The 133,534-nt window shown below is 41.2% G+C and overlaps 4 protein-coding genes and 1 long non-coding RNA gene across 7 annotated transcripts; 3 read left to right on the top strand and 2 right to left on the bottom strand.

Moving 5' to 3' along the window:
• The first annotated feature begins 15,341 nt into the window (after window positions 1–15,341).
• Window positions 15,342–38,475, top strand: TTC1 (tetratricopeptide repeat domain 1). Its single transcript, XM_020809286.3, has 8 exons — window positions 15,342–15,503; window positions 20,275–20,604; window positions 25,857–25,917; window positions 31,005–31,117; window positions 32,219–32,255; window positions 33,233–33,381; window positions 34,574–34,628; window positions 37,925–38,475. Exons 2-8 carry the CDS (start codon window positions 20,299–20,301, stop codon window positions 38,056–38,058), a joined length of 855 nt encoding a protein of 284 aa, XP_020664945.3. The 5' UTR covers window positions 15,342–15,503; window positions 20,275–20,298; the 3' UTR covers window positions 38,059–38,475.
• Window positions 38,476–39,729: 1,254 nt separating this feature from the next.
• PWWP2A (PWWP domain containing 2A) lies at window positions 39,730–68,744 on the bottom strand. 3 transcript variants are annotated; one of them, XM_020809296.3, is made up of 3 exons: window positions 67,904–68,744; window positions 52,909–54,615; window positions 39,730–42,205 (listed from the first exon to the last, which is right to left on the bottom strand). In XM_020809296.3, the coding sequence occupies exons 1-2, from the start codon at window positions 68,602–68,604 to the stop codon at window positions 52,923–52,925; spliced, it is 2,394 nt and encodes a 797-aa protein (XP_020664955.3). In that variant the 5' UTR covers window positions 68,605–68,744; the 3' UTR covers window positions 39,730–42,205; window positions 52,909–52,922. The 3 variants fall into 3 exon arrangements, with proteins under 3 accessions (XP_020664955.3, XP_020664956.3, XP_020664954.3); XM_020809297.3 differs by having other exon boundaries at window positions 53,651–54,615; XM_020809295.3 differs by lacking the exon at window positions 39,730–42,205 and having other exon boundaries at window positions 51,782–54,615.
• Window positions 68,745–71,557: 2,813 nt separating this feature from the next.
• On the top strand, window positions 71,558–78,426 carry LOC110087526 (uncharacterized). Its single transcript, XR_002301964.3, has 3 exons — window positions 71,558–71,662; window positions 71,795–73,136; window positions 77,677–78,426. It is a non-coding gene; the product is annotated as an uncharacterized LOC110087526 (long non-coding RNA).
• A 5,021-nt stretch (window positions 78,427–83,447) lies between these two features.
• On the top strand, window positions 83,448–98,980 carry FABP6 (fatty acid binding protein 6). The gene is made up of 3 exons (XM_078385841.1): window positions 83,448–95,050; window positions 97,010–97,099; window positions 98,782–98,980. The coding sequence occupies exons 1-3, from the start codon at window positions 94,853–94,855 to the stop codon at window positions 98,833–98,835; spliced, it is 342 nt and encodes a 113-aa protein (XP_078241967.1). The 5' UTR covers window positions 83,448–94,852; the 3' UTR covers window positions 98,836–98,980.
• Window positions 98,981–110,144: 11,164 nt separating this feature from the next.
• Window positions 110,145–126,160, bottom strand: CCNJL (cyclin J like). Its single transcript, XM_078385840.1, has 5 exons — window positions 125,883–126,160; window positions 116,308–116,518; window positions 114,525–114,824; window positions 113,135–113,294; window positions 110,145–111,006 (listed from the first exon to the last, which is right to left on the bottom strand). The coding sequence occupies exons 1-5, from the start codon at window positions 125,943–125,945 to the stop codon at window positions 110,553–110,555; spliced, it is 1,188 nt and encodes a 395-aa protein (XP_078241966.1). The 5' UTR covers window positions 125,946–126,160; the 3' UTR covers window positions 110,145–110,552.
• Window positions 126,161–133,534: the final 7,374 nt, after the last annotated feature.

Raw genomic sequence — 133,534 nt, 5'->3', positions numbered from 1 at the left:
AGTCAGACACAGGCCAGTCAGATACCTGAGTTGCTGGCTCGCTCTGATAGATGGGATTTTTTCTCAGTTTTCAGTGACTCTTTCAATGCTGGAACTAGGAAGCGGGTTAAAGAGCATGCCTAATTTCAGTGTGAACCGTGCTTGCTGTAAAACCTTTTGAATTCTAACAGGGAACGACGGAGCATGCAAGACTTCAGGGAATCCCTCATTTCCCCTCCTCAAGGGTCCTGTTCAGTCTCCCCCAACCTAGTACTCTCCCTACAGATGTTCTGGACTTCAGCTCAAATGATGCCTCATATCTGGCCATCTTAGCAAGGGGGGATGGAAGTTGTGGTCCAAGATAACTGGAATGTGCCAGTTTTAGGAAGGCTGCATGAGTCATCCCAGGCTTTACATAGATTGCAGAGTTCTGGTGGACACTCATTTATTCAGACCAAGCCCAGAGTGTCCAAGACACCCTGTTCAGCATATCTACAAACAGTACGTGAGCTAAGGTTTCAGTTGAGTTTGTGGTGCCTCTTTCAGGCACTCTCGCAAGAGCTTTAGGGCATAGGTACTGTTTCTCCTAATTACAGTAATTTTTAAATTGAGATCTATTGTGAATTTAGGGAATTTTACTTACACAGTGTAACAATTTTCGCATTGTATTTTATTTGAACAAATCCTGTCCCAAGATCTCTTGACAGGATCCATGCTTTTCTGCTCACAGGACTTTTCCTTGGAGGTCACGGGGCAAAAATCTTGTGAAACCATATCGCTGATGTAGATTTCCATGTACTGTGGCTTTATTTATTTATTTTATTTATTAGATTCTTATCCCACCCATCTAGACCAAGGGTCTACTCTGGGTGGTATGCAAATTTAAAAAAAAGTAAAAACCAAAAACCAAAAAGTCCAAGATGGTGAAGTTTTAAAATATGGCAGTTAAAATATGGCAGGAGGGAAAACCTGCCCAAATAGCCAGGTTTTCAGTTTATTCTTGAAGACACCCAGAGAGGGAGCCATGCGGATCTCCATTGGCAAGTTGTTCCAAAAGGAGATGCAGAGCTGAGTATCATCAGTGTACTGATGAAATGAAGCCCCACATCCCCTGATGATCCCACCCAGCGGCCTCATACAGATGTTAAACAGCATTGGAGAGATAATCGAGCCCTGTGGAACCCCACAGTTTAGGCTCCACGGGGCCGAAACACTCTCTCCAAGCTGCACTCTCTGGGCACGGTCCTCCAAGAAGGAACAGAGCCAGGCAAGATCCAGGCCACTGATTCCCAACTCGGAGAGCCTCCTGAAGAGAATACCGTGGTTGACGGTATCAAAGGTGGCTGAGATATCGAGGACGACCAGCAGAGACATTTTGCCCCTGTCGGCCTCCCTCAATAGGTCATCATACAGGGCGACCAATGCTGTTTCCATGCTGTGGCGCGGCCTGAAACCCTACTGGAATGGATCCAGGGCATTGGTTTCATCCAGGAGAGCCTGCAGCTGATCGGCCACCACCCTCTTCACTATCTTGCTGAGGAAAGAAACATTGGCAACGGGCCTATAATTACCAATATTGTCCTCTGCTAAGCTCAGTTTCTTCCTAATGGGCCTAACGAGTGTCCTCCTGGAGAGACCCATTAATTATTGCTGTGGCCCATTCCGTTGTTGTAGGCCTGGCTGCTTTGATTGGCCAGGCCGGGCAAGGGTCAAGGGAGGAAGAGGAGGCACGACAGTGGTCAAGCACTCTGTCCACCATATCTGACATCACAGGCTGAAAGAGATTGAGTCTCATCGGGCAAGATGGAGCGCTGGACGTCTCAGCTCAATCCACTGTTTTCAAATAGGGGGTAAGATCCTGGCAAATGGCCTCCACTTTTGATTTTTAAAAGGCTGCAAATTGGTCAGGTGAGATGCTAGTGGGAGGCCAGTCACCATGACCAACTCCGGATAGATCGTGAACTATACGGAAAAGTTCCACCTGCTGTTTGGAGGCTTCACTTATCTGGACAGTGAAGTAAGATAGACTAACCTCTACCAATCTAATTCACCTTAGATTGGTACAGGTTAGTCACGATCCTGACTGCTATTTGATTATTTTCCATCAGGTTCTGCCTCCATATGCGCTCTAGCCTTCTACTATTTCGTTTCATTGATCGCAGCTCTGGATTAAAACAGGGCGAAGGGCGATCTCTGCGCCAGAGAGGGCATTTAGGTGCGATTATGTCAATGGCCCTGGTGGCGGCGGCCAGCGAGCTATTAACCAGAGCCTCGACAGGAGTGCCAGTCAAATCAGCCGGAATCCTTCTCATGGTGTCCTGGAATCCTATAGGATCCAATAACCTTTGAGGGTGAACCATTAAAACAGTTTCTTGCTCCCCCACGGGGGAGGGGGGAAGAGCCACTGCAAGGTTGAATTTAATTAGGCAATGATCCAACCATGACAAGGGGACAGACAGTAGGTTAGTCACCATCGGTGCACACTCACTCTGCTCAGTGGAGAACACCAGATACAGTGTGTGGTCACCCACGTGGGTAGGGCTGTTGACGTGTTGGGGCATATCCAAGGAGGTCATGGTCTCCAAGAACTCAAGAGCTGTACCGGAAACCTCTGCCTATGCATGTTGGAATCACCCAAGACCAAAAGCCTTGGGGACCCCGACAGTGCTGCGGAGACGAAGTCTGCCAGCTCCAGTAAGGAAGTGGCTGGGTTGCAGGAAGCGCGGTAACACAGCAAGATCCCTATACCATCCCTGGCCCCAATTGAGACATGGAGACCTCTAGACCCAGTGTAACCAGAGCAGAGTGCGTAGCAACCTGAAGGGTGTTTTTGTAGACAATGGCTACTTCCCCTCCCCTCCAATCTACCCTGGTGTTGGACTGCTTAACTGGGAGGGCAGGCAAGAGTCAGGGGAATGCCCCCTTCCCTGCCCATCCATGTTTCGGTTATGCATGCCAGATCTGCATCCTCCTCCAGAATCAGATTTATGATCTTGGACTTATTTGATACAGATCTGGCATTCAACAACACCAGTTTTAGAATGGAGGGCTGGCTGAGCTGACTACCTCGAGTCTGGCAGGAGGTCACAGTGCCAGAACTGTGAGCAGATTTCAAGCATCTGTTCACCATTCTTCTGGAATGAATGGCAACAGCACCTGCACCATATCTCCCTCTGCTAGAAATCACTCTGATGTTAAAAAAAAAAATCCCCCTCTGGGGGGCAAGCCTTCCACTTCATGCCAACTAAGAAAAAAGAAAAAAGCAAGCAAGAGATTTAACAACTAATGAGTAGTAGATACTGATGAAACAACCAAACAGTTACATAATAAACACAATAAGATCAGACATCATTAACAATATACAAATTATATACAGATTAAACAAGTAATGCTATAACTCATATAGAATTATGCAAAGAAAATAATTTAAGGAAAACTAAACAAAATAAAAAATAAAAATAAAAAAGTTTATGATGGGAGCTTGTGTGATGCAATGAACAGAGTGACTGACTAGGAGTCAGGAGACCTGAATTCAAATCCCCACTTGGTTGTGGAAACTCACTGAGTGGTGGCAAGGGCACAAAGATGTGCTGCTTATATACTGCCCCATAGTGCTTAAAGCACTTGTTGGACAGTTTACAATTTGTTATACAGGGTACACATTGCACCCCCCCCCCCAGCAAGCTGGGTACTCAGCCACACTTTACATCTCTTACATACCTTGAAAATCCTACTTAGGATTTTGAAAATCCTATTTAGGGTTGCCAGATGTTGGATGTGATTTGATTGCACGTAATACACATACCTTTAGATCCTTCCCACATGATAGCAAGTGATCCTAAGCCAGCAGCTTCCTTTAGGAGCAGGAATAGGCACTGGGTGAACCCATTTGGGCTCCCCCTGGGCAGTGACTGTGCCTTATCAGCTGATCTTTCTGCTTTGGAAGTATCATTGGAATGGTTCTGACACCAACTAAGATCCATACCTTGTTAGTAACTATGGTCCTCCTTGCAGGCTTGTTGCAAAATAGAATAGAGATTGTAAGGGACTTAAGAAGTACAATATAAATTGCAAGAGAAACCTTTGGCCTTCTCGACATTTTGGATTACAACTGCCATCACCCCTTATCATATGCCATGCTGGAGGGCAAGCCGGAGGCCCAAAATCTGAGGAGTCAGTTCGTCGTCGTTTAGTCGTGTCCGACTCTTCGTGACCCCATGGACCAGAGCACGCCAGGCCCTCCTATCTTCTACTGCCTCCCGGAGTTGTGTCAAATTCATGTTGGTTGCTTCGCAGACACTGTCCAGCCATCTCGTCCTCTGTCATCCCCTTCTCCTCTTGCCATCACACTTTCCCAACATCAGGGGCTTTTCCAGGGAGTCTTTTCTTCTCATTAGATGGCCAAAGTACTGGAGCCTCAGCTTCAGGATCTGTCCTTCCAGTGAGCAATCAGGGTTGATTTTCTTTAGAATTGATAGGTTTGTTCTCCTTGCAGTCCAGGGGACTCTCAAGACCCTCCTCCAGCACCACAATTCAAAGGCATCAATTCTTCGGCAGTCTGCTTTCTTTATGGTCCAGCTCTCACTTCCATACATCACGACAGGAAAAACCATAGCTTTGACTATTCAGACTTTTGTCGGCAAGGTGATGCCTCTGCTTTTTAAGATGCTGTCAAGATTTGTCATCGCTTTCCTCCCAAGAAGCAGGCGTCTTTTAATTTCGTGGCTGCTATCTCCATCTGCAGTGGTCATGGAGCCCAGGAAAATAAAATCTGTCACTGCCTCCATATCTTCCCCTTCTATTTCCCAGGAGGTGATGGGACCAGTGGCCATGATCTTAGTTTTTTTGATGTTGAGCTTCAGACCGTTTTTTCCACTCTCCTCTTTCACCCTCATTACAAGGTTCTTTAATTCCTCCTCACTTTCTGCCATCAGAGTGGTGTCATCTGCATATCGGAGGTTGTTGATATTTCTTCCGGAAATCTTAATTCCTGCTTGGGATTCCTCCAGTCCAGCCTTCCGCATGATGTATTCTGCATATAAGTTGAATAAGCTGGGGGACAATATACAGCCTTGTCGTACTCCTTTCCCAATTTTGAACCAATGAGTTGTTCCATATCCAGTTCTAACTGTTGCTTCCTGTCCCACATATAGGTTTCTCAGTGGTAGATAAGGTGGTCAGGCACTCCCATTTCTTTAAGAAATGTCACTTACTTTCTCCTAAAATAAATAAACTGACACTGTCATACTTTGGACATAGCATAGGAAGACAAGCCTTGCTGGGGGGAAAAAAACAATCATGCTGTGAAAAAAGTGAAGGTATTAGGAAAAGAGGGACGTGGTGGCACTGTGGGTTAAACCGCAGAAGCCTCTGTGCTGCAGGGTCAGAAGACCAGCAGTCATAAGATTGAATCCACGCGACAGAGTGAGTGCGCGTCGCTTTGTCCCAGCTCCTCACCAACCTAGCAGTTCGAAAGCATTCAAATGCGAGTAGATAAATAGGGTCCACCTCGGGAAGGTAACAGTGTTCCATGCCTAAGTTGCACTGGCCACGTGACAACAGAAACTGTCTTCGGACAAGCGCTGGCTCTATGGTTTGGAAACGGGGCTGAGCACTGCCCCCTAGAGTGGGACACGACTGATTAAATTTCAAGAGGAACCTTTAACTTTTTAGGAAAAGAGGAAGACCTAATGTGAGACAAGTAGACTCAGTAAAGGAAGCCACATCCTGTAGTTTACAAGACCTGAGAGCAGGGCTGTTAGTGACAGGACCTTTTGGAGATCATTATTTCACAGAGTCATCGTAACTTGGAAGTGGCTTAACAACAGATCACAGCAAGATTTCTCTACCCTTGATATCAATAATTTTAAGCGCATTTAAAAATCATTAAATTCTACTGACTTGTTATATTAGAAGCTCACTTGTATTCAATATGGTGGTACTTAATGGACTGTCATTCAATCCACTTTCCTTCTTTACTTGCTAAAATGGAGTGAAGCCACTCCTCCTCCCCCCCCCCCCGGCTGCCATTTCAGCTTCAGCAGTGTGGCTGTGTTGATGCTCCAGCTGCCCTCGCCCTGCCTGAGGTGATGGCATCTTGCTGCTGATGGATCTGATTTGTGAAGAGTGTTTGTCTCTGGGCCCAGTGAAACAGCAGCAGCACTGCAACAACAACAAAGGACAGCCAGAGAGATGCAGGCAGAGTCTTCTGTCCTCTGGACCACATGCAAAACTTGTCCTCAGCCAAACCAAGGAGCCTTCTAAAAATAACTATTGCATTGAGGGCAATGGGTTTTCATTTCATTGTTGAACTGTACAGGATAGAGGGGTGGGGGTGGGGCAAGGGATTGCCTGTCTTTAGAAACTGTAGAAGCAAGGAACTCCTGTGAGATTAACCAATTTTGAGTTGGGTTTTTTTGGGATGTGTGTGTGCTCCAATTATATCTAACAGGATAAAAGGTGTTGCTTGGGAGGGAGGAAGTGTGGGGAAAGGGGTCTAGAGCCAGTCTATATTTATTTGTCTCTTCATTTCCCTAGTTCTGCTTACAGCCAAATGAAGCATTTTAGCATCAATGGATACTACTCAGCTAATTTGGAGTACTGGTGCATGTCCAGCTTTGTATATACTTGACTATAAGCCTAGTTTTGCATCAGAATTTTTTTTTGCTGAAAAAGCACCCCCCGGCTTATACTCGAGTCAGTGTCAACATTACATGTTCTCCTCTGCAGAACAGGTATTCTCCAGACTCCCCCGCTCATCTACGGGCACCTGCAGCTTCTGTGGGTAGTATGATGACCCGGGTTAAGTACACTGCATTTCAACTTCCAGGACACTCCCATCCTCTTCCTTCTGCATATTCTATGTACCGACCTTCCTCCTCCCACCTCCCACCTTCCTCCTCCATCTCCCTCCATCTTGTTACACAGGAGTAGAGCAGTAGATAAGCGCAGCATCCGGTATGAGCCCTCCCTCCGCAGGCAATGAAGTGTGTTTCGCAGCTCAGATGGGCAGTATCTTCAAAAACATTTAACCTACTGATGCCTCAATTAACATAATTTTATTGGTATCTATTTTTATTTTTGATATTTTCCAGTAGCTGCTGCATTTTCCATCCTCAGCTTATACTCGAATCAATAAGTTTTCCCAGTTTCTTGTGGTAAAATTGGGTGCCTTGACTTATATTTGGGTTGGCTTATACTTGAGAATATACGGTACCTAATTAGTGTCCTCTGTCACAATGTACACCTAAAGATCCACTCTAGACAGATAGTTAATGGTGCAATATGTTGGCTAGTTAGCAATCTTGATGTAAATTTAAAGATTTGGGAGGAAGGGCCTCCATCACTTAAAGCCTAATGTGTTTAAGTGGCACACATTAGGCTTTAAGTGAGTGAAGTACACAAAATCTTTCATACTTAAAGATCGCCTCCTGAGTCTTATTTCTTACTGTGCTAGGCTTTGGTGAGGTTGGGTACCAAGAACAATTGGGTAGAAGGGGAACTTCTACAGCTAATTCTAACCTTAAAGAGCTGGCCTTCTGCTGTGCATTTTACTGGAACTTAAGCAAGTTCCTAGAACTCTCAACACAATAAACCCACATGCAAGTTCCTGGTGTGTCTTCACTATTGCAGGGATGCTACCCTTTTCTCCACAAGTGACAGAATCCAGGCTGGTGCCAGTATGCCAAGAAGGTGAGAGGGACAACTGGGGTCAGAGAGTTCTCAAGTACAGTACTGTACTTGATTTATCTTGGGACACAGGATTTGCTCCATAATCCAACCAAAGGCATAATGAAACTTATTTACCTCAGATACACAATTGCCAAAGACGTAAGAGACATCCAACCATGCAGGGGAGCTGTCCACTGATACTTTGTTGGCAGGACATGCGGTGTTGACGTAAGCATGTAGACTCTGCAGGTGCCCACCCGAAGGACATCAGCCCTTCAAGGTCAAATACCTCATGTTTGTATATTCTGTATTCCGGCTGTGTATCTTAGAAGATCGATCCCGGGTGAGCCACTTTGCAGGACAATGTTTTGTCTCCCTCCTTTTCCCCTTCAAAGATCAAACCCTGTTTATCTTCCTTGTCATTTGACATTTTAATATGTTGGATGCACCTTCATAGTCTGAGAAAGCACTTTTTCTATATTTGGGATGTCAGGACAGAAAGTGTCTGATTAGACTCCACCCTGTCACATTGATTATGATGTTTACAATGCTTTAAGTAGCTGAACTGGCAGGGGAAGAAGCAAGCTTGTTAGCTGAGCTGCAGCCCATGCTAATCCTTAGGATGTGTCAGCTCTGTTGGCCTCTATTTCACCTCCCTTCTTTTATCACTGGCAGGGATCACTTCTGCAGGCGGAAAAATCCATCAGGTGAATGCCCTTCCAAGGGACCTGGAATCAAAAGTGCCCTACATTTTGGACATTCTGAAATGTCTTTCTTTGCCACTCTTTGATTGATTGATTGATTGATTGATTTGATTTGATTTCTATCTTGCCCATCTAGACCAAATGTCTACTCTGGGTAGTTAAAAAATTTAAAAACAATAAAACCAAAAACATGTATTATGGATCCAAGGTGGTGAAAGTATAAGAAATTAAGATATGGCAGGAGGGAAAGCCTGTCCAAACAGCCAGGTTTTAATTTTGTTCCTGAAGACACCCAGAGAGGGAGCCAGGCGGATCTCCACTGGCAAGTTGTTCCAAAGGCGGGGGGGGGGCACTGCCAAGAAGGCCCGGTTCCTTGTTCTTTCCTTCCGGACCTCCCTCAGCATTGGGCCCCTCAGCCGCCCGGCCTGGCTGGAATGAGTGACTCTGGCAGAACTGGGTAGAAGAATGAGCTCTGACAGATATCGAGGTCCTAAACTGTTTAGGGATTTATATGTAATCATATGAACTGAAACCAACGCGGAAGCAAATGGGCAGCCAATGCAAGGCAGCCAATGTGGGGAAAATATGTTGGTACCTTTTCATCCCAGTCAGAAATGTGCAGAACAGACCACTGATGACACCTGGGTCTCCATGGTGAGCGCCGGGTCCAGATGTATACCCAAACTGAGAACCTCACTCTTCGCGATGAGAGTCACTCCCCCAAAAGAAAAGGAGTTTCCCAGACCACTGATGTCTGGGACACCCACCCAAAGGACCTCCGTCTTGCCCGGATTCAGCCTCAGTCCATTGCTGAACAGCCCCCACGCAGCGCTCAAGGGACGAAACAGCATCCACTGTTGTTGGAAAAAAGGAGATGCAGAGCTGAGTATCATCAGCGTACGGATGACATGAAGCCCCACATCCCCTGATGACCCCTCCCAACGGCCTCATATAGATGTTAAACAGCATTGGAGAGATAATTGAGCCCAGTGGAACCCCACAGTTGAGGCTCCATGGGGCCAAGAAACTCTCCCCAAGCTGCACTCTCTGGGCACGGTCCTCCAAGAAGGAACAGAACCAGGCAAAAGCCAGGCCACTGCTTCCCAACTCGGAGAGCCTCCCCAGGAGAATACCGTGGTCGACAGAATACCCATTTCTCAAATCGAGAATGTATAAATAAAACCAGTCTTGCTGATTCTAATTTTAAAAGAAATCCTCTTAATGAGACCCTTATTAGAGAGTCAGATAATTGATCCACCTACCTCAGTATTTACATGGGCACTTCTAGAGCAAATCAGCTGGCAGAGTGCTCTTGTTGCACTTGGCCCTATCAATGGAGGACTTGAAAGAAGAATCTATCCCAGGGCACCACAGTGGCCTCTGTTTTGCTTTACATCCACACCAGGGGTCTCCAAACTTTTCAGCATGAGGGCCACATCATATATTTTCCACATTGTCAATGGCCGAAGGAACACACATGTGTACACTTCCCGCCCTGGGAGTTACTAGTTTACTTGCACTGACACATGAACACACAAGGACGCCCTCCTGCCAAACATTCACCAGGCCAGATAAAAAGGCAAGGTGGGTTGGATGTGGCCTGTGGGCAATAGACCCCTGATCAATGGACCGATAGTCAACCACCTCCCCAGGAGGTGGGCACCAGGAGTTTAATTTGTGCTGATGATGCTGCATTTGTTGTTTACCCAGGCATCTATCAGATGGTAGGATATCTTCCAACAGATGCATTAGAAGACTTTGCTGCATATTTTGATGGAAACCAACTTAAATCCAGTCCTACTAAGATTCAGGTTATCTGGAAGAGATCCAGTTAGATAATTGTTTTGCCCCCAGATACCTTGGTGTCACTTGGACAATGCTGACCTATAAGAAATGCTGCCAAAACACATAACAAAAGGACTGCATAAGGAGCAATATTCTTCAAAAACTATTGAGAATGAGTTGGGGCACACAACTGCAAGCAGTAAGAACTACAGCTTTGGCGCTATGCTGCTCTGCAAGCACATAACCCCAGAGAAGTAGCAGCTAAAAATGAAAGTCTGAAAGCATCTACATCAAATGTGCCTCTACTCCAACTCTTCCAGATTAAAATGAAGGAAAAGCTTTTTTTTTCAGAACATCTGTGAACATTGAAGAAATGGCAGAGAATGCCAGAATCACAATGAGGAAAGAAAGATGGCCACCTGTCAAAATATATGGCATACCAGGAAAATCTAGCTGTCAGTCACATAGAGCATTTGATTACCTGCAAGTCACTTAGTAAGCTGCAGAAAGGGTTTGATGGAACCAAAGTGAACCTAAGATGATGTTTGTTTTTGCACCAACACAGTTTTGTTAGACTAAAATTTCTCTCTTTATTCTTGTGTTTTCTATTTGGGGAGCTATTGCATTGATTAAAAAATCATTAAAAAAGCCACCATTAAAAATCTGGTTGCTTAGATAGGCATTTCTGTTAATGGAAACACGCTGAAACATTCAGCCATTGAATCAATCCTATTACTTTAAAAATATCTACTGTACTGACTCTAATGTTTAATTATTAATTATGTCATAGTTGAATTACTGCTTTTATTATGTTATATGTTGATATTATTTTACCTGTAGTATTGTCTTATTGTCTGATTATGTTGTGAACTGCCCAGATGGGCAGTTTACTTACTTACTTACTTACTTACTTACTTATTCAATCAATCAATCAATCAATCAATCAATCAATCAATCAATCAATCAATCAATCAATCAATCAATCAATCAATCAATCAATTAATTAATTAATTTGTATAGCACAGATCTTGGAGAAAAGGACAGGAAAATGGGAATCCTGTAATTGCAGACCTTTCCTTATTTCTGTATCTCTAAATATAGTGCGGTGTGTGTATGTTTGTGTGTGTGTGTGTGAGAGAGATCTTTATCAACTGAGAGATGATATGGAATCTATCTTAAAATATTTGAAGGGCTTCACATGAAAGAAGGAGTAAACTTATTTTCTGTAGGTTCGGAGGGTAGAATTGTGAACTAATGGACCTAAACATTTAGTTCATCAGAATTTCCTCCAAATATTGAGAATACAGAACCTCTTAACACTTCTGATATAAATTAATTCAGTTGACTCTGTACAAAGTTGAATACAATTAACATACTATCTCTTTTTGTGAAATACGTGTTAAAATTAATGAATATTGTTAAGAAAGGAGATGCCTTATAATATTTAAATCTTTAGGTATTAATAAAACTGTTTAAAAAGAATTTATTCTATGTATACATTGGGTCACTTATTTCGTAAAAGTTTATTTTAAATAAAAAATCAGAATACCAGTTATATCCTACTATAGCTTATGCACTAAATTTTCCTAGTTTCCCAAAATATCATTAAGCTTATGTAAAAGATAAACTGCTGTATGTTTTGTCCAATTTATTTTGTGCATTTCAGATTTTTAAAGCTTATCCATATATGCTGATATACTCCTAAACAGTTTTAAGTCATTTTGAAGAAATTCAGGAACAGATATAATTGTTCATCTTTAAGTATTCTGAGCCATCGAGGGGTGAGTAGTATCATATTCAGAGTAAGTTTTGTACACTGTAAAATAATAATAATTTGATGCAAACTTGATTTTTTGGGTAACTTTTAATTTGTACCCAAACCAAGAAATATATAATTACACCCACATTTCATTTTGCATATTTGTGACAGACAACATCAAGATAAGCGATACTGAATTGCAGAAAAATTACCCCTTCAGCATAAGATGGGCATACATGCTGTTGTCATCTCCTGATTTTTAGTAATTTATTTGATACTGATCTATATGGAAACTCTTGAAAACAACTTCACCACAGGAAAGGAGCATTTTGATTTTGGTTATTATATTTCTATTGGTAAGTATTTTCAACCAGATATAAGACAGCCAGAGGGCATCTTCCTGTCATTTGGTAAGTTGAAATATAAAATATTTAAGCAATTTTCTAAAAATCAATAGGGTGCAGGAAATTTTGTTTATCAAACCAAGAAATACCAACATGTTGCTTTAACAGCAGCAGAACATGTGAGACATTTAGATAAAAGTGTAGTTTTCTATATGGCTCTATGTGAAATGTTTGAGAAAGGTGTAAGACAATTTTAAAATAATTTTCAAAGCAGTAGTTGTGAAGCAGTGTAATCCAAATGCAATGATGTACCAACTAAAGTGAATCTGAATGGGCAGAATGTCAGGTCATGGATTCTGATACTTGAACATCTCCTTAAGAGTTCTACAGAACTTTACAGGCCTCTAGGGAAAAAAAATCAGAAGATTAACATTTCTCACAGCTGGCATTTATCCCAAAGAAGGGTTAAATCCAGAATGAAATCAGCCAACCATTTCCAATCATACTGAAATTAATCCGAGTATCAACCTTTTAACTGTTGCAATAATACCTAGCAACGCCAGATTTTCTAAAAGCTTTATGTCTAAAAGCTATAGTAAACTATTGTTCAAGCCTCGATTTTAAAAGAACTTTCATTTTCAGGGCAGTTATTGGCTTTTGGGGGTCTCCTCGGCCTTACCAGATGCAGTTATTACCACCTGGAATATAATCAGCTAGAGAAGAGCTGTTTTGAAGGTACAAAATTGGCATATATATCAGAATCTGGCTCCCCACTCAGCAGCATCAGTCCAATCGTTTATCTCTCTTCTCCTTCCCGACAACTACCCCTATTTATTTGTCTGTATTATTTATAGGCTGCTTTTCCCCTGATAAAAAAGAATAGAAGATAATAGAATGATAAATACGTTAAAAAAGAATTACTGTAAACTATATGCTAATAAAAATACAATTGAATAATAAAAACCAAGTAAACATTTAAAACGATCTTAACTTTAAAAACCTATTCCTATTTTATTGTTTTTATGCACTGGAAGCTGCCTAGAGTGGCCTTTTAGGCCAGATGGGTGGGGTAGAAATCAAATAAATAAATAAATAAATAAATAGATAAATAAATAAATAAATAAATATTCAGGGACTCAGTCATGACTTTCAAAAGCCTGCCTGAAAGTGTTGATCATAATAAAAGAGTCAAAAGTTTTTTCCTGCCTGAAAGGATGGCTCTTTAGCTGTTGGCAGAAAGATAAAAGGGAGAGGGTCAGCCTGATCTCTTGATGGAAGGCATTCCATAACTTGGGAGTGGCGACAGAAAAGGCCCTCTCTTGTTTCCCCATCAGCTAGCCTTGCACTGGCAATGGGACCAGGAGAAGAGCCTCATTTGACCATCTTAAACACCAAGAAGCCTCGTATAGGGAGATACGGCCCTTCAGGTTGTCTGGCTTTCTTATATTCCCTGCTTGGTGGGAACTTTCCTTGATGGTCTCCCCACTTCCTCTGCTTCCTTCCTATCCTGCTGAGTCTCTCCAGCCTTCTAGCTCCACTGGAGCATTCAGGTCTGGATAATGCCCAGAAGGGATCCACCCCATGCCTAGCACATAGTTTGGAAGGCCAGTGGGACATGGAGGTAGACTCTTTTTGAGTACCCCTGCTCACAGCCCTTAAGTCTTATTTCAGCATAACAAAAATAGGTAAAGATGGCGCTTTGGGGCTGCTTTAAGACCAACATATTTCTTTTGTTGTGCAAGAATCTCAGGAAATGGAGTGTAATCCAGAAAAGCTCATGCTAAAATAAATCTGTTCCTTTTAAAGGTACAGTAGGATCACCTGTTATCCTAAAAGAATATAAATGGATACAAAGTAACAAAGATGTCTTAACAGTCCAACCGTATACACGTCTATTCAGAAACAAATTCAACAGCACTTACTCTCAGGTAAGAGCATATACAGTAGTGTTGCAAAACAATTCTGTGAGTTATTCCTATTTATTCAGAAGTAAGCTAGCCAGAATTCAGTGGGACTTACTTCCAAGTAAATGGATACAGGAAAAAGTGCCACATGGAGACAAGCTTCCCAACATTGAGAGCGAAAAATTTGCATCTGGAAGAGCCAATGGGACTCCTACGATGTTAGGTGCCACTTTGAACTTGGGCAACCCTAATTAAGTACATCCAAAAGATCGGATCATTTACAGCCTTTGCAGATCTTGCAAATACAAACTAAACGCTGTGGTTCTTCTTTGCGTCTATCCAATTCATGTTAGGTTTCCCGTTTTCCCCGCTACCTTTTATTTTTTTTCCAGTCAGTCTTGTCTTCTCAGGCTACTACTGTATGTCTATAGTCATTTTCGTTTCTAGTCAAGAGATCAGTTTGGGTTCAGTCTAGGACCAACTTATTCGTCCTTCTGGTTGTCCCCGGTATTTTCCAGCCCCACATTTCGAAAGATTAAAGTTACAAGGCGGCACCCCGCAACTCCTGCCGCCATTATTTCAAAATATGAACTATCAGAAGGGGGAAGGAAAAGGTGGCAGCCTGAAGTTTTCGCCTTCTGGATTTCACTGAGCATCACCTAAACCAGTGGTTCTTAACCTTGGGTTACTCAGGTGTTTTTGGACTGCAACTCCCAGAAACCTTCACCACCAGCTGTGCTGGCTGGGGTTTCTGGGAGTTGCAGTTCAGAAACACCCGAGTAACCCAAGGTTAAGAACCACTGCCCTAAACTCACCACCAGAAACGAAGCAGTTACCACGCATATTTCCGGGGCTTCCCTCCCTCACTACTACAGCCATAACCAATCTTACTGTGGAACAAGTTCCATTAGACTGCGACATATTCTGGAATAAACAGACACAGGGGAGCCTTTATGGCATTGCGAGCAAGGTTTTTAATAATACAGCACGTCCGTCGTCCACCGCTCGTGAGTCACCACCCATTCTGCTCTACATAATCCTTTGCCCAGCCCTTGTCACAACAATTGGATCTTCCCGAAGACTGGTGTGCGACGTCACTGTGACTCGTCTGCAAAAACCCGGCCGAACCTAGGCTCCGATTTTCAACGTCATCCAAAGGTTGCGGCTGCTCATTGGTCAGCTGGGGGATCAGGAAGCAACGTATCAGCGGACGACACAGCGACCGGAAGTTGTTGGGGTAAAGTAGAGTAGGGGCGGAGAGTGAGTTGTGGTTTTTGGTGTGGGCCTGTTTGCCCGAGAAAGCGAGCGGTGGTCGGGAGGGAGCTGAGTTGAGGAATTGGACTCACGGACGCACTCGGTATGTTCCTTGCTAACGTATAGGAGGAGGGAGGTGTTGTGGAAAGGCGGGAGGATTGTCAAGGGAGAAGATTCTTTATAATCTCCTTTCTGTGAACAGTAATAATGGCCTCTAGTTTCGGTTCCAGGGGTATTTAGTGCATTTAAAAAGCAAGAGGTTTTGTGATACCTTAAAAAACAGGAACTTTTATTTTGTGCTAAGTTTCCATGTACAGCATCTGACTTCATCAGGTATAGTGCTGAAGTGCTCTGTAGTTCTTCTAGATCTGATCAACTGCCACTGTCCCTAAAAGCTAAAGCCAAATTAAACTTGTTATTGTTTAAGGCGTCACATTGTTTTTGCTGTAGTAGCCAGCTATGTATGTATGCATGCATGCCTCCCCTTCACAGATTGCTGCCTTGTCGTGGCGAAGGGGCTTGAGTAACTCAGAGAAGCTATGGGCTATGCCGTGCAGGGACACCCAAGACGGACAGGTCATAGTGGAGAATTCTGACTAAATGTGATCCACCTGGAGCAGGAACTGGCAAGCCACTCCAGTATCTGCCAGGAAAACCCCATGAACAGAAACAAAAGGCTAAAAGATATGATGCCAGAAGATGAGCCTCTCAGGTCGGAAGGCATCCAATATGCTACTGAGGAAGAGTGGAGAACAAGTAGAAGTAGCTCCAGAGCTAATGAAGTGGTTGGGCCAAAGACGAAAGGATGTTCATCTGTGGACGCGCCTGGAAGTGAAAGGCAAGTCCGATACTGCAAAGAAAAATACTGCATAGGAACCTGGAATGTAAGCTCTGTGAACCTTGGTAAGCTGGATGTGATCAAACAAGAGATGGCAAGAATAAACCTTGACATCCTGGGTGTCAGTGAACTAAAATGTACGGGAATGGGCAAATTCAATTCAGTCGATTATCATATCTACTATTGTGGCCAAGAATCCCGTAGAAGAAATGGAGTAGCCCTCATAGTCAATGAAAGAGTGGGAAAAACTGTACTGGGAGACAATCTCAAAAATGGTAGAATGATTTCAGTATGAATCCAAGGCAGACCTTTCAACATCACAGTAATCCAAGTTGATGCACCAACCACTGATGCTTAAGAGGCTGAAATGGACCAATTCTCTGAAGACTTACAACACCTTCTAGAACTGACACCAAAGAAAGATCTTCTTGTCATTATAGGGGACTGGAATGCTAAACTAGGGAGTCAAGAGATATAAGGAACAACAGGTAAGTTTGGCCTTGGAGTTCAAAATGAGGCAGGGCAAAGGTTAATAGAGTTTTGTCAAGAGAACAAGCTGGTCATCACAAACACTCTTTTCCAACAACACAAGAGGCAACTCTACGCATGGACATCACCAGATGGGCAATACCGAAATCAGATTGTTCATGTTCTCTGCAGCCAAAGATGGAGAAGCTCACAATCAGCAAAAACAAGACCTGGAGCTGATTGTGGCTCTGATCATCAGCTTCTTATAGCAAAATTCAAACTTAAACTGAAGAAAGTAGGAAAAAACACTGGGCTACTCAGGTATAATGTAAACCAAATCCCTTATAAATAGTCTATGGAAGTGAAGAACAGATTTAAGGAACTAGATTTGGTGGACAGAGTGCCTGACTTGAAGAACTATGGATGGAGGCTCGTAACATTGTACAGGAGGCAGCAACAAAAACCATCCCAAAGAAAAGGAAATTCAAGAAAGCAACGTGGCTGTCCAACGAGGCCTATAGAAATAGCAGAGAAGAGAAGGGAAACAAAATGCAAGGGAGATAGGAAGAGTTACAGAAAATGGAATGCAGACTTCTAAGAATAGCAAGGAGAGACAAAGGGCCTTCTTAAATGAACAGTGCAAAGAAATGGAGGAGAATAATATGAAGAGATCTGTTCAAGGAAATTGGAGATATTAAAGGAAACCTTTGTGCAAATATGGACATGATAAAGGACAAAAATGGTAGGTACCTCACAGAAGCAGAAGACATCAAGAGGAGGTGGCAGGAATACACAGAAGAATTATACCAGAAAGATCTGGATGTCCTGGACAACCCAGATACTGTGGCTGCTGACCTTAAGCCAGACATAGTGGAGAGTGAAGTCAAGTAGGTCTTAGAAAGCATGGCTAACAACAAGGCCGCTGGAGGTGATGGCATTCCAGTTGAACTATTTAAAATCTTAAAAGATGACGCTGTTAAAGTGCTACACTCCGTATACAAGTTTGGAAGACTCAGCAGTGGCCAGAGGATTCGAAAAGTCCCAATCCAAAAAAGGGCAGTGCCAAAGAATGCTCCAACTACTGTACAATTGCACTCATTTCACACGCTAGCAAGGTTATGCTCAAAATCCTACAAGGCAAGCTTCAGCACTATTTGGACCGAGAACACCCAGAAGTACAAGCTGGATTTCGAAGGGGCAGAGGAACTAGAGACCAAATTGCTAACATGCATTGGATTATGGAGAAAGCTAGATAGTTCCAGAAAAACATCTATTTCTGCATAATTGGCTACGCAAAAGCCTTTGTCTATGTGGACCACAACAAACTATGGCAAGATCTTAAAGAAATGGGAGTCCCTGACCACCTTATCTATCCCCCGAGAAATCTATATGTGGGACAGGAAGCAACAGTTAGAACTGGACATGGAACAACTGATTTTTTCAAAATTGGGAAAGGAGTATGACAAGGCTGTACTGTATATTGTCCCCCAGCTTATTTAACTTATATGCAGAATACATCATGCGAAAGGCTGGAATGGAGGAATCTCAAGCCAGAATTAAGATTGCTGGAAAAAATATCAACAACCTCAGATATGCAAACAATACCACTCTGATGGCAGAAAAGAAGGAGGAATTAAAGAACCTCTTAATGAGGGTGAAAGAGGAAAGCGCAAAAAAAAAAAAGTCTGAAGCTCAGCATCAAAAAAACTAAGATCATGGCCACTGGCCCCATCACCCCCTGGCAAATAGAAGGGGAAGGTCTGGAGGCAGTGACAGATTTGACTTTCTTGGGCTCCATGATCACTGCAGATGGGGACAGCTGCCATGGAATTAAAAGACGCCTGCTTCTTGGGAGGAAAGCGATGACAGACCTAGACAGCATCTTAAAAAGAAGAGACATCACCTTAACGACAAAGGTCCGCATAGTTAAACTATGGTTTTTCCAGTAGTGATGTATGGAATCGAGAGCTGGACCATAAAGAAAGCTGACCGCCAAAGAATTGATGCTTTTGAATTGTGGTGCTGGAGGAGACTCTTGAGAGTCCCCTGGACTTGAAAGAGAACAAACCTATCCATTCTGAAGGAAATCAACCCCGAGTGCTCACTGGAAGGAGAGATCCTGAAGCTGAGGCTCCAATACTTTGGCCATCTGATGAGAAGAGAAGACTCCCTGGAAAAGACCTTAATGTTGGGAAAGTGTGAAGGCAAGAAGAGAAGGGGACGACAGAGGACGAGATGGATTGGACAGTGTCACTGAAGCTACCAATATGAATTTGACCCAACTCTCGGAGGTAGTGGAGGACATGAGGGCCTGGCATGCTCTGGTCCATGGGGTCATGTAGAGTCAGACACGACTAAACAACAACAACATGCATGCCTAATGTAGGAATGAGCAACTTTGATGGTGTTAGGATTCACTTTTCTGCCCCTTGGATCTTCTGGGGCTGCACATACTTTTAAAAATGGGGGGGGGGAAACACCCCCACGAAAATATGAAAATACTAGTCAGTTGATATCAATTCTTGAAAACTGCAAGTAGACATATGGATCTCTGGAAGATTCCCGGAGCACCAATTCAAAGATTTTTTTGGGGATAACATTTTTTTTTTTGAGTGAGGGATTCTGGTAGGGCGGGGGAGGGGATAAAAAGAACCACGAGGAGCTCTGCGCTGCTCCATGGGCACACACTGGGCACTTTTAGTGGGCTTGTGTAGAGCGGCTGGTAAGGCAGTGTGCTTTGTGTTTTCTATTGATTTTGTTTTTATAGCTTTTGATTCTTGTGTCCTAGGAGATGGGTTTAGTTTATCTGGTGATTTAGTTAAAATATTTTTACTCCACCTTTCTCCTTATATGGCTTACAACAATTAAAAGGCAGTGTTTAAGTTAGTAACAAGAGGTATGCGATGTTAAAAGCATCAGTGAATACAATACCAAAAACATAAACAATACCAAAACGCATTCAGTGCAGTACTACGATCCAGTTAAAAAACCCCACTCAGGCAGCCATTCAGTCTGGAAAAGCTTGCCTGAAGAAAAAGGTTTTCATCTGCTTGTGGAAGCACATGCCATTTCTTCTACTTTCTAAGCTGGAAAGACTGTGCAACATAAAGCTGCCTTTTTTTAGTATACTGTCTTTATGGAAGAGAGCAATGATTTCCATTGTAAGGCATGCATACAATTTGAGTTAATATGAATTTGAACTGTAAGGGTGCAATAGGTATTAAGCTGGTTGGAGTTCTGTATCACTAGTTCTTCAGCTTAGCCATTTTGATCTGTGTTCATAGTGGTGGGCAAAACTGGTAACAACATAATCATGTTTCTCTTATTGTGGGGAAAGAAGCTTGTACCAAACATGATTTTATACTCCAACCTATTTCATAGAATACTGTTTGGAGAATAATGAAGTATTCCTTAAGTATTTCAAAGATGGGTCCAAGGAGAGGTGGCAGAGCAGAGGAAACATGATCAGACAGACGGATCAATCTGTAGGTGTTTAAGAATGTGAGCCTTTAACGTTCTTTTTATGGTATCTGTTGCTGTTTGTAATTTGTATTTCTTTGATTCATAGAGGCTGTCACTCTGTGGGCTCAATATGGAGTCTGAAGATAATGTTTTTCCTGAAAAATTGGTTGAAAATTTGAAACTCTCAGAACAGCAAAACACTTCCCAAATCAACTGCCATAATGCACATGTCCCCAAACTTGATGAAGAAGGAGTAAGTCCTGATACAGCAGCTAGAGAAGATGAAGACCTCTTCCATGACTGTAGTGACTCTTTTGCATCAGAGGCAGTAGAAGTTAATCACAGTGGAGAAGCTGATACTTCAGAGAATCAAACAGAGCCAGATGAAAAATATTTGCTAGAACTTGAGAAAGATATGTCAGAAGAAGAAAAGCAGGTATGCTTAATTAAAACTACAAATATATGTTTTGAACATGATATTAAATGCCTTTCTAGTCCAAATCACATTTTATTTAAGGTAAGGCCTATTGATTTAAGTGAAATGCATTTCAAGTGAACATGCTTTGTATATAGGGTTGTTAAAAAACTATTGTAGTTTGATCCTGCACATGTTCCCTTGGAAAGAAAGTCTTACAGATTTCAGAAGTAATTGTAGGATTGTAGCCTGTTCTGCATATTTTGAAATAAATCCCGCTAAGCCTATTAAGTCACATGCTAAAAGAGTTTATCTAGGAATAGTATTTGAGTGCCTATTGGAATATGTTAGTATTTAAAAATCTTTCTCTGTTTTATCGAAGAGATTTGGAGAAGATGTGGTTTGTGATATGGTTAAGGAAATCATTGTTATTTGCTTCAGGTCACTTCTGACTTGTGGTGATCCTGTGAATTAATGACCTCCAAAACAGCTTGCTCAGATCATCCAGACTAAAAGCCATTGGATCAAACCATTTCACTTTTCCTTGCATTGTTGTTTAGCTAGATGGCCTGAATCTGTTTAAGTTCTAACAAGAATACTCTATGGCCCCTGGACTGGAAATGTTCATATACATTTCCAGTCTATGGGTCATATACATTCCAAATCTAAATAGATTTGAAAAAATGCAATAATTCTAGGACCATGGAACTCTGAAGATGTTGTATAATAAGAGGCCATGGTGACAGCAAAGGTAGTCTTTACTGCCTAAAGAACACTCTGTTGCTTTTTATCAACCTACACTGAAAAAGTGTTCAATGATCCTGAACATTTCCTAGGTTTGATCATGGGTACAGAAGAGTGAAAAATCTTATAAGACAAAGGAACTGATGGTCAGTAGAAAGCCTAGTTTTGGATTTGCCTTTTCTTGGAAGAAGTTGTACTTACCTGAAGAATCAAGCCTGTTACCTGAGAGTCCTTCTTGATCCTGTGAAACTCCTAGATTCCCAGGGAGTTACAGTGGCAAAGAACATGTTTGCATAATTCATTTAGGAATTCCCCTGTGGTGAGACTTGGGAGTAGTCACACATCTTAGTCACTTTACATAGGAGTATGATGTAAGGTATAAAAAGGTCTAAAAGTGGCAGTTGCTGCAAAATGACAACAACAGTTCCAGTAACTAAAAGATCATCACATTAATTTTCTGTACACGGAAAGCAGTGCTCAGGATTGTACAACAAAGACTTTCACTGCATATGAAGCAAGAAATGCTTGATTTTATAAAGGAAGAGAAATTAGAGATCATAATGCAAGTATTTAGTAGATACTTGAATGTACCAGAGAAATTCAGAAGAAAACAAAATGCTTTACAAGTCATAGTAAAGGCTTCACTCTGTGAATGATGAAAGTTATGGATAATTCTAAAAGAAAATGAGTGTCCCATGATATTCAGTGGTCAAAATTATGTCAGCATAGTCAATTACAGTAGAGTAAGTCCATAGAATCAGTGGGGATTTGGTGAGTCAGCTCTTCTATAAGTTCCATTCATTCAAATAGGCCTACTTTAACTATAATTTACTATGCTAAATTAAGTCATTGTTAGAGTAAGTCAATTTGAATCAGTGGCACTTATGGAGGAATCCAGTCACCATTGATTCAGTAGGTCTCCTCTACTGTGATTTAATATGCTAAGCAACAGGATAGTGGCCACTGTCTTGATACGTAATTTATACCCAGGGCAAGAGATAAGTATTAGCAAGAATACGGAGAAACAGAATAGTTTCCAGTGGGCAAAGGCCTCAGAAAAAGGGTGTATTTTCTGTCATTAATTCATTCATCTTATTTGAAGACATGTATGAAAAGCTAGATTAGATTCAGATGGAAGAGTGAAAATTGGTAGAAGACACATTAATTTAAGATACCCAGATGACACTATATTAATGGCAGAAAAGAAGCAGTGGCTTGAAATGTCTTATGCTGAAAGTTAAAGAAATACAAAAATAGGATTGGAGATTAACAGCTGTAGAATAATTGCGTCATTTTAATATTGGCAATCAAGAAATAAAATTGCCAATTTTTGAAAGCTGTTGTGGTGTAGTAGACAGAGTTTTGGAGTATAACTCAGAAGATCTGGATTCAAATCTCTGCTTTAACCATGGAAACTTACTGGGCTGGCAGTAGTAATACAATCCTTGAACATCTTGCATATCTCAAACTCTCTTTTTGCTGTATAAAAAGCGAGTTGATAGCACTTGACAACAACAAAGATTTTTATATACCTTGTTTCAGTTAGCAAAATAGGGACTGCAATCAAGACACTGAGACTTGAAGGACTTTGAAAATATCCTTAACAGTTAGAATGTGTTTATGACTAATGCCAAGATAATCCATGTGGCATTCCTGATTACTGTGTACAGATGTGAAAGCTGAATGGTAAAGAAAGGTGATGGGGGAAAATCATTGAAATGTGGTGTTGGAAAAGAGCTTTACGGATTCCATGCACCACAAGGAAGACAAATAAATGGATCACATCCAGGTCATGCTATGGCTGAACTCTCAGTAGATGCTAAAATGACTAAACTGAGACTGTCATACTTTGTACATAAAGAAATATATAGGGTCATTATTTGTTCACATTTTAAGCATTAAGAGTAATCTATATTAGTAAAGCATTGTGTTTTTTCCTTACTGCTGTCTTGTTCTGCTTCAGGTTGCCATCTGATTTTTCCATTCCATTTGTTGATGCATCTCTAAATCAGAAATGGTCAGTGGACAAGGTCCAGACAGTTGCAAGCACCCTGTGCTTGTAATAAATTCACTGGACTCGTACAGTTTTAATCACTTACACATTGGCCCTTTTAATTTCAAAGCCTAATTTGAATAAAATTTAAATTTAAGACACATTCTGCAGTGGTTGCTGGGAAAATTCTTGCAATAGAATTATTCCAGAGTTTGATAATAATTTGTTAAATACTAATAAGCTGTGGCTTATTGCCATTTTCCCAAATTCGTCATTTTAGAATTATCTACGGTGTTAACCATTTGAATAATGATTAATTTTTCACATTTTTCTATTTGATTCCATTAATATTAGAAGTACTTGGGGTGGTTCTTTGGACATTTATGGATTTTTAAAATGTAATAATTAATGGGTTTTATTAACAATATAACAATTTAATTTTATATCCTTTCTAAATGGCTTAACCTTGCCCAATTCTCTTTAATAATTTAACATCAACACAATGGTGTTAATAATGCTAATGTTCCAAGCTGTGGCTTATTCCCAATGAAAGCAGTGCTCATATAGTTGCTTATAGTGGCCATCTGCTTTTTTGGCACAAGCTTTCTAGACTTTCTTTTTGGCCTTTGCAAGCAGCATTCAGTCAGGCCAAGATTATTCCTCTAAACTAAAATGAATATGAAATGCATTTTTAAAAGCTTCCCACATTGAACAAAAGTGACAGTATGTTGGTCAGGCAGGTTTAAATGGCCCTCTGTGAGTAGAAAAGAATTCTGAGGCTAGAATAACTGCTTGTGAAGATATCTTAAAATGCAGTGGGAACAATTGGAACTTCTGGGATTCTTACTTGCAGATGCAAATCAGATTGTGCATATTTAGCCATTCCTTTCTTCCTCCACATTCCTATGAGAGGAAGATGTGCAACAGTACGTAACACATCTTCCTCTCACATGTATAAGTGAAAGATGTTTTGCATTTAAGCTGAACTCTTGCCCCATAAATATTTAAATAAGCAAAGGAAAGTATATATTTGCTTTGTATAATCATGTGAAAATACACTACAGTACTTCTGATAGCATTTTCCTGTGATTAAAGTCTATGAAACCTCTTGCTAAAAGAGACCTTTGGGTAGAGTGGGCGGCATATAAATTAAATCAATCAATCAATAAATAAAATAAAAGGTCTTAAGGCTGAGATGAAGCTGATCCTACAGACGGCTTCTATCTGTAGTTTGGTAGCAAAGTTAATTTTGAGTTACTTTAGGTGTTGAGTTATCAGTGGTGCTAATGTTAAAACAGTGAACATGTAGACATGTAAAAAAGAATGTCTCTTTAATTGTTTATACGTATGTATTCATTGTTTAAGTTAAATGAGTATGTGTTGTCTTGCAAGCCTTCATGTTGTAGGTTAAGCCTTTATGATGTCATATGTTGGCCCTGAGCTAGGAGGCAGATTGGGGGCAGTATTGAAGAAGGTGGCAAGCTTGGCTGCAATGGATGTGAGACTAAAAGGACTCTCAAGGGGTCTGGGATATGCAAGGGAGTAGAGGGGATGCCAAACTAAGAAGAACTTGAGGCTGATGAAAAGAGGGTAGAGGAGCAGGAGGACAAGGGAAGCAGGGGTGGAGAATTTAGGCTTCAGAATAAAGTAATTGATTATGTTTGGGTATTTTCTTCTTAGCAGGCCATGCATCAGCACATTTGCTAAGTTACAACTTCATGGGGTAGCCCACGGTGGGAAATCTTAAACAAAACTTGAGGGTGTAAAAGTATTTGTGAAGCGATGTATTTCTGGAAAGCTTATTTTTCCACAGATGTTGCTTGTTATCTTATCCAAAGATCAAAGACTGTTGAAAAACATGTGGATGAATGTAAACACTATGACTTTAAAATTATGTTCTTACTTCCTTTAATGTTGAAGGTTTCTTATGCTGTCTCTGGTAAATGAATAATTCTTGTGGGCTTTGCCATGAGTTGCAAAACAAAGTTGAAATCACTTTTCATTGTTGATTAGAACAAATTGCTATATGATAGCCTACGTATATAGCCATATCTGTGAGATGCAAAGTGATTTGTCTCATGTTGCCAGCAAACCAGCTACACATTCATAAAGAATTTGGTATGACAGTATCTTAAGAATTTGATTCTTTTCTTTCTAAACTAAGGAAACTGAATGTGCTGTTGTGGTTTGTTTACATTGTTTACAGGTAACATTAAGGAAAGTCTCCAATACTTGATGTTTTTTTTTATTTTTGTGTGTGATTTTTTTTTTCTTGTGTGGTGGGAGGGGAGTGAGACTTCATCCAAATTTTGGAGCTTGGCTTCCTTTCAGAAATCAAAAACATTGAAGTATCTGCAAATCTGGGAGACAATATATTAAAAATATAAAAGCTTTTTAGTAGTTATCACAGTATTACAGATTAGAGTTAAATGTAATTTCCAACTTTGTTAATATTAAACTGTAACTATTCTACTTTGTTTACTCTTCTGCTTTTAGGTAAATATTGTTTCTTAACATGGTGTTATGTATATTGCAGAAGAGAAGAAATGAGAGTATAAAATTGAAAGAAGAGGGAAATGAACTGTTCAAGAAAGGAGGTAAGCAAACTGTTTTGTGCAATACACTCTTTGATCAGGTATGAGTGATGCATAGTCCTCATCTGCTTTACCATCTACCTAAAGACAAATTCAGTTTGTTACAGAGTTGTTGCCACTTTAAATCCACAAGAGCTGGTGGACTACAGCTCCCATCATTCTCAGTTAGCATGGTCACTCATTAGAGATTATTGAATCTAGCAACAGTGGTGGCCCATGTCCTCAGCAAGTACACAGTATGTTTGTAATTAGAGGATATAAATTCTCTTTCCTCCAAATCCAGTCCTCATTTTTAAAATCTCTCACAGCAGTTTTTCATGATTAAAATACTTTTCTGTTCACATCACTATTACCAATTTGAGTGCTCTCTGCAACAATGCAGGACTATTTGTCTTGTTGCCCAGTAAAATTTGTTTTTATGACCAGGATTGCTGAACATAAGTTTTTCTTCTACAAATCACATGGCTTTGAGATTTTTTTTTTCTGGCATGTAGCAGCTCCATGAAGGTTCTTTGCATCTTTTTTTCTTTAATTAGTTGTAGGAGGGAAATTAATGTGTAGGCTCAAGGGAATATATATTTTTCTCTAAAAGAAAAGGACTGGGCTAAGGATTGAAGTAGGAGTATGCTAAAGAAGCCTAGAGGAAGGCAAGTGCAAAAGATGGAACTGACACAGAAGGAGTTTTTAAAAATTCTCTGACTGCTTTTGTTCTGGTTAGCTGCCAGGCTGAAAGTGAGGGTAGGATTAGTGACACAGCGGTAGAGGGTAATCTGGTAGCCCAGAGTAGCAAAGTACAAATAAGGAAAAAACATGAAATCTTCAAGGAAACATAGCAGCATGGACTGCTCCTGTTCATGGCTCAAAATGTTCTGCTTTTGCCCTTTTCCAGGAGAGTTCATTTTCTTTCCACTTCTGATCATGTCAGCATCCCATGCTCACCGCGAATACTTACTCCTTGTTATATCCCCTCTATAGGATTTTCCCCCAAAAAAGATTCTTAATACTTATTCAAATCTTCAGATTTTCTTCAGCTTGCAAATATCCTTCTTATATGAGGATGGTGCTTTTTTGAGTACATAAAGGTTCCTTTTAGCAGAGTTCTGTACATTTTTGGCCAAACTTTGCATCTGGCCACACACACTCTATGCTTGCCATGACCATGTTCATCCCACAGTGGAAAGGGCAGTAACTTTGACATCACACCATGCTCAGGGCCCAGTATAACCGAGGAGGGGGTCCCTGCTGTCTTTCTCAGCTCTGAACTGCAATGGAGACTTGTGCCTGTTCTGCTGAAGCTGATAAACAGTCAGAAAATGGAGAGAAGTTCAGTTCGCTCCCCAAGGATCACCAAGGCACAGTAGAGAGAGCACTCATTTTTTTTCTCCAGGCTGTAGAGGAGAACGATCCCTAATCCTGTGAGTGCCAGTTTAAATGATATACTTACCAGTTGTAAGTGCATAAATGAATCCCTAGCTATATCTCAGTTTCTCTTGACCTAGATGTACAGTGGTGCCTCCTTTAACGGCGCTAATCCGTTCCAGGAAAATTGCTTTTAAGCGAAAACATTGTAAAGGGGGGGGGGAACCATTGAAACGCATTGAAACCCCTTCAATGCATTCCAATGGGGCCAAAACTCACCATCCAGCGAAGACCCTCTAGAGGCAGCCGTTTTCGCTGCCTGTCTTGTGAGGAATCCATCCCAGAAAACAGCAGGGAGCCATTTTGTTTACCTGGCAGCCATTTTGAAACCGCCGATCAGCTGTTTTAAAATTGTCGTTTTTTGCGAAGAATCGGTTCCCGAAGCAGGGAACTGATCATCACAAGGCGAAAAAACCCCATTTAGACCATCATTTTGCGATCACAATTGCGATCGCAAAAAGATCGTCATAATGCGGTTTCATCGTAATTGCGGGGCAATCGTAAAGCGAGGCACGACAGTAGATGTGCAAGCAGTTAAAAACAAACAGGCAGTAGCACGTACAGTGGTGCCTCGCTTAACGATGTTAATTGGTTCCAAAAAACCCATCGCTATGGGAAAACATCGTTAAGCGAAACACCATTTCCCATAGGAATGCATTGAAAACCGGTTAATCCGTTCCAATGGGAACGGATTACCGTCCTTAAGCGAAAATCGCCATAGGAAACATCGCTAAGTGAAACAATGTTTCCCCCAACGGAAAGCCATTCAAAAGCATTGCAGCCGCTGCAATGCTTTTGAATGGCTTTCCAATTTCCGTTTTCGCTCATTTTTAAGTGTCTTAAAAGGACACTTAAAAATGAGCGAAAACGGACATCGTTAAGTGAAAATCCCCCATAGAGAACATCGTTAAACGATGAGGAAAATTCCTCCAAGAAATACATCGTTAAGTGAATTCTTTGTTAAATGAAGCAATCGCTAAGCGAGGCACCACTGTAACAGCTTCTGTCTGCAGACCACGCACTGTTTTAGGACAGATTTCTTTGTTGCTATCAGGAGCATAATTGTGGAGTCCTTTGTTCTCCCCTATTCCTCTCTTTTTGAATGTCCTGGGATGCTCCTGTTGGATCACAGGCATTTCCTTACCAGTATTCCAAAACTGTGTCAACACTGCTAACACTTTCTGTCTAATTTAGAGGCACATTATATCATCCTTTAGCTAACACTGTTGCCTTAGAAAAGAAGCTAGGATGTGCTTTTGAACACCTGGTATTGCTGGCCAGGTTCCTATTACTAGAGTATGCCTCCATTAGATGTCATAAATAACAGTGGAAAATTGCCATTAGTTCAGAAGTTGGGGCTTATATTTCTTATTACATACCAGCCATAGGACTTGACATGCAACAAGAAATACAAATGTCAGTTTTTTAACTAGCAGCAATTTGCTGCTGCAGTTTGTCCCTTTGAATTATTCTAATGTATGTGAGTAATAGAGTTTTTGTTGCTAACAGTTCCAAATGGCGGCGGCTGCTAGAGTGGGAGTATCTTGAATTTTGGGAGAAAAGTGTTCCAGAACATTTTTCTTATTCTATGATGCCATCTGTTTTTATAACTATGTTTCAGGATGGTTTGAAACAACAGATTGTATAATTTTCCATTTTAAAAAGCAGATCATGCATGAAAGGCATTTTAAAAGGCAGAACATTTTGTAGCAAAGTGGAAGACAGTTGGCACTCCTTGAGCTTCCTGAGTTCACCAGAAGGAAAGGAGTGCAAGGTCCCAGCCCCTGCTCAGCTCTTTGATGCTTAGCTGCTGCAGGAGTGCTTGCTTGGGAGCATGGCTAAGATCCCTGAAGCTGGTGGTTAATTGACCGGTGAAACAAGTTGCCTTTGGGCCATTATAAGTACAGTAGCTTTGTATTTTAATAATTCTGCAGAGATCCAGAACCAGAAGAGTTTAGTATAGATGCATGATTCTGTATTTTTGCGTTTTATCCATAAGACTACAGTGTTTCAGATACCCTTTTTAAAAAATGGTTTCTCTTGAAAATACAAAGCTTCTACCAAGAAATGAGTGGAATACTATATACAGTTTGTTTGTTTGTTTGTTTGTTTGTTTGTTTGTTTGTTTGTTTGTTTACTATGCCGCCCACTCTACCCAGAGGTCTCTGGGTGTCTTACAATAAGTTAAGGCTTTGTGAAAGTTATTCATTAGAAATAGCTACAGCTATAATAGATGGAGCCGTTTATGGGCCTTTTGTAAACATTTAATTGTGATCTTTATTGGAAAATCTCCTTCTTACCTACATGGTGAGAGGCAAGCAGATAAGGTGGTAAAGTGTAGTCAACTTTAATTAAAACAACTGATTGTAGAGGAGAAGTGTGTATGAATGTTACACGTTTTTATAAGTTGTTTTGGAGTAAACCCAGTTGACCTTTTAGCTTACATATCAAAATTATGTATGTACTTGCAGAAAACAATAAACCCAAAGAATACTAAATAACAAATATCCTTGCATGAGAAATGTGCATATCTCATGTTGAGTAAATTGTATTCAAACAGTTCAAAAGTTGAAAGGCGCCTTTTCTCATAGTCCTAATTAATCCTATCATTAGAACATTCTGAACTTAGTGGCTACACGCCAAAGTTAGGCGTACTTAAACCCACTGAAATCAGTGGATTTAAGGCTTGAATTGTATTTAGGCCAATTCTCCCCCCCCCAAAAAAAGTACAATTTCCTCACTAAGAAACTTTACCCCTCCTGCAGGGACAGTAGTATTCCTGGTAGATATAGGGTTATCTCCTGTCTAACTTGAAATAATCCTGTTTATTTAGAGAGTAGGTTACTTGTTCCTTGGGTAGAAATTTCCGTTTCATAATTTTGTAAGCTTTGTCTCTCAAGCTTATGCTATCCCTTTCGTTGGACTCAGAATATTAAAGCCTGGAATATGTGTTTGATGTCTGTAGCGTTCACCATTTATTAGATCTATGGTTCATGTATATTATGTAATGGAATGGTTCATGCATATTAATGTTGCTTAGAGGCGAAGCTGGGAGAGATGCTATAAGAGGCGGAGCCTGAGTCAGTCAGGGAGAGTCAGTTAGAGAACCGTAAGAGTCAGTGTGTAGAGAGAAAGGGAGAGAGTAATAGAGTGTGTAGTTTGGGAAATTTAGGTGTGATTAGCTACTGAAGATATTTATGAATCTCTAATCAATAAACCAAAGTTTTATTTAAAAGAACTTGAAGTGTGGACCTGAATCTGAAGTAATGGTGATTTAGAGATCACCTGGTGGCAGCAAGTTTAAAAGAAGAGAGTGTTTGCCTTCCTGTGCTCGGAGGCTTGAAGGTCAAGCAAAGGGGCACGAGGGTGGACGCCACAGTGTCAAATAAAATACCTGATAAATCCAATTTCCTTTCCACAGCAAAAGTTAAGTGTTGTGTGTGTTTTCTGGATTAGTGTTTGATTGCATATAGAGAAATTGTAGAGTTTGCTACTTATAGAGTAGACAAAAGATAATTGAAACCATGTAGGTGTTTGTTTTCTTTCTGCATTGCTTTTTGTTTCAGTGCTGTATTTTCTGTGAACTTACAAATGGAGAAGAATGAATTGGTACTAAGAGTGTCTCTTTGTGTTGCCTCATCTCCTGCCATAATGTTTCATTCAAACTTTAGATTATAAAGAAGCTGAAGATTCATATGCCAAAGCCCTGCAGATTTGTCCAGCCTGTTATAAGATGGACAGATCCATTTTATATTCAAATAGAGCTGCAGCAAGAATGAAACAGGTAACAATCATTACAAAGAGTGAAGTGTTAAGAACTAATGTGATGAATGCCAAGATTATTCTTTCAGTTTTGAGCTTTATACAGTAGTTGAAACTGCAAATGCCTCCATGTTGTTGTAATGCAGTGTTTGCTCACTGTAGGAGAATGTGGAGGAAACGTTGAACTGAAAACATAAAAAGTTAGAATCTAGGCAACTAAGGAGGGTTGCCGGAAGAACAGAATGGCTCATGACTACTGTTTTTGGCTTGGTTGCAAAGGCGAGCTGAAATTGGAAGACCCCACATTAATAACCCAGCAACTGAGGTTAATGTTAGAGTTTTAGGCAACACCTGGATAGTACCATATTTATTTATTTATTTATTTATTTATTTATTTATTTATTTATTTATTTATTTATTTATTTATTTATTTATTTATTTATTTATTGCGTTTATACCCTGCCTATCTAGTTGAACGACCACTCTAGGCGGCTACCCACATATATAACAACAATATAAAATATAACAAAATTTGTATCTGGATAAATTCTCCATGGTTCCTCCACCATCGTTGCTTTCTTGTCATGGAAGGTGCTGGGTCCAAAGAAGAGTGTTTCTGCTCAAGTGGAGGCTCTACCTGAGCAAGAACCCTAATTTCTTGCTTGTGTAGAGAAGCTTCTATGTGAAGGCGAACCTCTATTTTTTAGATATGTTGCTTGCCATGTCTGGGAGACAACAGTGGTGGGATGAGCCCTCTTTGCCAGTGGAAGTTACCCAGATAATTAACACCCACATTAGGCCGTTGTCTTTGGCAATTCTGGCTACTTGGCATTAACTAAAGTTTTGTCTAGGTTAGCTTGCTTTGCATTTATTTTCCAGTAAATGGGAAATCAGTGTTTAGTTGAAGTTACTGTCCGTCAAAAAAAACCCCTTGTATCTTATTTTTCTGAGAGCTTGCCTGCAAATACTAATTGCACTTTGCTTACTTTTTGCAAGCTGTCTTTCCCTGTGGTTTTCAGTTATGACATCCAGAACTCGCTCTTTCTGTTTTTCTAAGCATAATTGAAAATGCAAAATCCTTTTCAGTGCTTGATGTTAAATGTTTGTGTAACCTCTTTTCCAGGATGAGAAAGAAACTGCTATAAGTGACTGCAGCAAAGGTAATTTTTATTTGTTCTGATGTTCTTTATGCTGAGTGCCTGTTCTGGTTGTCATCTTCATATATTACCTTGGGTACAGTACTCACAATACACAGGGTACTGTATTTTTTAGAGATACAGTGGGTGGATCTGGTCCTCTATAGCTGTGCTGTGAGAGGTGCAGCCTCATGGCAGAGTGGTTGAACTGCAGTAGTGCAGTCAGGATTCCTCTTACAACCTGAGCTTGATCTTGATGGGCTTGGATAGCCAGCTCAAGGTTGACTCAGCTTTCCCTCCTCCAAGGTTAGTAAATCAGGTACCCAGTTGGGTGGGGTGGGGTAATGTGTAGCTTGCATAATTAAAATTGTAAGCCTCCTAGGAGAGTGTTTTAAGTTCTATGGGGTGATATATAAGCAGCACATGTTGCTTTGCTATGAAGCTATTGTCCAACTGCCTACCTACTTAGATTTGTACAGCAATGGGTGAGATCAGTCTTGCATCAAGTGCCTAGATAGTGGGGGGTGTCATCACTGAGGATTCACATAATTTTTTTAAATCATGTTTTTGGTTGGTGCTTCAGTTATTTTCAAAAGAAATAGGCATACTGTTAGATCATACATTATGTTAATTGTAAGTAGTCATACTTTATATTGCTTCAGTCTTTTGTGTGTCTACTGTAAGTAAATAAAATTAAAGCTAGTGCTTACAAATTTTGCTACTAAGAGTGTATACCTCTTAGTAGCAAAATTTGACAGTAATATATTTTGGTTGCTTATACTTCTTTAATATATTTATTATTTAACTTTACAATGAAACCAAAATTAAAAACTCTGAAATATGATGTTACTTGAGTGCAAGGCCATTGGGTTTTGTTGCTGGTGCTGGTACTATTTCATGACATAAATGTATTTTGGAAAAGGCTAACTCAACAGGAACTGGTAGGAATGCTCAAGTTAAATGGTTCATAGTACTGTTTTTATTCTATTTTCTAATTCTAGCCCTGGAATTAAATCCAGACTATATCAAGGCACTACTGAGGAGAGCAGAACTGTATGAAAAAACAGAAAAGTTAGATGAAGCTTTAGAGGACTACAAAAATGTATTGGAAAAAGATCCATCAATTCGCCAAGCGAGAGAAGCTTGTATGGTAAGCTTTACAGAAAAAGAGTAAAAGACATCTATTGAAAATGTTGGGCTTTTCAAGAAATATGTTTTGTATGTCAGTGGCCAGGCTGATAGCTTTCCGTGCTTCTAAACAAAAGCAAAGTCAATGTCGCAGTTTTACTCCAGTTTTATCGAAGCCGATGGACTTGTAGCAGGTCCCAACAAACCTCTTTTGTTAGAATGAGTACTTCACTTATGGTCAAGTGTGGGAAGATTCTTGCAAGCAGGTCAAAAGAAAAGCATAGATTTCTGCAGTATGAACTTTGAAAGATTGTTGACTTCAAGAAACCTCAGAGTAGATGATCATGTTGTAACCTTTTGATAAAATCTTATTTCTTTTCACACAGCTACATTCACTTGTGATGTTAAACTTGTGAGAATTGTGAAAGATGAGTTTGTTAAAATGCTCTAAAAATTTTTTTCTAGTACAGTCGTAGGGTCCATCTTGTGGTAATTGGATTCCTGGAAGATGCACGGTCTGATTTGTTAATCAGAAGTTTGTAGTGGTCCTTTTCATAGCTTTCATTTTCATTTGAGAACCCAGAAACCCCAAAATTAAGGATTGCCTTTTATTTGTGTTTTTCCTGGAGTTTGGTCAAATTCATGTTGGTAGCTTTGGTGAGACTGTCCAACCATCTCATCCTCTGTCATCCCCTTCTCCTCTTGCTTCCACATTTTCCCAACATCAGGGTCTTTTCCAGGGAGTCTTCTCTTCTCATGAGATAGCCAAATTATTGGAGCCTCAGCTTCAGGATCTGTCCGGTGAAGGCTTAATCCAAAGAGAAATATGGGCATAATCTGTGGCTTCCTACAGGCCATTTCCACAGAGCTCCATGAAACGTATTGTTCTCTCCTGCTTGGCACATGTAGCGCTGAGTGCCTAACAGTGTACTTATGGTGTCTTGGGAATGGGAGATCTGCTAGTACTCTATTTCTCTAGATGAAGCAAAGCTACTGCTAGATCACTCTGAATGCCATGCATAGGACTCACATTTGAGATAACAAGGAGGTCCCTTGCGGTGATTGTGGCTCTGTCTGCACCTCTGGAAACGATGGTTTCTTCTGGATTTTTTCCTACCAAGCAGCACATTGAAATGTGCACAGTATATCATGAGTAAATAAACTCTGTTGCCAAAGGCATCTTTGCACAATTAATCCTCTGTTTGTCTTCTTAGCGACTGCCAAGAGAAATAGAAGAACGTAATGAAAAACTCAAGGCAGAGATGTTGGGTAAGCATCTTTTTTAAATCTAGCTTGCTTGTGGTAATTTCCATGTATCAGTATAAAATGCAAATACTTTCCTATGCAACCTTCACTGCAGAAGGAAAAATGATTCATTGTACTCTTTCCATTCTTGTTTAAATTGACCATTTTTCTGGATTTCTGGAATCCTAGCATTTCGGCATACGAGAGGTGTTATCTTCCAGGAAATGATGGCTTCATAAGTGTCACTACTTGTACAATATTACTCCCAAGTCGTTTACTGGTATATGGGAGCCATTTTGTCATAGAGTGCATTCAGAAGTCCCAAAACTGAATTGTTGAGAATTGTGGCTTCTCCTGAATGGGACAGTGTGCTCATTCAGGTTGCCTAATCACTGTCTCTGCAAGCAGGAACAGCTAAACATGCCATGAATTGATCCTTCATTGCTTTGTGTCACTGCTGTTCTTTGTCACCATGGCATCTGATTCTGGTAGTTCTGGCTTGCCTGTCCCCCAGCAATAAGTTCACCAACTTCACCAGGTTTAGATGCTATGCCATGATAAACAAAACAAAAGCTTGAAGGTTTGTTTGCCTATTCCTCTTATAGCAGGAGTTTATCAGGTACACCCCACCATCTTTGTTTCTTGGTTTAGCGAGTAAAACCAACTATAGTTTTTTGTGACTTGGATGTAACAATTGAAAGAGGTTAATGGGATCCATTTGTTTTGATCTTAACAGATTTGTATTATAAACCTTCTCTTTACCTCCCCAAACTTGGGAAAGGAGTAGGCACAGCTAGTTCTTACTTCAGCTTTGAAAGGAGTGATAATTGCTCTGTGAATGCTGCAGCAGACATGTTGCTTGTTGATGCACTCAGTCCCTGGTACATTAGGAAAAGTGCCTTGTGTGTGCAGACATAACTTGTGTGTGGTTCAGCATTTACTGGAGCTACTGTGTTCTTGCATTCTCATTTTAAAAAAACTTGGATGTTATTATGAGTGTGTGCTTGTGTGAATTACATTGTTAAATCAGTGTTCCCCAACCTTTTTGGGACCACAGACCGGCTGAGCCTCTGAGGAAGGCAGGGCACCCCCCCACACTCGTATGGGCACGCTCTTGGGCACATGCGCACTTGCTCTCAGGTGCATTCACGAAGCGGTGAGGGAGTGCTCATGCTCCTCCACCCCTTCGTGCATGTGCAGGAGGAGTGCCTGCCTCCCTGTCCGCCCGCCCGCCCACCCCTTTGCGCAGGTAGTCGGGCACATTCATGAAGGCGTGGGCGTGCGCATGCGTGCGCAAAGCAGCTGTAGGAAAGGGAGTGTGTGCAGGGGTGGGGTGGGAGGTCTGTCTCCATGGCCTGGTTTGTCTCAGGCCACGGGCTGGCAGCAGCTGCAGACCGGGGGTTGACGACCTCTGGTTTAGATCATCCAGAATGTGAAAAGACTCATAGTGCAGCAGTATACCTCTTGCATCTCTGTCCACTCTGGTTACTGAAAACAATAGACTGCCAGTGTGGAAGATCTACCGTATTTCCACGCATAATTTTGGTCTCTCACTTGATTTTGACTGCCTGCGTACTTCTGACAGTGTATTGTACAGCTGTCATAATCTGTTTTTAATGTAAAGCTGCGTCTCAGCCCCACAGTGCACATGAAATGCCACCTCCTGCAGTTCAAAAGAACCAGTTTATAAATCTAAAAAAATTGATCCGAAGCTTTAGGTACATAGGGGAAGTGACAGATGTGCTGATTTTTCCTGGCCACTGTACCTTTCATGGCTGTGCTCCCAATTTGTTGCTTTTTAAAGATTGTCTTCTGTAAGGCGAGCTAGAGCAGCTTCTTTTATCTGGGCTTAAGGAAGAAAACTATTCTATGGGCAGAGTGGAAGTCATAGGAAAAATTATCTGCCTGTAAAAAAAATTATGATTCAACACACACCCTTTCTGGCATGGTGTTCTGCATAGAAAAATTAAAATGGCACAATAACCAGCTTTCATACAGGCCAGGTTGGATAGGAGGAGTGCATGAAAGAAGGAGGTTTTGCTCTGGCCCTGGCCACTCCTGGCATGGGCCCCGTGACCTTTCATCCCCCTCCATATCTAGCCCTTTTGGACAAAAAGGTTGCTTCCTCTGGTTAAAAGGCAAAGTGAAGAGAAATGTCACCAGCCCTCTTCTATCACCTGTCAACTATAGAGGCCAGCTTTATCTATTTACTATTTAGAGGGCACAGCTCTTTAAAAGCAACTAGCTTGTCTGTGAACGTAATATTGACTCCAAAACGTCAGTGAATAGTTCTGAACAATATTGAACGGTGCAGTGCTAGGATGTGGAAATGGAGTCTTTACTGAAAATTGCTGCCACTGATAAAATGCCTTACCCCCCCCCCCCAATGGCTTCTCTATGACAAACAGGATTCCACAGGAACTGTGGGTTGGGAACAGTCCGGAAAGAAACCATATTTGGTAGTAAAGTGTTTTTAATTAGCTTCTATAAAAATGCCATATCCTTATGGGCAAGTAGGGGAGAGGCTGGCTTGTGGAGGGGTATTTCAAGAAGATGATGTAGCACAGTCTTGTGATAGCTGCTTTCTTGAACATCTGTGCCTGTGTTGCTTTAGTTGTAGCTATTCCTTCTAATTCTTAGAATCTTGTGATTCTTAATCTTTTGGTCCCAGGCATGGGTTGTTTCCAGTTCACACAAGTTTCAGTTGTTTGCTTTATGTGGAGTATGGTATGCTTATCCAGTGCACTTTGCCCTTTTATCTCCCGAGTGCTTAGTTTCATCATTGACTTCAGGCAGGATTTATTTGGCAATGTTAGGTTTTGATTCTTTACTTACTTCATAGTTGTTGGTGAAAAAAACAATCTTTGACTGGGATTGTTCCTTAACAATTTTTTAAAAAGTATTGCTCCTAAGTACAGTCATGCCCTGCTTAACGATTACCCCGTATAACGACGAATCCGCTTCATGACAATGTTTTTGTGAATACCAGTTCCTCTGGGAGGATAGGGTGCTGACATCTCCTGCTTGCAGATTGCCCATAGATACCTGGTTGCTAAATAAGCCTTTGAATTTACCTGGCATGCCTCTTTTTATAAACCTTTTTGTAAGTGCTCAGCTCCTGGTTGCTTATTTTCACAAGGTGGGTGTTGTGTCAAAATATAATTACTCTCGTGGTGGCAACTCTTTACCATCAGGGTACATTTCTTTATTGTTGAATGAATTTATTCTGATAGTATCCATGTGGGAAGGAAACATACTCTGTCACAGGGATCTTGTACTTTTATTGGGAGATAACCTCTTTTTAAAAAAATATATTGCAGGTAAACTGAAAGATCTTGGAAACTTGGTGCTCCGACCTTTTGGCCTCTCAACTGAGAACTTCCAGGTGAAACAGGATTCATCAACTGGCTCTTACTCCATCAACTTTGTTCAAAATCCAAATAACAACCGATAACATAAGCCTTCCTTGCAGTAACATGCTTGGCATGGGTGTTTTTACTGAATGCAACAGGATGAATAAACACCTTAAGGCATAAAATCTTTAACTAAATGTAAAGATTTGATCATAGTCCTATGCATTATTTTCTCCTGTGGGGTACTTTTGCAGGTGTGGACTGTTGGGGGAAGTAATCTAACCTGTACAGTAGAATTATATGCACTTTATCTGGGCACTCTGCACCCTCTTGTGGGGGACAGGAGTTCACCTAGCTAAAATAGAAGAGTCAAGTGCACCCATACCTGTAACCAAAATGCAACCATTTTGTGTTTTGTGGTGACTGCGAATTTCTGTGTGAATGAGACAAAAAGACTGAGCTCTCCATTTACAGAGGGAACCTTATCTGAAGTGAAATAAAACCTTGGTTCTCTGGGCTGCATGTTGTTGCTTTTTACTCCCCAAAGCAAACGTGCTGATGCTTTTCAAATTTATATGTTGTAGGAAATAACATGGTTAGTTTCAGTACTCCTGTCAAGCCTTGTGTTTTATGATGTGTTCTCAGCGCATGAATCAAGGTCTTACGGGTGAAGACTTAGGCGTTCTCTTTTCTGGAGGGGTTGAGTGCCTGATTATAAGAAGCTGAACTGCAATTTTTAACAAAAAAATCTGCTAAAATATTCTGATTACGCTTTTCTTGTTCCTGTTCTTTCATTTAAGCAATGATGCAGGAACAATTTGGAGAATTATGTATCCAGTGCCGTTTTCAGCTATTTAAATCTATACACTATTGCTACACAGCCTCAGTTTCAATAAGGCTTCTATGGGAGGTACTCCTGACAGAAGGAAAGCGCAATACAGTGGTGCCTCGCATAGCGATGTTAATCCATTCCAGGATTAACGTCGCTAATCGGATTCGTTGCTATGTGGGGGGGGGGAACCCATAGGGAGTGAAAACTCACTGCTATGCGAAGATTCCCCCATCCGGCCGCCATTTTCACTGCCCGGTAAGCGAGGGCAGGGTGCGAAAATGGAGCGGGCGGCCATTTTTTCTTCCGGCGGCCATTTTGGAACCGCCAATCAGCTGTTTTTAGAACATCACAATGCGAAGATCAGTAAGCAAAATGCTTACCGATCATCGCAATGTGATATTTAGCCATTCAAAATGTTGCAATGCGATCGCAAAAAACACGTCGCTATGCGGATTCGTCGTTAAACGGTGCACTCGTTAAGCGAGGCACCACTGTACTTTGCTCTCCACAAGGTAAAGAGCAGTTGCCCATTTCTTGATAGTACCTCCTTTAGTTGCTAATGAAACAGCAGACTTACAGGCTTATAAGGAACAATCTGATAACCATATTATGGTGGAACCAAAAGCTACTGTAGCTTAGTCAGAGAGCAGTATCCTGCAGTACAAAACAATGGCTGAAGTAAAAGGAAACCATTGTCACTTTAAGGGAAACTCAATAGGCAGCGGTGACTCCACAGAGTACACTTGTCATACTGAGTGCCACCACTGAAGGCCTTGCTCTTTGTGCCAGCAGCTGCTGAAGCACAACAGCAAGCTTACCTGTCAGTCAGTGCTGTAGCAAGTCTGTTTCCAAGTCCCCATTGTGTGAACGAGGTTTATTCCCAGGTAGCTACAGACATTTTACTAGAAAAGGACTAGATGAAGAGAAGTCAAAAAGACTATTTGGTATAATGTTGAAAAGTGCAGAAAAAAGGCTTTATTTGAATAGATGGTACACAACATTCTTGAACATTTAATTTCAAGCAAACTGTAAAAGTTGAATCATTTTTCCTTATTCAAGTCTACCAAACGAAGGAGGCATAGTGACATAGTATACAGACATAAAAGGTAGTATGGAGCAAAGCTTAAATATTAAGCAACTAAAGCAAAAAGGTGAAAAGCAATACATTACCTCTAGCACTACAGTTCCCTGACAATATCATTTCATAGTGAAAAACAAGGCAGTTGCATTTTCTCAGTTCTTCATGAGCAGGTAAAAACTAGTCATCTAATTTGTTCAGACTTGACTTCCCTCTTTTACTTACAAGGTAGAAACCTGCAGGTCCCTCACATCAGACTCGTGGATGTAAAACGGGGCAGTGTTGGTGCTCCTGAAAATAGAAGGAATAAAGAGCACCGGCTAATAGTTGGATGGTGTCTTTTGCAGGCAGTACTGGTTCTGTGCACCTTAATCCAGGTGTGAACCCTTGTTCATGTAGCGGCCCAACACCATTTTCCTGAGTAGAAACTATAATTTTGTGCCATGGTCTCCTTCCCAAGGTCTATGTACCTTTTCTTATAGAGAACCCCCCCCCAACTTTTTAAATAAAAAGGATAGTATAAAGCAGCATTCTGTCTCTAGAGGCAAACTGTACTGCAGTGATTTACTGTCTTCCCTACGTTTTTCCTAAACTTATTAAATGATAAAACTACTGTATGGGGAGAATCTATACTGTTTGTTTTGCTTTGACTGCAGTAGAAAGAGCAGTGCAAACCAAATATTTGTGACCCTTTAAAAATCACCTCTTGTTACTTATGAAAGGTGGCACAACCAAACCTACTGTTAATCTACATCATGAAGATAGGCATTTTTTAAAAAAGTAGGTGATGAAAACTGTTTATAAATATTTCTAATACTTTCATAGACAATTATGAAATTTTTAATATAGAATTGCATTGTAATATACTTATACATCTTTTCCGCTTTTAAAACATTATTTAAAAATAGAAATCTGGTGCCAAATAAAGCCAAAGGGAAAACTTATAGATTGCAATAACATGCATGGGAATTATGAAGCCCACAATTCAGACTATATTTGCTGGTTATGGGTAGCTTTGGAAACGATTTTTCTGTTAACCTGGCAACAGTTATCCTAATGCCATAGGAGACTGATAAATCTGTGTACAGAAGGCATCCTTGCATTTACATGGATAGTTCATCTTTATATCAGTCTTTGGATTGTGCATCATTTTGACATATCACCCTGTCAATGTACCTGTTGAATCTTGCTTGAATGTTGAGAAGATTAAATGCAAGTTACAAAAGTTTGCATACCTTGACAAGGAGCAGATAAAAAATACTGACCTTTTTTGATAGTTTTTTTTTGCAAAAACATAGGCATACCTTACTCCCATTGAAATGTAAAACCATACTGCAATTATATTGTGAAGTCTTGTTAAGAAAATATTTGAGACTTTATTGAGGAGGAGGGTATTGGGTAAATGTAAACCAATGTTAACCTTTGAAATGTTAAAAACCCACTTAACTAAAGCAGATTGTGAATAAGTCCCAATGGAACACATTAATCATGACGGAGTCAAGACTAACTAAATGTGCAATATATAACTGTGCTCAAAAGGAAACATCATGACTTCAGATACCTGTTACTATCCCTCTTTGCAGTACCTGCTCCTTTACAGTGGGATACTTGATAATCACAAGCAGATACCTAACTGTGCACTGTCAGTGATGTCAGTCTCTCTTGGCTACATTTTTAAAACGATCCTCTATTTTGGCCCTCCAAAAGAAACAAAAATCTGTAAGAATTACTGTGATCACTCAAGTTACATAGCATTCACTATTGCCACCATTTCTGTGGAAACCGTGGTCTCAAAACAGGTCTATCATTACTCATAGCTGAACTGGGACATGCTTCCAGTAAAGAATTAAGATCTGCTAACACCTGCACTAAAGACTAAAGTTTGTTAAGATGTAAAGTATAACACACACAAATGACAAAAGTAACTCTTCAGAAGTTTACAGCCAACTTTCCAGGTGTCGTGACTCCATCGCTGGGGCCTATTCACACTGTCATATTTGAAGAGCAGAGTACACTTTGTGATTCTTCATACTAGTAATTCAAGTGGTTCTTCGCATGTTCATTTTGAACAGGCTCCTTGGCTCATGCCATATTTATTGCAAAAAAGTTTATAAAATATTTTCTAACATCTCAAATTCCAAGGTAAATTTACAATAAACACAGGTGTTCTGGAAAAAGAGTGAGTTTCTTTTAAAAGTGTTTTTTACTCCCAGTGTACACCATGATCTAAATTTCAGAGGGAAATGATGTTTCAGACGTATCCCCCCTTGTTAGCTGGCCTTCTTCATGCCAATGTGGAGAGGTTCCAAAAATACAGCAGCTGACTAATGTCTCTGAGCTGGAAAAGAGGGGGAAAAAGATGAATGAACAGTCAAAGTGTTTACATTAAAAGGCTGTCAGTTAATATATTTTATTTGGTCTAGGCATCTTTTTCTGTTGCAGCAGCTGTGGAAGAACTTTTACTAAGCTCGCACAAATTGATCTGATAATTAACACAGTGGTGTTCTTAACAGCACATTTGTATTTTGAATTTTGTAATCCTTCCAACAACAAAGGTGGGATATGGAGTATGAGCTTCTAAGACCACATAGTCCAGCGGTCCCCAACCTTTTTGGGGTCATGGACAGCTGGGGGGAGCGAGCTCCATGCGTGGGTGGGGTGGGGGCACATCACAGTGCAATGGATGTGCCGCACTCACGTGACATGCTCCCCCGCACGAGCATGATATGCCCACCACGTGTGCATGCAGGGGGGCGGAGATCCGTATCCACGGCCCAGTTCCGGCAAGCCCACAGACTGGCACCAAGCCACGGACCGGAGGTTGATGACCCCTGACCTAGTCCATGGGTGATGTGAGGTCTCTGAATGACGGACTTCTGGTTCATGGCTTCAATTCCTAACTCTCACATGCCACTGCTCATTTCCTTAATGTCCAACTAATCCCAGGATTAAGTACTGTACCTATTAGATTGTAGCTCCTGACTTTGACAAGTTATTTAAATGGTTTTGTTTCCATATGGCTATGTGGATATTTTAGTCAAGCTATAAAATGTAATTTATATATAAACAGAAAGTTGCCAGTGAAGTTTAACAGTGTGACTGACTTCAAAAGAGAAACAAAACAAAATGAAACTTAATATTTCACCCTTCTGCCAAAATATATCAATCAGGGGAACAGGTAAAAAAAGAAGTTAAAAAGCCAAGCGGGTAAAACCTCTCCAGAACATTTGGTGATAACTGAAAAACACAATAACAGAAATTCAGCTAAAGAGGTCACCAGCTTTGTTAATGAGCAATATTTAAAAAGCTGTTGGGGACAAAAAAGAATTTCCTTAAGGAAATAGAAAAGGAAATGTCACCTGAGGAATAGCAAAAGATAACAAAAACCTCCACAAAAGTAATAATGGATTGAAAAAACATTTGTGGGGGGGAAATAACTTATACTATTAACAGCAATATTTTTTACATGACCAGAAGCAGACTATGGTGTTAAAGGAGTACTAGATAAAAAAAGGATCTTGCAGAGAAGCTGAATGTATTACTGTATTTACATCTGCCTTTACTGTGGACAGATACCCATGCCTCATGTGGCATTTCTGAGGAGTCTGAGGAACAGAGAGACAAACATTAGAGACAACTGTGCTCCCAGAGGCATCTGGTGGGGCCACTGTGATACAGGAAGCTGGACTAGATGGGCCCTTGGCCTGATCCAGCAGGGCTCTTATGTTCTTAAGTGCTGAAGCTGTAGGCTTCACAGATAAAGAAACCACCAGCTCTGGATGTCTATGTACTCGAGAGTTCAGAAACAACTCCAATATTTAACAGCTAACCCCCCAAAAATATGGAACATCTCCCCCAGATTAGACTTTACCTGAGGATATTAAAAAGAAATTACAAGGCCAGTTTAGTTTAATATCTCTGGGAAATTTGGAGAATGTAGTTAAAGATAAAATTATGTTATGTACAGATTACAAGTCAGTAAACAAACTACTTCACTAACTCCTAAATCATGGGAGTAGAGGACAGATTCACATGTATCATAAGTGGTTTAAGAAGAGAAAGCAGAAAAATGGGACAAAATGGCAACTGCTCATAGTACAGAGAGATGAGCAGTGGGGCTCCCCAAAGATCTGTACTGAGCCAGCGTCTGTGGCTGCTGCATAGAAGTTAAATTCCAGTTGGGGATAATTAGGAATGGAACAGAAAGTAACAATTGTCAATGTTGTAAGGCATATGTACAAATCTACAACACAGCTGTTGCACTTCTAGCCAACGGTGCATCAGGACTCAAAGCTGGAGAAGGGCAACCAAATTTGTCTAAAAGCTAGAGCAAATTCCTTCATAAATGGTTGTATTTAGGGCTTTTTAGCTTAGAGGCAAGGGGAGGGGCCCATGGGAGATGTGTACAAAATTATGCAAGTAATGGCAAAAGTGGATACAGAAAGTTTTTCTCCCTTCCTTGAGTCTAGAACTCATGTGATGGAAAATTCAGGGCACTATGTTCTCACATGGCAATGTAGAGCATCCCTTCCCAAAAGACGTAGTGTTGGCCACCAATCTGAACACTTTACAATGGAATTAGGTGGATTCATGGAGGAGCAGACCATCAATGGCTACTAATCGTGACTATGTCCACTTCTGGAGACAGTATACTTCTGAATACCAGCTGCTGGGGAACACCAGAGCAAGAAATTGCATTGCTGTCCTTGGAGATTTTTCTATAGACAGTGAGCTGGATGGCTGCTGTGGGAACAGAAGGCTGGACTACATAGGTTTTCAGCCTAATTCCATACAGCTCATCTTGTAGAAATGATAAAGATAAGAACTAAACATATTTTATACTTCAGCAGTATTCTCAGCATAGCAGAAAGTTAGGAGCCTGGTATAGATAATTTTTTCTAGTGTTCAGAGATACAAGAGAACTTGAAATAACCAAGTTTCCTACTCAAAAGCATGGTTTTACAGTTTCATTGACGCAGTTCACGTCATATGGCAATGGTGCGGCTAAATGGTGCGGCTAAAAAATATTGTAAATAAATAAATAAATAAATAAATAAATAAATAATAAAATAAATATGCCAAAAGTGGAGAGCACAGGTAATAGCTTCGGATGATTCAACCAAAAGATGACAAAGAAAAGCAAACAGTAAAAGATGAGTAACAGCAGAGTGGTTTGGAAAAATCTCTTCCAGATGAGAGAAAATATTGAAACATCAAGGGAAAGGGTTAGATGTTCAGCAACATGTCCTTGAGAAGCACAGTCCTCCTCTTCTGACTTATTTCCTATGGGGTGGAGGAATCAAGCTTTTAATGCAAGACAGAACAGAACAATTATGTTTGGCAGAACTCAGTTTCTACCTTTGGGGTAAGGTAGGGCAAAAGCAGGACCATGGAGTGTAACAGCTAAAGGTGACTTGTGTGACAGAAAGGCATTTACACTTGTACAATGTACTCCTTGCATTCCACAGATTAATCACTCTTGCCACTGCTCTCCTCCACTTCTTCTATTCCCCTCTGGGACCCTGATACTCAAGAACAGATTTTGGAGGGGCAAGGATTTGAAATGTTACCAGGATGATCCTGTTTACACTGGTGCCACTGCTAATGTATCCCATCTTAAACACTAAATATGCCGACATAACATATATGGTCCCAGGGCTATTAGTAGTCCTAGAATAAAAATGTCTTTGACTCATGAAGTACATAACATCCCATGACACATGGCATTTGGTGAACCATAGCTAATGAGCTACCAAGCTGAACCCACATTAGCAGCAAAGGAAGAGTAAACTGGAAAGGAGTATCTCACATGGTAAGGCAAAGGCTGCTAAGAGTCTTATCTTGGGGGAACAGTCATCGGCACGCCATGCAGAGAACCACTCTGTACACTGGCCAAGAGCAAAGACAGAATTCTAAGCACTTTTGGTAGCTATATGACTGCATGCACAATACTGCACTGCACAAGACAAGAGGAACAGCTAACTCGCTCAGTTGTCTTTAGACCAAGTGAGCCCCCTGCACCTTGACTAAGCTCCTATGCAATTCCTTGCAAATGCAGGCTACTCAGTGGGCAGAGTACACCACAAATTCAGGCAGAAGCTCTTCGTATCTTCTGGAAGTACCACCACTCTACCGGGTTCAAGGCAGTCAAGCCATGGAAATGATGAAAACCTAGGCTGCAAATGGAGGCCATTAGAAGAGCAGCCCATGTTGGCATAAGCAGACAGCCCTAAGCAAAGCTGGTGTTCAGGCCACCCTCCACAACACATAGTGGTGATGTGACATTGTTAAGAATTTCCCTCTAAAATTAATCCTAGTTTCTGATGATGAATGGGTAGTGCATTCAGACTGGAAAGAGGGCATCTTGTCCCTCCAACACCTTTTAATCACTGTTGATTAAATCCAAATTCCAATGAGAGTAAGTCCAGTGAAGCAATGGAAACTTGGTTAAGTCAACATATTACTTCCATTGGCCTGAATCCAACTGCTAGTATCTATAGCAGCAAACCATCTGAATAATTGGGATTCATTTAAGTATTAAATTAACAATTTAAGGCCGAGGCAAAGAGGCAGTCCTGACCAGCAAAATCAGGGAGCTGTTCAGGGGACAGCTTGTATTTGTATTCAGTGTAGAAAGGATTGTCACTCTCAAATTGGCCTGCTCATCCACACTAGACACTGCTCCAAGTCCTCTATTCAGAGCATGTTACCATAGACTCTCTAGACTGAAGGACGCCTACACACAAATTGTCAACATTGATCCAGTGGGTTCGCTGTAGTAGGAACTAGGTGACTTTACGAAATGTTTTTAGAACTGTCTCTAGCATTTTTAGACTATTCATAGACAACTGCTTTACCTTTTTAATAGGCATTTGCTACTGGAACTATTAATTATTATTCATTATCTTCATCAGTCTTGGGGAACTCACTAGATTTGGATTGATTTAAAAGCAGCTCACTTGAAAGTACAGGTTCCCTACCCAATATAACAACACAATTCCCATTCTTCAAATTGTCTTTGGGAATCTTTTTTTAAAAATAGCAATAGGAAAGAAAATGTATATGCATATATATAATATCCAACAGAGAGTTTGTGTGTGTTTCAGGTTGCAATCTTGTAAGTACTTGGCAGTAAGTACCAATGAATTCAGTGAGATTTTCCCCTGAAAATCTGCTATCAATTGAACAAAAGTCAGGAAGCGCATTTATATATATTAGAAATAAGCTATATGTTTAGAAGACACACCAGGAAAATGTTTGTATGACTAATTTAAGGCTTACTCTGTTCTTCTAAATTAAACGATCCAGGTCCAAAATACATGCTTTTGCCAGCTTAAATGTAGATGTTATGTGCTTGCACTCAGGGCCAGAATGCTGGTGGTTTTAACCCCTTCCCCAATTTTTTCCAACAATGGCTGTAGAGACAGGTTGGGGTATCTACTATTTTAGGTCTGTAGGGCTCTTCTCCCACTCTCCAGTTTTGGGGAGCAATTTAAATACAGGAAGTTGCAAGGTATCAGATTTAACCTTCCTTTCCATCACAGTACAATCCTTACCCAAGCTGGACCTTCCTGTAGCAACTGTTTAACAGCTCGATTCTTGTGGAAGCTCACAAATGGGACATGAACGGAACAAAACGTTCTTACCCATGTTGTACAGTTACCAACAGCCAGAGGTATCCTGCATACGGGAGGTGACATCTAGCCATGAATGGTAGACTTCTGCCTCTCTCTTGCATTATTTTTTCTAATCTTTCAAAGCCACTGAAGTTGGTGACCATCAAAGCATCATGGGGAGGTGAATTCCAGCTGAAGTATGCACTGTTTAAAGAAGTATTTCCTTCTACCAGTTCCTTTTCTCCCACCATTTAGCTTTATTAAATGATCCTGGATTCTAGCATCTTGAGTGAAATAGCTGTGTTCCAGTAAAGTCTCTTCAGACCATGCATTATTTTATATACCTGTATCATCCCACGCCTCATCTTTTTCTAAGCTAAGAAGCCCTAATCGTTGTAACCTTTCCTCATGATCCCACTGTGGGATCTATTTTGTTGGTGTGCAACAGCGCAGAGGGGCACTCGTAGCCTTCAGTCATTTTTGGACTGCAACTTGCATGAGCTCTAACTAGCACAACGCTACAGTGGTATTGGATCTGTCGTACATTTATTGTCGTATGTCTTACATAGCTGAGCAAAGTCATGCGCAGACTTACAGAAACTAAAAAGCCTTGGACATCTACGCAGAGAACACTGACCACATTGTTTCATTTGCCCACTGAGGATTCTCTGTTGTCCCACAAATTTATAACTCCTGCCAAAACCATTTGATATTCTTTACTGGGCGAGTTTGAATAGGCAAATTAATGCAAGTAGGTATTAAGAAGAACCTTGCATTTTGGTTGGTCTTTGGATCCTGCCCACATATTCATAATTCTATTCCATCAAAACTCAGGGTTTTTGAAGTGTAAAGCACTCAGAAGTCATTTGCCATTCCCTTCTTCTGGGGCACCTTTGGGACCACGTAGACTGTCAATGATCACTGAAATGGGCTTTTCTGCCACAAGGTAGTGAGGAACTGAGCTATCCAGTCAGCTTGTTCAAATATTGTCATATTATGTCATCAGTGAAACAGTATACATGAACATTCAAACTGCAGTACAAATGCTATTTTTTATCATGGTGACTTCCTCCCCGGCCCTTATCATTTATCTCTTCCTCCTGTACTACATATAAACTTGGATCTCATCCTCCTGTACCGTACAGGAATCTTGTGTCTGGAACATCTAGGGACATAGTTTTTATACTACTTTATTAAAACAGTAGTAACTTCCTTTTCAGTTTTATGAGCTCAGATGTAGCAGATACCACATCTCCTTTAGGCCAATGAAATTTTGCATCACTTGTGCTGCTTATGTCTTATAAGTGTGCAGTAGACCTTTTCCATATACAGTATAGCTTCACCCTTACCAGACTATGGAAGGGTCCGTCTGTAGAAACATACAAAACATAATGTTAAAATAAACAATCTACTCAGTCCTTCTTAATGTTTCTGTCCCTATATTCCAAATGGCCACCAGGATTTTAGACTAAAATTAACCAGTTCTATTCCCATCCACTTATTAAAACTAATTTTCTATAGTCTTCAAAACTTAGTTCTTACACACGCTTTCACAGATTAGTTTATGTCATTAGCTGGACTTGATGGATTCTATTCCATGAAAGCTCATGCCATTAAAAACATGCTGTGTTTAGTGGCTGTAAGACCTTTAGTTTTTCACTGCAATTAACAGGGCTATTCTAGCAGCTTTAATAATCACTGCAGACAGTAAGTGCCTTTTAAAAAGCATCATCCCCTCCTATATAATAAGGAATGAATGAGTCTTTTAAGAAAATGGTTGGTGCACCTTTAACACACCAAGTGTTGTAATTCCTCCCCCTGCCCCTACCTCCTAGTACTATTGATCCCAATAGCAATTTCAATCAGATTTAAAATCAATCCAAAAAATCATGATTAACATTGCAGTTAATTCAGTTATGAATGAAAAATCATCCATTCTATCACTAATTTCATTCCACTGCAGCATACACTATCCCATATTTTAGTTTTGTTTATGAAATACTGAGAGTTAAGTAAAAATAACTTCTGTGGTTATCCATCAAATTTTAAGGCAACTACAGCCTAGGTGGTGTCGTGGCATGCACAGAGAGGTACATCAGTACTCTGTGTTAAGGAAATGAATTGGAACATAAACCATGCTAAAGCCATTTGTCCAAGAGAATATGCAGATCAGAGTATATACATATTTCAGCAGTACCAACATTGAAGAACACACTAACCAAATGATTCACATATTTTATCTTAAACTCAGTACCCTGGATACAAACCTGAGAGTCCAGGTAGGTACTGTGTATTTGTGCTAACAGTTTCCCCCACATCCTTCTTTGCAGCCCTTCTGTACTCCCTGAAAAGCTATACTGAAAACCCTGCAACTCTAGTAAATTATTCTAGGTAGATGCACATAAGGTGTCATAGATGGCTGAAAGTCAGCAACAGCACTTGCCAATCCTGGTGTGAGCGAAAGTAATTTCAGCTCACTCAGCAGGGTCTCTGGTCTGTTTTATAATTTGGCCCTGACTCTAGAACAGCTGCTTCTGCCTCAAAACCTGGAAGCAACATAAAATAAAACGACTCTGGTCTTGTATGCGGTCTTGCAGGAAAAAAGATGGCTGTTTGTTAGACAGTGCATGTGACCTCTCTGCTTTAGAAGATTAAACCACACAGGATCAAGGCGGACAAGTGGGACTCTCACAGTAAACAGAATGACATTAAGTCATCACCAATTATATCAACTTGTCATTAAAAATACCTAGAATTAAAACATCAGAAAAATATATTTTTGAAAGAACAATGCAATCTGAGAAAAGAGAAAATTAAATCTAACACAAAACAGTTTCTATTCAACATTGGTATATTGTGTATAATTTGCCAGATTGCAGTCTACGCAATAAGTAGGGCATTTCTTTGACCTATGGTGTGGTAAATACAGTGATGAAAGCAAGGTCCAATTTATCTGCATTTCTCAATAAACAAAATCTTCAGAAGCCCATTATATGCCTGGTAATATTTTGACAGGGGAGGCTGCATCAAACTCATAATACTAAGAATCTAGAGGAATAATCAAAGATCAATGTTAAGAGTTGCCTAAAAGCTCCCTCTGAGGGCTGCTTCATGCCTGAAACCAATCAGCAGGTATTCTCATGCATTACAATTTCATAATGTATACAGCAGCCATTAGCTGGGCAGCATTTTAAAATCTGCAATATGCAAAAAAAGAGCTATCTGCTATCCTGTGCAGTTTAAAAATAAAATTTTGAACACAAGCCTGCCTTTAAAAAAAAGGAAAGAAGCATAGCTACATTTTTATTTGTTTAGTTAAATACTGTATTTGTTTCTGTTTGCAGGAAAGAGAATACACAGTTATAGGAGCAAAGGGGGGTTTGCACCATGTTCATTTTGTGTGTTTTCTAATTTCAAAAAGCATTGACTGAAGAATAAAAATTTAGTTCTTTACAACTCTGGAAATTTATAATCACCTAGCATTAACACAAAGAACTCAGCAAAGCTAAACAACTAGTTGGAGCAGATTTAAAAATTACATACACAATATCAGGGTAAACAGGTAAAAACCAAGAAGAGTAAACTCTAGTCCTACCTAGAAAAAGAAGCACTGAAACACATGGGACTTATTAGTCCCAACATGTCCCACTGATTCCTAAAAGCCTACTCTAGGTAGAACCAACATTGTATTTAGCTCTGAATGATTTGGAATAGAATGAATAGTTTGAATATTAAGGGGAAAAACATACCTTGTCATCAAACTGTCACAAAATAAACTTTGGACACTAATTCTTTGAACTGTATCTGAGATGCAGAAATCTGAGTTCAGTTTAGCTTCAAGTCTGTTTTATTTCTTTCAAATGTTTACTCATCAAATTGTAACATGAACTGCTTGGAAATAAAATTAGGCCCTTTTTACAATAGTGTTAAGTCAGAACAAGTTCAAACTGGCTGAGTCCATTAGAAAGTGTGATTAGGTGAATTGAGTTTATTAAAATGCCCAAGAGAAGGCATGAGACATACAGAATGTCTAACGGCAAGTGGATGATGGGATTAGGTGACATCAAATGTTGGAAAAAATATCTTACTTGAAAGGTTTACTTAAGGGAAGCATATAATTGAATCATTTATTGAAAATTAGAAAGTTATATTTTGAACACCAATGATATTTTATATGCAGTTAATGATGCTAGTTTAGATAGTGTTAACTGAAAATTGTCTCCTAAATATTGTGTAGACAGAAAACAGCCTTGTTTCCTGATTTTTTTCAAAGCTTTTTGATAAACACACACAAATAATTAGATTTAGTCAATTTTTATTTACAATTTTTTTGTACATTTCAGAGCATTACAATTACATTTTCCATATTTTCTGACCTGCAAACAGATACCTTTGAACGGAAATATTTTTCTTAAAAAATGCAGTTCGGTACATCCAAATGCAACAATTACACATCTGACAGTTCACAAAGTGTAATTTACTGGGACGTATCCTAAGAATTTAAGAACAAGTTGTTGGGGTGGGGTGGGGGGAATCTGACCAATTATTTACACAACACAAATTTAATCAAGCTAAACTGGACAATTGTCCTAGGAGCCCCCACCCCCACCCCCAGATAGGAAATTATGATTAACACCTACTGCAGCATTAACAGCCCTTGATCCCAAAAAAGGAGGGACTATCCAAACCTGCCTGCAAGCAACTGACTTCATTTTAACTTTGTCAAGACCCAAAGTCTATACTTCTATCCCTGGGTGCATAGTATAACTGTATGGAAAAAAAGTGACTGCCAAGACCCTTTTACTAGTGATTATATGATTCTAACCGCATTCAGATTAGACTGGTTTCTGACAGAATGTAAAGTGACCAGTGGAAATCAAAGTGTGTTTAGCCACTGACGGAACTCTTTGGGCCCACTCACACTGCAAGCATTAGTTTGGGGTCAAAACATTACAAGAAGAGTTCAAGGCTTGCACGGGACCTTGGGCCCCTGCATTTGAGGTGCCCCTGCAGGTCATATCTATAACTTCCATTGCTTGGGTAAACTGCTCCTCCCACCCCCACCATTCTCCACACACTGAAATTATATATATAGTGGGTAGAAACTAGTAAAAATTCCCTGCAAATAAACTGCTCTTCAGCTGAGGTTATGGCTCCTGTGCATGGGGGTGATCAGGGGAATTTTTAACTTCTACAAAAAATTTTAAGAGTCCTTTTGAAAAATACTGAGATCTCACTTTAGGTTAATTTGATTGCATGTACAATCCTTTTAAGTGGAACTTTCAGTCAAGACATTGCTACAAATGGAAATTTCAGTATAAAAAAAGCAGCCAACTGAGTGCAATTTTTGTGTTTAATTGGCCAAGTCCTTCAGGGTATTTTACTAGGCTTTACATTTCAAGGAGCCTCCACATTTCTTGCCTACCTTACTTTTCATGTTCATGTTTCGAACTGTGTCAGCAGGGCCCGAACTTCAGGAGTTAGCTGCTTAGCAGCCTTGGCTGCTTCTGTAATGGCCTTGCGGTAAAGACCTTTTCTCTTCTTATTAAATCGCGACTGAAAGTTTTCTAAAAAAGGGGAGAGCTGCGAAAGAGCAAGGAAAGATGTTGTTGGGGACCCAAACCATGAAATACGAGCTTCCTGTCGAACTAAAAGGCCATTATCTTTTCGGCTCACAGTTATAGTAAGAATGCGGGCTGGCCACCATGGGAAGCCATATATCTTGGCCCAAACAATGTCTCCTACACATATGGTCCTGCCATCTGGTGTAACACATTTAGAGACATTTTTTGAAAAGACTTTCATTTTCAAGGAATTACTGAGCTTTTTCTCTTCCTTCGAAGAGGACGAGGAGGAGGAAGAGGAGGAGGAAGAAGGTGCATGCATGCTGCCTGGAGGAAAATCAAAGCTTTCAGTAGTGCTACACTCAGAGTTGGTGGACTTCAAGTCATCTGTGCTATCACTACTACACACTGATGCACTGGAAGAGTCAGATTTCTTTTTATTAAGGGTCATGTAAACCGTTATATTGCTTTTGCTGCCTCTCTTGCCCAGTGTCTGCTGTTCATCCTGATCAACAGGTACATGCACATCACTTGTGTCCTGAACCTCACTGCTGGCCTCTTCGGGGCCTTCTGAGGGGCTCTGGTTTTCTGAAGGGGCCTCACCTGCTGTGCGGGTGGAGGAGCAGCGAGACTGGGGCTTAGCTGCCATCTTGCCACTCTGCAATTTCTCAAGCCCTGTCTTGAGAGAAGAGTCGTTTTCTTCATTTCGGTACCTTTGAGGCTTTAGACGTAATCGTGGGGGCAGGGAACCTGAGCTGGTGTTCTGAAGACGCCGCGTGAAGTGGACCTTTGAATGTGCATTTTTGGAAGTAGACGTTGCACTCTGTTTCTTTTGTGCCTTCTCTTTGGCTATTTTCAACACTTCCCGAGCTTTTGCATGATCCATGTTTTTGCTCTGAAGAACTTTTTTAGTATTTAACTGTGTTTTCGATGTATTTGCTTGAGTGGGAACTTTGACAACTCTGCTTCTGCTGTGAGTAATATTTGCAACTTTAACCACAGAATTCTTTTTCTGGCTCTCATTTTGGCTTTTCCCATCAACTTTATGATCAGTTTTAATTTTTTTATTCACAGTAGTTACACTCTCATTTCTTCGTTTTCTACTATCCTCATACCTTGAGGAGTCACTTGCATTGCTGCCCTTCTTAATTTCTTTTTTTTCTGCAACAATACTGTTCTTACATTTGTCACACAAGACCTGTCTGGGTCGTAGTTTGATAGCATTCATAATAGAAGTGGGTTCCTCCCTGTACATTTTCCGCTTGGGCCTTTTAATTTTCCGAGGTGGAGGCTGAGGTATTGACTGGTTATATGTGTCCCTGATAAACAAAGGAGGAGGATACGGTGCTCCTTCATGGAAGAGAGGAGGTGGTTTGGAAGTCCACAAACTTTTAGCCAGGCTAGGTTCTGATGGCTGGATGGGAGAAGAGTCTGTAGCTACACCATTGGCTTCACACTTCACCTGTGTCTCATCTTGGAATGTTTTACTTTGGAGCTGCATTGCTTCTGGTTTATCCTTGTACTCTCTTTTGGGAAATATGGTCACAGGGATTCCATGGGGTCCAAACCTTGATGAAAGAGAAATGTAAGATACAGTTAGTGGCAGATCCCTACTCCATTCATCTTTTAGCAATGCAAAAGAGAACATGTCTGATTTTGTTGATTAACTAACAGTGCACAGTGCAAGGAAAAAAAGCTTATTGTTTTAGGATACACAATCACTCCACCAAATTAAAAAAAATTCAGCTTCAAGCAGCATGTCTTCAAAAAGCAGGGGTGGCTCATGCTAAAATTTCCTCTACTTGGATCACAGGCCACCTACGACAGGGCTGCAGTTCAGTAGTATGGCTTCACTACTTCCTGATAAGAATACTTTTTGACATGGTTCATAATGTGTCCCCTGCTAATAACATCTGTCTCCCATTCTCCCCAATTTCTACTTGCAAAAACTGAACAACAATTAACATTTATTCCTACTGTCCAACCTATGGGCTTGGGTCAAACCACAGGAAACTAGAAAAACCATTACCAGTTTTTGTTAATGTATCTACCATCCTCCAACACTACTATGAAACTGTTCTGAGGCCTTAGGCTGACAAAGCTAATCTCCAGAAATGACACTGAACACTATGGGTACAATGCAGGCAAAGTGAAACACTTAAGAGTCTGAATGGAAGATATCTATTGAATTCTTCCACTGAATTGAGCTAAGTCCACTGGTGCTTAATTCATCCGGAACTGTGCCCATAAAGATTAGAAACACACATTTCTCATTGACATAACTCTCAATTTAATGTTATAGTGCAAGCCATCTGTTTACATTGTATAGACAGCAGCTTTATCACCCATGTACCACTAAATGCATTATCCATGTTAAATACAGATTTTTGAAAAAGAGATTGCACTGTAACACTTGCTAACAATGAAATATTTGTTTAAATATTTGCTGTATATATGCAGAACTGATCCAGTAAATACAGATATCTGTATACTACCTGTGGTACAATACAACAGAAATGGCATCTATTATGTAAAGGCAATAACTATAACCCTCCATGAACCATAAAAATCCTGCTGGACAGGTTTTTCAGGTGGCATAAAGCAGGGGTCCCCAACATTTTTCACCCCGCGGACCGGCTGGGGAAGGGTGTCACCTCCTGGGCTCATGCGCATGCACGTGTGTGGGCGTGCATGCGCAAACAGCAGCACAGTGCTAATGCAGGCGCACTCATGCACAAATGGTGGCACGGCAGTTGTGCGGGTGCACACGCTCATGTGCATGCGCAAATCAGCTCTGCAGGGGTGAGTGCGTGCGGGGGGGGGAGGTCTGTCTCTGCGGCCCGGTCTGGTTCAGGCCATGGACTGGCACCGGGCCACGGACCAGGGGTTGAGGACCTCCGGCATATAGAGTTTGAAGGTGGAAGAAAAGACATTCTTATAGTGAGCCCATTGGTTTTATGGCTTTCTAACTTAAGTTATAAATGTCTCAAAATCATGACTCAGGTATACTATTTAAGTAGCTATTTCTGCAGAATTAGTATGAAGGGACTATTCCTAATCTTAAAATACTCCTCCAATAATAAGTGTGCATTGTTATGCTATAAATTAAACTTCAGTGGAACAGGATGGTCAATCATCCTGGCATAAAATAATTTGTTCCTTGACATGCATATTAAGAGTACAATAGTCATGTTATAAATTAAGACACACAACCTTCCAAAAAAGTTAACGCTAACAAACTACCAGTCCATTTCACTAACCTGTAAGATGAAATAAGTGCCCATAATACCTACTCATATATTTATGCAAAGAGGCACACATTGAAAACTCCAATAATAGACACATCAACTAAACTGCATTTATATTTCACCAATTTTTGATTTTACAAAAATGTCTGATCATCATTTTGGTCTCCTGGACTCACTCTTGTGAAGTCTACACAAACACATAGCACCTTTACAAATATTCTCACTAGGAACAGAGTTTGAGAGATTGCTGCTACCTGCTACCGCACAAACAACACACAGGCCCTCAAAGCTTACCAAACACAAAATTATTTACAATTGTAATCCTACAGTTTCCACTACTGAGTCAACAATTATGAGTGACAAAAGAACCAGTACTTTCAGGCAGGAATGCACCAATGCAGACTGCTGACTGCTGTTAAGTGATCTGTACTAAAAACAGGAAAGGGGTGTTATAACAATTGAATGAAGTTTCTAGTCACTATGGTACTTGGTGTACAGACATTGAAAGTATGATGTATAGCCTTGATCCTTTAATGTCTTGGTCAATCTATCATATCCTGTTCACTGAACATTACTTAATACAAGCTTCTTTTGCACCAAGCAAGCAGCCATTTTGTAGTCTCTGATCAGATCACACTGGATTAGACCACCAACATGAGATTCCTAGTTTTAATCCTAAATGCAAAAAATGTATTCACTTTCTAGCCTGCATTCCACAATCCACTGCACATAACTTTCTCTGGTAATTTGCACAAGGCAAAATTCATCATCCTGTACACATGCAGAAGTGCCACTTCTTTCAACAGGATGATCTCCGGCTTACAAACTGAAAGTCAGAGACAGGGCATTTCTTAAAAGTGTGTCCAAAATAAATGCCCATTATTACAAGATGTGGGGCATGGAAGAAAATCAAATATATTACCAGCACCACTGGGTTCTGCATGAAGTGTCAGTTGATGCTATGCTGCCGAATAGGAGAACAGAGGATGAATTGTATATACCCCTCCTATGTTCTTCAATTTGTCTTGCTCATAGGAAGAAATGACAGTTGCTTTTTAATAGAAAAAATAAACAGGTGTACTTGACAACAGCACAAGGCTGGGGCCAAATCTGCCAGCTAACCTCATGTAATGGGAAAGGATCTACCTGAGCCACGTGGACAACTGGAGTCCCTTCACTTTTGCCCATAAAACACAACACGGGAATAGAGTGCAAGATCCTACAAAATCAAGTGACAAGTCCTGCGTTCAGGTAACCACCAATTATCCTCAGCCATAGCTTACAGACCAGGTTTTTAGTTGGTACACACATTTGGACCTATAAAATCAATTTCATTTTTTAGAAATGAGGAAGGTACAAGAGGGTCCAATACTGTGTTGTAATAACAAGGTCCTTGATTTGGAATTTTCCTGTTCCTATCATAGGGAGATGCCTTTCCTGTGTGTCTCACAGAAATCTTCAAACTATAATGTTACTGTTGAGAGAAGTAAGTAAAGCCTAACCCTGGTTACACCCTTCCTGCTTTTCTCCAGCACTCATGGCAATTGGGAGTAGGGGAAGTAGTTGGTAGAAACTGTATGGCTTGGAGCATGCTTTCTTGCTTAGGTATATTTGCCCATTCTCAATATTGTTTTAGTTTCATCAGTGGTGCTCTCTCAATGTCAATCCTGCAAAAAGGATGTTTGGGAATTTCTTCCCATACATTTTAGTGCTATTCTCCTACACTTAATACACACATCTTCATGCATAAGTTATTACTGACAAGTAAAATATGAAAAAGCAAACATTCAAGAGAAAATAAAGAATGAGTATTATATCAACTGAATTCTGCAGCCACAGAATACTTACTCGAGATTTGCTACATTTGTGCAACTCTCCATGTATCTGACATGGCGCCTTGGTAGTTTAACACAATTTATAATGAACATTGCATGCCTTTCTAAAACAGAGTGGAAAAGTAGATGCTGTACAACTGGAACACTGTTTGACACATGTTGAGAACAAAACAAACTACTGACTGTGCTACCTCCACCTAGTACACATTTTGAGTGACAACTAACAAGTCAAATATCTTCATAAAATCACAGGTTGCCTTATTTGTAAGGCAGCTCATTTTGTGAAATTATGGTCTGCAGCATGGTGAACCATATGACTTTTTAATTAAAAAACACTTTCCCCAAGCTCAACTCCATAAACACCCAGGGTAGAGAATACATGCAAAAATATGGTTGGTGACGTGATCAAGAGGTGCGAACATCAAAAGTGAGGTGGATGTATTTAAAGCTTTTTAAAATTAGAAAAAAAGGAAACAGTAATATAGGTTTATATTATGAGACTTGGGAAAAGGGATGGGAGAAATTTTGAGCTCTCATAAACTAAGTAGTCACGCTAACCCAATGAAAATGATTGACAGCAGTTTCGGGACCAATCCCAATCTGGTCACGGAAGAGATGTCTATAAAAACTTATTAGCAGCCATGATAGTTAAACAGAAGGTAACCTGCTCTTTTAAAAAGCAAAAATGAGGGGGAAGTATGCTTTTAATTCCTCCATGGGAATTCTTGGCTTGACCCAGTACAGGTAATTTTGCCTTGAAAGATTCACTATGGACCCCATGGAGCTGTACTGGCATTTTTCAATGGCTATGTATTTATGTTGGCACACTGAATTTCCACGTCTTTAAGTGTACATAAAAATTCATTAAATTCTTTTTTCACTCTTGTGTACTATCCTTCCACTTCTTTAACATTCTGCAATGGCATCTGGAATTACTCTTTGATCCACATCATCTTTGCCCAACTTCCACATGGTACCTGTTCTTCACAAGGAAGGATACAAAGAGAAATATGTGCAATAGCTATTCAAACTGTACACTAGAAGCATTAGCATGGAATTCTATCTCTCCATATCTCAGTTCCCATTACATCAGATACCATAAAAGTTGTCAAATAAAATATATTGCACTAGAAAAGTAGTGCAATACCCCTTTGCCATTGTGGCACTGCCCTAAAAACTTATCAGCAGATACTTGAAAGGTAGAAGTACAAATGTACACAAAAGAATTATTCATATTAAAATACTTCTATATCTTAGCAAGGGGATGTGGTGGCGCTGTGGACTAAACCGCAGAAGCCTGTGCTTCAGGGTTAGAAGACCAGCAGTCATAAGATCGAATCCACGCGACGGAGTGAGCTCCCGTCACTTGTCGCAGCTCCCGCCAACCTAGCGGTTCAAAAGCATGCAAATGCAAGTAGATTAATAGGGACCACCTCGGTGGGAAGGTAACAGCCTTCGTGTCTAAGTCGCACTGGACATGTGACCACGGAAGATTGTCTTCGGACAAAACACTGGCTCTATGGCTTGGAAACGGGGATGAGCACCGCCCCTAGAGTTGAACACGACTGGACAAAAATTGTCAAGGGGAACCTTTACCTTTTACCTTAGCAAATGTTGACATGGGTTTTTCTTTCTCCTCCATAAGTTATGTGAGCTATAAAATCCGTACTGGAAGCCCAGTTACTATAAAGAGAAAATGAGACACACCACTTCAGCACCTTCAGTGAATGCAGGGGTTGTTAGAGAGCTGACACAGTCTTTTGAGATATGCTGCATCTACAGTGGTGCCTAACTTAGCGATTGCCTCGTTTAATGATGTATTCGCTTAGCGATTAGGTTTTTTGCACTCCGTTTAGCGATGTTCCCTATGGGGAAATTTCACATAGCGATGTTTGGGACCTTGCCTCGCTTAGCAATGACAGTTTAGGTCCCCCTGTTTCGCTTAATGATGTCCGTTTTCGCTATTTTTAAAGTGTCTTAAAATGTTCAAAAACTGTTTTAAATTCTTGGGATCGTTAGTGCACCTTGTAAAACCTTTGCAAACTTAATTTGGCTTTGTTTTGACTCTTCGTTAACTTTTGGTGAATTTTTTTCTCCCCCATTGGAATGCATTGAACTGTAGGTTTGACAGCTTTTAGTCTGCACCTTCCAGTGAACAAAGTGTTCCCACCATGATTCTTGGGGATATGCACACACCAAGCTGGTCTGCACATGTTCTCCTCCGCCCAGCGCGGCAGAGACAGTTTACAGGCAAGTAGCAGACCAAAAGTTATCACTTAACTTATGCTGAGCAAAAGTTCAGCCAAAGTGTCTGGAAGACACAGAAAAAAAAATCTGATGATGTGCAAGTTATCTGTGTTCACCTGGCACACGTGTGTGTGTGTGTGTGTGTGTGTGTGTGTGTGTGTGTGCACGTGCGCTATCTTAATAAAGGGAATTCTTCACCAGGATTACTGGGAGAACAGAGGAACACAGCACTCCTGCAGATTTAGAATGGCTTCTATTATATCAAATAAAGACTGCCTGCATTTCTGAACAGGCTATTCACCAGGCTGACAGTTATCTTCAGCGTTTTAAAAATAAGGCACAACAACTATTTAACAGTCATTTATTTTTAGGAAGTATTTCTGATTGCCAGAAATGAGTCTAAATGATTGTTGATATATTTTCAATCTTTGCTGCAATCCTGTGATTTGACAGAAATGGAACTTAATGAAACTCAACTATTACATTTGACAGAAGTAATTTCCACGGTCTGGGTTTTTTTGCACCAATTTTAGGTATCAAATGTGTCTTCCCTCTTTTAATTTGTTAAAAAAGGGTGTGCCTCTGTAAGTACCAGTAATAACCAGTACTAGAGATAGGGGTATTCGTATACGAATATCCCTGCGCAGCTGGACTTAATGAGGGGCTGGCCCGTCTATTCAGGTGTCCTGCGGTGGTGGAAGCCTCGCTCATCCTTTCAATTGGTCCCAGAGCGCCACTCTCTTCCCACTTGCCTGGCCACTCTGCAGCCATGCAGGGAGACTCAGACTCCATCTCACTGCCTGGAGTGGCCAGGCAAGCAGGACGAGAGTGGAGCTCTGGGAGTGACTGGAAGGATGAGTGAGGCTGCTGCTGCTGAACAACAGGTGAGTGGATGGTCTGGCTGCAGGAGCTGACCCCTCATTAAGTCCAACTGTGCAGGGATATTCACATACGAATACCTCAATCTCTGATCAGTACCATTATCCCAAGCAGTGCTTTAAAAATGGCTGCACCAAGCAATATGAAACAAAGGAGTGAACAGGAGATCACAGGTCTATCACTAGTATACAGCCTATCTGTGGTTACAATCTAGAAAAGAATCTCACACAGTCCGAGCTTCCCTCTAAGGCTTTGAAGCCTCAGATGCCTGCTTCATAGCAGCATATGGAAAAGAGACACTGGTAAGAAGAAAGCTAGAAATTAGGGGCTGACAGGCAAAGTCTCATTTAGGAGGAAGCCTGAATTCAAGAGACCTGATTATTGCAAACACCCAAAAGTGAAAGCAAAGCTAGAGTAAGGACTAGAGTAAAGTTTGCTGTTGTCTCTAATGAAACAGTACACTAGCATACACCATGAAAAAAAACCAAGGGTGACAGATCACATGCTATCACATTTTTACACAGCGAACCTAAGCAAATCAAAATCATTTTAGCTACATAATACCACACGTGTGTATTTTATTGGTTTATTGGATTGGTTAGACCAGTGGTCTGCAACCTTTTTAATGCCAGGAACTAGTTTAGTTGAAGACCATTCTCCCAAGGACCAGGGAGGGGGCGCATCCATTTGTCCATGCATGCGGGTGGGGGAGAGAACGTGTCTGTGCATGCATGTGTATGCCCGTGTGGGCATGCATGTGTGTGGGGGACATGCATCTGTCAGGGCAGGTGGGCATCTGTCTGTGTGGTGGAGCGTGTGTGCGTGCATCTGTGCATTCATGTGTACACATGCGGGTGTATGTGCACATTCCTTCGGCCCCTTGAAGATCTGTCTTGATGGCGTGGTCATTCAAAGTCCACGGACCAGGACTGGTCCATTGACCAGGGGTTGGGGTCCCCAGGGTTAGACAATGCAGCAATATTGTTCCTTTTGATAGATAGAGAAATAATATTGTGGAGTCAAAATAGTATGTGGCAAATTGACCAGGCAGATTCTAATAATCAAGGAAAAGTACAAACATGTTTTCCCGAATGTAGATGTATTCATTTTGTTTTCAATACATGAAGTTTTATGTAGCCTTAAAAGAGTGCTGAGGAACCATCTTGTTGCTTTATATTAATCAACTATATGTGAGCAAGAACAGAAGGGCAATTTCAAACATTCAAGATGGCATTACTAACTCAAATATGGGATTTTTTCCTGGAAAATCAAAGGCATTCCAAAGTACTGTTTTAGTTGGCATGCAACAAATGCTCAGATCTCAAACCTAAGTAAAGTTTCCCCTTGACTTAGACCAGTCATGTCTGACTCTAGGGCACGGTGCTCATCCCTGTTTCCAAGCCACAGTCAGCATTTGTCCAAAGACAGTTTCCGTGGCCACATGGGCAGCGCAACTAGAGACGGAACACAGTTACCTTCCCACCGTATTTATTTACTTGCATTTGCATGCTTTTGAATTGCAAGGTTGGCAGGAGCTAGGACAAGAGACGGGAGCTCACTCAGTCACGTGGATTTGATCTTACGACTGCTGGTCTTGACCTTGCAGCACAGAGGCTCCTGCAGTTTAACCTGCAGCGCCACCATATCTCAAACCTAGAAAAGCAATAAAATCCCAGATCATGATAAGCAAATGTATTTCATTAACTAATATGCATTACAGATAGCAATACAGTGGTGCCTCGCTAGACAATTGCCTTGCAAAATGGTTTATTTGCAAGATGATGGGTTTTTGCGATCACCATAGCGCTTCGCAAAATGGTTTTCCGTATGGGCGATTTTCGCTAGACGATGTTTTGGTCCGTGCTTCGCAAGACTTTTTTTGGGGGGGGGAGACCGTTTTTCGCAAGACAACGATTTTGACAGTTGAGTCCACGCTTCCGAAAATGTTTTTTTTAAGGGACGGTTTTTCGCAAGACAGCGATTTTGACAGCTGGGCCCGTGCTCTGCAAAACAGTTTCTCTATGGGCGATTTTTGCAAGATGATGATTCCCCCCCAATGGAATGCATTAAATGGATTCCAATGCATTCCAATGGGAAATCGCATTTCGCAAGGCGATGTTTTCACAAGACAGCGATTTTCGCGGAACGAATTAACATTGATGATGAATAAAGAGTGGAATCAAAGCTTTGTGAGGAACACTGTGAATATACCTAAAATTTGCAAGAACCTATAAATACTGTATATGAATTTTATGTGGAGTTAAAGTACATCTTCCCCACTCAAAACTCTGAAGCTATTTTATCAGAAAATTGTTTACTGAAAGGACAGAGGCACAGTAGCTAGCAAATGTTTTATACCCACTACTCCTTCCCTACCTCATGGGCAGGAGTAGCTGAATTAACTGCAATTTTTTTTCCAAACAGAAGCAGGAGTGCTTTCTCTTGAACCCATTTCAAGTGGGTGCTTCATGAGGGGAAAAAATGTAAAGTCTTTTACTCTTTGTTAAAAGACTTACAGAAGTTTTAATGACAGTTACAGAAACCTACAAGAGCAGGTAATCTGACATCATAACACTGTGTCACTTCAGGCTGCATTGTACACTTAACATACAATGCTTGTGAACAATAATTTGCTGTCACATTTCAGTCCCTCGCTTTTGTGTGTCTGAGTTAACTCTGTCCAGTTAAACTAAGACCACTGGTGTTACTTTGTTTTCCAACCCTACTTGACTCCTTCAGTACATCTGGTCTCCACACCTGCAAAAGGGAAGGTAAGAAGAAACACATAACTACATTCCTCCTAGCTATGAATTTACAAAATCACCAGGTCTGAAAAGATGGCCGCCTTCAGCATATTCATCATGAAGGGCGAAATAAACGATACTAAGATGTGATAGATAAAACTGATTGTTTACAACTTAGTACCATGTGACAAACTCACTGTAAAGTGCATGAAAGGATATGGCAGACATAATCTGAACAAAGCAGGCAAAGACACACAGGCCTCCCCCCCAGTTAATTCCCGATTCTTTCCCCTCCTCTCTCTATTTGATTCATTTCATATGTTTTCCATCTTGTAGAATTGTTTATTGTTATAATTTTTAGAAAAATTGTGTTGTATGTTGTAAGTCGCCTAGAGTGGTTGCAATGACCAGATAGGCGGGGTAGAAATAGAATAAATAAATAAACTACTGGAAACTTGCACAGTGGAAAGATATTCACTGCATTTCCAAGCAACCAGCTTTAAACACAGATAAATGTATCCCACAATTAGTATATAAATCAGTCTCTCTATGCACTAAAGGATCAAAATACATTACTTAATGGTGGAAATCCTGTTGTTTATAGAGTAGTAAGTCACACAAGAATAGGCCCACTGAATCAGTGGGGATTTGGCGAGTCAATTCCTCATATGTTCCATTGATTTAAGTGGGCCTACTTTAGTTGCAACTTACTTTATAACAGTAAGCTGCAACCAAGAGTAAGCCCTTCTGTATCACTGGAATCTAGGGAGTTGAACCATTATATCCCTGCTAGCTCAATGGGCTCACTCAAATGCAACTTACTTTGCTAAGCAACAGAATTTCAGCCTGTTGTTCTTTGATAGAAATACAGTCGTGCCCCGCTTTACGATTGCTCTGCATTATGATGAAACTGCATTATGACGATGTTTTTGCAATCGCAAAACAATGGTCTGAATAGGGGTTTTTCGCTCTGTGATGATCGGTTCCCTGCTTCGGGAACCGATTCTTCACAAAACACTGTTTTCTGGGACGGATTCCTCGCTGCACAGGCACCGAAAATGGCCGCCCTGTGGAGGATCTTCGCTGGACGGTGAGTTTCCAGCCCATTGGAACGCATTGAAGGGGTTTCAATGCATTTCAATGGACTTTTTATTTTCGCATTACGTTTTCGTTCTACAGCGATTTCGCTGGAACGAATTAACATCGTAATGTGAGGCACCACTGTACTATAAGTGTGCTGCCTATGTACTGCCCCATAATATTTAATGCTCTCTATGGATGGTTTACAACTTAATTATGCAGGCTACAACATTGTCCTCCCCACACTGAGCTGGGTACTCAATTTGCTGACCTCAAAAGGCTAGAAGGCTGAATCAACCTTGAGCTAGCTATCTGAGCCTGGGATCGAAGCCAGGTCATGAGTACAGTCTTCACTGCAGTTTAACCACAATTACAAATACTGTAAGACTGGACATAATAACCAACTGGTTGCTATAAAATTACATAAACCCTACTGAAATATTTAGTATATAGCAGAAAATTTTTGCAGAGGTAGCTAGTTATCTCGTATTTCATGAGGTCTGTTGTATCTAACAAGCCACATATTCTTCAACTAATGGATATATCCAACTATGCCCTTTGCCTGCCCTTCCCTCATGGGTCCTGCAATATGTTCCACAATGCTGAGGAATCCTCTCCAGTATGGCAGATCAGCAGGAAGCTGGCCAGTGTTACACTGGACACAGACTTCCATTTTAATGGAAGAGATGACATGCTATGGTGAGCAATTAGATTTGGATCTCTATCCAAAGCATCTTTCAGCACTGAGGCATGGAAGAATCTCTTGAACAAGTCACACCTAAGGATTGTCCTCCCAGAACAAAGAGTGGAACATCCTTTTCTATCCTAAAAATAACTACAATATAGCAATTAATGATACAAATATATTTGAGAAGTCCCCCCCCCTCCCGCTTTGGCTAGTCTTTTGTTCATTTTCTGTGCTCCAAAGTCTGGTGTCAAGGAAAACAATGAAAAACAACATATTTTAAAATAGCACTTCTTAGAGAGGAAATAAATAGCAACTCCAGATCAGTGGTTCCCAACCTTAGGTAACCCAGGTATTCTTGGTACTGTAATTCTCAGAAACCTTCATGAGCAGCTGTGCTGACTCAGGTTTCTAGGGAAAAAACTGCAATCCAAGAACACCTGAGTTACCACTGTTCTAGACATACGTAACATAGCATTAGAGAAATACTATGATTCTGTTCAACGCCCCTTGCCCCTACAACAAGCCATGGCCTCCAATTCTTGCATTAGTTGGCAGTATGTTTAGTCAAAGAGATTTTCATCACCCTGGTCTTCATTCACTAGAAAGGTCCACCAACCAAAATCTTTCTAAAAGACTGTGGACCACTCACAGTCTGTTTCCTTCCACAAGGCCCCACATTCATTATTTAAACCATAAAGCATGAATGTAGGCCCTTGTCGATGGCAACAAAAGTGCCTAGAGGAACTCAGCATACAACAATGAATAAATGGTAAGAATATACAAGAATGAGTGTTGCAAAGCTGAGTGTTTATTCTTTATTAAAAGCTGAGCAGCTGATGGATGTGAGACAGTTCTTAGAACATCTGATGGAGAAATCCAAAGGTTCATTATGGGCCAGACACTCACCTGAGCACACATCTCAAAACTATTCCATATGTATTTAATGTGCTGTTTCTCTCTATAGTACACAAGGAGGAATATTTAGATCTACCCACAGTACCTTCATGAACAGACACAACAGAGAAAATAACAGGTAAGACTTTTTTCAGTGACAAAGTTTTTCATATTGTTAAATGAGTATCACTATATTATAGGCCTGGCATTCTCTCTTGCATTAAAAAAGTAGTAAGGTAGGTGATTTTACAAATGCTATCCAGGAGGAGGAACTGAAGTAAAAGTCCTACAATTTTATTTCCAAAAAGAAAAATAAATGGCTGTATTTTAAGACAGCTATCTTTAAAAATATGAATAATGATTCTTTTCTTCATGTTCTGTGCATGAAGTAGAAAAATGAGTTCATATAGCATCTTCCCAACGTGTGTACCTGAAGCAAAAGAAACTCATATGACATTTTCTAGCGCAGAATTGACTACTTAGGAAATAAAGTTGTGAAAACTCAATAAAATGTGAAGAAGCTTTCAAACACCATTGCTAACAGAAAAATCAAGATGAACCCACAATGAGTTTTAAAATACTACCATAATACAGATAATAAGCAAATATAAGACTAGCAGTATACAACTGACATGGTTCATTTTTTTTTATTGCCAGTCCTATCAAGTGACGACAATGTCCTCAAATTTAGACTGATGCTGAAACCTCTGACCCCTAGATCTCCTAGCAGCCTTGTGGCTGTGACTCAATCAGCCCAGCCAGAATCCCGCCTCTAGTCTAATACTCTTAGTACTGGGCTGAACTAAGAGGAAGAAAAAACTAAACCAAAGCCATAGTGTAGAGGCAAAAAGTAACTCCGCTGGGGCAGAGCGCAAAAGCCATCCTTTGCTTACTTACAGGGCTCGGAGAGAAAAGGGCAGGGCTCTCGGGCCGACCACGAGGTCGCTGGCAGTAAGGCGGCAGCCTCGCCCTCTTGGCGGAGCCATAAAGACCAAGCACCTGATGGCTTTTGCTCCACCCCACGCCCCTCTACGTGGCCACCGAGGTGGCCATCAGGCCAGCGCCTCCGGAGACCCATTAAGGGGCCAGGAAAGAGAGGGGAGGGGGAAAAAAAAAAGAAAAGCCCCCACCATAATGGTCAAAGAAGAGCCTGGCTAGGAGTGGACCCGGAGGGGGGGGGTCGGTCGGGGCGGCCGAGGGGGTTCCCCTTCACACTACGGCGGGGCCGGCGAGGCTCTCACCTTTTGGAGAGGTCCATGAGGACCCCGGAGAAGAGTTTTTCCCCGAACCGGAAAGACACCACCAGCGCGTCCTCGATGATGTGGTCCAGGGTGACCAGAACCTCCGAGCCCGGTAGCAACAGCGCCTCTTCCCCTGTCCCGGCCACGGCCGGCTCTACCGTCGGGGGAACCTCCGGCTGCTTCATGACGGCGGGGCTGGGAGTGGTGGTGGTGGTGGCGACGGCGGCGGCGACAGCAGCAACAGCAGCATCCGGCTCCTCCTCCTCCGGCCGGGGCGGCTCCTCCCCGGGCTGCTCCGGCCTCGCGGGGCCCCCAGCTGCAGGCGGCGGCGGCGACGGCAAGAGCGGCGAGCGGGGCTGCGGGGCTGCCTCCTCTTTGTCCGCCTCGCGAAGCTCCGAGAGTCCCGCCGTGAGGGAGCAGGGCTGAGGCGGCTCTCCCACGGGGCTGGGCTGGGCCTGCGGCAGCTCTCGGGTTCCTGCGGGGCTCCTGGGTGGTGGTGGTGGCGGCGGCGGCGACGGCTCTTCGGCCTCTCCACCTGGAGCTGGTTCGGGCTCTTCCCTGGCTTCGAGGACCGCAGACTCCACGGCGGCCTGAGTGCCGGCAGGGAGAGGGTCTGCGCCGGCCTCGCTGCCCGGAATGGGCTCGGCCTCGCCGGCTCCCCCATCACCCGGCACCGCTGCAGTCGCAGCCACGGCCGCCATTTTCTCTGCTGCTCTTGCTTCCTCCTCCCTCTACCAGCAGCGGGATCGATAACCGCGGCCTTCTTCGCCCGCCTGGGAAGGGAGGCGGCCACCTCCTCCTCCTCCTCCTCCTAGGGGGGGCGGGAACAAGTCTTGGGCTACTTCCGAGCTCCTGTTGGAAGTAGGGAAAGTCCATCAAGACTGTGAAGAACTTCCCATTGGTCAGAAGAGGAGACGTTCCTTTTGGGGGGCAGGAAGAGGAAAAGAAGGGGCGGGGCAACTGGTATCTGTGTCGACAAAGATCAAAAGGGGGCAGGTTAATGAGCGGGTCTCGTTCTATTCGTGGGGAAAGGAATAGTCCCGCCTACCCCGCTCAAGGTGCTCATTGGCCCTGCAAAATGTCTGGTGAAACAGAGTAAGGTAGACCCTCTGGCTGTTGGGGTCCCGCTTGGTGGTTTTCTACCAACCTGAAGCGTCCGCGTGATGTTCCTTCATGGGGCTTCCTAGCCTAGAGGATGAAAGGGAAGGGCGTACCAGACTGGTTTCTGCCTTTGGAACAGGCTGGCATGAAAAGTGCAGAAGAACTGGGACGTGGGACCTGCGCTTTGAGTGCGAAGCGGTCTGAGAGCCGTAAAAGGAGGAATTTGGGCTAGGAGCAATGATGGAAAGTACAGTTGTAGAAATGCCCTTTCTTCGCAGAGACAGCCTTCTGCGAACCACAGTAACAAAAATAAAATAACGGGAAAACCTGTGGGACCTTTTTTTCCAGTAACCGCCAGTGCGTACCTCCTCAAGGAAAATCCTACTCTGGGCAAAGGGGGAGATGGGTGTGTGCTCCGCTTCAGTCCATAGGATTTACTCTAGAGAAAACACGTGCGGGAGATGGGTGAACAATCCGTAGGAGAACTAAGGTCCCCTTATCTGAAGAAAGGCGGCCTATAAATAAATAAGTTGGCAAGTAAGCTAGATGGAATAAGACAGCCAACACAAGAATTTGTAATGCATTGTTTTTGTTTCCCTCAACTGTTTCTGAAATTTTCTAACTTCACCGAAGGCACTTATCTGAGTCTTGGTTTAAAATATGCATAATTAAGGCATAGGGGAATGGTCACGTTAATACTTTAGAAAAGGATGTGTGAAATTGTGTTTAAAAGTACGGTATTAGAAGCTTTAAGCATAAAAAGGTTTATAAATTCTTCTTTACCAGATGCCAACATCCAGTTCATGAATATTAAAAAGACATGTTCAAAGGCCTGTCTCCCAACAGACTGAAGGTAGGGTAGCTACAGGAATTGCTAGGCTTGATTCAAATACTGTACTGTAAGCGCCAGCAGAGAGCTTGGTATTTGCATGCACACACCCAGTTTCAGAGGTATGAACAGGCCAAAAACATTTGCTTGGAGTTCTCTCACTGGGTGAAATGATTACATGGCTTTCAAAAACAAACACTTCCTTATTTTTACCAGGTTCTGCTGCACCATTCCTCTTTTACTGGGTCTCCAGAAACTTGGGAAAGTTCGAGTTTGTATTATGGTATCTGCAGGGTGGTGCCCTCCAAAATCCTTACATTTGTTTTAATGTACTGTACATAGAGTTATATCTTGCTAGGCCCGTTCTCTTAAACTTCCAGGACTTACTTATTCGGGAAATATGTAGTTCTAAAAGGCCATTCATACAGTCCAAAATTCAATAGATGCAACAATTCTTTTAAATTTGCAGATATTAAGAGGTAACTAATAATTATATGAAAAGTAAAATAGACAGCCAACTCCTGGAAGAGCCATGGTAGCCGTTTCTCCCTCCTGGTTGCCAAAGGTACTCCTTGCAGATCCCACTGATACTCCTTAAAGCACATTTACCAGCATTTCCAAGAGAAAGGGAATCATTTCTGGAACATGGGTGACATTTCCTTGACAATTCTTGTAAATTTGGCAATGGCTAAAGCTGAAAGTAAAATGAATCTGTTGTTCTATAGGGTGCTAAAATACTTCTTTTTAATTTTTGTTTCTTCCTTGTGTTATAAATGGTGAAACATCAATGTAGCTACCTCTTTGGAAATTGGTGTGATGAGTCAGTAATGCCAAAAACACAGTATATTTTTGGGTGCTATGTTTGTTCATCTGAGCTTTTTTGTTCTCCAAGTTGTTCTTCCCAATGTCTCCCCCTCCACATACATTTTTGTTGAGAGTTCATGATGGGTCTAGGGCAGCAATGGTGAACCTATGCCTATGGCACGTGTGTCACAGCTGGCACATGGAGCCCTTTCTGCTGGCATATGAGCCACAGGTCACCAGATTGCTACTCACCCCCCCCCCGCCGCACAGCCAAACCTCAGGAGGCAGCTGTAGCCAGTGCTGGTGCTTCGGTGGGCGGATCTGGAGCAACTGGTGCTGGCAGCGGAGGGGCCTTGAGGCGCCTCCATGCTGGGATTCCCCCTTCCACCACCACTTCCAGTTCCACCACTTCCGATTCCAGGTCCACACTTCTGGGTCCGCTGCCGCAGCTTGTTTTTTTCCCCCAGTTTGGGCACGCGAGCCCAAAAAGGTTTGCCACCACTGGTCTAGGGTTAGATTCAAAGATAACTGTAAGAGATTCCAAACTTTTATGATTTTCCTCCCACTGTATGTTGCCTTTTAAATGTGATTTAATGGAATACTGAAAGGTCAAAGTATTTGTGCACAGATACAAGTGAAATCTGCAGGTGTGTTTTAATTGTATGTTTTTTGTTTGTACCTTATGCTGAAAGAAACTGCAGACACTTCTGGTTATGAGGCATATTTTGCTCTGCCTAGCAATGTGAATAATAAATCAGTAAATCTACAACCATCTGCACATAAACCAGCATCTTCTCTATGTAGTAGGCTTTAAATAGGAAATGTGCTGTCTGTATCTGTGTATAAAAATGCTGAAGAATCAGGGTAAAATAAAGAAGATGAAAAGTTAACATTGCTGCTTTGATGATTGCTCCTGAAGATTTTGGAATACATGCCCATAATAGTCATTGTGTCTTCCTGAAAGAGGCTCAAGACCCTGTAAATCCTTGAGAGCAATGACTGTCTGCATTCTGTGAAAGATTCAGGTATGTTGCCACTCAGAAACCAAGTTTTGTACTGCTTCTTAGTTTGTATCTAATGTTGCAAATCAGTTTTGTATTTATTTCCTTTCATTTTGTTATCCTTAATGGAGAGCAGCCATTTCTCTTTTGTCCTAGGTGCAATCTGAAGCAACAGCATCTAATTCATTGAGTCTACACACAGTGTCTCAGCAACATAAGGGCTAATGCCTTAACTTTTCCCCTCCCCTGTCTCTTACTTTTTGTACTGTTTAGCTTGAAGATGAGTTTTTGGAAATAAAAGATCTGAATGTTTTTGTTAAATCTTAGTTGGGCCTAATAAAGGCACTGCCCAATTGTGGAGTTCTTTTCTACCCTCCCCCATTGGAACAGCACTTTTATATTTGTTTTTCACATGGCTAAGTGTCTTGCTATTTCTGTTTCTCTTCCTCCCTACTCTGTCATTGGTGTTCCTTTTCCCATTGCCAAAAGGTTTGCACCAAGATGTCTTGTCTTCATTTGTGATTTGCTCATGCTAATCTTGAAAGTGTCATGTGTTCTAGTGGGGCAATATAAAGACACACTCATATTGCATTGTCCAGCATCATGGCTGTCTTCTAGATTGTCTCTTAAGGTAAGGGTGTGGGAATATTTTATTCTCCGTATTTTTGGCCAACAAGTCCAACCAGCATAGCCAGGAGGGAGGCATTTGGGGGAGTTTGGGTTGAAATTTTCTGGAGGGCAAAAAGTTTTTCCCCCCCAAGAAATCGGAAAAATTACCTTTTTGGACTGCAGCTGCCAAAATCTGACAACCAGCATGATCACATGGTACTATGCTGTTGGTTTCTTGGGAGCTGTAGTTCAAAAAAAATACCTTTTCCAATTTCTGGAAATAGTACATTAATCAAAATCCCTTTTTTAAACTCACAGCACAATTAACTCAGAGGATTTGTGCACACATTTCAGTGAACTTATATGGTTCTATGAGAAAATAAATTCAGACTATTGGGAATTCCGTGCTCGTGTGGCATAGAATGGGAGGAAGCCCAGAATTCCTACAGCTTTAAGCTATGAACATCATTTGCCTTTTCTTGATGAATTACTTAGCCACAGGCAGATTGGTTAGCCCAGCTGTATAGAAATAGATTAAGATATCAGATATTTTGTCATTTGATTTGAGGTGATAGCTCTTATGGGACATTTATCAAGGGACATATAATGTCTCATGACATTACAGTGGATGGTCCATCAGTTGAATAAGAAGTTAGTGTGGCTGTAGATCTGTCTTTGGAAGATATGGGTGTGCATGGCCACATGAGTGTGCATACCTGTGCATGTGTAAGTAATCTACAGCAGACTTCTCCACTTTGACATCTTGGGCTTCAACTTCTATCATCTCCAGTCAGCAAAACCAATGGGCACCCTGAAACACAATAGATTGGAGAAGGTAGATTTACAGAGATGCTGAGATTAACTGATTCCCTGCTTCAGATGAACAAAGGTGAGCTGAACTGTGCTTTCCTTTTGTAACCACATACAGGTATGTAGTCATGAGAGAATTATAACAGATTCATAGGATGTTCCATTTTGAAATAAAAAACCTCAAAATAAAGGTCTGCAGACCTTTTGCAGGCTGTTTTTCAGTGCTGGGCAAACACAGCCTGCAAAAAGTCAACAAACTCTACCCAGCTACAAGGACCGGTGATCACTGCACACAAAAGTCCAGCTAACGACACCCATCAATTACAGTGACAGATCATCTCTCCCCCTTATCACAACAATACACCCACAACAAAAAAAACACACTGATCACCATAATCACCCAATCTCCTGAAAAGGACAAAAAGCTGATCCCACAGCTATACATACTCAACTATCCCACAAACTGCACCAGAGCACAGACAAAGTTCTGACTCCTGTCCTCTGAAGATGTCGGCCACAGAGACTGCCGAAACGTTAGGAAGAAAAACCTCCAGAACATGATCAAACAGCCTGAAAAACCTACAACAATCATAATTCAGGATTTCCAATTGAACATTAATCTTTACCTCTTTTTAGTACCTAAGAGGGAAAATTATTTACCGTATTTTTCGCTCTATAAGACGCACTTTCCCTCCACAAAACAGGGGTGGTGGTGGAAAGTCTGTGTGTCTTATGGAGCGAAGAAAACATTATTTTTTCCTGTTTTCTTCTAAAAATTTGGTGCGTCTTATGGAGAGGTGCGTCTTATGGAGCGAAAAATACGGTATGTCCTGAAAATCTATACAGTAAGACCTTCACTATCCTTAGGGGTAGTTGAGGGTCTTACTCGGTTTATTTCCCAAAAGCATTGGAACTGCAAGTTTTTGAAAATTTCAAATAATACTATGAATTAGGTGCTTAAATTATGATTGAACCAGGGTAATTTGTTTTCAGCTGCTGTTTTGTAATAAAAAGATTATAATTCACTATCAGTAACCCATAGATTCAGATACAACAGCTGAATTTATCATAATTCCAGAATTAAAAGATTATGCTGCTGTTATGTGCCCTCAAAGCCACCTTCAACTTAAGACAACCCAAATAATGAGTGCTCTCCAAAATGTCCTGCGCTCAACAGCCCTGCTCAGCTCTTGCAAACTCAAGCCTGTGGCTTTGTTTAGAGAGTCAATCCATCTCATATTTGGTCTTCAGTAGGAGAACAATGGCCTATAAGCTGTATTCTTTAAAGCAAACTTAATCCATACTTCAGGAGGCTACAAATGAAGAAATCTAGCCTTGTACCCTATTTTCATTCTCCAATACTGCTTTATAGTCTGAGTGATTCCTGTAGTATGACATATACTTGAGGGAATAATTATATATAATTTTTCCCTTTAAAAAAAAATTATAAACATCTGCCAGACTACTTCCCTCTCCTGTTGCAATGCTCCATGGCGTAAGTACCTTTTGAAGTGTATAATCTCATCATGAAAGTGTATGCTCCCCTGCACACACATGGAAAAAAAATTACATAGCATAATACCCAACATAGGATCAGCTCCATTGAACCTAGTGGTATTTACTTGTAACTGTCTAGGTTCAGCTTCTAACATTATGAGCTTTAACAAACGAATGCAGTCTTTAGCTTTTAGCCAGAAATGCAAAAACACTTGCAAATAAATGTCACCATTTTAATTGCAAAAGCATGAAATAGGAACCCCATTAAAAACACACAAAAAGAAGTATCCAGATTCCATGTGATTGTTTTCATCATTCTCTGGCTAACTGTGTCACAAATGGATTTGAAGGCCTCTGTGTCACCAAGTCCAGAGCAAGAAGGAGCCTTCAGTTACTCCAGCAATACTGTATAGCAAATTACATCATCATGTTCCTACCATGAAAGTCAGTTCTGGACTACGTAACCTATAATTTCCACCACCCCCATCCACTCCGATGTTGGCAATAATCTAACACAGATGGGCCAAATGATGTCTGTGGCCTGCATATGGAGCCCCCCCCTTTCTACTATTCCTCCCTGCCCACACATCCCTCAGTGTTACTGATATCATTTTTTTTTTACTTAAATGGCCAATAGTGTTTAGCTTTAAAATTGTATTTTAATGATGTAAGTCTCCTTGGGTCCTTTTTTAGGAGAAAGGCAAGATAAAAATATTTTAAATAAATAAATAAATATCCCTATGAGTCTAAACCAGTGTGGTGTAGTGGATAGAGTGGTGGCCTAGGACCCCGAAGAACAGAATCCGAATCCCCACGCTCAGCCATGAAAACTCCAGCAATTGCTAGTATCTTTTGTACAACAATATCTTAAACACCCGTCCTTCTAATGAGAACCAGTAATATTGCTGCAGTAACTGTGGTAACTATGGTTGTACACTGCAGCAATAATGATCAGATATTTATTCATTTTCTTTGTTGAAGATGAAGATTATGGTGCTATTGTTATGTGCTGTCAAGTGACCCCACGTCAAGTGACCCCACGTATGAGCAATTTCCAAAATGTTCTGTCCTCAACACCCTTGCTCAGCTCTTTCAAACTCAAGCCTGTGGGTTCTTTTAAAGAGTCAATCCATCTTGTATTTGGTCTTCCTCTTTTCCTGCTGCCTTCAACCTTTACCAGCATCAATCTCTTTTCTAGAGAATCCTGTCTTCTCATAATGTGCCCAAAGTAGGACAACCTCAGTTGTCATTTTTGCCTCCAGAGATAGTTCAGGATTGATTTGATCTAGGGCCCACTTTTTTGTTTTTCTGGCAGTCCTGTCAGCTTTCTCAACTGTCCATTTTTCACACCCATACATGGTGATTTGAAATATAGTAATGTGGATAGTCTTGGGTGCCAGTGGCACATATTTAGACTTATTTATTTATTTATTACACTTTTATACCGCACCATCTGGCCTGGGGCCACACTGAGCATTGTACAACAGAGAATTAAATACAATTGATAATAATAAAACACAACATAACCAATTGATATGACATCATAAAATAAAATATTCAACAAAACAAAAAATTAGAAATCAACTAGAGTAAGTTAAATTGATCAACAAATAAAATTCAAAATTAATAAACACTAAACATTAATATTTGATGTAATCACTTGATCTTTTTTAATTTCTTCATTGCTGCCCTTCCAGTCTTCAGTCTTCTCCTGATTTCTTGGCTACAGTCTCCATTTGGATTAAGGACTGAACCAAAGTATACAAAATCTCTTTAATTATTCCAATTGTCAACATTAAAGTTGTGCAGATCTTTTGTAGTCATGAATTTGGTCATGGAGATAATATATACAGGCCTTTCATTGTCATTCCACAGTAGTGTCTGCTTAGGTTGTGAGATAAGAAATCGTAGAACTGTAGAGCTGGAAGGGACTCCAAGAAACATGGAGTTCAACTACTCCCTGCTGAAGATCCTTGACAAGAATGTGCCCAGGGCCATTTAGTGAGCATCATAGGTGGGGAGCCAAGTCCAGGACAATGCAGTGCATGCGTAGCATTTTGTCTGCAATTACACCACAATCACTAAACTGCTCCCACTCCCACATGCAGGAATGCTGCTCCCTATATGTTTTATGTACTGAGTGTGGTGTGGTGGATAGAGTGATGGACTAGCACTCAGGAGACCTGGCTTTGAAACTCACTGGGGGAGTGGAACTGGTAAAGCCACTCCTTAAATACCTCACTTACCTTGAAAGTTCTGGTAAGGTTGCTATAAGTCAGTTCCGACTTGATGGCACACAACAACAAAAACAACAACATGCTTTATGAGAACAAACTTGCTTTATGGCCCCAGATTAGGGAAAACACAAGAAAGCAATTCATGTTGGCCTAAGTCTAGTGCAGGATATCTGCCAACTGAACAGCTTCTGTTAGTGGAATCATGGGGGGGGGGCAGTCTTCCCTCAACCCTCAAAGAAACCTCGTCTGGAAGGCTGGGAATCTCTCCAGGACTAATTTTTACCACGCAAGGTTACATATAGACCATTACCAACCAGAGTTCTCAGAATTCATGAGATTAAACTGTTACAAAATATTTATTATTGTCTTTCTTTTCTTTTTTAAAAATATTTTCATTATAATGGACTGTTATGGTAATCATTCACTTCCCTTCATGGTTAGCAAATAAATGCACACAGTGCTTTCAAAGATCATGAATTATTCTTAGAAGTCTGAAAAATACGAAGTTTAAAAATTAGGCTCAAATATTATTGCGTGTGTCAGGATGTCTAACTGAATTTGAAAAGCTGCAATTGTTGAATTAATATGCCATAGCCGGGATTAAGCAAAATGTATAAGTGGTTACTTTTGCACGTTCAAGGGGACTGTGAATTTCTGTTTCTCAGATGTTAGCTTTTCATGCCATATGACAAGCCACATTTTTGTTTTTTAAATCTTTGCTGGGTAAGGTAAATGTGCAGGAGGTGGGGGTGCAGCCCAAAATACCTGTTTAGATTCTGGTCTGTATTTCCAGTGAGTGTGAGCGTGATTGCGAAGCATGGTGTTAACTTCAGTACAATGTGATTTGCCAGTATGAACTGAAATCCCTTTACTTCTCTTTTGCAGTTGCAGAATATACAATTTGAGAGAGGAAATAATTATTGATTATTGTGAAGGAGTAGAGAACTCGAGTGCGCCGTCTGCTCCGGAAAGAAAAGACATTGAAAAGAGGGGAGAAGAGAGGGATGAGCCAAAGGGAAAGATTAACCAGGAAAGGGTTAAGGTAGAGGTTTTTTTGTCCAAATGGAGTGAAGGGAAAGGGAGGAGCAGTGGTTAGATGTCTGGGAGGAGGATATAAAAGAGGGAACCCGTGTGTGGGATTTTCTAGTGGTAGAAACTAAAAAGAGAGAAAAGGAGAAGACGAAGCAAAGAGAAGTAAATGACCTGTTGAAAGACTTTCCCAACCTAAAGGTTGGAGGGTTGTTGCCTGATCCGGTGTCTGGAGAAGAAGGGATCACCTTGAAGGAGACAACAGAATGGACTGTGGTGGTGTTCCTGAGGGGACGCAGTCCCTGGAAGAAGGTGGTGCGGCTGGGATCCCACCTACAACAAACCACCAGCAGAGGGGGATTGGGCCCACCATCCATGCTGCGGCACCATATGCGCAGTGTGGAGCGCACCACTGAGGAGGCCTACCGACAAGGAGAGGTTTGGACTGGCTCCCCAGTTTTGAGAAGAGATTATGTTCATGAACAGTTTAATAAGGTTGAGAGACAGTTAAATGATTGGGACTTGTTTATGCGTACAGAAGTTATAATTCATACGGCGATGTTAGAGTTAAATAAAAATCGTTATGTTTCTGACCCTCGGACTCTATCTGTTCCCGCGTGAAATTTGGGGCAGCCTAAAACTCCTAACAAACCTTCTGACAATTATGCATCAATAAAAGGGCAAGATTACACACCATCCCAAGAGTCAATGCAGTTGTGGAATGGGTAGGGGACTCTGTATGAAGAAGAAAATTGATTATATTTCCAGATGGCCCAGTGTGTGTGTGTGTGTGTGTGTGTGCATGAGCACATTGTATTGTGTTAGTCAAATACATTTACATTTTTATGTTGTGAGTTATGTAATTTTTCAGTATAGTTTTGGTTATTAGTTTTTTTGTTTTTGCTGCTGTGTTTTTAATTTTTAAAGAAGAAAAATAACAATGTACAAATGCCAAATCAATACTTGAGCTTTTAGTGAAATATGGTCTGACTCACCCCCTTTTCTTGTTACAAATCCAGCTGCCTTCATTTCTAAGTGGAGAGATTTTGAGATACCAATGCTGTTAATATTTGCATTAAAAATACAGTACTGTACCTAAAATTTCAACCTCTGCTACAACCAGAGGGGATTAAAATCAATTTTTAAAAAATCAGACTTTTTAAATTTTAATTCAGATTTTTTTTACTTTAATCAGATTTTTAAAATTTTAATCAAATTTATTTTAATGAAATGCTTTGGGAGGAAAAATCTATCTAAAGGTAGTTTTCTGTTTCAGATCCATTATAGATCAAGGTTATTCGGCATGAATGTTGTATGAGGCTGTATATTCATGCAATATTCACATTTTTAAAAAAGTAATTCAATTCATCCAAGTTACCCAGGCTGTGAGAACATGCATTTTTTTCACAGTAAACATTTTATAAAATAAACAACATTCAAGACAAGACCTTAATCCCACTGTTGTTCTGCAAATTTGTTTACGCACAATTAACACATTACATGTTAGGTTTGAAGTTTGTTTAGAGTGAAATACACCTACCAGGCTTTAAGTGTGAGGAGGGAGGGGCAAGCAGTAAAAATGAAAGTGAAATCTCCTGAGCAATTTACAAACCTTGGGATCTTTGTGCACACAGTTTTTTGTTTTTCTTTTAAGATATTTTGTTTAATAAACATTTCATTTAATGAACATTAATGTTTAAGCAAGTACAAGAATATGTAAGCTATATAATGTTATTGTTTTATTTAAATAAAACAATTTAAGGAGTTCTCCAAATATGAGGGATTAGCCTATTAAACTAAAATCAATTCTGATATAAAGCCCGAAAAACCCACAACAACCAATTCTGATATACTTTAGCTGTTTTACTAATCTGGCAGGTTATTATTATAAACATTAAATCTTCATCTGGTTGCAAATATTAAATATTATAACTACCAGCAGGAATGAGTCTTTTCATTTAAAAATCATGATTTAAATTGAGTCTTACTTGTGATTTAAATCATAATTTAAATCATGGCTTAAGTCAACTTCATTTAAATCAAATCCACCCTGACTACAACATGGATTTTTCTCACGGTGTGATTCAAAAATATTAAAATAAATTCCTGGTTAGTCTCTGGGATCCAGTGAATTCTAATGGAGAACAATTAGGTTCTCAGAGAACTTTTTGAAGACCTACTTTTTATGGTAGGTTTGTGTTTTGCTCTTTAATAAGTAATGATTAAGTTCAGACAATTGTCTAAGATGTGGTTTTAAAATACAGCAAAAACTACTTGGAATAGCACAGTGGGTAGAAAGTCCCTCAAACCATTATCTCTCACCATCTGTGGTGGAACTTTTTGCTAGAGAATTCAACCTAGTAGTATTGATGGAAAAAGTCAGACTGCAATGTAAATGTTATTGATATATATGTATTTGGATATCATCATGCTTATCTTACTTGGGTCATTTCATGAAAGTGCTGATTGCAAGAAAACATTGATCAGTGGGTGGAAAGCAGAGAAACTCTGTATATGGGTTACCAAGAGGTGAAAAGTGGTATTTTCTGTTACAAAATCAACCCCAGAGATATATTTCATTTCAAATTAATTTTTCTCTCCACTGCATTATCTAGTCCCTTCTAAGAGCTGTTTTAAACCTTGAGAGTCTAACATTTGAGGAGGGCACCGTTGAAAACATGTATTTTCATTTTTTATGTAGAGGATATTTCAGACTGGATTAAATAAGAAAAGGAAAAAAATGTTAATCTTCAGGGTTGGGTTGTGATAGAAATATCAATAGAATTGATCTGACGGGGTAAAAGTGTGATCATTAGCAAAGGGATATGAGGGAAATCTCCCCCCCCCAGCACAAAAAGGATGTGAGCCTGTGTGGTTACCATAGTGATATTAACCACTCCCTCCCTGGCCAATCCCTTTATTTTGCAAATATCCAGTTCTCAATTGTAATGCTGAAATGTTTACTGTTTCCTCTCTGCTAATTGCTGAGTAATGTACTGCTTGGCAAGAAGTGTCAGATGGACAGTGGGAACTGTGCTGCTCTGTTTATACTCACAAAGCAAGAAGAGAGAAAGAGAGAGTGAGTGAGAGAGAGGAGAGAGCAACTGCGCTCTGCGCCTCTTGGTGTTTCTGCCAGTTTTCTGCCAACTGTAGGAAGAACATCTGAAGGGCAAATGTTGTAGCTCAGTCTTTTGGATAAAGTATTTTACCAAGAGAAGCTTTACGTAAGTCATAGGGAGAAGGAGTGGTGTAGTGATGATCAGAGTGCAGAAGTGGGTTATGGAAGATCCCTATTGTAGTCAGCACTGACAGGGTGACTTTCACTATCTTTTTCCCCCAAACATCCATGCTATAAAACGATTCCCTTGTGCACCCATCCTTCCTGATCTTTGTGTCTTGCATTCTCCCGCAAGCAGAAATATGGCTTCCAGATTTCTCTTTCGTATCATTAAAGTAAAAACTAACCTCTCTCCTCTTGTGTTCCTAGCAAAACATTAAGGGGACATTTTAATTGTTCTTACTTTTTTTCTCCCAGGTTAAAAGTCCACATTCCAGCCTCCTGAATCCCCATAGGAAGAACTTAAACAATGATATTCTGATAATTAGTTTATGCACCTATGTTGTTATGAAAAGTAAGAGCAAAATAAGACATTGGCTTGGATTATCCCTGTATTTAGGTCACAGAGACTCAAGAGTGTTGCAGCATTGGCAACAATGTCCCAGCACAAATAAACCCTTTGAAATGGGGCGAATACACAACATAGGTGCCTTGTTCTAATAATGCAAGAGACTGAAACAGTTGGTACTAGAAACAATACATTCTTGGTCGGCATCTATGTCCCCATTGCCGGAAACAAAGCTGTCAGTAAAGATATGGGAAATCTCTACACACAGACAGAGACACACACATCTATTTTCCAATTGCAGACCCATCTTCATTCTCAAAGAGTGGGAACCTTGCATCTAGGAGCAGGACAGCCACAGCCATGATACACAATATTATGGAACAGTTCAACTATTGTATGAGGTGGAAGAATGGGCTTTGATAGCAACTAAGATCTGCCAAGATGGATGATAAAAAGAAGTAATAACTGTTGAAAGTCCTTTGCTCATGTATTGCAGGAAGATTGTTTAAACTTTGGGTCTTTGTTGTTTTCGGTTCAGGCCTCTTTTCGACATCACAAAATACCCTCATTCATCAAATGCAGAAGGAGCTTGACATGATATACAAAAGCCTCCTCTTCCTGGATTTCTAGGCTTGGCTGTCCTCCATCTTAAGCAAAACTTCACTCAGACTCTGTGTGTGGATAGAAAGAAAACATCTTCAGCTGCTCCTTTCACTAGACTCTCCTTATAGCTATAGTACTTGCTCTGTGCATTATTTAATTATCTCTTTTGCGTTTGCTCTGGAGGATGATTGCTATCCTCTGGCTTCTGCCCTTACACATAAGAACCCAGTGCTTATCTCTCTTGTAGTTTGTTGCAGCTCTTTGAATTCTAATTGAATTCATGCTGCCGCACCAGTTCTATGTTCACAGGGAAGCTTATACATTTGTAAGTCTTCATCTATTTGCAGCAGGGTATTTGGGGAAGTTAGGTAGCGGACTCAAGAGCTAAGCTGAGATGGTAGAGCCCCACTGCCTGGAGAAATTGGCAGTGGGACTCTACCATCTAGACCGTGCAGTCAGAAAATACTATATAGGAGATGAAGAAATCCCTCTGGCTGACAAGCTACTTTATTTCACTGGCAGGGGGAGCACACAAAGGAAGCATGAAAACTAGTAAAAACAAGTGTCACTTGTTTTATGGTTAATAAATATCTGTTGTTCCCCAACTGGTTCATGTCAATTGCTAAATTTGTGGTTACTCAACTTTCAAGAAAAAAGGTAGACCACCGCATACCCCTCCAGTCTCTCAGAATGTTGCGCACTGAAGGAAGCCATGGTGACAGCAAAAGTTGTCCTTACAACCTAAAGGACATTAAGCTTGACTACTTCGTGTCATCTGACACCAAAGAAGTGCTCAACACCCTTTAGCATTGCCTACATTTGAGAATGGGTAGAGTGAAAGATCTGAAAAGACAAAGGGACTTTTTGTTAGTCCAAAGGCTGATTTTGGATTTGCCTGTTCTGAAAGGACTTGTACTCCACCTGAAAGATCAAACTTATCACCTGAGAACCCACCTTGATCTTACGAAGCTGCTAGATTACCAGGGGGTGATGGTACATAATTCATTTAGGATTGCCCTTAGGATCTTTCCTGAGTTGTTGTGATTTGGCAACAGTCAATTTACATAGGCGTATCCTTTAAGAGCAGGGGTCTCAAACTCAATTTACCTGGGGGCCGCTGGAGGCAGAGTCTGGCTGAGGCTGGGCTGCATCAGATTTTCCGCCAAGTGGAGCAAGAGCCCGAGGAAGCCACCCAGGAGTTTCCTTAACCCGGCTGGGGCTTCAAGGAGGAGGAGGAGGAATGTGTGAGCCCTCATCGCCAGCAACGACCCCCTCTGGCCCCTTCTTCACTACCAACAACACCACCAGCAGGACAAAGAGGCGGAGAAGGGAGGGAGAGCCAGTGACCACCTAGCGGGGGGAGGAGGGCACGACATAAAATTAAAAAAAAAACCCTCACAGAATCACCTTGCCAAAGGCGAAAAGCCCCCATCGGTACCTGCGAAATTAAACAGAACGTGGCGGGGGCCCTCACAGGTGCACGCGCACGCATGCATTCCTGCACACAAACACACACACACACACGTGGAGGTCTGGCAACCTTCCTCTGAGTCCCTCTCTCAAAAAAGGCGCACTCAACAGCAGCAGCTACTCCCACCACGACAGAGGAGCAAACTTTGCGAGGCAAGACCAGGCAGCCTCCAGAGCCAAGGCGGCTGAAGCAAGACGAGGAGGAGGAGGAAGCACCCACTGGGCACTGAGGTGGCCACTGGCAGGGCTGGTGCTGCCGAGAAAGAGAGCCGCTTCCCTGGAAGAGGCGGCGGCGGCAGCTGCTGTTGGCGGCTTGGAGGCGCTCTTCAAGGATGGGCTGGGAACGAGCTCCACTCTCAGGCATCACTCAGTGGCAGCTCGGGCGCTCAAGGAAAAGGGCCAGCAGACAGGCGGGCTGGCAGGTTGCAATTCTGGATGGAGGGTGCAAGAGGCGCTGTCTTGGGAGACAGCCGGTGAGCGAGGCAAGGCTTTTTTTGACTCTTGACAGCAGAGGACGCGTGGGTGCTTCAGGGGGGGAGGCAAGGCGGGGGCCACAAACTATCGTCCAACAAATGGCCCCCGGGCTGCATGTTTAAGACCCTTGTTCAAGAGTGTCTAGCAGCTGCTATTCCTGTAAAATGACACCAAAGAAGATGAAGTATCACATTAATTTTCAATTCAAGGAAATTGATGCTCAAGATTTTACAACAGACTTTCACCATATATGGGGAAAGAAATGCCAGATGCTCAAAGTGGATATAGAAAAGAAGCACTAGAGGTCATAATACAAATATATTTCAGCCTCTGGAATTCAGTTTGTGGTTTACAGACTGTATAAACTTCAAGCTGTCTGGATCATGAAAAGCTACAAATCATTCTAAAAGAAATTGGAGTGCCACAAACATTTGGTTGTGCTGGTGCATAATCTATACTCTGACTGAGACATTAGTATCAGGACAGAACGTGCATAAACATAATGATTTCCACTTGGAAAAGTTGTCAGACAAGGGTGTATTTTATTGCCCTGTTTGTTTAATCTATATATATAAGAATATAGTGTCATATGAAAATATGGATTGGATTCAGATGAAGGAAGAATGAACATTGGTAAAAGAAACATTACTAATTTAAGATATGCAAGTGACAGAGTAAAAAGCAGCAACGAGTTAAAACTACTGTTGATGAAGGAGAAAGAAATATTACAGCTGAACATTAAGAATACAAAAATAACTATATAAGAGTTACATAACAATGGAAAGGAAAAAATAAAAATCATTGACAGATTTCTGTATTTTGATTGAAATGTCAGTCGACATGGAGACTGCTGCCAAGAAATCGGAAGACGGAGACTTAAAAGCATAATTTGTGGAGGAATTAAAAATGATCCTTACATGTTAGCTGGAGACCATACTGTATAGTGTTATTTCTGTTTACTGTCTATCGACTGGATGGTGAAGAATACTGGGGGGAAAATGTCATTCTCAGAAAAAAAATATTAGTTATTTTAAAAATGTGGGGTTGGAGGAGAGCTTTAATGGACTCGGTAGAGGAAAGCAAGACCTCCAATTTTCAACAGTCGAGCATGGTTGCTATTGATAGAACTTTGGGGGCCCTGTTGTGCACCTCTGCAAGTGGGGTGGAATCACGTCATTAACAGCAGCAAACTGCCTCTGATCAAAGTCTCCCTTTGATGATTTTGGGGGTGCATGAAGTCACGTAGGCCCCCAAATCGCCAAAGAAAACCTTTTTATCAGCAGTGATAAAAGCAGTGACTGCTTTTTTAAATTGAAAGGCATTCTATAAATGTAAACAAACCAGCACATGGAAAGATGTATTTAGGTAGAATGGGAAATGAATTTTCCTGGGTGATGCGGTAAGTTGTGATTGCCTGCTATAGCAAAAAGAAAAATGGCGAGCTTTTCAAAAGAGGTTTCGTTTTGCCAAAACAATCGTGTAGTGCCTTAAAGACTAACCAGTTTTATCTGGCATAATTTTTTTTGGAGTGCAGCACTCTTCTTCAGACGCAGCTGATGAGATGGGCTGCAGTTCATAATTAGGCCAAATGAAAGTGGGTTAGTCTTTAAGGTGCTGCAAGCTTCTTGGCTGTTTGAATGGAATATATATGGGGGGGGCATTTCCCACTAGGTGGCGCTATTTCATACATCACAAGCTTACTTTATAAAGGACCATTTCTGTTGTTATTTTGGAACTTTTGAGGATACCTAGAAAAAGCCACCCCAGCAACACCCAAGACACTACATGGACAGATGGACCTTAGATATCCTCAAGCTGGACTGCAACCAAAAAGATCTATTTGCAAAACTCACCAAGCAACATAATAACCTGATATTAATTTGGCTTTGATTGGCTACTGACTATCTGGAGAGTTAACAAAAACTTATCCCAGCTTAAGGATGAGGATGGCTGAGTCTCTGCATGGCCTTTTTGCCTCCCCCACACCACCCCTCCCCACTAATAAGGAAACTTGATTTCCAAAGAGGCAATATGAGTGAGAGGCAGGGAGAGGGGCTCATTCAGGGACTACCTCCTAGCTTGGATGCTAGTCCTATGATAGGCAGAAGTTCAGTCCAAAAAAAGCTTAGGAGTATGACAGGATTTACATGCTCCAAAGCCAGAAGGTTAATAAAACCTTGCAAACCATCCTCAGAAGTCGGAAAAGAGAAACTCCTGAAACGATATAGAGAGACTCTGGCTGGCATATAATTCCATGCTTGGTTTTTCAAAGTGCTGGTTCTAACCTATAAAGCCCCAAACAGCTTGAGTTCAAGTCATCTCAAGGACTGTGTCTCTTTGTATGAACCTGCCTGGGTGTTAAGATAGTCTTTCTCTCAGTCCCATCACCTTCTCAGGTGCACTTGGTGGGAACACAGGAGAGGACCTTCTCTGTTGCTGCCCCCAGACTCACAAACTCCTTCCCACTGGAGGCCAGGCTGGCCCCACCTTTGCTGCCCTTCTGCAAGAAGACAAAGACCTTTCTCTTCAGGCAAGCTTTCCCTCAGTGACTGGCTGCCTGAGTGGGATTTCTAAATGGATGGTTGTGCCTTACCTGCTTTGAATGTGTTTTTAGTGTTGTTTTATTTACTGTCCCTTTTTTTAGGCTGAAGTTCTGCCTATGACTAGCAGCTACTGGTAGACTTTCCATCCCAGAAGTTGTCTAATCCCTCCTTTGCCAATGGTTGCCACCTTAACTTCCTGGCAGCTAAACTAAACGACTGACTTCCTTTCAAGCATGTATGTGGCAGAGTTTGGACTACATTCCCAGAAACCCTATTCAGAGACTGAACCTTTCTAACTTCTGCTCTGTGGTCATGATATCCACACCAAAACAGGAGTAGGACAGGTAAATAGCAGTGCATCTGCATAATCAAGATTTAATTACAAAAAGAAAGCAAAGCCAAGTAACAATATTACAGCTGGGGGGGGCAGCGGATGGATGTACAATCCATATTATATGCTGACAGCATTCATGTAATTAATTCATTCATCGGAGTATTTTCTTTCTCCTAGTTGGAATACAGCCATTAGCTCTGTAAGCATTTTTCTTCAGCTTTCAGGACTACTGTTATTTTGATGCAGTGGTCCTATTATTTCCCCTTTTTGTGGCTGTAAAAGATCAGTCTGTTCCATTAGGACAGCTGCCTGCCCTGGCTGACCCCTTCTTCAAGAGAACCACAGGGGGGTAAGCACCCAGAAGAGTGGGAGGAAATGGCTTTGGGAAATGCAATTCAGACTATGGGAAGGGAGGGGGAGAGCAGGGAGACCTTTGTAGAAACAAATAACTGATTAAATCAATGTAAAGTATCTTAGCAAAGCTTACTATCTACATTTAACTGCACTGCTTTCAGGTTATGCTTTTAGGTGGGAGGGTTCCTGTATCCTCTCAAAAGAACAGTGCATCATTGTCAAAGAAAATATTTCACTTCTAAATCATGCAATGGAGCCACAGATTATGACAGGCAGGGTCCTGCATCCATGGAAGTAAACCAAGATGTGATCGATGTGTTCACACAAAGCAAATAAAATCCTCTCTCTCTCTCTCTCTCTCTCTGTGTGTGTGTGTGTGTGTGTGTGTGTGTGTGTTTCTGTGTGTGTTTGTTAGAGCATCTATATATAAGAAAAGGCAAATGAACTTATTTCAGTTTCTGCTGGTTAATTCTAAAATGACACAGGATAGATTCATTATTTTTAAAAATGTATTTCAAAATACTGTTCTTTTCTTATACGTGATGTGTGTTTCTTCTCCTATCTAATGTGATATTAAATATATCATATGAGGTTTTTTTTTAAAAAATGATAAGAAAAAGGCAGGTGGATCTGCTTTGAATGAGGACCATAGTAAGCAGTGAGAAGCGTCACCCTTCCCTGCTTCACCATGAACCTGATGAAAATGTTCTCACACTGCAATTAGCAACAGAAGAAAAATCCCTTAACAGCATCAGTTTCAGGATTTTACTCCTCCTTTATACACAGCATCTCTGATTCAAACCCATGTGCTTAAATTTTTAAAAAGCCCAGACCACTCTTCTTCAGGGGACCCATAGTACCACACGTAGTCAGGGCCCCTTACGAGTGGTGTAGGGGTATTTTCTGATAATCTTGGCCTACCTTTGTGTCCGTCTTGACGACTTTTTCTGATTTGCTACTGCCAACAGTCAGACACAGTAAATTAGTGCCACCTCTTCCTTCTGGAGGCCTCCCAATGCCCCATAGGCATCAATCATTTTTCTTAAGACTTTCATTCTAACTGTTGCAGCACAAACTTGTGCAAAATCATTTCTCTTTTTTAAAATTGTGGCATTCTGGGTGCTATTCCACATTGCATTGGGTCCCCCCACCCCCATTATTGGCCTTCCCTTAGCCAAAATCTCCAAATATTGGAGAAGTTACTTGCTTGTTCTACAACTCCCAGAGTTTTCCCAGTCGGCAGGGCCGCTGACATGGGGAAAAGGGGCTTTTAAAAGTCATTCGAAGCCAGGTGCTTTGAGGTGGCTAAAATCCTCAGCATAGTGCTCTTGGATCTTCAAACTCACCAGGGGTTCTTGGCTCCTTTCATCTTACAAAGCAGCTTTCACAAAGAGATGTTGGTCTGCTCTCTAATGACCAAACATACTGTTCTTATTGCCATAAATCCCATGCCCTTCTAAAGGTGGCAAACTGTCCCTGAATCCTAGTGTCTTATCTGAAAAGTAGTGGAGTATAGATAACTGTGTAGATTACATATATAGTCTTACGGCTGAGAAAGTTAAAACTGTAGAGATGAGTGACTCATGAAATAGTAACTTTGACAATAAAAGAAGAGAGCAATAAGTATATTTATGACTGGAGAAATTATGCTGTTCTGATGCAAAGAAACCTAGTCAGCTTTCTTGCACAGCTGTTAAACTTTAACCCTGATATACAACTGTTCTATATTATGTTAAGGATGATTAATAAAACCTAAATAAACCCTGTGCTCTTTGCATGGATTTAAAACCGTGCTTTTGGAAAGCACCTCTGTTCCCAGTCTTCTGTTGGGCATTTTGGCCTAACAATTACAAACCCCTTCAGGTAAAAGATTGGACAATTATGGAAGGAAATTACTGAGGAAATTATGGGACATTTTCCCCAACAACAATGAATACTGTAATAATAAACAGGGCTTCCTGAAGCACAACATGTTAGTAACCAATGTGTTTTATTGATATGTGCACCTGAAGCACATTAGTGGCTATATCCCTTGACACACTTTCAGTTGGTTTAAGGCAGGGGCGATCCTGAGATCCCACAGGTCCAGCCACTGCCCCCTGTGAATTGAGTACACCCCTAAAACATCCTCCAGATACTCAGGGAGGTGGAGGATCTTTAGGAGAGATGAGCAGATGCTTCTCACAAGTAGAAAACATTAAAGTTGCTGCCACAAGATATTTCACGTACAGCTGTACATGGAGTTTAACTTTCAGTATCAAACCACAGCAAACAATACATTAAGGTTATTACTTCTTGGAATGCTACTGTGCTGAGTGAGGCTATTGCTGGTATGTACAAGCACACACAATGAGAATGGTCTTATTGGGAGTGAAAGGCTTGGGCAATGCTTTGTGCGACAGTGTAGTGAACCAACAAAATAAAATGCAAACACACTTATGTATTCTTGAACTGAACATGATCTTAAATGTTGAGCACGTTCTGTTGTCCAATATGGTTTGGCACTGTTGCATACTGTAGTCTGGTATAATGTTGCCTAAATATAAAAACAGTATGAAAATAGTGTGTTTCCCCTGCTCCAGCAGATTGCCAGTTGTGTGATTGGTCTTGTACAATGGGAAGCCTGCGGGGGGTGGGGGGGTGGGAGCTTGCTTATGTGATTTTCCTTCTGCTGCACATTTAGGCAATAGGATACTGTCTAAAATCTGTTCACAAAGGATTTTGAATTCATGTACTGTACCTTGTTAATTAATATATCAGGATCTTGATGATCCAAGCAAATGAACAATGCAATGCAATTTTGTTCAGAGCAACTCATGTGTAAATACTTCACTTGCTATACTTCTGTGGCTTGTCTGCATCTGCCAGACGATAGGGAGCTATCAGCATTATTACTGGGGGGGGGAGAGAATGCAATTTCAGCATGAATTGGAAAAGATCATCACGTAAGTTCATTCACCTCCTTAGTCAATTCTCTGAAGTGGTGCTTCCTTCTATAAGTGGGTGGGGAAGTGGTAGAGGTTATTTTCTTTTATGTGGAGAGAGAGGGCACATACGTATCCACTGGAAAAACTTGATGTTTTGCAAAGAAGACACAACCCTCTTATTCAATGTTTTCTTTCTCAGAAAATTTCATAGCTTTCCCCCCAAAAAGAAATGCTTTAATTAGTGTTGATGATTGCCCCTTTTGGAACTTATAAATTCAGAAGATTATCATAAATTGGAGGCAACTTGGTGGCATATAACAAAAACAAGTGTATTAAAATATTAACAGCCAGCTACATTCCTGATACTCTCTTAGATTGGAAGTGGGGAATTGTGGACCTCCATCCAGATGGTTTTGGCCTTCAACTCAGTTTTCATCAGCATACTGTAATGAATGGTGCAATATTATAAAAGTTGTAGCCCAGCAACATCTCCAGTGTGACAGCTGCCTATCCACATATTCTACAGCAGCTGTTCCCAACCTTAGGTCCCCAGATGTTCTTGGACTGCAACTTCCAGAAATCCTGGCCAACACAACAAGTGGTGAATGCTTCTGAGAGTTTTAAGTGTAAGAACATCTGGGGACAAGGTTGGGAATCCTAGACCCACAGTTCAAAGCTAGTGATATCAGACTAGTGGAAAGCCTTCAGAATTGCCACCTTGACAATGATCCTCCAAACCTGAATCTTTGGCCAGGGTGCTATTCACACTGAAATTCAGATTATAATTAAGTGCAGGTTCCTAATTTGATTACTGCTGTGATTTAATTGAAATAAAGGGTAGCCATGTGGTTGGTACAGAATAAAATACAAATGCAAAAGGTGAGTAATGGTTTCTAAAGGTGTTGCCTAATTTTGTATTTGCCAGGATTTATCTGTTTTCTTATTGTATGATCCACTGCACAGAATCTTAGCTGTAATTTCACTTCAGGAATCAGAGATGGGAAAAGAGATGTAAAATTTGTCACGGCTACCTGGATAATGTTTAAAATTGGTAAAGTAAGTAGATTGTGTGAATCTTTATAAGATGATACAACAGGTCATGTTCCACAGTTTCCATCATACCGGATTAATAATAACCCTGTGCCATCAAGGTAGTTCTAATTTATGGTTTTCCAAGTAGAGAATACTAAGAGGTGGTTTATCATTCCATATTTCTGGGATCACCCTGGGACTTTGCTGCTTGCCCAAGGCCACGCAGACGGGCTCTTCTGAGATGCAAAGTATGGAATCAAACTCCTTAGCCAGATACCTAACTCACTGAGCTATGCAGCAGGCTTCATACCAGACTGGCAGAGGGAAAATTTTGGTTTTAACAGCAACATGAATATCTTCCCTCTAAAAAGGGTGAAAGCAGAGCATTGAAACAGGCCAGGGTAAAAGCTTTCCAGTGTTTTGCAAGTTCTAAATTATAAAGGTAATTTTCTGGGATAAATGTGTTACTGTGATTCCCAACCACGGAGTAATATGGGACCTGTGCTCTGTCCAGTTGGAGGGGCTGTCAGGCTATATCCCAGATTTGCTTCTGAATCATCTCTTTGGCTTTCATAAATCCCAAGAGTAACACGGCTGGAGGGCGGATAACCTGCAGGACAACAATTTTTTCCTCTACAGTATTGCTCTTGCCCAGCCTGAGGAGTGGTTATCTGTTAAAATCAGAGGTGCTGAACTGATAGGATTAAGTTTTAACTTTAGCCAATGGTTGATTATTTGAAGCCAAGCCTTTGCTTCCAGTGAGACCTGTAGAGCTTCTATTCTGAGAAGGGCATTAGGGATCCAGCATGGTACACCAAAGACAGTTTTCAAGAATGTAGACTGTACTGCTTCAAGGGGGGCAGAAGTCCTTGTGTATACATAAGCCTGAACCATACAGAAGTTGGGGCAGTACCTTGCTTTGGAATACTTTTAGTACAGATGGTATACAGGAGCCCCCTTTTGAAAAAAAGAATCTCAAGATGGCAGTCATAGTTCTTTGAGCTTTTTCAGTGACATGGGCAATGTGTTCTCTCCTCAGTCCAATTGTCTAAAAGACTAAACCTAGATATTTATATGTTGTGCCCATCTGTCTGCCACATGTACTTGACAAACCTTTTGGCGAAAACCAGGATTTTGGTCTCTTGACAAGGTGTTTTTCAGAGCAGTGTGCTGTAAAAATCTGTATTAGGCTCCTTCCTGTATATTTTCGCTGGTCTCAAGTGAAGTATGTTGCAGTGATGGTTTGTCTCCTTGACCAAGGAACCTAGTCAAAATCCCCAAAACATGTTCCCAGCTCTCCCCTCACTTGGTGGAAGTCAACTCTGCACTGCAGATATCTAGAAAGGGAAAGACAATAAATAGCAAGTGAAGCCACCATAGACTCTATCGTGTGCCTTGGTGTACAATAGATAATACAGTGCTGCCTCGCTAGACGATGATAATCCGTTCCACTGAAATCGCTGTTTAGCGAAATCATTTTTGCGAAAAGCATTTCCCCATTGGAATGCATTGAAACCTGTTTAATGCATTCCAATGGGGAACAATCGTCATTTCTAGCAAAGATCGGCCATAGGAAAGCCGCTTTGCAAACTGCCAATCAGTTGTTTAAATCGTTGTCTTGTGAAGCTTAGGTCCTGAAAACACCTGTTTGCGAGCGCGGAGGGAGCTGTCAAAATTGTCGTCTAGTGAAAATCAGTTTGCGAAGCAGGGACCAAACATTGTCCAGTGAAATTCCCCCATAGAAATCACTGTTTTGCGAATCGCTATAGTGATCGCAAAAGGCCAATGTCTAGCAGAAAAAATTGTCATGTGGGATAACTGTCTAGCGAGGTACCACTGTATTGACAGTGAATTCTTAAATTATGGCAATGTGCCACCAAAAGTTACACCACTTACATTATGCCACTACAGGGGTAACTGAAAGGATTTTAGGCACCATTTAAATCTTTGCTTTGGCCACATCCAGAATAATATGTATAGTTATAATTACTCATCATTTCAAAAAGATAATGCCCAGCTGGAAAAGAAGCAGAGAAGGGACCAAACAACTGTGAAGTTACAACACTCTCAGCATAAAGCTCAGTAGGTTTGGGGCTTTTTAATTTAGAATGTAAACAAACATATTATAAAGAGGATGTCATAGAAATCTATAACATATTGAGGAATAGAGACCAAATAGATGATCATTGTAAGGGTCAGGGTGTCTAATCAATATATGACTCTAAAACCATTCTCATAAATATTGAGAATTATAAAACAGTAAGTGCTGATTTTTCTCTCCAAATCAAGTATGATTTCTGCTCTTTTAACAAGGATAACAATTAGTAAATAATAATAAATATTTCAATAGAATGTATCTGAGGAAAATGTCCAAGACATGTCAGAAGTGTAACCCAGACCCTTTTGTAGAAGGTCAATAACCACCCTGTCAATGCCTCATGTGAAATTGCACTCCTGTTGTAAAAAAATAACGAACTTCCTCATTATATGGTATGGCGGAGGAGTACAACCTGCTTAGGGTGGATAACCTGTGCTAAGAAAGCTTTATAAAGCGGGAGCTTTAACCCCTGGCCTCCAGGTGAGCCTAGCCAGCTTCGTAAGGACAGCCGCTCTCCTCAGCAAGTCTCCAGTCCGGGCCTCAACTGTTGCACCATGGCTTTCTCAGGCAAATATGAAGTAGAAAGTGAAGAAAACTACGATAATTTTATGAAGCGCATTGGTACGTAGGCTCAAGACTTTTCCAACACTTAGACCAAGCCCTCCAGGTGTTTGTGGTTGGGCTGCAATTCCCACCAACCCAAAGTTGTCTAGGCATTGGTGAGGAAATATGGGAGCTGCGTAGCAACCATGTCTCATGGGCTACTCTTTGACAGCTCCTGATTTAGACAATCCTATTGTTTTTTTAAAAGAGAGACTTAAAATGGGGATGGTAGCCCTTTAACCGGGATTGGGTGCTCTATAGCAGAAGGAGTAAACATTACTGTAATTCATCCAGGCGGATTCTTCTTCATTATCCTTTTATCTTGTTTCTGTGGTAATTTGTTAAGACAACAAAAATAACACAAGGCTTCGTATTTCAAAGCTGTTAACTTTGATTTTTTTTAAAAAACTCTCCAAAAAGATAAGATTAGAAGAGTGTGCTGCAGGTTAAACTGCAGAAGCCTCTGTGCTGCAAGGTCGGAAGACCAGCAGTCGTAAGATTGAATCAACGTGATGGAGTGAGCTCCTGTTGCTTGTCCCAGCTCCTGCCAACCTAGCAGTTCAAAAGCATGTAAATGCAAGTAGATAAATAGGTACCACCTCAGTGGGAAGGTAACAGCATTCCGTGTTTAGTTGTGCTGGCCACATGACCACAGAAACTGTCTACGGACAAACACTGGCTCTACGGCTTGGAATTGGGGATGAGTACCGTGCCCTAGAGTTGGACACGACTGGAATAAATGTCAAGGGGAACCTTTACCTTTACCTTTACAGAAAAATCAAAACATTGTTGATATATTTTCTTCAAGTCATGATTTGTTCACACTGATCCAAGTTTTTATTGGAAACCAAGACAAATGGTGGTGGTGAATTCTCTTTTTAATATCTTTATTGTGCTGGTTGTGATAGAGAGATAATAATTTAGCATGAATTTTGTAGGCATCTGAGAGACACCACGATAATAGACACATGTGTATTTCTACCGAACCAGGTCTTCCTGCTGATGTAATTGAAAAAGGAAGAAATTTCAAAATTGTTACTGAAATAGTACAGAATGGAGATGAATTCACCTGGTCCCAGATTTACCCAGGAGGGAAATCCATGATTAATAAATTTGTCATTGGCAAGGAGTCAGACATGGAGACAATGGGTGGCAAAAAATTTAAGGTGAGTGAATGGCTGTAGCATGACTTCTACTTTCAAAAGAGCTTCACCAAATTTCCAAGCACTGCTTTAAGTGGGCTGAAGGACTTGGACATGCCCAGTGAGGTTTTTAACATCTCCCTGCCCTGCCTTTGAACATCATCATGCCACAAATTACTTGAAAAGTTCTTATTTCACAAGCAGTTTGTTTTAGCAACATGGATGGACAGGAGTGCAACGAGATAATGATATTTCAATCCAGAAGGTTAGATCTGTAACATAATGGCTACAATCCTGTTACTTAGTGTAGTAAATTACACTAGAGTAGGTTCACTGAATCAGTGGGGATTTGGTGAGTCATGTTCTCTGCATGTTGCATTGATTCAAATGAGCCTACTTTTAACTACATCTTACTTTAGTACTGTACGTCACAGTTAGAGTAGGCGCATTTGAATCAAAGGAACTTATGGAGGAGCTGAAAATTCAGTGGGCCTATTGAAGTGTGATTTGCTTCAGCAAGCAACAGGATTTTGGCCAATATGAAATAAATGTTGGAAGCAAGCTAGACATTTGGAACTATAACAGGGTAAGGGCAAAGCCTGATAATGACATGTCAAGTTTAAGAGGCCCCATGGCATTTTAAGAAGAAAGATTGCATTGGTCTCACATTAGATTTCGCATGGAGGATTTGCATTTTCTGATGTTTATTTTATTTTGTTTTATTATGTAAGGGTCTTGTTTTATCTGAGGCCTTAGAATTCGTTCACTCAGCTTCTACGTATGTTCTGGACAAGGGGAAAGCTCAAGGTAAACAGGCCAGGTGGGAGACAAAAGAGTGTTTGGTCCAAAGAGGATCAATATAGAGCAAAGCAAGGAATATCAGAACATATGGTCAGTTTGGGAGTTCACCAAGAAGAAGGTTTAATAGGGGCTAAGAAATCTTGCACCAAACTTTTCTAGGGGCTTGAGGGAGACCAAAATGAAAGTTGGTGGCGACATTTGAGTAGTCTGGGATGAATCTGCCTTCCAAAGGAGAGCAAGGATGTGGAGAAGAGGCTCAGAAGAAGATGCTATCATTCAGGGATGTTGGCAAGTCTTTGTTTCTGAGTCTCAAGGAGTTAGTCACGCAGATATCAGGTACACCTTTCCTCAAAACAGTTCTCCTGTGGTGAGGATGTTACATTTTCTGAATTTAGGTGGCTCTGTCCCTAGGATAAGCAAAAGGGTAATCTCAGACAGCAAATGAGGAGTTCTGGGGGTGGGAGTAGCGACAAACTCTGCTCTGACTAGAGGCTATTGGTGAACAGAACAGCACTCTCCTCAAAACCTGGCCTGTGACTACCATGTTTGACTACTGCCTTCAGTTGACATGAAGAATATTATTCCATCATCATAGCCAAAGTACGTTTTCAATGGCCAGTCTAGTCAGCTCCTGTCAATGGGATGGGGACATCTTATTGTCCACCTTGGGAGCCAAATATGTTGATATACCCTGTTTTGCACTATATGTGATATAGTATATGGATTTTGTTCTATTAAGCCATATGCCACAAAATGGATGCTCTTCAGTTAGTGTAGCCATAGTTGTGTAGTATAGTAGTCAAAGAAATGACATGGACATCTCTTTCAGTTTGCTAGTGATAAGACTGATAAGCTGTATAGCTAATGTCCACAATATATTAAATTTCAACAAAATGTTGAATTTTTATATTACAGTATATTAATGCAAGTTAGTGTTGGAATACTGAATACGGGAGGCGGCTTTCTCTCTCTCTTCCTTATATTCATGGAAAATTCCTCTGCTGGGTTATAATCATCCTAAGAAGTCTGAGACTGAGGCTACCTGCTAGCCATGAACCCAACTATTGTTATCTGAGAAGACTGGTCTAACACAATAATAATGTTTCCTCTAAAATTTCTCTCCTTAATTAGCTTCAGACCTTCAGCCAATATTGACAATTGATCTGTTTTGATCTGTTACAGGCCACAGTTAAAATGGAAGGTGGAAAAGTGGTTGCTGACTTCCCTAACTATCATCACACTGCAGAGATTGTTGGGGGGAAACTAGTAGAGGTAATTCTCTAGAAATCTTCCTTGGAATTTGGAACGTTTGATACAAAATGACTGGTTAACAAGAAGATATCCATAACTTTAGCATAAGTAAGAAGTTAGCATTCCAACAGACTGACAGTGCAATGATTTAAATAGTCCCCACTATCCAGGTACGATATCAATAAATTGCCTGATGCATTTGTAATCCACAAATCCAGATGCCCTACCGCATGGGGATGTTAAAGGTTTAAATGTGTAATGGAGTGTGGGCCACAGTTTAGAGGCAGAGTTACACGTTTGCAGGCAGGGGTACCAGGAGTGTGGCCACTTAAGCATCACCAAAGAAAGAAGACAAAAGAGGATGCAGATTTGTACATGTGAGTTTATATGGACAGATGCAAGCTTTTTAAAAGCATTACTAGATTTTTAAAGACATCTACGATTCATTTTACAGTAATGGAGAAAACTGACCATTGATATCTGTTCCTGCTCTGTCTGATGCCTAGCTGCTAACTGCTGGGGAACAATTTCAAGGGTCTTCTTTGGATTCTTTATTTTTAAACTGAATATGGACTGGATGCCACTGTAAACAGGGGAAGCTTTCAAACAATGGATTACCTTCTAGTGGGCTTTTGAACAGAGGGCTATCCTCTGTAAATAAGATGAATGGCTGGGTGCCTTTGGCTTGGGTTATTCTTTACATTTCTCTCAGCAGCCTTGAAGGCCTTCTGCCTGAAAAGACCTGGCTGTAGCAGCTTCTGAGTTGAGGACTGGAAAAGTCCTCAACTCAACCCAGGGCCACCCATAGAAAGAAAATTCTGGGTTGGGCAGTGCCTGTGTTGGATCACTAAAATGTTACAAATAATTGTGAACTTTTTGGTTCGCCAGCATTCTTTACCAGGTGAAGATTTACATAAAATTTAAGGCACATAGATAAGGGAATTTCACCTGGCTTGGTTTGCACAAGAAGCTACATCTACACTGAAATCTACACCTCTCCTCTTTTGTATCAGGATAGTTTTTGAGGGTCACTTCATGCAAAAATGGGACATGGGCCTTGCAAGTTCTGGTATGCTTAGATTAACAAGGGAAAGGGGGGGTGTAGCTGCATAATATCGGATGACTGGTGCTTTAGCAGCCTTCCATCTGGAAGTACATTAGGAATTAGCTGTTTCAGATCATGTCCTGCTTTCCAAAATAATGTCACTGCAATTTTTAGCACCCAGTTTCAGGAACTGCTGTAGTTACTTGACCTGGAGAATCTCTTTTTAAAAGCAGATAACCTGGGAGCCTTCAAATCAACTTGCTTTAGAGATGGAAACAACCTTAGTAAAATGACAACACTGTGCTAGTATCAGGTTAAAATAGGTTCTTCTAGACCAGGAGAGGGAAACATATTGCATTCCAAATAGTTTTTGACTTCTAAGATCATTCAAAAATTGGCCTTTATAATTAACTTTGCCAGCTAGGACTGATGGAAATTGCAGTCTTTCAGAATCTGGAAGGTCATATACATCTTACTCTGTTTTCAAGAGAAATCACATCCAGCTCCTCCGTTTTGTCATTGCACAGAAATTCTGTGTCACCAACAGTTGCAGAAAAGAGGTGTGGAGGAGAATTGACTGCAACTCAGTGTTCCAGAATGAATGGACATTACCCAATTGCCAGTTTCAACAATAATGGTTATCCACTCTTTCTTGCAGATTTCTACAGTTGGTGATGTAACGTTCAAGAGGACCAGCAAGAAGCTGGCATAATATACTGGAGAAGGAATAACCCAATCCCCAGCTGCATTGGAAAATGAGAAATTCAAATATAGATATATATGTAAAATAATAACTTGTATCCAATTCTGTATTTCTCCTACAAGCAAACAAGATTAAAGGCTTATTCCTCCCAGAACATTATTTCTCATCTTCAGTTCTCCCTGTTTCTTTTGTATTTCATCTTCCTGGGATCCTTAATTATCCAAATAGTGAAAGCAAGCACAAGAACATTGTTATGTGGAGAATGAAGGGTGAAGGAACTGCAGAAATGACTCATATCCCTGTGTACATGGTCCAAAGCATAAGTGTGCTATGGATTTCACACACTTTTATTTAAAAAATCTAGATTAAGACATGTTCACCTTCTGTTACAGAAGGTGCTCCTACTTCTATCATATCTAGAATAAACCTCAGGAACGCTTTAAAGATATCATCATATTAAAGCTTGATCGTTGTTACCACAGATCTCAACTTTCAAAAACGAGTGTTTTATTTAGTGTGCACAAAGAAGAAAACTTGTACACAATTAATTATTGTTTGTGGGCGAGCTTGGACTTCATCTCCAAAATGCATGTCACTTTCCAATGGAAGCTTAAACATCTGGAAGGATGTGTAAATGTTGGAATTCTCCTCCCTCTTCCCCAATTAACTGGCCAGATAGCCCAATGAGTTGGAACGGGAGTTAGATTCCTCACTATGCCTCCCAGAAGAAGTTCCAGGTGGTGTGGCCTTGGGCAAGCTACATGGTCCCCGAGCAGCCTCAGAAGAAGGGGATATTAAACCATATCTTATACCTAGAAAAACCTTTGCAAGAGTTGCCTAAAGTGAGATTGATTTGGCATGCAATTGGTATTATTATTATTATTCAGAGTTAATAGTTTGAGAATATTGGTAATTTGGGCAAGACCTTTAAAGAAACGTGGCATTTCCATCAGGTAATCTGCCACACCCTCTCAGTTTCACTGCAAAGTGTAACTGATAACTGAATTAAGCACTGGGTCCAATCCCAAAACACTGTTTGCATTTCTCTAGAAATAAAGGCAGGAGGGCCTGGCGTGCTCTGGTCCATGGGGTCACAAAGAGTCAGACAGGACTAAACGACAACAAGAAATAAAGTGGCCTGAAAAGCAGAATCTCCTTTTATGACCCTTGGTGAAGGACTCTGGTAGCATGTAGTCATTAATCTACTCCCCTTGTTATACAGAGGGGCAGCAGCAACCAAGAAGAACATGCCAATGAATTCATTTGTACTGTATTTTGTACAAGCTTTTTGGCTTGAATGTGAATCACTTTTCCAATTCCAGGCACAACCGCACCTATATATTTACTACTCAACAATTTTCTACTGTTCTTTTAAGCTTTCAGAGGAAAAATACAAAACAAAACCCAAGAGACTATGTGCACAGACTTTGCCTGCTTTGTAAAAAGAAAGCCATGCGCTAGACTCGTATCTTGCACGGTCACTAAGCAACCAACCCTGCTGTTCCTCCCCACAATCATATTGCGCAAAGCCTTGATGTGGTTCCCTTGCTTGTGGACTGAGAAAGATGCTACAACATTGCCATCTGGAGTCAAGGGTCTAAGTCCTTCCTCTCAATAAATGAGTGGAGATACTTACTCTGCTGCATCTTCACTCAGCTGATGTTTTTCTCCATTGGAAACAGCAATGAAGTTAATCTAAGTGAAAAAATGAAATCATTTTGTCTGTCTTTCACTGTCTAAACAGAGTTTTCCCAAATGGAAACTTCACAGTCAATTTATTTATTGGCTTTATTTATTTAAAATATGTTTACCGCACCTTTCTCCTTGAAAAGGACTCAAGGCAGCTTTCAACACTGAAAGACAGTATTTAAAGCTGAAAACAATGAGTATACTATGGTGGTTTACATCATCAAAGGACAATTTTAAAGCTAACAACGAAACCTGTGACTCAGACTAATTTATTCAAAATGTGAAAATTATTCAAATGATACATTAACATTTTGACTGGTGCCCATGTTGTTCTGTCTTTTGAATACAGTACCTGTGTCTTGGTTATCCCCTTCGAAGAACTGGTTTTGCACTGTCTTGACAGAACCAGAAAACTGTTGCTTGGGACTACTATATTTAAATACTTAACTTGGATCTCTAAGCTTTGTTTCTTGACATGACAAGGATTCTGAGGATAAAAGCATTATTTAATCTCCTTTTCTGCCTTGAGGGAAAGTGTCTGGTTTGCTTCCAGATTCACTATTAATAACTGGAAAGCCAAAAGGAGTTTAGCATTTACCCAAAGGCTTATCCAGAATAAGTCACCACTGTTTCCTCTGTGTAGGAAGGCAGGTGAGGTGTTTTTTTTTTTTTACATTGGATATCAGTTCTAGTGGGATTCAAGTGTTTCAGAATAAATTATGGAATCCTTTTCAAACAAGAATAAATTTCAGTAAGGGGAAAAATGGAACTAAGTGTTATTATGGTAACAGCAGCTAGATTGATATTTGCAAGGAATTGGAAAAATAATGATCAATTGATGTTGGAAGAATAAGAACATAAGAACACAAGAAGAGCCCTGCAGGATCAGGCCAAGGGCCCATCTAGTCCAGCTCCCTGTATCTCATAGTGGCCCCACCAGATGCCTCTGGGAGCACACGAGACCACTAGATACCTGTCTCCTGATACCACTCCCTTGCATCTGGCATTTAAAAATGGTATAATAAGATGTGGAATCTAACTATTAACAATAAATTAACTAACTTGTGAAATGAAAGTCAGAAAAGGATTATTGAAGGAAAATAGTTTTAATGGGATTTGGAGCCCTTATATAGAATATGTATTTACAAAACGTAAAGGTTATACCCCCAAACAAGAATCATTATATTTTTGGAAAGAGAAACATTTCATCTTCATTATATCATGTGCCCCGTCTCTTTCCAAAAATATTCTTGATGGTGGTGGGCTACACTGTATATTTGAATTGTGATTCTATTTGTCATGTATGTTTTTGTTATATTTTGTTATATAAAAAAAGACTAAATTTCAGTATTATGGTTGCACACTTCAGCGCAAAATATTCCTGTATGCAGCTTGGCCTACAGCGCAGTTTCACATGCCTTGAAGCCATTGTTGAAATGGTTAGAGAAACTAACCAATTCAGTAATTTTTATGTTTGTGCTTGATACTGCAATAAATGGACATTTGTCACAAACCATCATATCTACCTGAGAAACTGAATTTGGTAACCTCTCTCTCTCTCTCTCTCTCTCTCTCTCTCTCTCTCTCTCTCTCTCTCTGTGTGTGTGTGTGTGTGTGTGTGTGTGTGTGTGTGTGTGTGTGTGTGTCTCCATATAAATGTATATAGATACATAAATTTACTTATTTCGCTCTGACAGTCATATAAATGTCAAAGAGCTGAACTAAAAATAGGAAACAAAGCCTTTGTGAAAGCTTGTGTGTTGTCATACACTTTCAGACGCAATAATCTTGGTTGGGTAACACCTCTGTTGGGTCACTAAAATTGTCATTAGAAGACAGGTTTTCAAATCCTTCATTTAAAAAAAAAATCAGGCTGTAGAGGGAGAAATAGAATTGGATCAGCAACACAAGTAAAACAAAAAAAAAGGTGGGGGAATAGCAATCGGTTTGAGGTGTGGAGGTATCAAGTTTCACCTCAGGGGATGTAAAATAGATTTTTTTCCCCATTCCTGTAGACAAATGACTTCACCTCAGTATATTCTGCATTGTCTTAAGCACACAATTCTTGCTTGGCCATGGACACTCACTGTGGGGTTGGCACTGGTAAAACAGCTCCTTAAATACCTCAAGAACCTTGAAAGCCCTATTAGGATCATTTTAGGTAGTTATAAATCAGTTCTGAGGGCACATAACAAGAAACACTGAAAAACAGGCCAATCTCCAAGTCAGAAAAAACAGAGAATGTAATTAATTTTAATTTCCTTTCAAACATTGCCATTTTCACTTTGTAACTTTATAGGGATATTTGGAATATTAGTTTTTAAATGATAATAAACATAAGCTAGATTTCTTGTGATACTGAGCTGTGTGCTTAAATCTCCAAAAATATGCATAGCTCCAGAAGCAACAAAACTTTGTAGTCGTGGAGAAAGTGTGTACTGTATTCATTACCAATCCCAGCCTCCCCGTCAGGTTCTGTGGCCAGAAAGGGATTCAGATTCAGGTCTCCTGAGTTCTAATCTGTTTCTCTCTGATCTACACTGGCTTTTTCTCTGGCTAACCTGAGTAATAATTCTGCTTTTGGCCTCTATCAGGGATGGGAAAGTTGTGGACCTCCAAGTGCTTGTTGAACAACAACACTAATGATGCTGGCGAAAATTAATGGGACTTTCAGTTTGGTGTCTGAAGTAGCACAGGTTCCCCTAGCTCTAATTTATATATAGAGAACGTAAGTTAAGAAGTCAGGTAAAGGTAAAGGTTCCCCTTGACAATTTTTGTCCAGTCGTGTTCGACTCTAGGGGGCGGTGCTCATCCCCGTTTCCAAGCCGTAGAGCCAGCGTTTTGTCCGAAGACAATCTTCCGTGGTCACGTGGCCAGTGCGACTTAGACACAGAACGCTGTTGCCTTCCCTCTGAGGTGGTCCCTATTTATCTACTCGCATTTGCATGCTTTCGAACCGCTAGGTTGGCGGGAGCTGGGACAAGCAATGGGCGCTCACTCCGTCGCGTGAATTCGATCTTACGACTGCTGGTCTTCTGACCCTGCAGCACACAAAGGCTTCTGCGGTTTAGCCCGCAGCACCACCACGTCCTTTTTGCCTAAGAAGTCAACACTGGTGATTTATTGTCAATTTGCTGCTGAAATTTACACCAATGGAGTTATGGTAGGAGACTTAGCAAGATTCTTGCCCATTTTTTTTTCAAACCCAAACAGTGTGCAATTATTTTAGTGGAAACCTTCAACTTACGAAGAAAATTTGTAAATGCCCCTGCTTCCAATTTGTTACATCACAGAGCCAGACACATTTTCTTGTTTGAGGAAAAAGGCATAAGAAATTTTAATGAGTTAAGTTGGAAACCTACTCATAAGTTTTTGGCTTCTCTTTGAGGCAACTGTCCTGCTCTGCTCTTTGATAAAGCAAAGCAAAAGCAAAGCGTGCTGCTTATATACCACCCTATAGCGCTTCAAGCACTCTCTGGGTGGTTTACAAGTAAATTATGCAGGCTACACATTGCCCCCCCACCCCCCAGTGAGCTGGGTACTCATGTTACCGACCTCGGAAGGATAGAAGGCTGAGTCAACCTTGAGCCGCTACCTGGGATTGAGTACAGTTTTGGCTGCAGTATAGCAGTTTAACCACTGCACCACAAGGCTCTTCAATTAATAAATTATCGGTAGCATCAGAACTTAATTTCTCATTAACACAAGTGAGAATTATGTCCAAGAAACACAATGTTACACAAATTAGGCCGTGAGCAGGCAACCTCTACAGGTCCAGGGGCTGCCTGTACCCATCTCTAACAGGAACACCTGGGCGCACACAAGTGTTTGCATGCACACAAAACAACTTATTTTAAAAAAGGCTTGGGGGGTTGCACTTGGGCCCATTGGGGAGCTGTATGTAGCCTGCAGACCTCATGTTGCACACCTGGTTTTGGTGTAAGTCTCTAAATGGTCCTGCTCTGTTTTGCAGATTTATAAGAACATAAGAAGAGCCCTGGTGGATCAGGCCAAGGGCCCATCTAGTCCAGCTTCCTGTATCTCACAGTGGCCCCACCAGAGCACACGAGACAACTAGATATGTACCTGTCTCCTGATACCCCTTCCCCTGCATCTGGCATTTTGAAGTACCTTCCTTTTAAGCATGGGGATTTTACATCTCCATCATGGCTTGTAACCTGCGATGGACTTTTCCGCCAGGAATCTGTCCAATCTCCTTTTAAAGGCATCTAGGCCAGATGCCATCAACACATCCCATGGCCAGGAGTTCCACAGACTAACAACACTCTGAGTAAAGAAATATTTATTTTTGTCTCTTCTCACTCTCCCAACACTCAATTGGAGTAGATGTCCCCTGGTTCTGGTATTGTGTGAGAGGGAAAAGAGCTTCCCTCTATCCACTTTATCCATCCCCTGCCTAATTTTATATGCATGTGGAACAGGTAACACTTCTGAGAATGATACCTTTGAGGTCCTGGCTTTGAGCTTCCTCTCTAACAACCTAAATTTGGCTTCCAGGACTTCATGGCTACATTTCCCCAAGTCGTTGGTGCCGACATACACCACCATTGCTACCTCATCTCTATCAGCCTATCCAAATCAGAAGTGATGTCCGCAATCTTTGCACCAGGCAGGCAAGTCACCCTGCAGTCCTCACAACCATCACAAACCCCTCGCTCTATGTTCCTGACAATCGAATTGCCCCCTATGAGAAGCCCCCTTCTCTTCTCCCCATGAGGAGTATCCTCAGTGCAACTGGATACAGGCCCGTCACCTATAGAAAGGGTCTCCTCTGGGGGATGGTTTCCCTCTTGTCCAAATTGGTGTCCTTCAGCCTGGAGACTTCCAATCCCAGCATCTGAGGAGCTGCTTGTCTGTGGGGTGGGATGATGCCTGAAGGTCCCTGGAAGTCTCATCATGGTCCCTCTCTCCCTGGCTGCTGCTGCTAGCCAGAATGCTTTGGGGACCTTCTGTTTCTCCCTCTACAGCCTGATTAAAAATCCGCAGGATTTGAAAACTTGTCTTTTAATGGTAATTTTAATGACCCACCAGAGGTGTGACCCAAGCAGGATTATAACATCTCAAAAAGTGTGTGACGCACAGTAACAGATTGAAACAAGTGAAGCAGCAACTAGCCCAAGATAACAATTTGAGTAAGCAACCCCTCTAAAACCAAAATCCTAAACAAACTGTGTGTTAATCTGCTGCCAAGTCAGAACTGCCTCGGAGCAAAAGTAATATTTATGTAAAATTATTTTTACAACACTTTTCTCCTTGAACTTGAATTTATTGTACGGTCAAAGATCCAAAAATACAAGAACAAAAACATTACATAAAATATACAAAATAAGTTAGATATTAAAAGATAGCAGGAATATGAAACTTGAATCATGCATCTATCTTAACACAACACTTTACGGATTCTTAAAACTGAGAATAAAACCTTAGCCACTGACTGTGATATTAATTGGTTCTCTCTGGACAGCAGAAACTTAAGGTAGTCTGCGGGAGGTATACTAATGCATTTACACATTATTGGGTAGAGGTAATGGGTACGTTCAGACTTATATAAACTACATTCTAGAATGGTGTGTGCCAGGGACTCAACTGTTTCTTCCCCACAGGGGCATATCCTTTCTCCATAAGGAATGTTATTAAAGCGCCCTTTTAACAAGGCTGAGGGAAAGCAATTGAACCTAGCCCTTGAGAAGGCAAAATGATACCTTGGTACATTGATTTGATATAGATAATTTGGTAACTTGGGAAAGTTAAAATTTATACCAAAGTACGTTGGTGAGCAGGTCCTGTCTGCACCTGCTAATGAGTACTGGAGATCTATGTCTTTAATGCGTTGCACAAGCATTGTCTTGATGTTGTCGTAAGGCTGACTCAGTAAGAAGTCCATAGAGAAGCCTAAGAGATGTAATTTATTAGTAAATCCCTTGTGCCCTGAGCTGGTAAAGACATCTTTTTCTAAATAGTGTATATACCCACTGGTTATAGGAGCATATACCACCTTCAACCAGAATCGGAATGCATGCAACCAGGCTTGACATTCCACCGATTGAAGGCCAGCCTCCAAACGCAAAGCAGCAGAAGAGCAGCATCTTGGCATAGCGAATAGGATTTGCAGTGAGTTTGACAGAACACTTTCAACAGAGGGATTGAAACCGTTTATCCAAATCGCAATACCATACAGGAGTTGTGCAAGAATTTTGTACTTGACTATCTGTAGAGCAGCAGGGATGAACTGCCCACCCTGGACATAGTGGCATCATCTAAGAACTTTGGTTGTATCATTAGCCACCTGCACTGCTGCTTGTCTATGGTACGCCCAGGAGAGGGTACGTGAGAAGACAATTCCCAAGTATTTGAATGTTTTAACTTGTTCTATATGTTGGCTTTCGATAACCCACTCTTTAACTTTACTATGTCTAGAGAAACCCATTATTTTGGTTTTCTGGAAATTAATTGTTAATAGGTTGTTCCTGCAATAACTCATAAATGCACGTAAAATACGCTTGAGACCAACTTCTGATAGTGACATAACTGCGTCATCTGCATATAGTAGAAGAGGCACTCTGATTTTAGCCAATTTCGGGGAGTGAAATTCAGGAGCTGTGCAGCTTTTAGGAAGGTCATTTAGATACAGATTAAATAATGTAGGCGCCAGAATACAACCTTGGCGAACCCCTCTCTCTGCCTGAATGGGGTTTGATAGATTCCCATCGACTCCACATCTTACCCTAATTGTGGTCTGTTGGTAGAGGCTTCTGATAAGGTATAGTAGCCTCTTATCAATCGAGGAAGAGTAGAGTTTTTCCCATAAATTTCCTCTGGGTATTGAGTCGAAGGCAGATTTTAGATCTATAAATGCTGCAAACGAACCCAAGGCGGCTTCTACATCAATCCAAGTCAACAGATTGCTGTAGACTTTTTCCAGTTCATTAAAAAAAAAACACAAGAGTACACAGAAAGTAGTAAAATATGTTCATATGTTTATTGAGTAACCTTCCTTAGGATGGAAATGAGACTTCAAAATGTCAACATAAAAATGCTTCTGCACAGGGCTTTAAAAAATAAACATAATGGATTCTATAAGGCAGAGTTTCTCCTGTGGTATTTTACACAATTATGTGATTAAAGAACACATGAAATCTGAGATAGCAAGTCATATATAAATATTAAAATAACTACTGTAAGTGAAAACTCCAGACATAATTTTCTTGTTTGACAAAAATGTATAATAAATCTATAATAAAAACTGAAGAAAGACAGCATCTCCAAGACTTCATTTGCTACACACATTGTTACATTCAGCAGTGAAAAGCCCAGGCTATAATACGTTTTAGAGCAGCATTTCCATATCTAGTACCCTCAGAATGTGTTTGTACTACAACCCTCATCTTCAACAGTCACCATAACTAAAATAAGCATGCTGGCGAGAAATTATGGTAGGTCAAATCTATCTGGAGGCTTCCAGTTTGAGGAAATCTGCTTTATGGACACCATTAGCATTTCATCAATAGACATTCTCTAAGAAATATTTTCCTTCACATTAAAACAATCAACTCAACATTTTCCTCTCAAAACTCTTACCGTTAAAACAATCTAACATTCTCTCTCTCTTTCTCTCTCTCTCTCACACACACACAAACGTTATTGCACACCATCTGTACTGTAATCCTGAGAAACCTTTTCACAACCAGAAAAACAGCTGCTTATCAACTGAATATTTCGCATTCTAGCAGAAATCTTCAAACCAACTTGTAATTGGATTTACCCGAATCCTCTGATAAGCTTAATTGCACAAAAGCGGCTGAAGTCCTGTTAGTGTACTAAGCTGCACTGGAGAAGGCAACTGAATCAGTGGAGATTTGGTGAGTAAAGTTCTCCAGACATTTCAGTGATTCAAACAAGCCTACTCTAGTTGAACCTTAATTATGAAAAATTAAGTCACAGCCAGAGTGCACCCCTTTGAATCAGAGGAACTTATGAAGGAGCTGACTCACAAAATCCCCACTAATTCTATGGGCCTACTTCAGTGTGACTTAACTATGCTAAGCAACAGAATTTCAGCCATTGCTGTGGGCATGATTCTGAAATACACTTTGCTGGAACTAAGCTCCATCAAATAAATGGGACCCAAGGGAAAAAGGCAGGTTACCTTGGCTCCTAAATCTGTCTATGCACTAGAGAATCACTAGGTGGGAGGAATACTTGCCTTTCATCAATACCCTGCAAATGCCTTTCCCACCCACACCTTTTATTCTTCCACCAGCCTGGCTCATTTGGAAGGAAGAAATGCTAATGTTCCAGGTGGGGAGGGAGAGGCATCTTCAGGAAAGAATGTGATCACTGAGAAAGAAAGGATTAAGTAGGCCCTGGCTGCCCATATAACCCCTGCAAGTGCCTTGCCATGTCTTGGTTTTCTCTGTTTGCCCCACAATGAGCAGCTTGCTCCCAAACATGGAAACAGGAAGTGTGCTTGGAACATGAATCATAGTGACAAAACAGGTTCTCTCCCAAAGGTCTCTGCTTTACATTCTAGCAATTCTATAGCATAATATTACACTCCATTTTCTGGATATGTTGCAATACACAGCCATCTCTCCTAGCCATGCATGTGTCTCCAGTTAGTGGTTCAGTAATAGTAACTTCTAAGTACATCTGACTAGTTTCCTGTATTATCTTAAAGCCCCTTATCCCCGGAAAGCTTAAAAGTTGTCTTTTTTTAAAAAAAAACCCTGCTCCTACATATTTTTCATTCCCCTTTAGCTTTACTAAATTAGACTGCAAAACTCAACATACTACACTAAAAGATTCTCACGAATATTAAAAACTTTTTTTGAATTGTTTTCAAGTAAACATTAATCCCTGATATAATGTGTAAACCACTTTTCCAAACAATGATAATTAGTTACTTAAGGCAGCAGCATAGTCAACACTTAGAGGTAATTTAACATTGCATTTTAACAACAACAACAACAAAAAATACTACAAATGAGATTCAAGTGGTGTTTTTTCTTTCCCTACTGATGGTTCATGAAATTGCATGATTTTTAAGGCCAAAGTGGTTGACGATTTTCTGTGCATATATTCAAATATACTGTACTATCTTGTTCAGTGAAATTTCCAGTGAACATCTGGTAAGAATGATTCTTCATTAAAAGTTCTACAGTTTGAGAGGTAGACTCAAATACTAGCTTTATCAACGAAGTGTTTCTGTTAAGAACTGCAGATATAAAAATGTTTCACTGAGAAAGCATCTTATAAAAATATCTGAGGGCAGATGTTTCTTCACATTACCTTTTCAAAGGAATACTTTAATCATGTTGTAACGTTCATTTTGTTGAGGATTCTTTTATGGAGTAACATGAGGAAAACAACAGGCCCATTTCAGTCAGTCACTTCTACAAGAGGAGCATCTTGAAATGTGAAGCATACGATTGCATTTACTTAAATCTTGCTTTTGTCAAATATTTCTTGCAGAAAAAAGCACCCTTACATTAAAAGCAGTTCCAGCAATGAATTTGTTTTGTCTAAAACGGTGGTCCCCAACCTTTTTGGAACCGCAGACCAGTTGGGGTGGGTGAGGTACGTGCGCGGGGGGGGGAACCCCCGCGCTCATGGGTGGGTGTGGCACATTTGCAGATGGGCATGGCACGCTCATACGCAAGCATGGGTGAGCGTGGTGCACTAGTAGATGGGTGTGGCTCGCTTGAGCGCATGCGCATATGGGTGTGTTGCATTTGCAGGTGAATGCGCATGCGCACCATGGCCACTTGCACACCACACCCATCTGTGCATGCACGTGAGCATGCCATACCCACCATGTGTGCATGCGCGGGGGGAGAGATCTGTGTCCATGGCCCAGTCCTGCGAAGCCCGCGGACCGGGGGTTAGGGACCCCAGTCTAAGACACTTCCAAGTTCATTCTTCAGAGTCCCTTTTTCAGGGCAGTAGGGTGCAGCTCAGTTTATGTACCATCAGCATTTAACATTCTCCCTTCTCTTGCTCCTCTTCTTTGCAGGTGCTCACGCATCAAAACAATCAGTGGTGCAGGAATGATGCCCGCTGAAATAGCTACTGCCGAGGATCAGAGCGAGGCAGTGCCTGGGCTCTGTTGAAAGGGCCACCTGCATAGTGACAGGGCCCTGAATGGACACAGTTTGCAAAACAGGCTGGAAGTCGGCCTGCAGGGTAGAATATGAAGACAGCGAATTGCTATTCTCTGGGTCGAGACCGCTTGATGGCCGAGGAGCGAGTAAAGACTCCCGGTAAGCAGAGCACAGATCCTGTATTGGAGAGTAGAACTGGGAGAAGACAGAGGAATGCTCTGCCAGGGGATGATATGGCGACTGCTGGAAAAGAACTTGGGTTGGGGTTGTCTGAAGGGTCAAGCTTTCCATGAGTTGTTGCTCCGGCAGCTGCAAGAGGACCACGTGATCTTGTCCTTTGTGGGCTTCTTTGACATCCTTATCATGAGCTCTGTCAAGAGAAAAATAAGTCAAGAACACCAGGAAGCAACGTTGAGCCACAGAAAAGGGAAGCAGCACAATAACACCAGCAACATTTGTGAAACCAGTGGGAACACAGCCTCTGACAGCAGAGAGGACTATGATTACTTCAAGACTTTTGGCAGGCATGGAAAATTTCAGGAGAGTGTTTTCGGAAGCAATACTGAAAAAACATCATGGAATTTACAATGATCCTCTTTGGCTCCTGTAGCTTTGATTATAATGGAATAAAATTTGTAATCTTACATCTCAGTCCAGCATCAAGAAACTAGGGTCTAGGTCTGCATCTTTTATGAATATTATTGGACAACTTAGTTATAGCATACCAGCAAGCCATTTATCTGAATAAGAAGGCAAACTGGACTTGTGACAGGTCTCACCCACACTACAGCTTTCTTTTACACCTTGCAGAAATTCAGATTGTGTGATTATTGGGCTAATTTGGTTGGCAGAGATGTCAGTGCACACGGTGGGCATTAATATAAAATTTTGCAAACCTGAACCAATGCAACACTGGCATCCCCCAACTTGTTTGCTAGAGAAGAGTGTCTCTGCATCTCCCATCTCCCATAATCATTTTCTTTCAGAAGGAAGACATACCTCTACAAGGAGTACTTCCACTCAAATGACAAAACTACTTAAGGAGCACCATTGAAATGTTCTGTTTCACAGCTCTGGGTTACTGAGGTTGTTCCAGTTCCCTCCCAATTCAAGATGGAGCATGGGAGTTGTTTCATATATGGCACCCAGAGTAACAGACCACCAAAAGGGATCAAGCAGGGAGAAGGGACATGTTACGGATCAGAGCTCATGGAGCTTTGGTATTCAAAAGTTGGGTTAAAAGCCATTATTAACACGATTCAGTAGGAGCTCTTAGTGCAAGTCAGATGCTCTTTTAGACTCACTCCTGCTCACCAACAAGATGAGAGTTGATATGGTCTTCTTTCTCAACAGGGGGTGGGGAACTTCCAGAGCAGCGTTCCCCAACGTTTTTACTAGTGCGGACCGGGGGAGTCTCTGAGGGAGGTGGGGCGGCCCTTCGCGCTTGCCCTCGTCAATGCACGTGCACAGTGGTTCCCTCACTGCTTCACGCATGCACAGGAGTGCCTGCACACCCGCATGCCCACCCCACTCCTGCGCGTGGGCGCATGCTTGAAGGGGTGAGGGAGTGTGTGGCGCCGGCGCCGGTGGAACCCTACGAGTCTTTTTTTATTTTTATTTTATTTTACCTGACTTTTGACAACCCCCCACTCCCGTCGCTGCCGCTGCTGCCGGGAGGAGAGCACCCGGAGCACCTGGGCTGTCCTCTCCCTCCCGGCTCTTGCCAACCCCGGTCGCTGCCGCCGGGCTGGGCCGCCAAGACAGATCTCCCCCCGCACGCACTCCCCTTCCCACAGCTGCTTTGCGCCCGCGGGGGCTTGCGGGAAGGGGTGAGGGAGGACTCACGCCAGCGCCGGCACGCGCGCACAAAGCAGCTGTGGGAAGGGGAGTGCGTGCGGGGGGGGGGCGGGGGGAGGTCTGTCTTGGCGGCCTGGTTGGGCTCAAGCCAGGGACCGGCAATGGGCCACGGACCGGTCATTGACGACCTCCGTTCCAAAGGGTCACTTTCTGTTTTGAACCTCATGCCTAAAAGAGGTAGTGGTGCAGAACAGAGTTAAATGGCCAATTGCACCCTTTGGAGAAAAAATATATATTGAGGGACCTCAGGAAGTGCAGTGCCATCCAATCAGCTTTAGACAGCATGACCAACAGTGAAGGATCATAGAAGTGGCAACCCAGTGTCTGGAGGGCAAAAATGTTCCCTGTCCTTGCCTCAAGCAAGGGTTGATTGAGGAAGATTAGATAAAACTCATGTGTGCAGTAAAGGTAATATAACTGTGCCTATAACTTATCCAAACAAACACACTTGGGAAACAGTGTTTGAACTTCTGTTCCAGTTCTTGTGGGGAGGAATAAGAATAACCAGGTCATAATGCCAGGCTAGCAGGCAGGCCCATTTACATCAGTACAGTACTGCTGGATAGCTCAGGGGTTTAGGTATTACCCTACTTTGCATTAACAGCGTATTGGATAGCCAGTTTTTAATTCACAAAACTTACATCAGCATGAGGTCAATGCATGGAGCAAGAGACTCCCAGGAATAATCTGTCAGCAGCTGGAGCTCAGTGGTCCAAGAGGGAGAGATGTCAAGACAGATACGCGAGGCAGCCACACAAGCAGCCGCAACCAAAGAAGGCCGAAAGGAGTGAAAAACATGATCTGGAAGTAAAAAATTAAAAATATATATTACAAAATAACAAAATTCTCACCAAAGACCTACACTCCACAAACAGGCAACTTTAACCAACATTTTCCTCCAGGCTTGGCTACAGGTCAACTTTGTAACTGAAAACAAAGATGTCAGCATGACAGCTTTGGGCCCCTAATAGAGACCAAATTTACTCTTTTCTTGCAAGCAATGCTGCTAAAATGCTTGTAGCCTTTGGGATCAAATGCAACCTATTAAGGAACTAAGGTAGATTTGGAAGTGTGCTCTGTTTCCCACAAAAGCTGGGGGTGGGGAGAGGAATCTTTAAATGGGCAAGAATATTATTATTCTTTAAAAAATTAAATAACAGTGAAGTAGCAAAAGGTTGCAAAACAGCTCACAATTCTTTGAGGGATAAGGGGGATTTTTGAAAATTTTTTCTAAAAATACTTTTTCTATTTTGGGGGTTATGTGGAGGGAGGAGAGTACATTTTATCTATACTTTTACTAGAAAGATAAATACCACCAAACTCAATAAGATGCTCTCTCTCTCTCTCTCTCTCTCTCTCTCTCTCTCTCACGATACAAATATTGCTTCTCTTTTAAGAACACAGTACCACAAAATTTCCTTTAGGCAGAAAGGAAAGCATGTGCCTCTTAGCATTATCTCAACATGCTTCTTCCGATATTTATCCAGACACTCTAGCTGGCATTTCTCCTCAGTGGAAGCAGGCACAGGGTTGGACCCAAAGGCTGTCAGGCTTAAAGCAGACCTGTTGCTAACTGCAAGACTTCAGCTAGACACGACTACTGCATCTCCAGCGAGTTCAACAGGCCTTCTCTAAGTACTGTATTGCCTACTTTAAATCTAAAACGTGGCCAAGGATATGGATCAGCTAGTCTGTCTAGTTGTAAACCGCCCGGAGTGGCCCTGGCAGCCAGATGGGCGGTACAAAAGTCTAATCAATTTGAGAGTTCATCAATCTAGCTTTAAGTTAAAAGCCTAAAAAAGCAGAGATTTCTGTTTCTCCTATTGAACACCTCAGCCTGCAGTCTGGAGTCCCTAATGCCATTTCTGAAGCAGAGCAAATCTCTTATGGGCACTTCTATTAGGCATGACATCCCCATCCCCACACTGTTTCTAACGCCCTCAAGGATCCTGATGAAAGGGGGTCAAAGCAGAGGTGCCGTGAGTCCACACAGTGTGTGTTGCCCACTGGCATACTGGATCAAGGACTTACCTTGCAGAGAGATTTCCAGGAAATAGTGAGCGTATTTCTCCATGAAAGCCTTTGCTGTGGCCACAAATGTGACAGGCCAGCCACAGTGCAGATCGTTCTCAGTAACGGAGGCAAAGAGGTAGTAATCAATGTAGTGAGCCGGAGTTGGCAGGCACAGATTCCAGTTGAAATGTTCCAGCAGCAACAGCTCCATCTTCAGCAGGTCTTTTTTAGTCAGCTCCAGGTTAATGTGACACATGTCAATGAAGTTGTTCAGCGGTTCCCGCTTGGGCACTTTGCCCTCCTTCTCTTCAAATTTGCCTGTTGAGAGAGAATTGCATTGTACTGCAAGTTTTCCCTCAGAGGGTCAGGAAAAATAAAACATCATTCCCCAAACCTCCAAAGCCACCCCAAGCTCTTCTACCACTTGAGGTAGGAAGCCCCATGGTGCTATAGCAGGGATGGCTTCCCATCAAAAAAGCTAGGATGGATCATCGAGTTGGCTCACTGAATGAGTACCGTTGTAAAACCTAGCCTTATGTGCTTTTGTCATCCACCCCCATTCCTAGATAAGGCTAGCCTGGCCAGAACAAGTCCACAATCTGACACCTTCTGGCATAAGTTACTGTAATGCAGAGTCAGGCAACCACCTGCTGCAAAACACGGAACATGGGGCTACCTGGGAAGAGGACCCAGGATCTCCAATTGCTGCAGCATTCAGCTCCCAGACTGTTAGCAGGCGAGACCCAAATGGCACCCCATTACAGCAGGCTGGTTGTTTATTTGCCTCCAGACCCAATTCAAGATGCTGTTAAAGCTCTCAGAGAAATAACCAAAAGCTGGATCTCCAGTGCCCCTCCCTATACCAGCCTAACTGTGTTTTAAGATTTACTGGGAATACCATCTGCAAAGGACCTTTCACACATGATGGCTAAACCCCACTGCAAAATACCATGCAAGCAAAAGTAATCCTGGAAGCTGTTTTTTTCATGGAAACCCTTTTGCCCTTTGGCCATGCTACTAATTGTGCAACCAGGGGACAACAGGACTTGCGACAGACAGCCAACACAAGGCCTCCTATCATTCCCTTCGAGAACGAGATGCACCTTTGGTGTGTGTGTGTGTTTGTGTTATTAGGTACAATACCCTGATGCCTTTGGAAGAGGGATGTGGGACAACACAAATGATATTTACTGATCTTTAAAATGTTGCAGGATTTCCATTTGAGGCACTTCACCGTTAATTCACTCTACAGTTCAAGTGCAGTGTTTCAAGACCGATAGCACTGGCCCAGTCCACATTATTCCAGGCCTTTTACAAAAATGTAAGGGACTGAGAGAAAAGCACCCTCAACGGCATTAGTGTAACATTATAAGAGCACCATACGGAACCTGCAGCACTCTTTGAAAATAGCCCCTGGACATCCTCTTTCATCAGAAAATCCCTGTACAAGTAGAAGATACACACATCACTCTGAGAAACTCTAGCTGAGATTATTTTATACCGAAAGCATTGCTCTAGATTAGTGGTTTCTCACCTCGAGTCCCCAGATGTAGCAAGTTGCCCTACTGTAGAGTAGGCTCATTGAATTCATGAGGATTTGGTAAGAATTCCTCCATAAGTTCCCTGGATTCAAATGGGCTTACTCTAGTTCCAACAGAATTTCAGCCACTATGTTTGAGTAGAGTTCATTTACGCATCTGATGCTTATCTTAAGTTGGTGCAATGTTATTTGTCATTTGTGAACATCAGATTCTCTTTTACAGCAGCAGGAATATACTGTAAACACATTAAGCTCACTTACTGGCAAGGAGGAGGCAGGTGATGGAGGCGACATATAGCTCTTTAAACTCCACTTCAAAGTGGTCCATAAAGAGGTCCAGCAAGTAGACAGCAAGGTGCCGGGCAGTGGGACAGAGATGGCAGCGGTTGCTGAGCTTAGTCAAGAGATCAGCAAAATAGCGCCGCGTTTCAATCTGTGGTGAACAGGCTTTATACACAGGCAGTTTCAGCTCCTATGGCAACACAAGGCAAGGGAAGGAGGAGTCTTAAAAAGGGACATCCACTGCAGTAGCCAGAATGGTTGGATCAGCATCTGCCACCTCTTCTGGGAAGTGCTTAGCAACTCATGTAAAACAAAGTGGTTTTGTTTTCATTGCGGATTGATTGCCAACATAATTTGAAACTCAGTTAAACCTACAGTCCACCCTTGTGTGACTCCCATCAAGGTCAATGCAATCAGAAGTCAAGTCTAATTTTTATAAGAGACACTAGCAGTCTTGAGACAGCCTTTCTTCAAGATGTCTTGCCTTGCCTTTAGAGCAGTGGTCTCCAACCTTGGGCCTCCAGATGTTCTTGGACTCCAACTCCCAGAAACCTTCACCATCACCTCTGCTGGCCAGGATTTCTGGGAGCTGAAGTCCAAGAACATCTGGAGGCCCTAAGGTTGGGGGCCGCTGCTTTAGACAGTCTTTAGTGGATAGTGTTGGAGCAGCACTCGGGAATTCTAGGTTCAGCCAAGGAAACTCACAAGGTGTTGGCAATGGTCATCCACTCTTGAAGTGACTTGGTGGCACATGACAAAAACAAACAATTTGCAACTCATTGTGCACAACAAAGATTTTCCTCATAGTGCACACCTATGTCAAAGATAGTGTTTAAATAGTATCTTATTCATTTGTATAAGTTACAACACACACACACACACTCACACATGCTCCATACACATAGGCAGGCATGAATACAAACATTCAAGAATTGAACAGTGAAAAATCCATCTCTTATGCATACATTTTGGGTGGATAGGAGAAAGTCAGAGCCATGTATCATCTATTCCATCAGCTCAAATGCACTGACCTGGCACTAAGTCAAACAAGGAAGAACCTATTAACAGTTGTGCTTCGTTGTTTTTTTCTGAAACGGTTACAGATGGCCTGTGTGATTGGTAGAAGCTCTTGCATAGCAAAAGGGCACTGACAACAACCACTTTCTACATAAGCAAAGAGTAATGTGCCACCTTAAAAGGCTAACTAATTCATCACACATATGACACATTGTTTTTCATATTCCTGTAAGGCTGCTTCAGAAGAGAATGGCTTAGTCTGTTGAATTTCTTTGTTAAGACCTAACAATAATTTCCCCTTCATGGATTGCTGCCTTGTTAGGGTGAAGGGGCTTGAGTAATTCAAAGAAGCTATGGGCTATACCGTGCAGGGACACCCAAGACGGACAAGTCATAGTGGAGAATTCTGACTAAATGTGATCCACCTGGAGCAGGAACTGGCAAGCCACTCCAGTATCTTTTCCAAGAAAACTCCATGGACAGAAACAAAAGGCAAAAAGGCATGACACTGAAAGAAGAGCCCCTCAAGTCAGAAGGTGTCCAACTGCTACTGAGGAAGAGCAGAGGACAAGTACAAGTAGCTCCAGAGCTAATGAAGTGGTTGGGCCAGAGCCGAAAGGATGATCCGCTGCGGACGCGCCTGGAAGTGAAAGGAAAATCCGATGCTGCCAAGAAAAATACTGCATAGGAACCTGGAATGTAAGATCTATGAACCTTGGTAACCTGGATGTGGTCAAACAGGAGATGGCAAGAATAAACATTGACATCTTGGCGTCAGTGAACTAAAATGGACGGGAATGGGCAAATTCAATTCAGACGATTACCATATCTACTATTGTGGGCAACAATCCTGTAGAAGAAATGGAGAAGCCCTCATAAACAAAAGAGTGGGAAAAGCTGTACTGGGATACAATCTCAAAAATGATAATGATTTCAATACAAATCCAAGGCAGACCTTTCAACATCACAGTAATCCAAGTTGATGCACCAACCATCAATGCTGAAGAGGCTGAAACTGACCAATTCTATGAAGATTTATAACAACACCTAGAACTGACACCAAAGAAAGATGTTCTTCTCATTATAGGGGATTGGAATGCTAAAGTAGAGAGTCAAGAGTTAAAAGGAACAACAGGAAAGTATGGCCTTGCAGTTGAAAACAAACCAGGGCAAAGGCAAATAGAGTTTTGTTAAGAGAACAAGCTGGTCATCACACACACTTTTTTCCAACAACACAAGAGGTGACTCTATACATGGACATCACCAGATGGGCAATACAAAAATCAGATTGATTATATTCTCTGCAGCCAAAGATGGAGAAGCTCTATACAGTCAGCAAAAACAAGACCTGGAGCTGATTGTGGCTCTGATAATCATCTTCTTATATGCAGATGGTGACAGCAGCCACAAAATTAAAAGACGCTTGTTTCTTGGGAGGAAAGCGATGACAAACCTCAGCAGCATCTTAAAAAGCAGAGAGATCACCTTGCTGACAAAGGTTCACATAGTCAAAGCTATGGTTTTTCTAGCAGGGATGTATGGAAGTGAGAGCTGGACCATGAAGAAGGCTGACCGCCGAAGAACTGATGCTTTTGAATTGTGGTGCCAGAGGAGAACCTTGAAAGTCCCCTGGACTGCATGGAGAACAAACCTATCTGTTTTGAAAGAAATCAAACCAGAGTGCTCACTGGAAGGAGAGATCCTGAAGCTGAGGCTCCAATACTTTGGCCATCTCATGAGAAGAGAAGACTCCTTGGAAAAGACCCTGATGTTAGGAAAGTGTGAAGGCAAGAGAAGGGGACAATAGGGGATGAGATGGTTGGACAGTGTCACTAAAGCTACCAACATGAATTTGACCCAACTCCAGGAGGCAGGGGAAGACAGGAGGGCTTGGTGTGCTCTGATCCATGGGGTCATGAAGAGTTGGACATGACTTAACTAAACAACAACAACAACAATTATCTATCATCAAGTCAATTCTGACTTATGGCAACCCTTTCCAGGGTTTTCTAGATAAAGAGTGCTCAGAAGTGGTTTACCATTTCCTTCTTCTGTGGGTGCCCTGGGACTGTGCAGCTTGCCCAAGGCCACACAGGCTGGCTCTTCCAGGTTGCACAGTGGGGAACTGAACTCCCAACCAGATACCTAACTTCTTGAGCCTATTTAGCCATCTGTTTAAAAGTTCAGAACAGTTCAGTGATATTTTGTTATGTTAAGTAGTTATCTTGGACAGTTTAATACAGCTCCGCACTCCATTGGTGAAGGCCACCTACAAATTCTGCTATAATGGAAAGAGAAAGATAGTTCCTAAAGAAGGCGAGAGCCTGAGGTAACCCCCTGCAAAAGGCTGCAAGGCAAGACCTCTTGAACGAAAGAGCTTCAGTGTAAATGTTTATGCACTAGTGAAGAGGACTAATTTCCTCAGGCAAACACACTTCGCTATCTCACTAGATACTAGAGCCTTTCCCAAACTGAAAAGACAATTAGATGGCACCACCGAGTCTTGGTTCAAGAGGCAAAAACATTTATTTTTACCTCAGCAGCCTCCTTATATAGGTGGATAAAGACAAAATGTTTCACAGAGAGGTGGGGGTACTTTACAATTTTTGACTTGGCAGTAGAATAAAAATGGAACTGGCCTGTTAGAATCCCAAATTATGACATAGTTACTGAAGCTCAAACACTGTAGGTTCAATCTAGGTATGCAATACGTACTGCAGGACTCCAAAGCCACCGCTGGACTCTGCCCACATCTAAAGATGAACAGAACTCTTCATTGGCAGGTGTTGTAATTTCTTCTGAGATATCTCAGAATACTGTATGTCTCATAGGGTAAGGGGCGGGGAACTCATATTAAAATGTGTTCCTTAGTAACTCTGGGTTGTTTAAAAATTTGAATGTGCATAAATATATAAGACTCGTATGATACAAATTTGAAACTGCTTGCAATTTTTTAAAATTACTTCATTTTTAAGATCAAAGACAGGACAAATGAATACCAAAAACATGTTAAAATGTCAAAGAAAAACAATAAGAAAAGCAACCAGGTTCTCTAAATTTCCTACTTAAATTCCACACATGCTTGTGAATTACTGAAACAATTTGACTGCATAGGATAAGACTACCAATGATGTTTACTGTAAAACAACTCAACACCAAATAGATTGTTAGAACATATGTAAAGCAGCCTTTAAAAATGTCCAAATGAACAGAATGCCCTGCAAACTGCAGTGTACTGAAGAACAAGACAGTGACACCTACACACCCCGGAAGCTTATATAAATCCCTATCTCAGGCTGCTGCAACTTTAGTAGTATTTTGTTGGCTCTCAGATATTTCCACTCCCAACTCCAGGGGTTGGCTGGAACGCTCACAAGCCCACTTTTGAAGGATTTAGGTTACAATGCAAAGTTTAACCATCTCCACATGCACCAAGGTTTTGTCACAGCACATACATCCTTGCCTACAAACTCACCATTCGGTGCTAAGCCCTGTATGAAATTAAAGATAGAACATAAGAAGGTCCATTAAGTATAAGCAAGCTACAAGAAACAGCATATACCGAAAGAAAGTGGATACAAAAACTAAGAAAGACAGAGTGGGGGGGGAGGGAGGAACAGAGACAGAATAAAAATAAGGGATCCACCCATTCTCTATCTCAGGAATGAAGGATGCTACAAGAACTGAAATTAAAGATGTGGGGAAAATTTCAACTGAAAGATACTCAATGTGTGGTGAAATATTCTCCCTATGTTTTTGTTTCAAAGCCTGGGACAACTTAAGATAACCATGAGTAATACAACTGTTCCACCAAAGCCTTGGGACCATTCCACAGATGATGGGCTAAGCATACTGGAAAGGAAGCTTGGGGTGCCCTTTACATAATTAGAAACTTGTGCTACAAATACTTATGACTCGCTGGTGGCTCCCTGCAGGATGAACCCAGTACAGCAAAAACACGGCTTGCCAAAACTTTTACAATTGGATGTTAAGAGGAGATAAACTAAAATGAAATGTTAATGTGTACTCCCCAAATATTAACCTCTTATACAGAAAAAATCAGCAGTAGGGGTATACATCTGGAAAGCACTAAAAAACGTAGTACTGTTCTTACAGACCTCTGTAAGAAACAGCATTGCTTAGGTTTAGAAAAACCCAGGGCAACTTTTTGTAATAAATTATTTCACTGAGGCAATGCCATGCAGGACCCAACTATACAGACAAGGTGCACAACAGCCCTAACCCCCATCAATTTCACTTTGAACAGGCTGACATACTCTTGTTCTCAGTAACTCAAAGAACAATGGCAAACATATGAACAGAAGATGTACGCAGGGTGGGGGATGTATGGCCTGCAGCCATATGCTATTCCCAAACCACATCTGTAATGCAGATTTGTTCTTTTTTAAGTGGCGAAACATAATCAGTTTTTATTTGAACATAATAAGGAGTTTTTTTAAAAACTTTGCTTGAAAAAAACAACTGTCTAGTCTACAAGGAAAATAAAAACATACTCTTATGATTTATGGCTGGAGTTGTAGCAACTGGAAAGTCATCCCTACAAACTGGCTACTCAGGAGACACGAGAAGAATGTAGAAAAGTAAAACTAAGAAAAACAGTAACATACAAAACAGAACAATATTTTTAATTAGGTCAGCTCAGACATCACAAAGTTTATGCATGGAAAAATGGTAAGTGTACTTCCAGTGCCAGGAGACACCCTGAGAGAGAAAGCATATCATACAGATTCCCCCTCATATGGCAAAAGTGTCTTTTGGAATGCAAGCCAGACAGAGGACCGCTAGGGGTTTAGTTTACTAGGATGTTGACATAAGAGAGCAGGCAACAGGACTAGACATTGCTTAAATCAACTCGTACAACTCACAAATATGAAGTCATATAAGGACTTGAATGTGTCTGCACAGTCAAGGGAAAGAAATGCACAGAGAGGTTAAAAAAGACAAGGAAGACGTATGTTCTCAACCTGTCATGGCTTCAAGGTACAATTTTAGTTTGCTTTCAGGCACTCTTCTGAGAAGTCTCCCATTCACCTATTCAAAGACCACTCCAAAACTACAGGGGGAAAAAATGTTTTTCAATAACAGCTTTGCAAATTATTGTATGATGCGCAACACTGCTATTGATATGTTTACCGAGAATCTGCACTGTTTTTAAGGGAACCTCATTCCTAGGAAAGATGGCAGCCGTAAAGGAGCTCAACAGAATAGGCTCACACAGTTCAAACTCAGGTACAATGCCTGAGAAATAAGTTCCTGCGAAGGACTAAGTCCTCAGCCTTCCTCCATGCCTGAAGTCAGCAAACTGTGTATCCAGCTTGCTAGGCGTGGTGGTGGTGGGCAATGGGTAGCCTGCATAATTGAACTGTAAACCATCCAGAGAGTGCTTTAAGGGCTATGGGGCAGTATATAAGTACAGTAGGGTCTTGACTTGAGAACTTAATCCGTATTGGAAGGTGGTTCTCAAGTCAAAAAGTCTGTAAGTCAAGTCTCCATTGACCTACAGTGCATTGAAAACCGATTAATCCCGTAACAGGCCGTTTTTGTTCCATTTTGGTTTTTTTCTGGTCTGTAAGTCAAATCTCAGTCTGCAAGTCAAACCTAAATTTTGCGGCCAGAGAAGTCTGTAACTCAAAAAGTCTGTAAGTCAAGCCGTCTGTAAGTCAAGGGTCCACTGTACAGTGGTGCCTCAACTTACAAACGTCCCTACCTACAAACAATTCGACTTATGAACAGCTCCAGTTGTGAAATTTGGCTTTGACTTGCGAACGGAGCTTCAACTTACAAACAGAAAAAAACCCTGCGGGGAAGGCAGGGAAAGCAGGAAATTTGAACGTTCAGTTAACCATTGGCCAGCGAAGAGGCTGTTTGTCTGCTACCTCACTCGCCCTAGCAGTTAGAGAGACTTCAGACTGCCTGGTACTGCCTGCTCCTATACTGTACTTACTGTATTTTTTTTTTGCTTTTTTTTTTGATTTGGGCTAGGTGGAGGGCGTTATGTTTCTGTGCTCTGATGGGTCCTGCAGACCCTTCCTGTAAGGGTCTGTGCTGGCTGGTTTGCTCTAAAATGGAATTTAGACTCAAGTCTCTCCCCCCCATTTTCTTCTTTCTCTCTCTCTATGCTCTCCCCCCCATGCTGAGGGGGTCTGTTTTTTGGAATAATGATTGCTGGATTCTGTGGCTCCTAGGGTTTGTGTACTGTGGTGCGCTGAACATCCCTTTTGTTTTAAAAGGTGTTGGTAGGTGGGTTTAAAAGGTGCTTGGTTTGGTTTAAAATGTATGGGTTTAAAATGTGTTTTAGACTCCAAACTCCCCCCTCCCATTGTCTTCTCTCTCTCTCTCTCTCTCTCTCTTCTCTTTTTGTGCTTAAAAGCACAAACCTTTGTCTGGGGGGGTCTGTGTGCCCCAGTGATGACCTTTTTTCTTTCCTCTTTTCCCCATTGTTCCCTCCCTCCCGCCTTTCCTGCCCTTTTTAAAATCTAAGTCATCTTAGGTTGGAGGATGAATTAACCGGTTTTGCATTAGTTCCTGTGGGAATGAATGCTTTGACTTACAATTGGTGCCCTTATATACAAACAAAAACAGCTGGAACAGATTAATTGGGTTTCAGTGCATTTCAATGGAAAATGCTGATTCGACTTAAGAACATTTCAACTTGAAAACATCTTCTGGGGCGGATTAAGTTCGTAAGTAAAGGCACCACTGTATATACACTGGAAGAATCCCAATCCATCGCCATGAGACTAGAAGTCTTAAAAATTGCCTTTCAGACCAGGACATTTACTCTACTACTTAAAACGCTGTTTTCTGCCACAGGCAAGTGCACCCACTCTTTAAATCACCATGACTCATTTGTGTTTTCTTAAGAGAGGTGAAGAAAGCTTGCAGCAATACACTCACCTTGGCAAATAATTTGGTTCAAATGTAAGGGATGTAAACATATTTCAGGTCCATATGGGAGGTCTACAGGGAAGAGGGGGAATATGATCTGCCAGGGTGAAAGCACACAGATGGTTACAATCCTTGTAAAAATAAATTTTTTGTTTGTGACAGTTTTCTGTTGTGATCCAGACAGTGTGCTTAAAGGCAGGGCATATGAATTTAAGGAAAATTGAATCCTGTGTACTCAAATATACCTTTATTCTACAGCAAAAGCATCTTTAGCATCCTCCTTCCTATAAAGCATACATGTACTGTATGTTTACTTAGAATTAAGTGTAAAACGATCTAAACAACCACTTTCATTCATATATTCCTGCACAAATACTTAGGTCAATGGCTGAGACTTTAATCCTATGTTTGTTGGCTAAAACAAATTAGCTGGCAAGTTTAGGACTCTGCCTGCAGAGCCAGAGGTTGAGTCCCCACTGTGCCTCCTTAGCAGGGGCTGGATATGATGATCCATAGGGTCCTTTCTACCTCTTCAGTTCCAAGATGAAGATGATGATCATGGAATTCCCCTCCTGCTGCCTAATACCTTAATTTTGGTGTAAGACTTTAAGACAACTCTTCAAATGCATTTATTCAAGCTGTTCATTCTCAAATGCTGCTCTCAAAAATCTTGGATTAATTTTTGCAGTGTGGACGGTACTGTTTTTACATATTTAGAGATTCCTGTGTCCAGCCCTTTATTGTTTGTAAGCTGTTTTGTATCTTTTACTCTGAAAAGAGCATGTAAATGTACTGAGTACAGTGGGGTCTTGACTTAAGAACGGCTTGAGTTAAGAACATTTTGACTTAAGAACCACTCTCATAGGAAAATATTGACTTGACTTACATACTTAGATTTGAGTTACAAACTGAAAAAAAACCACGTGGGAGGCAGGGAAAGTGCAAAATTTGAAATTTCAGTTAACTGTTGGCCAGTGAAAAGGGTGCCTGTCTGCTTCCTCACTCCTCCCAGCGTTTAGAGAGTGGATTGGGAGACAGTCTTCGGACTGCCTGGTACTGTACTGCCTGGAGACTGTATTTTCCCTGCCTTCCCTGAACCTTTCTTGACCTAAGAAAAAAAGAAACAAAATATCCCCCTCTAGTGGTCGAAGGAGGAATAGCAGCTTCCCATTAGTTTCTATGGACGGAAAAGAGCAGATGCGGATCAAATGGTTCTCAATGCATTCCTATGAGAAATGCGGATTTGACCTAAGAACTTTTTGACTTGAGAACCGTCTTCCAATACGGATTAAGTTCTCAAGTCAAGACCCCACTGTACAAATGTTGATAATAAATATCATTATTATCATCATCTTAGAACTGCAGAGCTGCAAGGGACCTAGGCATCATCAAATCCAGTCCCTGTCAAGGAGGCCCGGTGGAGAATTGAACTCCTAACATCTGGCTTCACAGCCAGATACCTAAATAGCTGGCCATCCAGAAGTTCCTTAAAACCACATACAATGGTACATAGAACTGCAGCTATGGGAATGATGGCTACAACGACCAACCACCACCAGAAGAAGTGTTGATAAGCAAAAGCTGAAAAGGCAACAGAGGCGCAGAGTGGTAGTTAATTTATTCCTTACCTTTTGCCTCAGTGTCTGATGAATCTCAGCTGCCAGGCCCTCTTTCCACCATGGTTCATCCATCTTTCAGGCTTCCTGTCCAACCTCTCCCCCAGAAGTATGGACAAAATGGCAGCACCTAGAAAAAAGGAGCGAGAAATAGAAATAATGAGTTCCATTGTTTATTGGGTACAATGCTAACCTACTATTTCTCCAGTAAATTCACAGCTCTCCTCTTCTCCATTTTATCTTCACAACCCTGTGAGGTAGGTGGGTCAGTCTGTTAAACCTGTCATAGGGCCATGACCTCCCTCAGAACTGGAAAGGTGAGTTGCGGACTAGAGCGAAAGTCTCCTGAGTATTAATCCATTCCTTTAACTCTTATATACCACATTTGGCATTTCAGCAGAGATGTGTTCTATGTAAAGGTTAATCTTAAAATGTGTCCACATTGGGTTATTTTTTTATAGTCCTCTATTTATACTTTCTCCACCAGAAGTTTACAGTTTTATCAAACACCATCTCATTTATTTTAGACATAAAGCATGACTAGCTCCATTAAAATCCACAGGCTTAAGTGTACCTCACCTAACAGAAGATCCATCTTTTCATATTTTATAGGAATGACATCAATATACTATTTTATATCAGGCCTTCATATTAGAGCACCAAATTGGTGTTAAAGATAAGCAGGGTTATTTTTTAAAAGCCAAACATCTTATACGGAGAGTAACAGTATATAAGGCTTTTAAAAAAAAAAAACCTCCCCGGGATGGAAACGGCTCGTGACACCACCTTCCCCAAACATCCAAAGACCTCCTCCCACAATTTTTTTTAAAAAATAAAACAATTTTTCGCAATTCAAGCCGTCAAGAAGATCTCCCAAGAGATCGGGCTCAAAAGCGATCTGCCTTCCCGGCACAGATCTGTAACCCTGTTCTTTTTGCTGGGGAGGGAAAAAAACGGGGACAAGTACAAGAAAAACGCGCGCGCCTCCCCAGAAACACAATCCATCACTACTGCACATCGCCGGTTTCTGCAGCGAGAGCTCCCTCCCCTTGGGCCATCCATCCTTCACAAGGGCCGGCCTTTTAAAAGGCCACATCTCGGCGCGGCGGCTTGGCTTGGCTGCCCAGCGGATCCCGAGAAGGCACGGAATGCCCGGGCAATCTGGACCCCCTCGCCGGCTTTGGCCCCCCACCCACCCGCTTTCTCCCCGCCTGACTGAGACCCCTGCATCTTCCAAACCAATCCACCCACCCCCGTCCCAGCTTCCAAGTTTGCATGAAAAATTTGCACCTGGCGCGAAACTCCCCCCCCCCCCCAATCCACGAATGACAACTTTGCAGACGATGCAGCAGATCCCGGTGCGGGGAAGGGTTACCTCGGGCGACGGGCTCGCCCGCCTTTGTCCTGTCCCCCGGTAGCCGGCGGATTCGGCTGGAAGAACGGGGCACCTCCGCGAAAGGGGAAGCATAAAACACCTAAGGCGGCCCCCTCTCAGCCTCTATTTATTATTCGACTGGAGGAAAGGGGGGGGGGGGGAAGGTGCATCAAATACCCCGCCCAAACGGCGCATGGCGGAGTGCACGAAGGTGATCTGTCCCCAAACCTCTACCCTTTGAAGAGAGGGAAGCTGTCCCCATTCAATACACACCCAGAGAAAGGTATTCTCTACATACCGGCTCCCCAGTGCGCGCGCGCACAGCGACAGCCCGCGGTGTCTTATGGGAGTCGTAGTTCTTCTGCCTTCGCTGTCCCTCTTCCACTGGCGCCGGAGTCGCTCCTCAGGCTTCTAGTCACGATCACGAAGCAGCTCGCACTAAGCTTCTTGGAAGAACTACGCGCCTTTTTGTATGTGTGTCAGCAAACGCTGCGGGCCCTGGGCCGGCCCTCTCTGCAATTGCTCCGGGGAATTTCCCAGAAGCTTTTCAAAAGAGGGGGAAAAAGTACTATATCTTAATTGCACTTTTTGCTTATCATGATTGTCTGTCAGCTTGGATGTACAGGTGTTAATTAACTTAACAAAGCTAGGGTGATTGTAGTATCGCCGTTCGTTAAGGCAAGTGAGGGAGCGCTTACGTTGAGTCGCCTCTCGCTTGGCTTTTTGCATTCATGGTGGTTGGGTGTCACAAGCATGTCACGAGACTCCCTTTTGTTATCCGGAATTAAGTTTACAAAGGGTTTAATCAGTTATGTGCCCCACCCAAGGATGCCCACACAGGTGAGAAATTCTCCCCTGAAGAAATGAATTATTATGTTAACATTAAATAGGTGCCTTCTTATGCGTCATTCACAGAGTTTGAAGGACGCATCTGCATAAGCCTTATATCTCTTAAAAAGTACTTCCAACGTTTGCAAAATCACGTATGGCGTTCCCCCCCAGCACCATTGCCTAATACTGTATGGTAATTCTTTTTTCCTTCTTTACAGAAGGTAAACAAGTTGACAAATGAAGTACTAATACAGTATAGTGTGCCAAATTCACAGCATTACAAGTTTATAAGCAATGATAGAAAGGTTGGGTAGGGGGAAAATGTACAAAGTCAAATGCCATGTCAGAGGTTGCAGGTACCGTTTTTAGTGACAAAGCACCTCTTGCTGCCTGAGAAGCAAAGAAATAAGAATGGCATAAAAGTAATAAAACTTTCCCCTGCAATGGTGATGCTGTGATAGGGAAAACCCTGTATTATTTCTGCCAGCATAGGTGTGATAGAGGTACAGATATTTTGGAAGTCAAGCTCTAGTCCAACTGGCTGTTTAAGATCCTTTCATAAAACTTATTTATTTCAATTTAACGACTAAACGAAAACAAAATTTGGAGTAGAATAATCCACATAAATTTATGCTGTAACCTAATGTGTTTCTGTTACCCAGACTTAGTTCTGGGATATCAACTAAAATTACATCAAACCACACAGAATGCAATCGTATTGGATTGCCACAGTTGTGCCCTGCCACAGTTAAAAGGAGTGCATCAGCTGTCCCTGGGCCTGGAGAGATCTGTTTTGGCCACAGTGACGCCTGCCTTAATTACAACTTGTCTGGATTACTGTAACATGTTGCATGGAAGGTTACAGTAACACGCTCTGCTTTTGAAAGTGTTCAGAAAAATCAGAGAGTCCAAAATGCTGCAGCCGGGTTGTTAACTGGAGCTGGTTGCAGGGATCACGGAATTCCCACATTACAGCAGTTCCACTGGCTGCCGTCCTGTTTCTAGGCATGATTCAAACTGCTGGTTTTGACCTATACAACCCCATATGACTTAGATTTCAGTTATCTGACAAACAGCATCTTTTTTTCTGTAATTGGCTCTTTAAAAGGTGGTTCTTAATAATGGGGTAGCTGTGTGTTTTCGAAAAATGTATTTTTAGAATACTTCTTAACTGTTTTTGTTCACCAATATAATATAATATTATTTATATTAAATATTTTAAAAATTGCAATAATTAATTTAAAAACTTTTAATATTATTCCTTTCAATATTGTAACCTGCTTTGTGTTGTTTTGAGGAGAAAGGTGAGTGTAGATATTTGGCAGACAGACAGATAGAAAGTAAGTACCATGGACCCCTGTTTATCCTATATTTTCCTCTCACCCGCTGCACAGACAAGCAGAAAACTTGCTACAGTCACTTGTCAAGGCCCATGTGGCTTGCCATAAGGAATTACTTGCTAAATGGCTACATCTGTTTTAAATAAAAGTCCTGACTTTCTAACATACAGATCTGAAGAAATCACTTGGCGCCACAAACCACATCATCATCTCTTTTATGTGTGTCGCTATGAAGGTCTGAAACAAAACCTGTGAGCTTAAGTAAGGACATTTTTTAATTTATAACTCTATTTTTTAATTTATAACTCTATTTTTCTGACTTCTCTCATCCCAAATTCTCTTAGGCATTTTTTCCAACCCTATTCCAGCCATGCAATTTAATAATTTATTTTTCAGTTATGAGGAGAAACTTGAAATGTAATCCACCCTGAGTATCTCTCAGTGTAACTGGTGTGTATTCCTGAAAACATGATAACTTTTCAGAAGGGTAGAGGGGTGTTCATTTGTGTTCCTGCTGGGACAAAACTAACAAAGTACTGTATGTGGATCCATTTCAATTTGCATCTGAAGAGCTGGGCTTCTGCCAAATAACACTTGGGAACAAATGATGCCAAATAAAGTCTGTCAGTCTTTCAGATGGTGTCCCCCCCCCCCCCCAATGTTTACTACAACTCACAGAATCCCACAGTGAATAAGCCTTTTCTGTCTTCGGAGAGAGTTCCCTGAATAAGTTATTAAGAAGACAAGTTAGCATGTACCTGTATAGCCACTATGTTATGTGACAAGGCTAAACAATTGCAAACAGAAATGTTGGGAGTTTTGCACAGGCTTATCAAGGATTCCTAACATGGTCAAAGCAAAACCTCTTTTAGTGAATGATGCAGTAAATGGTCCCAGAATTCAGTACTTTGTAAAAACAGTCCATAAGAGACAGGAATTTAGACTCAGATGTGCAAGGAAGGGACACTGACCAAAACCCTGTTGCTCAGTACAGTAAATTGCACTGGAGGATTCCCATTGAATCAATGGGGATTTGTGAGTCAACTCCTCCCCTAGTTCTATTGATTCAGATGGACAGTTTACTATCATAGAGGCATAATCCAGAGCTGCAATCAGCTTTTATGATTTGAGAATATAAGATTGTACCTGCGTTCTCCTACACATGCTTTGTTGCTGTTAAAAAAGAGCAGGGAGAACGAGGGAGATGGCAATGCAGAAACCATACCTGATAAAGCACTGTGTGCTTGGGATATGAATGCACATTTAAGGGTATTTGGTCTTAAATGCATAATTTAGAGCATTTTGAAGGAAGTTGATATGCAGCAATACAGGAACCTGCATGTTGGGAATCTCTTTATGGGGCAGAGTGGCTATAGAGACTGTCAGGATAAAGAACCTGAACATCCAAATTTACAGAGTGGTGTGTTTTCAGTGAGGGGTATGTTCTTCATTCTGTAAACTCCTCCTCACTCTCCAGCTACTGAGAAAGGAAAAAAGTTAAGAAGAATTAACTAATGGGATTTTGCAGAGTGATGTGGAGAGGGTGGGAGAGATGTAGCAAGTTGAAAGCAAATACGATGCTGCTCTTTCTGAGGAGTATTGATAGGTGCTCCTGTTGATACAGACTAGTATACTTGTATTTCATGAGAAGGGCTTAGAAAAATGAATAGAATGGGATTAACTATCATAGACATTATACATATTCAAAGCAGGCATTCTGGTTTAATTCCTTACCTGCCTCATGCGATAGGAGGTTAGAGAGATAAAATCTATGGGGAAATGTGACTTTAAACTTAAATCAAACTACTGTACATCAGCCAACAATAAAAGAACTACAGTATCTTTATTTCTAATGTGACTTTTCACTATTTCACAGCAGCTTACATAAGTATCAAACTGAAGGACATAATTGTAAAACACACATATAACAAGTGGTGCTAAGTATAGTAGCATTTTTTTGTGGATTGTAGCATTTATTTCTCTAAAATTTTCCTTCTAGTGAACAAGAGTAACATCTGAACTCATTCAGATAATGTAATAATATTTCTTGTTTCTGGAACATCAAATGTTATTTCCACTAAAACTGAAGTCATGTATTCCTTCTTTTTTCACTTATAAAACAGAATGCAAGGAGTCTTCTCTTCTATGAGAGAAGTGATGCATTCACAGGTAAAAGGAATGTGGCCAAAGTCATATAATTGATCACTCACAAATCTATGATGATGTCACCAGTCTTCCAACAGATTTGCACTTGTTGCTATAAAGACCATTGTGCTCCCTTTTAGCGGGAGCTACCTGAAAACATTTTGCTGGCTGAGGTGAATATGTTGGTCCCTCCTCTCTTTCACCATCAGAAGTTGACTGGCCTGGCCTCTGCATCTATTCTCAACACTGGTGATATTGCGAATGGCAGCAGTGCACTATTGGAGGGGGTGAAAATAACTCTGTCCATCAGTGAAAGGGAATGGCCACTCTTCATGCCACGCCACAAAGCATCCTCTGCCTGAGATGACTGCCTTACTCTGTTTGAGGGTAAAGCTTGCTAGGTGGGAGAAACTTCCAGTTGGACCAAAGCTCCAATAACAGGCTTCAAATGTCCTACAGTAGTTGAGACAAAAGCATAATGTGCTCCATCTTTTTACAGAAAAAAAACACACAGGAAGAGGACTGGTGTTGTCTATCTGTGGACCCAAAACCTGCCTAGTTGAAATACAGTGGAATGTCACCCCCACAACTCATTAAAAAGATACTTTTACATTTATCTGGGTGGGTTTTAGTGGTGGGGTTTTCTTTCTTTTTTTTCCCCATTTTATATTCATACCTTGTAAGCCACCAAGAGTTGTGGCTAGTTGTGGCTTCCCATGAGATAAGTGGTGTCGAAATTTAATAACTACCTACTGTAACTAACTAACTAATTCACTCACTCACATTTAAAATTGTATTATAATAATTTCTATTCTAAAAGGCTTTTTTATTTGTTAAGAAACCCCCCAGTTAATTTAGTTGATACCTTTTATTGATTTTGAGTGGTCTCTTCTTATTTCTTTCTCTTTGCCAATTAACTAATCTCAGTTGAGATGTGCAGTAAAGGCAAGAATAAAACATGAAAAAGATGTGGCAAGTCATCTTCAATTCGTTCTGCATATGCCTCATATGGACAAAAGAAGCTACTGTTTCTGAACATCAATCACATAACCCAACTCTCTTCCCCTAATGTTAAATAAATGATTCACCAACCACCAGTGACTATAAAAATTATCCACACCAACCACCAGTGACTATAAAAATTATTTATTTTTAGTTTCCCTTTGGAATGTTCCTAGTTACTCCTTAGGCACAGATTTGATATAACGGATTGCTTCAGCGGGGATGCTAAAGATGGTAATGCTGATGGAGGATTTACTAAAACATCACAGAACTTTTCATCAGGTAAGCAAAACAAAGATGTGGGTGGGGCATGGTAAAATGGCCTCAGAGTTTGTATTTCATACATCTTTAGATGGAATGCAGGAGATGGGATTAGCTTAAAAACAAAGATGTGGGTGGGGCAGTGGGGATGGAATGCAGGAGATGTGATTAGCTTAATTTTGCACCATCAAACTGATTCTCATTTATGCTAACAGAAATGACAAGGGCACAGATGTGGTTTACCTTTCTCTTGACTACACAGGATGGCAGTTTGCTCTTGACTACACAGGATGGCACCTCTCTGGAGTTATGGTCCAAACACCTTTTGAAAAAGCTCTGATGAGCTCTGGAGCACAGAGAATCACAGGGAAAAGGAGAAATAAGCAAAAATTCTCTCTCCCCTTCTTTAGCTGGTAGGAACATCTCGTGACCATGACTGGCCAAGACATCCAGTGGTTTCTAATCTGTATCTTTGGGGAATAGAATACTGTATAATGTTTCCTTTAGCTTTAAAAAAAATTTTCTATATATTCTAACCCTCTCCTTTGTTTTACTCTTCATCCAGAGATTTCTGGATTTATGAAAAACAAGTTCTTCATAAAAGTGTAGAGTGTGGTAGAATAATTCTAGTAGGAAGATGGGCTAGTTGTCACTTCCCAAATAATACTGCATTGCCCTAAAGCCATGAAAGTAGCGGCCTGATATCTGAC

Source organism: Pogona vitticeps, chromosome 2 (assembly GCF_051106095.1).
Source record: "Pogona vitticeps strain Pit_001003342236 chromosome 2, PviZW2.1, whole genome shotgun sequence".
Classification (NCBI taxonomy): domain Eukaryota; kingdom Metazoa; phylum Chordata; class Lepidosauria; order Squamata; family Agamidae; genus Pogona; species Pogona vitticeps.
This window is presented reverse-complemented; position numbering and strand designations above follow the sequence as displayed.

What these genes read in the sequence shown, in the direction of transcription:
- CCNJL (XM_078385840.1), bottom strand. Translation starts at nt 125,945, where the DNA reads ATGGATGAACCATGGTGGAAAGAGGGCCTGGCAGCTGAGATTCATCAG. An exon ending in CACCTGCCTCCTCCTTGCCA is followed by an intron (nt 114,825 to 116,307) that starts GTAAGTGAGCTT and finishes CTCTCTCAACAG; the next exon opens with GCAAATTTGAAGAGAAGGAG. An exon ending in CCTGGAAATCTCTCTGCAAG is followed by an intron (nt 113,295 to 114,524) that starts GTAAGTCCTTGA and finishes TTTTACTTCCAG; the next exon opens with ATCATGTTTTTCACTCCTTT.
- FABP6 (XM_078385841.1), top strand. Translation starts at nt 94,853, where the DNA reads ATGTGTATTTCTACCGAACCAGGTCTTCCTGCTGATGTAATTGAAAAA. An exon ending in TGGGTGGCAAAAAATTTAAG is followed by an intron (nt 95,051 to 97,009) that starts GTGAGTGAATGG and finishes GATCTGTTACAG; the next exon opens with GCCACAGTTAAAATGGAAGG. An exon ending in TTGGGGGGAAACTAGTAGAG is followed by an intron (nt 97,100 to 98,781) that starts GTAATTCTCTAG and finishes TCTTTCTTGCAG; the next exon opens with ATTTCTACAGTTGGTGATGT.
- PWWP2A (XM_020809296.3), bottom strand. Translation starts at nt 68,604, where the DNA reads ATGGCGGCCGTGGCTGCGACTGCAGCGGTGCCGGGTGATGGGGGAGCC. An exon ending in CTCATGGACCTCTCCAAAAG is followed by an intron (nt 54,616 to 67,903) that starts GTGAGAGCCTCG and finishes TCTTTCATCAAG; the next exon opens with GTTTGGACCCCATGGAATCC.
- TTC1 (XM_020809286.3), top strand. Translation starts at nt 20,299, where the DNA reads ATGGAGTCTGAAGATAATGTTTTTCCTGAAAAATTGGTTGAAAATTTG. An exon ending in CTGCAGCAAGAATGAAACAG is followed by an intron (nt 31,118 to 32,218) that starts GTAACAATCATT and finishes CCTCTTTTCCAG; the next exon opens with GATGAGAAAGAAACTGCTAT. An exon ending in AAGCGAGAGAAGCTTGTATG is followed by an intron (nt 33,382 to 34,573) that starts GTAAGCTTTACA and finishes TTGTCTTCTTAG; the next exon opens with CGACTGCCAAGAGAAATAGA.